Genomic DNA, 144179 nt, shown 5'->3' on the forward strand with positions numbered 1-144179 from the left:
ACCAGGGGCCTTCTTGTGTATTTCTCAATTGTTTCTCTCCCCGCCATTTCTTTGGTCGCAGCCCCGGTCCACCACAGCCTGTGCCGGTTAAGTGGAGGGCTTTATTCGACCTGTCACACGACCTCTCCTGCGTGTGACGTACTTGCGGGAGGCGGAGGTGGGCCCTTCTCTCCCATCTCTATTTCTTCCACATGCCTTGACACACGGATAAGAGGCTGCAGGAAACAATTCCGATTACGTGTAACAGCTGGGCGCTGAAGAAGGCAACACTTTGCCGAAATGCATTCGCCATTATTTGTGAAAATAAAGAAACTTCCCTGTATGTCCCCCGTTTTGGCCTCTGCTCTTTTCGTGAGGAGGAGTTGGATTTCACATATTCTGCACCAGCCAGAGACGCAGTACAGAGGCCCCCGCTTTTCAAGTTGGCCCAGCCCTTACTGGCTCAGCTTCGGCAGTACATTTTTTGGCTTTCCAAGGGATTGGATTGGACTGGAGCCCGCCATGATGCTTGGTGAGAAGAAAGGCAGGAGGAGTTGGATTTTTAATATATATATCAACAGATGAAGTTGGCCCAACTTGTTTGATTGAATCTTCATCAAATCCGGAAATTAACACTGTGGGCCCTAATAATAAGACTGTGATCAATTTATCTGATACTACTTTAAACACAGCAGAGTTGCAACTCCTCTCCTTGGGACTTTCATATTGCCCAAAAAACTCTTTCAACTATGTGCAAACACGTGTTGATGTTTTCAAGTTTATTTGCAAACTGAAACTTAGGAAACATTTCAAACTTTCAAGTGCACAGGTGCGGGCAGGGGATATTATTGACAACTCTCAACCTTCCAATGTATTTCAAATTGCGGACACGAAAGCTCTTAAAGTTGCACATGAATTAGCACAAGATGAGGATTTTGAAATAGGCACTACTCAAGAAACATTATCAAACTTAGGCATTCCCATGAGGAGACCGTGTGCAACGAATTTCAAACCTCCCTCCACCTTTTGCCCGGTGATGCCTAAGGACAACATCGACGCATTTTGTGATATTGTGGTAGAAGATCTCAAAAGTTTACAGCATTCTATTACTCGTAGAAGCAAGAAAATCATATATATGGAAAAACAATATAACAACCTGATTAAGAAACTGAGGTCGAATTCCAATTTGATAATTAACAAAGCAGATAAGGGAGGGAATACTGTTATCTGGCCGAGAAACTTGTACTTGGAGGAGGCAGAGAAACATCTCAATGATCATACGTGTTATAGAAAAAGTAGTTTCAATGACATCAAGGTTCTCAAAGACATGGTCCACAAAGAGCTGAATCAATGGAAACGCGAGGGCCTACTGACTAAACAAGAACATGCGTTTCTAAAGAATGATTTCCCTGTTACACCCTTTTTTTATTTAATTCCCAAAATCCATAAGCAAGTCAAACCAGTTCCTGGGCGTCCAATCATCTCTGCCCAGGGAAGCTTATTGGAATCTGTTTCGAGATATGTAGATCATTTTCTGCATGAATTTGTGGAAGAGCTTCCTTCGTTCATTAAGGACACTGGACATTTTCTGTCTAAAATTAACAATGTGAAATGGGAAAGTGATTTTGTCCTTATTGCATTAGACATAAATTCCCTGTATACAAGCATTTCTCATGCAGATGGCTTGAATGCGGTCAAATTCTATTTGGGGAAGCGAAGCATTGCGTACAGTCATCATACTACTATGCTGTTAAAAATGTTGGAAATATGTTTGAATAATAACTATTTTCTTTTCAATAAGGAGGTTTTCCAGCAGTTACGTGGAGTGGCTATGGGGGCATGCTTCTCCCCTACCTATGCATGTTTACATGTAGGGTGGTGGGAGGAGCATGTCCTCAGTGATACTCTTATTAGTTTTTTCCCAACAAGTTAATACATTTTTGGCGCTTCATAGATGATATCTGCATGATTTGGAGGGGATCAGTGGAATCAGCTGCAGATTTTGTGAGGAAAATCAATGAGAATGAACTGAATCTACAATTCACCTCTCAGATTAGCACAAACATGATCCAATTCCTCGATGTAGAAATCTATGTTCTTGAGGGTACACTACAGACGAGGTTACATAGAAAAGCAACTGCCGGCAATGCGATCCTGCATGCAAGCAGTTCGCATCCTCATCATCTCATTAAAAGTATCCCCTATGGGGAGTTTCTAAGGATGCGTAGGATCTGTAGTTCTGAGGAGGCTCTAGTGAGTTGTTAAACTGAGGCTATCAAGAGATTTTGTGAACGAGGCTATCAACCTGCCCTGCTTCATGAAGCTAGAAACAGGGCCAATGAATTCAACAAGGAGAACTATCTTACCTCTATTGTAGTCAATCCTACCCAGACACCTAACAGTGTTACGGATGTAACAACCAGCAGGAATATAAGTCTAATAACAACCTACAATATGGATGAAAAGAAGGTAAGAGGCATATTGAAAAAACACTGGCCTCTATTGAAAACTGACATCAGCCTAGCCCCTCTTATACCGGATGAACCCTCTATTGTATTTAAACGAGCTCCATCAATGAGGGATGCCTTGGTAAGGTCCAGCCCAGAGGTAGTCTCTAAAAACATTAGGATTTCTGACAAAGGGGTTTTTGTCAAATGTATTTCATGCAGGGCCTGCAAGTTTGGGATTAACACTAGTGAATTCCATTCTGCTTTCGACCCTAATCCCATCAAGATTATGAACCATTTTACCTGTCGCACTGAGTTTGCGGTTTATGTGCTCCAGTGTACATGTGGCCTCAGGTACATTGGAAGCACAAAGTTACAAGCTTTTAACCGCATCTTACAGCATCTCAGGGCCATAGTGAATTCAGATAAAAATTATCCTGTGGCTCGTCATTTTGAGTTAGTCCATTTAAATGACCTCAAATATTTCATCATTGATGCTGTACCCAAAAACATCAGGGGAGGTAATAGGGAGAGAGTTTTAAGACAACTGGAGAGCAAGTACATTCTGCTTTTGGACACTAGAATCCCAAATGGGATGAATACAGGAGAGGATATGCATTGTTTCCTCTGAATTGGTTGTCATACACAATGTGTTTAATCTGTACTTTGCCATCTGGTAACAGAATATAATCTACTGGTGGCCCTAAAATGGAAACTGTAATCTGATATGTGATAATTGTTGCCCCATTGGGGCTGAGTTAGATTTGCTGTTTGATTCCATTTATGTTATAATTTGGAGCTCTATCTGAGTAATACGATGGGAATAGTCTTTTTTCTTTGGGGTGTTCCAATAGTATTGATGTGTTCTTTCGTTTGCTCTTTCATTTGTTAGGACTATTTGTCGAGTTTTTTCCTATTTTGTATTTGACAGGATTTTGGGACTTTATCCCTTGATGTTATTTTTGATTTGAATTCACTATCTTGAGTTTGGTTGTGAATTGATTATCACGTAATCCTGATATGTGTATATATGTATATATTTTTGTATATATGTGTATATAGGTTTTTTGGGAGAAAAATGAGGGCACTGTGCCCTAATGCCAAACTATGTGTATATGTGTATATATTTTTGTATATATGTGTACATAGGTTCCTTTAGAGAAACATGGGGGCACTATGTTAAAAAAACTGCCCCATGGTTCAATGTTGAATTACGTGCTATGAAAACCGCACTGAAGAGAGCCGAAAGACAATGGCGTAAGGCTCCTTCCAAAGATACTAGAGACACCTACGTGGCTGAGAGGCGGCTCTACCATGCCTTAATTAGGAAGTCTAAAGCTGCGTATTACACGACTAGAATCAGTGAAGCTGGCAACTCAATGAAAGAGTTGTATTCACTCTATAAAACTCTTTCAAGCGCAAAACCAGATATTGTTCCTGATGACTGTTCACCTGAGGCCTGTGATAGGATCGCAGATTTTTTTGCCGAAAAGATTTCAAAAATCTACTCTGCATTTCCTACACAACCCATTAATGGGATAGATTTTGTGGAAAGCCCAAGGGAATGGGGAGACAGACACAGGTTGACCAACTTTGTCACCCCGCCTCCAGAAGATCTCCTAAAAATCTGCAGATCTATAAAATCGGGATCTCCACGGGACCCTACCACACCTAAACGCTTAGCGAACAGCCTAGTGGTACTGGAACCTTACATTAGGCATTTACTAGACGTGTCTTTCAGCACCATGACCGTACCTAAAGACTGGAAAAAAGCAGTGGTCCTACCACTTAGGAAGAAACCAACTATTAGCTTCGAAAAATTAGAGAATTTACGGCCTATCTCCCTTTTACCCTATCTGGCCAAGGTGGCTGAAAAAACGGTCAATTTGCAATTAATGGATTTCGTGGATAAGGCGGCCTTATTACACGATACCCAATTTGGCTTCTGTCCTCGCCATTCAACGGAATCTGCGCTCCTGATGGCGGTGGAGTCCCTACGTCAGGGGGTGGACGAGGGGCATACTATGGCCCTCGTCCTATTGGACCTGAGTGCAGCATTCGACACTGTAGCTCACACCACCCTGCTACAGTGTCTGAATAGTGGAGGAATATCTGGAGCTGCACTCCAATGGATCCAATCCTTCCTGACGGGAAGAAGCTTCCAGGTCCGCCAGGGTGACCACTATTCCAGAGACATAGGATTGGGCAAGGGCGTTCCCCAGGGATCGTCCCTGAGCCCCACCCTTTTCAATCTCTATGTCTCCCCAGTGGCTCCGATTGCTGTGGGCCACGGGCTGCAAATTGTGTCCTACGCCGACGACACGCAGCTGGTAATCTCCCTTTCGCATGCACCCGGCCTTGCTATGGACAGTTTCAGGGATTGCATGCAAGATCTTGCAACCTGGATGTCCTTTAATTGCCTCAAATTAAATGGCAACAAGACCGAGGTGCTCGTGGTGGGAGGGAACCCATCTGTCTGGTCGTCGGCGTGGTGGCCCCCATGTCTAGGTGAGGCCCCAATACCCCGGCAGGAAGTTAGAAATCTTGTGGTTTGGCTCGATGCTAACCTGTCTTTTGGACCCCAGATAGACAGAGTGGCGGGCGTCTGTTTCAGCGTTTTAAAAAGTTTACGGAAGGTTCTAGTCCTCCTTCCTACGTCCGCCCGTAGAACGCTGGTGCATGCCCTAGTTACATCCCGTTTAGATTATGGTAACCTGTTGTATCTAGGAGCAACCTGTAAGGCAATAAATCGCCTTCAGGTGCTACAAAACGCGGCAGCCCGTCTTATACTAAAACTCCCAAAAAGGTCGGACTCTAAAGCTGCCCTTCAGACCCTTCACTGGCTGCCAGTAAGGAGCAGAGTTGAATTTAAATCTCTCTGCACTTGTCATCGTATCCTTGCTGGCAAGGCGCCAGTACCACTCCAGAGCCTAGTCACCAGGTACGCACCATCACGCGCTCTGCGCTCCTCACAAGGAGGCCTATTAAAGGTCCCTAGGGTGAAAAGGGCCCGCATGGGAGGAAGATCCTTTCGCTATCTGGTGGCGAAGAGTTGGAATGCTCTACCTCTCAATCTTCGCCTGGATCCCTCCGAATCTAGTTTTCGGAGGAAACTAAAAACATTCCTATTTTCAAGATAGCCGAGCCCACTCCTCTTTTTCTGCTTCTGAGTCTCTCAGTCTCAGCGCGGGGACACGCTTTCAGCGTCACCATGCGCTTTACAAACTTACCTTAATAATAATAATAACTATGCCCTAATGACAAATCTTTTCCGTAAGAACCATCACTTCCCCCTGATCATTATTGTGTTATTGCTTTTCGCTTCATGTTTAAGGTTAATAGTCATATAACCCTCTTAATTATGGGTCTAATATGCCGTCTAAACTTGCCCTTTTTTAAAGAGTATGGAATAGTCCTGTTTGTATTATTTAGGATTTGCACAGTGGTGATGAAACAATAATTTCTTTTGCACTATTATTAGGTTTGCAGTTGCACTTTTTGTGGATTGAGCCATCTATAATTGCTATTACTAACTATAGATTTTTGCAAAAATCCTTTCTATTAAGTGTATAGGATTTTTTTCAACTGTTGCCCCGTGCGTACCATTAGTGGTTTGTAATTGTCAGGATTTAAGTTTTAAATATATATGAATCATGAAATAACCTTTTAGTATGTTTAGATTCAGGCATTCGGTTGAACAATATGTCTTCCAGGTAATAATGGATAGTATGTTTTCTATGTTTAGCAATGTCATAGTGACGTCAATCTGTGTGCTGCACTGTATTTAAACACTGGTATTGGTTCTTTTTTGTCATGTGATCAAGGCTACCGTGTTGTAGCCGAAACCCGTCATGCTGGGGATCTGGGAGCATTAAAACTACCCTAAAACTAATTTTTCTGCGTTGCTGTGGTCTGTACCTACGTGGTGGAATCGGCGACTAGAGCCGATCTGTGGGACTGGTGAACGGATATATATATATATATATATATCCTACTGCCGGTCGCCAGTAGGTAGTTATAGTTAGAACCTAGCTTCCATAGGAAAAGCAGTTTTTGATTTGCTAATAACTTTGGGGTCATTTGACGAATCTTCCTCCAAGAAAAAGGTCTATCCAGGTCAGATCATATCCTGAAAGTTTGGGGGTGATTCGTCAAGCAGGGGCTAAGAAAAAAGGGGGTGCTTGAGTCGGAAAGCGACGTTTCTAAAAATGGTGTAAATCCGTTCAGTAGTTGCTGAGAAATTAGAAAAATAAAAGTTTCGATATCTGGGCGGAGCCTAAGTCGTGTGCACGAGCTTCACGGTGATTGGCTGCTATCACTCCAAACCAGGAAGTGTTGGCAGCCATCTTGTGGCTCGGTAGAAGCGAGTCACCCGAAAATGGAAAAAAAAAGGTATAAAACAAGAGAACGGGGCAGGGTAGAAAAACCCTGACCCACTAGGGCTGCTAAGGGGGTCCCAGAAGGACCCCCAGGGCCCAAAAAATTCTTTTTTTTTTTAAATAAAAAATCTGCAAAAATTTGCGGTGGGGTCGGGGTATCTCGCATTTTATTTTAATGTGGTCCTTGGGTGGGCTAGGTTCCTGGGGTATTTAAAAAAAATATTAGCAGGGGCTCGCAGGGGTCCACGCTGCCCTGGGGTTTCACTCATGTTGGGAGGGGGGGTTGCGCTGCCCCCTCCTGGAGTCTTCTATGTACTTGTAACTTTGGCGTCGTTTGACAAATCTTTATGAAATTATCCCAAAAGTTTCACATTTTGGATTAGCTCCCATATTAAAGGTTTGGGGGTGAATGGTGTAGTAGTGGCTGAGAAACAAGAGGGTCCTAAAACGTTTTCTCCATGCAATTTCCATACAAAACTTTTCAGAAGACTACAGGTGAAACTGCTGAACTGAATTACGCCATATTTGGCAGGGAGAAAAGTGAGGCTCCAGAAAGCATGCTTTTGTTTAAATGGTGCAAATCCGTTAAGTAGTTTTTGAGAAATATCAAATTTTGCAGATATCGATATTAGAGAATTCTGACATGTGATTGGCTGAAGGGTTACGAGCACCAGCTTGCAGCTTATTGGCTGTGAATGGTTGAAACCAGGAAGTGTTGACAGTCCTTTTGTAATTTACTCCGTCAGGTCGCATCTCTCCGTGTAGAAGCCATCGGGTCCGCAGTTTTATCTGTGTGAGGCAACACTGGCATCTGTGTCTGTGTCAGATATGCCTTTCACGCTGCCTCTCCTCATATCACCAGGTCGCGGGTATGCCTTTAGAAGCCTGTCCCTCAGTTTGGAGCTCTGTGAGTCTGTCTGTCGGTACGATCCCCTACACTACCCAAAGACTACCCAAACACCAGTGCATTGTCGTAAACTCTAAAACTCTACCCTCAGCAGGACACCCTAAACCACACATACAACACTGCACTATCCTAAACCCTAAAATACTACCGCCAGCACAACCTCCTACACTACCCAAACACCATTGAATTCTCGTAAACCCCAAAACAGTACGCCTAGCAGGACCCTCTACACTACCCAAACACCACTGCAGTACCCTAAATCTTAAAAGACTACTCTTCCCATGACCCCCTATACTACACAAACATCACTGCACTGCCGTAAACCCTAAAACACTACTCTCAGCATGACCCCCTACACTACCCAAATACCACTGTACTGCCGTAAACCCTTAAACACTACTCCCAGCCTGACCCCCAACACTACACAACACCACTGCACTACCCTGAACCCTAAAACAGTACTCCCAGCATGACCCCTTACACTACCCAAACATTAGTGCATTGATACTACCGCCAGCACAACCTCCTACACTACCCAAACACCATTGCATTGTCGTAAACCCTAAAACAGTACCCCTAGCAGGACCCCCTACACTACCCAAACACCACAGCAGTAACTTAAATCTTAAAACACTACTCTCAGCACGACCCCCTACACTACACAAACACCACTGCACTGCCGTAAACCCTAAAACACTACTCCCAGAATGATCCCCGACACTACCCAAATACCACTGTACTGCCGTAAACCCTTAACCGCGGGGCGAATTCCGCTATGGTCCGGTGGATTGAAAGAGTAGGCAGGGCTACGTCGCCAATGGACGTGCACAGCACTACCAAGGTAGTGCTCGTGACGGCCGTTGGCCGACACGTGCATCGAAGGGGTTACACACTACTCCCAGCATGACCCCCTACTCTACACAAACACCACTGCACTACCCTGAACCCTAAAACTGTACTCCCAGCATGACCCCTTACACTACCTAAATATTAGTGCATTATTGTAAACTTTAAAACACTACCTCTAGCATGATTCTTACACTACCCAAACATCACTGCAGTACCTTAAACGCTAATACACAACATCCAGCACAAACCCTCTACAGTACACAAACACTACTCACAGCAATACTGTGAGTGGCTGGTAACATTTGGTTCGTCCTTGGAGAAAATGAAGAAAGACAATAACCCAAGCCATGCTAAAACCAGAAAGAGTGCTCCATGGTTTTCACTAGCCTTAAAAACGGAACTAGGCGAAGTGAGGGCACTTGAGCGGAGGTGGCGTAGAAAGTATGAGGTGGTTGCTCGTGATATTTATAAAGCTGCACGAAGGGACTATAATGCCGCAATTAAGCTGGCAAAAAAGACATACTATCTAGAGGTCATCTCTTCCTCTGACAAGGGACAGAAGGAGATCTTTAACCACTTGGATGCTAAGGCACTTTCAGATTCTTCATTGAATTTCCATTGAAATCAATGGAAACTCCATGACGAGCTGAGCTCGTCATGAGCGTCCAAGGGGTTAAGATAGTAAACAGCTTTACCAATTCCATAGCACTCTCTCAGAATATCCCCTCCTCACTCCCGCTCTGTAATGCTATAGCCTCATATTTTGATAAGAAAATTTCTGATATTGTTAAGGACTTTCCTTCTAGTCCATCTATTTCGACAATTGAAGAATCCTCGAGGGCATGCTTTGAGGCCACTAACATTGTACGCCTTGAATCATTTACATCCATCTCTCTGGAGGAGTCACATCAGGCTACCTTATCAATAAAATCTGGATCCCCGTTTGATCCTTGTCCACCGATGGTCATGCGGACCCTGGTGGAGGAGTTAAATGTATGTATGTATGTATGTATAACACACTTATAAAGCGCTTCTGTCACCCGACGATCCAATCATCAATAGCATCATTAATTCCTCATTGGCCACGGCAGAATTCCCAGCTGACTGGAAGTGTGCAGCGGTCATGCCACTGCAGAAAAAAGCCCTACCGGACCCGACAACTCTGTCCAACCTGCGTCCCCTTTCCCTACTCTCCGCAGTGTTCAAGCTGACGGAGAAATTCGTTAATAAACAACTTACGAATTTTTTGGAGGAGAATAACATCCTGCACTCCAACCAATCGGGGTTTCGTCCCAAGCATTCGACTGAAGCTGCCTTGTTGTTCACGGCAGAGACATTACGAATGGCTTTGGACCAAGGGAAGAAGGCCGTCTTGATTTTACTCGACCTATCGGCGGCCTTCGATACGGTCTCACACGCTATCTTGGTGGACCGTCTGGGTAAAGCAGGTATAGGAGGAGTGGTAATGGCATGGCTAAAAAAATTCCTCACCCAGAGACGTCAGATCACAGTATTAGGCGACTTCAAATCTGAAGAAAAAATTATCAGCTCAGGAGTCCCGCAGGGCTCAAGCTTGAGCCCGGTACTTTTTAATCTTTATATGGTACCCCTGATCGAGCTCATCGCCTCTTACCAGATTGATACCATCTCGTATGCTGACGATACTCAGCTGATTCTGGTGATGGATAGGGAGCTTTCGGGAGCTGAGGAAAATCTGCAAAGCTGTCTTACGGCGACATTTGAGTGGATGAAGAACAATCACCTCATGTGTAACTCAGAGAAGACAGAAATATTACCCTTCGGTTCCCATAATTTTTTCTCCCCCAAACAATGGTGGCCGGAAGGGGCGGAAGCCCCTCCCAGCACCATCTCCTCTGCACGAAACCTGGGCATTAAATTTGACGACCAATTATCGTTCAAGCAACAAGCGGTGGGTGTGGTTGGCTCCTGCTTTCAGATTATTAAATCTCTGAAAAAGTTATTTGACCTTCTCCCCCTTGCAGCCAGGAAAACAGTGGCAGTGGCTCTGATAACATCCAGACTGGACTACTGCAATAGCCTATATGCAGGTACCAACAAAGCTGTTCTTAACAGGCTGCAGATAGTCCAGCATGCTGCTGCCCGCCTGGTACTTCGCTGGCCGAGAAGATCATCTGCATCCACCGCGCTTAAGATCTTACATTGGTTACCCATCTATAAGCGGGTCTTATTTAAGGTACTGGTGATCACCTTCAGAGCCTTTCAGTCTCAGGGCCCAAGTTATCTGATCACCGGCTTTAAACGCTACCTGCCAGCACGGTGCTTAAGGTCTGCCAATCACAACCTCTTGGTAATTCCTAGATTTAGATTAGCCACCAGAGGGGGGAAATCTCTCTTCGTATTAGGAGCAAGAGCCTGGAACAAACTGCCAGTGCAACTTCGGTGTATAACCAAGGAGAGTGAATTTAGGAAACTCTTGAAAACTTGGATCTTCTCACTCTCAGATGTGGTCTGTAGGGCACTAGTGTAAAGCAGTAAGCTGTTGAAGTTGCCTTCTGTTCACCAACCTTCTCCAGCTGGGTTGGGTGCTGAGTGCCAAGATGCTCCTCGGAGCGATAGCAGCGCTATATAAGTGTGATTTTACATTACATTACATTACTACTGTACTACCCTAAAGCATAAAACAGTACCAGTCCGTCGGCTTGCAGATGTGTGTCTGCAAGCCGTGGTGTCCCTAGCTGTACATGTGCGAGTCAGTCCGTTAGGCGATAGGTGTGCCTCTGCTAGCAAGGCCGTTGGCCCGTTGGTGTTCCGTTGCGAGTTAGACCCGAGTTCCTCCTCTGCGAGCCAGCTCGCTGGTGTGCGTTTGCGAGCCGACGGCATGTAGCTCACACTGTGCGAGCCGAGCCGATTGGCCACTGCCAATCTGAGGACAAAATTGGTTTGACCATTCCCACTTCTGTCTTTGGCATATAATGGAATATACAAAGACAGTTTGAGGCAAAAGCAACATCAGTTGTCTAAAGGTGTCCTTCATTAGCATTTCCAAACCTACCCCAGTCAAAGTGCCTAGGTCATTTCCACCACAGTGCACAATCATGAGGTCAGGGTGTTAGAGATGCAATCAGGTTTTAACACTTTGGCTGCTCAAGATATTCCTCTGCTGTGCTGGGCCATAATGTAAATGGGTGTGGTCATGACGAGCTCAGCTCCTCATGAGCACCCTAGAGGTATACCTCATGACGAGCTGAGCTCGTCATGAGCATCGAAGAGGTTAACCAAAGGCAACAATTGGTGCCACTTCAATCCTCTCTGTCCAAACCATTTAATGTCCAGATTTTGTAAAGCTAGGTATAAGTCAATACGTCTCTGTCCGGCATAACGTTTGCACCAGAAAACATAGCTATGTCCCACGATCCACACTAGCATTTTGAAGGTATGACTGGGAGGTATGGATAGATGTCTGTAGCTCATGCAGTCCATTTGTAGAATAAGAGATATGTTTAAAGATGGGTAACTTCTTTCTTTCCCCATACAAAACGATACCTGATTGGGAGATAAAAAGCATTTTTTTTTTTAAAGTAGGGTGCACATTCGTTTTGTGGAAAAGCATCTTTGTGATTGGTTAATAAAAAGCAGTTTAAACGTGGAGTACATATCTTAGGATAAAATTTGCTCAACTCAACCACACCTGCTACTTGCACTTGGAGGGCACTGTTCGAACTTAAAACAATTGTGAACTTTTAACCTACACGTGCCGTTAAATGTTCTAGAAAATGTTGCAAAAAAATAAATATCGTTAGGTTTCAAATAAATTATGAACTTTTAACCTGCACGTGTTGTAGAATGTTCTAGAAAGTGTGTTGAAAGAGTACGTTGCACTTCTGACTTCTATGTGTCCTTGAATACTAAAAAAAAGTGTTTATATGGAAAATTTAAAAAAAAACAATAGAGAGAGGTTTTGCAATCTAAAAGAATGAAGGAACTATTCTAATTTTTTCTTTACGTGTATTTATGTGTGGAGGAACAAAATTACAGACACAACAGCACCAGGAAGAGGAAGAAGCAGGGAGTGGGGGGACGGGAGAGATGGGCACAGTAGCACACATGCACAATTAAGTACAGCACAACTACAGACAAACCATGGCCAAAATGAAACATACCAACAAGGAGCACAAGTCACACAACCCACCAATATCACACCACTGAACAAGCATAGAAGTGTAAACCACACTGCCTGAAAGGGAGGAGGGTGAACAAAACCTCACATGAAGGGATATCTCACACACAATGCAGCACACACACAGAGGAAGCAGAGTACACCAACATCCAACAGAATGTTGTCCAAACACAAACATTCGCACAATCGAACACAGGACACAAATGCTCGCAAGATAGCTCAGATAAAGAACTGTTCATCCCTACAGTAACTTCTCTAGCTGCATTCATACAGGATGTGTACAAAGGCCAGATGTGGGCATTGTGGGATGTGTGCGACCCTGATCATCATGGATGAGATGCCCAGCATGTGGCACATGGGCGGGTTCACTGTGTGTTACGTTGCAAACAGCTGCTTCTCCCTCCCACGAGCCACCACACTTTTGTGCAGTGCACTGTTGTATCCTGTGCACTCCTACGGCACACCATTGTAATGCCTATTTATTTGCGCATGTCCTGAGTCATTCTAACCACACCGTGACACTGCCGTTTGGAGGTGGTACATGCCACTTTACAACATCGACTGCTGCGGCCCTTTTGGCGGCTACACCAGAACACAGAGACACACTTACCGCACTTCCTGCTCACGGACATGTCCGAGACACCCCATTCCTCTTGCCGGACAGGCACACCCCTGCGCTGACCTGTGTACACCGGACCAACACACGCCGCTTGTGCATGCAGGAGGATGCGTGCATAGCTACATGTCCAGGCTCACTGCCAACACTGAGGTGACATGGTAACGTCTGCAGAAGACAGCACACTGTGATGTTGCAGGGCCCGTGCTCAGATGCGGGTTCGGGGGACGTTGGCAGTTCTGGGGTTGTTGTGATTAGTGCTGTGGCCCTCATGGGTATGCGTGTATCATGCTCATTGACCCTATGGCACCTGTAGGTGTTCCAGTGTGGCTCTTTGCTGTGTTCCCTTTCATGTTGGAGGTAGTTGTCCTGCTTAACACCAGCAGAAAGCAGGTATAAAATCTCTTGTGCTAGCGTGGCTTATCGCCGGAATTTGTTTCGCATCGCAGTTTTTCTCTTTCGTTGTGAAAGTTGTGATGTGGTTTTTTCATGTACAGAAAAATAAACAAACTGGGCAGTGTATCTCGTCAAGATCCTGCACCTGAGTCACTATTCCTAATCACTATAAATACAATGAGATTTCTTCATTGATTTTGTGTGTACACTGTAAATGCACCCACTACCACAGTAAAATTCAATACAGGATTTTAGTATTTAGAATATATCGTAAAGGTGCACATTGTGTCTTTTTGCATGGGAACGGTACCTCAGCACTTTAATGCAACGAAAGTTGAGATCAATCTAACACACTATTCAGAAGCTGGTGCAAACTGCAGATATAACCAGTTTTCCCACGATAACTGCCCCAAAATTTAATACCATGGTGTCCCTGTGCGGTTGGACACACAAATATCTTACTCATGTATAGATTTACATATAAATCATTTTATTTAAAGAAAACAACAACAAATAAAACTGAAGGGAGTCTGGTGCTGTGGTTGCTGCCACAGACTTGAGGTCACTGCCAGTCAGGACTCAGGACACAGTTACACATGTGGAATCGGCTTGTGTTGTACTGGGTTAGTGGCATCACGTGTCGCCGGTCTTGCATATGGAAATATGCCTCACTGATCGAAGGGAGTCTGGTGCTGTGGTTGCTACCACGGACTTAGGGTCACTGCTATTCAGGACTCAGGACAAAGTTACACATGTGGGATCGGCTTGTGTTGTTCAGGGTTAGTGGCATCACGTGTCGCCGGTCTTGCATATGGAAATATGCCTCACTAATCAGAGGGAGTCTGGTGCTGTGGTCACTGCCACAGACTTGAGGTCACTGCCATTCAGGATTCAGGACACAGTTACACATGTGGGGTCGGCTTATGTTGTTCAGGGTTACGGCATCATGTGTCGCCTGTCTTGCATATGGAAATATGCCTCACTGATCGAAGGGAGTCTGGTGCTGTGGTCGCTGCCACGGACTTGAGGTCACTGCCATTCAGGACTCAGGACACAGTTACACATGTGGGATTGGATTGTGTTGTACAGGGTTAGTGGCATCACGTGTCGCCGGTCTTGTATATGGAAATATGCCTCACTGATCGAAGGGAGTCTGGTGCTGTGGTCGCTGCCACGGACTTGGGGTCACTGCCATTCAGTACTCAGGATACAGTTACACATGTGGGTTCGGCTTGTCTTGAAGAGAGCTAGTGGCAGCACGTGTCCCAAATTCGAATTGCGAGCTCTGCTGCCCGGAGTGTAGACTTGTGTTGACTGTTCGTTTGCCTTGAAGATGAATTTGGTGATTGTACTAAAGCTATAACTGATATAAAAAAAGTTCTTGAAGCTAGGATACTAAAAGGATATTATATAGGTTTTAGGCCTGTGATAGTTACTTGCCTACTGGACTCTGTAATTAAAGAATCAAGACTTAATTTTAATTGTGAGCCCTGATGACCGCAGTGTAGGCCAGAGGTAGCGGTCAGCAAGGGCCCATAGCCATGTGGTGTTGAGTTGAGGTGCACAGTTAGTGGCACCAGAAGCATTGAGACTGTATGAGCCTGTGATGATGCTTGGTGCGAACGGGGTGCACTGGAGCAATGTCTATTGCCTACTGGACTGCGTCATCTGCAATCAGGAGTCTATCTGAATTGTGAGCCCTGCTGACTGCAGTGTAGGCCAGAGGTAGCGGTGAACAAGGGCATTGAAAGAATCTTCACAGCAGTCACAATCGCCAAGTAATTCCATTTTAGTCTGCCAAGGTTTGAAGAGTTGCAGAAGAGGTAAATAGAAAAACTCTCTTCTATCTGGAGTATCGCAACTTAGTTTCCTGTGATTAATCAGATTTCCGTTGGCATGCTTTACTAAACATCCTTCAGATCCAATTACAGCTTATTTTCCTTCATTTATAATTTCCATAAAAAATTTTTTTTAAGTATACTGTTGTACTATTTCATTTAAACATATGTTTTCCAGGTATGGACTTCTATTTCGATAGCACATATCCAACATATTTGTTTTCAGAATATCTGTACTTTCTGGTTCATTCAGTGCCAAGTATTCAATTTCTTGTACAGATTTCAAAACTCGGTTTTGTGCTGCAGGAAGACCAAGACTTATCGAGATGGTCCCTCTTGATTTTGAATATAAAATTGCAGATGTCTATCGACCTGAACATTCGTAGGATCTAATTTCTTGATGTGAAAGCATCTTTAAGCTGAAGCTGTACAATTTTTTGCTAAGTGTCTTGTCTTGTGAAATTTTTTCCCACATTTCTCTCAATTCTGTCTTCTCTGACTTGGTAATATATGACGTGACATAGCGAGAAACAGCAGTTCAGTTATGTGCAACATATTGAATGTCCATATTTGCATTCCACATCTTGTAAATAACCGCATTGTAATCATTAATGTACTTCGATTGCTCTGTTCTTTTTATATTATAAGTATTTTTGGGTGATTTTCGAGTGATAGTATGCCTAACTGCTGACCTAAAACTGTTCAGTCTTCCTTGCGATGAATTATGGTGTACTGAGTTAGTAGTACCTTTGGCTCTCAGTGTGTACGTTCCCTGCAATGATGCGTGGTTCGGGGGGGGGGGCGCACTCGGACTAATGTCTTTTGTCTATTGAATTCTGCCTGGCTTCTGTTAAACAGGGCTAGCGGTACTATGTGTTGCGGCTTGTGTTGAACAGAGTTGGTGGCAGCACATGTCGCGCCTTGTGCTGTACAGGGTTAGTGGCATCACGTGTCGTCGGCCTTCCATATGGAAATTGTGGTTCTGAAGATTCTGGATTCATGTAATCGTTCTGGACTCGAGAATTAAAACTTCATCGAGACATGACAAATTTGATATCAAAAGACCGAGAATGACGAGCACACCATGTACATATATTTTCAGCGCATTCGAGTAACGATTTCTCCTTGAAATCGTCATTATCGTTCAGAACCTTTGGCTTCCATTTTATATACTGCAGCCATCTTGTGTGTTGCCCTTTACATAGGCCTTAATCCAGCCAAATTCATTTCAGCAAGGACACGTACTCCTTAATCGACTTTCCTATGACCTGTGCAAGTTGGAACCATTGCCCCAGGCCGAACTCGTTAGGTCAGTTCCCCTCCCAGTGGCCGAATAAGATAGCCTCAGGGCTCAACAAGTCATAAAACCATTTCAGCGCGCACACCTGCCGTATCTTGCTCACATCTACCTCTGCTCCTTTGCTTCACTTGCTTTATGGTGGGGAGGTGCCCGTTTTATTGGGGGTCCACCGATATCTGATGAAATGTTGGGCCTTGCCGGCTGATTTGTTGTAGGCAGCACAAAGTGAAATATGGACATGTCATTATGACTCTGCTTTTTCTTTGTATTGGAAATATGTTAACGATTTACTTTACAACCAAGAATGTTTTGCCTGAAGCCTAAAATTGTGTATAAGAAGAGAAGCCTGATTCTGTAAATTCGAGCAGTCTCCTGAGAATATACTTCCCCGTGTGTTGTACTTCTAGGACACTTGTTACCTTGGTTGAAGCCAATAAATCGATCTTTGACTTCACCTAGAAGACTCTGAGTTTCTGTGGTCTGGATCAGGAAGAACCCGAGGTCTCTGGGTGTACCCTGACACCGCTGGGTTACCGGTGTCTGTGCCGGTTCTGAAAAACCCAGTACCTCAGCTGGCGCCCAACGTTTGGGGCGATTCCAGTGGTACCAGTCAGCCAGAGGTTCGTGAGGAGCTTCGTGTGAAAATTCCGGAGGACGGCCAACCACCTCATCGACCCCTGCATGTCGACGTGGTCCGAAGGTCTTTGCTGCGAGGTTCCCCGCTTCCCGACGGCTACAAGGACTGCTGCCCTGGCTATCGCCCTGATTTGGACCCTTGAAGTTTGGTAGAGCGAAACACTGAGACGAGTCTTCTGGTGACGTCATCGATATCTCAGTTAAGTATAAGTGGAGCGTCTCCCAGTCCTTAGTTGGTCTTAGTCTTGGGTATCCTTTGGGATAATTATTGGTACTTGCAAGCACCAAAACCGAAGGACTCGTGTATTCACGAGAAAAATCGTAATCGATAATCCTTTGAAGTTTGGAACTAGACTAGAGAGCGAAGATGCCTAGTCTTAGACTTGGAAATTTGTTTTGTCTTGGTGGTAATAATAGGGACTCCCGATTGGAGGACTCATGTCCGGTTCCTCCAGTTGGAACTCCAACTTACGAGTTATATGTGAAACATGGGGTAGGCCCCATCACATACAATGAAGTGTGGATCAAATACACAAGGAAAGATGGTGTTTTAAAATGGCCCCAATATGGTAGCTTTGATACCGAAATCTTAGATAACCTTGAAGTTAAACTCTTTAAAAAGAAAGCCCGGCCGGCAATGTTCGACTCTTTCCGCCTATGGCGTAAGGAGGCCAAACAGAAGGAAATCAAATTAGCTAAGAGAAATAAGAGAGAAGGAGGAATTTCAGTGATGCAAGCTGCTATGCAGTTTAAAGACAATGAAGAAGAACAGATGAGTGAGCAGTTGCACAGGCAACATAAAATGGCGATAGATAAGTGTTATCCAGTTTTGCCGTCTCTTCAGCAAGAGGCAGCAAGAGAGCGTGAAAAAGATCCATTAATGTCGCATTTATTAAGTTCACCACCCCCCTATGCACAAAATGCCACGGCGCCTCCACAACCCACAGTTGCACAACTTGTGGTTGTTATGCCTCCTATTACTCTGCAGCAACTACCAGCTACTCTTCAGCTGGCTCCTACTCCTTTGGTGCAGCCTCCTCAAGGCCCACCGATCACACCTGTTTCTACGATTTTGCCTACTATACTGTCTACTTCTCCTAATGCTCCCCCTACGATTGTGCCTAGTGCTCCTTCTATTTCTCCAGATGCCTCCTCTGCTGGTATCTCTGCTGCTGCCTTATCTTACCCCGTTCTTCCTTCAGTTTCACCTTCAATTCGGCAGAAAATGGCCAGCACTGTCACTAACCTTCTTTCACCTCTTTTTGGGTCGCCTACTACGACCCCTAGAATGGAACGAAGACAGTTGCGAAGTCGACTGCCTGACTATCAAGAGAGAGACTCATTGAATCGTTTAGCACGAAAATGGGTTATGGACACCGTAAAATATGATGTAGAGTCGGTCATGGAAGTCTTCCATCAATGGGAAGCACCGACTCAGAGATATGTTTTTGAACAGATGTGTGTTTTCCTTTGCGAGGATTTGGAAGACAATGATCTGGAATGCATCCCGCAAGAGATGTGTCGTGTACGGTTTAAGTTTGGAGAGGGCATGATTGTAGGTCCAGATGTGGAAAAAGCAGTTGAAATGTTGTTATCATATCGGAGTAAGGGAAGCAGTTCTGGGTCACCATCTGAATCTCGTGCATCTAGTAGGAAAAAGGCGCGACAATACCCGATGAGAGAAGTCCCCCCACAATGGAGAGAGGGCGACACAACTGTTAACCCACCTATTCTGCCACACTTTCAGCGTGTATGGGTACATGTCCCATGGAAGCGAGCTGAAGTTTCAGCACTTAAACAGACATTACCTGATCCGCGTAAAAATCCTGCAGGGTATTATAAAGAGTTGTCACAAACTGCTGGATCATGTACAATGAATTTAGCCGATATCGATATGCTATTTGGGAATGTTGTTCCACAGCCTTTATGGGGTAAAATTCGTCATATAGATCATGATCAGGAATTAGGTGACTCATGGGCTAATATTGCCGATGCAGATGCCCGACAAGTTGGTGGTGCTAAGCCTGAGCCTTTGATAGCAGAACTCCCTGGTAGAATAGTTGATTACATGAAAACGATAATGCCTGCAATACGTGTAAATTGGGATAAGTTGTCTGCATGCAAGCAAAAGAAAGAAGAAACAGTCTCAGATTTCTTCACCAGGTTTGAAGAGACATTTGTTGACCACAGCGGTCAAGATATGACCACAGAAGGTGGTCAGAGGTTGTTCGTCGATAAATTCGTGCACAATCTGCTTCCAGAATTGTGTAAAAAGTTAAAGGATTCAGAAAGTTCTTGGGCAGTCTCCTCTTCAGCGCAGATATAGCTACTGCCTAATATTACGAAAATAGAGACAAGGACGAGAAAGATAGAGTAGAAAGGATAACCAAAGAATTGAAAACGAAGGTTTTGCTACAGCAAGCCTATCCGCCACGTGGTAGTGGTAATCAAAATAATCATGGTCAGAATAACTACCAGAGCAATTTTCAGCAGCCTCAACAGTATCAGAGGAACTCGCAAAGAGTCGAGTATACTCAACCCCGTGTACCTGTAGGCCCCAACCAGTGTTCATATTGCAGAGAGGAGGGTCATTTCAAGTATAATTGTCCTATTCTATTACAACGTGCAAATGGAGTTTCTGGTGTGAGAGGTCGTGGCAGTCAGCAAGCACCTAGAGGTAGAGGGCGTGGAAACGCCCCTCAGAACGCACGTCCCCTTCCACCACAAAATTCTATGAATAGGTTTGATCAGCAGACTAACGCATCTGACAGGACAGCTCAATACTACGTTGATGATTACTATACAGAAGATGAATATTTGGAGAATAATGATTGCTAGGACAGCCTTAGACAAAGAGAGGGAGTTGTTTCAGTTCCAGTAGATCAGAGTGGACCTTACGTCGAGGTGATTACATCAGGTGTGTCAGAGCCTTTTCTGTTGGATACTGGTGCTACAAAGAGTTCTATTATGCACTCCAAACTCCCTGGCGCAACTTTGTCTGGCGAAATGAACGTTTCTGTAGGTTATTCTGGCGCCCCAGTTAGAAATCCGATTTCTGACCCTTTGTCTCTTTCTGTTGGTCCTTGCGAATTCGAAGCGCCCCTCATTCTGACAACAGGTTGTGGTGAAAACTTGCTAGGATTGGATTTGTTAAAAAGGTTGCATGCAACTTTGTACTGTTCTCCTTCGGGAGTACACCTTACTTTAGGTAAGAAAGTAGTTTCTCCCATGTATTTGTCGAGGGACAATCTTCCAGCAGAATTGTCAATTCTTCCAGATATTCTTTGGGCCACTGGTCCTAATGATGTAGGTCTCTTAGAAATTCCACCATATGTTGTAACATTGAAAGCCAATGTTAAAATGCCACGAATTCCCCAATACAAAATCTCGAGTGAAGGTGAAAAAGCTTTACTAGCGATCGTTTACGAATTGATTGAAAAGGATGTGATTGAAGAAACACGAGGCAATGTTTGCAATAGTCCTGTTCTGCCTGTCTTAAAACGAACTGACCCTTCTCAGCCACCTGTGTACAGATTCGTGATTGATCTGAGAGAGGTGAATAAAATAGTTGTGCAACAATTCCCAGTTGTCCCCGACATTACCACATTATTAACTATGATCCCAGCATCTGCATCTTGGTTTTCGGTGATTGACCTGAAGAATGCCTTCTTCAGCATCCCGATTGCTGAGGAGAGCAGGGATATTTTTTCCTTCAGTTTAGGAGGTCGCAGCTTCCGCTTTAAACGCGCTCCTCAGGGCTACTGTGAAAGTCCATCAATATACAGTCAAGCTCTAAAAACACAGCTTGATGCGATTATTTTACCTGAAGGTGCTACTCTTGTACAGTATGTGGATGATTTGCTCATTGCTGCAGACACTGAGGAAATTTGTAAAAAGGCGACGCTGTCATTATTAAGTCATCTGTGTGAACTACATCACAAGGTGTCACTTTCCAAACTGCAATATTGCCGACAAGAAGTGACCTACTTAGGTCACCTCTTATCGAAGGAGGGAAGGAAACTGACCCCAGAACGAATTCAGGCAATAGCGAAATTGAATGTGCCACGAACACAGAGAGAAGTGCGTGCTTTCTTGGGCATTACATCGTACTGTAGACAGTGGATTCCAAATTTTTCGTTATTAGCCAAACCCTTGGTGGCATTAACGTGCAAAAATACACCCAATCCCATTCCTTGGTCTGAAGAGTGTCAGGAAAGTTTTCTCGAATTGCGCACAGCATTGTGTTCGGCCCCTGTGTTAGGTACCCCCGACTACAGTAAGCCTTTTACATTATATGTTCACGAGAAAGAGGGCTGTGCATTGTCTGTGTTGACTCAGTTGTTTGGAGGTAGGCAACGTCCATACGCCTATTTCTCGTCGACCTTGGATCTGGTAGCACAAGCATTACCGAGTTGTTTAAGAGCCACAGCAGCAGCAGCTGTCTCTATTCGACAGTCTGCTGGTCTAGTAATGAATAATACACTAATCGTGATGGTCCCGCATGCAGTAGACACATTGTTAAATAGAACCAAGACACAGCACTTAACTAGTGCTCGACTGTCCAGTTACGAATTGACACTACTAGCGAGCCATGTGCACATAAAAAGATGCAGTACCTTAAATCTAGCTACGTTGTTGCCAATTACAGAGGAATTAGATGTTTCAGAACAGCACGATTGTTTTCTCAGAACGGAGGAAGAGACGGAAGGGAGAATAGATTTATTCGACACTCCTCTTGCTGAGTGTGATGGTACATTATGGGTGGATGGTTCATGCTTTAAGCTCCCGAGTGGTGACACGACTGCAGCATATGCCGTCACGACGTTGCACACAGTTGTTGAAGCTGCACGTGTCCCACATAATTCAGCTCAGGCAGCAGAATTAATTGCACTAACGAGAGCATGTGTGTTGTCTAAAGGGATAAAAGTGACTATCTACACTGATAGTCAGTATGCATTTGGAGTGGCTCACAGTTTTGGGCGATTGTGGAGAGAACGTGGATTCCTGACTTCGCATGGAGCTAAGATTCAGCATGGTCAGTTGGCGAATGAGCTTCTTGAATCACTGACCCTGCCCCTGTAAATGGCGATTGTGAAATGTAGTGCTCACAAGAAGGTGACTGATGATGTTGGTCGTGGAAATGCGTTTGCTGATGAAATCGCGAAAGAAACGGCAAAGAATGTAATGAGCCGAATGTACGTTGCAGGCCCTGCAAGATGGACTGGTGATGTTGGAATGTGTGAAGACACAATAGAGAGCGTGAAGTCCATTCAAGCTGAGGCCACAGAGAAAGAGTTGAGTACGTGGAGAGAAAGTACGGGTAGAATGGATGCAAATGGTTGCTGGATTGAATCATCAGAGCATCAGAGATGGTTGTTACCCGATGCATATGTGCTTGCGGTGGTTACAATGGCTCATGGAATGGCTCATATCAGCGTTAAAGGGATTTGCGAGTTGTTGGCCCCAGTATGGAAGAATTCAGGGATTCCCAAGTGTGCAGAGAATGTTGTCAAGAATTGCATGGTATGTCTGAAGCCCAACTCCAGCTGGTAATTTTGCACCTCCTACGTACCCGTTCGAGGTTTTGCAGCTAGATTTCATTCACATGGAGAGGTGCAACAATTTAAAATACGTACTCGTTGTTGTTTGTGCCTTCTCAAGATGGGTAGAAGCCTATCCCCTAAAAGACAATACTGCCTTGTCCAGAGCGAAAGCCCTTGTGAAAGAGTACTTCCCCAGGTTCGGAATGCCTAGAATGGTCTGGTCTGACAATGGGAGTGAATTTGTGGGTCGTGTGATGAAGAGAGTGTGTGAAGGGCTAGGTATCCGGCAGAAGTTCCACGCTGCAAATCACCCCCAATCAGCTGGATTAGTAGAATGTTACAATGGCACTTTAAAACTTAAACTGGCCAAAATCCAAGCGAGCACAGGTCTTAAATGGCCTGACGCTCTACCCTTAGCACTCCTGTCCACTAGGATGACTGTACATTCACGAGTGAAACTTAGTCCATATGAAATAGTTTTTGGCCGGCCAGCCAACATATGGGGAGTGCCTAGACCCACCAAGTTCAGCGAGCTTGAGCACCCTATTTTGCTTAACTATCTGTATGAATTGACGGCAAAATTGCGTGTTTTGCATCAACAGGTCCACAACACCCTGCCTTCGGTCTCTGAGACTCCGGGTCACGCCATTGACCCCGGCTCCTGGATCCTTGTAAGGAATTTCCAAAGAACGAAGAACGACCAGCCCAGGTGGACCGGGCCTCATCTCGTCCTTCTTTCTACAAGATCAGCCGTTCGGGTGGAGGGGAAGGCCAACTGGGTCCACGGGATCCATTGGAAGATACTCCCTTTCCCTCTACCCTATGACCAGTGGGTCCAGAAGGGTGTCGCTGACCCAGAATCTGATACCGTGTCACATACCGTCCCTTTTCATGACTTTCATGACTTGCACGTAGAGAGAACTGACTCTGAACAAGAAATTGAGAACATTTTGCACAAGGCTGTGACACCGTCCGATTGAACATTACAGAGCCTGACCTTCTGTTCCAGGACCAGACAGTACCCGGGAAACAACAATACAATTTGAGACCGAGAAAAACGAACTAGTAAAACACTTTCTTTTTGCAATTTGAGACTAAGATCCATGGACTAATAAAAACCGATAGTTTCCTTTTCCCCCAAGTACTATTTTTGAAAGTGCAGCTCTCCCATCTAAGAAACTTGCTTATTTTTGTTTTTCGAACCACCATCCGGGTTCCGCTGCTAGGGCCGCGGTTGATTAAAGTCTTTGGGGTGCAGCTGACGACGTTAGGTCGGTAGTTCTGGTTGGTCCAAGGGAGTTGCCCTAGACTGTCAGAAGCATCCCTTAGCAGAGGCAACCTCCCACCGCGGGCAGCACTTTAGAGAGGATGGAGTTTCCCGATGTGGAGAGACCTGCCAAACGGATGAATTTTAAGCATGACTTGTGCAACGTGATGACAAGGAAAAGTTTTATAATATTGTATATTCTTATGCTATTCAGTGTAATGATATTTTTGATCAGCTATGTTTTACTTTCTTTTCGTGTAACATTTGCACCCACTGCATCACCCATACCTCCTCCTACTGTTTCCTCTCATTCTTTCCACCCTCTGCCTGACCACGAATCAAATAGGAGATTGGAGTTCATCAATAACTCCTTTGTTCAGTTGTTACACCAACACCAACTTGTAATGAACAAAACTAACTGTTGGGTATGTGGCCTTATGCCTCACACAACGGATAAAGGTATCCCTTATTTGGTCCTGCCATTTAGTCACAATGGTTCTGTATGGGCATATAGGACAATGTTCATATATGCACACGAAATCTACCCCCTACGTTCTGTAACAGACAATCCTAAAAAAAGTGCTCTAGTCAAGGGTATAGTAGACATGATTAAGGAAGGTATTTCTTATGAGACTATCCCTAGAGATGAGACACTATTATACATAGGATGGAACATGACTGGATATGGAACTACTCTGAGTGAGAAACAGCAAGCTAAGAGATCGTCCCCGATTTGGATTGTACCCCATCAGGGTCATCTGTGTCTGCAAGGTAATGGTACGAATCCCAGGGCTCAGTTAGGGAAGAGTGTCTGTACTGAAACTTATGTTTTTGGATCTCAGACTTCCCCTGCGTTTTTAGCAGCTAAGGGTACTTATTTAATCTGCCACGATAGAGCCTATACATGGTTGCCCCCTGACTTTTCGGGCTCATGTTTTGTTTCCTTCCTGTTGCCTCCGACCTACACAGCAGCGGCAGACTACCACAGGACAAGGATAGTTAGAGGTGTTTTGAGTGAAGAAGACACTGCAGGTCAAGAATTTGGAGACTTTGCAAAGGGTTTTCTGCCGTTCTGGGGATCCATGGCTAACAGCAGGAACATTAGGCAATTGACAAGGGTAGTTGAGTCCACCGTGATTGAAACTACTGGTGTCCTTAGTAACTTGACCGCTGAGCTCCAGTCGGATCGACTTATGACTCTTCAGAACAGGGTCGCTTTAGATGTCATACTTGCAGACCGAGGTGGGGTATGCAGATTCATCCAATCTAGTTGCTGCATCTTCATCCCTGATAACGCTCCAACAGTATACCAGGCCATCTCCAAACTACATAAGATTTCCAAATCTATTCATGTGGATAAAGGAGATTGGTCGTTAATGGGATGGTTCTGGGAACTGATATCTGCCTGGGGATGGAAAATCCTGATGGTCATTGGGATGGTCTTAGCCATTCTTTTTCTGTTCTGTCTGTGCATACAGTGTGCTCCTGCAATATGTGGCCTCTGTGTCACATCATGTGTAAGGAAGCCTGTATCAAGAGATGAACTGAGTACTAGAATGATGTTACAGCAACATCTCAATGACTTTAGGAATATAGATCTGGACTCAGATTAACATGAGGATAGATTAATTGCCTATATAAGGGCAAAAGGAGGGTTTGTGGTTCTGAAGATTCTGGATTCATGTAATCGTTCTGGACTCGAGAATTAAAACTTCATCGAGACATGACGAATTTGATATCAAAAGACCGAGAATGACGAGCACACCATGTACATATATTTTCAGCGCAATCGAGTAACGATTTCTCCTTGAAATCGTCATTATCGTTCAGAACCTTTGGCTTCCATTTTATATACTGCAGCCATCTTGTGCGTTGCCCTTTACATAGGCCTTAATCCAGCCAAATTCATTTCAGCAAGGACACGTACTCCTTAATCGACTTTCCTATGACCTGTGCAAGTTGGAACCATTGCCCCAGGTCGAACTCGTTAGGTCAGTTCCCCTCCCAGTGGCCGAATAAGATAGCATCAGGGCTCAACAAGTCATAAAACCATTTCAGCGCGCACACCTGCCGTATCTTGCTCACATCTACCTCTGCTCCTTTGCTTCACTTGCTTTATGGTGGGGAGGTGCCCGTTTTATTGGGGGTCCACCGATATCTGATGAAATGTTGGGCCTTGCCGGTTGATTTGTTGTAGGCAGCACGAAGTGAAATATGGACATGTCATTATGACTCTGCTTTTTCTTTGTATTGGAAATATGTTAACGATTTACTTTACAACCAAGAATGTTTTGCCTGAAGCCTAAAATTGTGTATAAGAAGAGAAGCCTGATTCTGTAAATTCGAGCAGTCTCCTGAGAATATACTTCCCCGTGTGTTGTACTTCTAGGAACTTGTTACCTTGGTTCAAGCCAATAAATCGATCTTTGACTTCACCTAGAAGACTCTGAGTTTCTGTGGTCTGGATCAGGAAGAACCCGAGGTCTCTGGGTGTACCCTGACACCGCTGGGTTACCGGTGTCTGTGCCGGTTCTGAAAAACCCAGTACCTCAGCATATGCCTCACTGATCGAAGAGAGTCTGGTGCTGTGGTCGGTGCCACGGACTTGGAGTCACTGCCATTCAGGACTCAGGACACAGTTGCACGTGTGGGATCTACTGTGCCGATGATGCGTCGTCCGGGCAGGCCGTACTGGTAACAATGTCTGTTGCCTACTGGACTGCGGCATCTGCAATCGAGACTCGATCTGAATTGTGAACCCTATTCACCAAAGTGGAGGTAGGAGGCAGCAGTGAGAAAGGTCCCACAGGCACGTGGCATTGACTTGAGCAATGTCTGTTGCTTACTGAGCTGCGTCATTTGCAATCGCGACTCGATCTGTATTGTGAGCCCTACTCACCGCAGTGTAGGCTGGAGGCAGCGGTCAGGAAGAGCACACAGGCATGTCGTGTTGACTTAAGCAATGTATGTTGCCTACTGGACTGCGTCATCTTGAATCGCGACTCGATCTGAATTGTGAGCCCTATTCACCGCAGTGTAGGCCGGAGGCAGTGGTGAGGAAGGGCACACAGCCATGTTGCGTTGAATTAAGCAATGTCTGTTGTCTACTGGACTGCGTCATCTGCAATTGCGACTCAATCTGAATTGTGAGCCTTGCTGTCCACAGTGTAAATTGAAGCCAGTAGTTTGTACAGACATAAGTGCGCAGTGTTGTGCCGCTGGGGCCCTGTGTGGCAGCAGCCAGCGATCGGCTGAGGAGGCTGGCGGTCATGACAGCGACCTCGTGGTAGGGTGATGGCGCCACCCTTGTAGACGCTTTGGCTTTCCTACAAGTGAACCACGCCCAGAGTTCCGGCCTATTTATTCACACTCCTACGCTGAAGTGGCTTACATCGGACCAGCCCACTCCGGTTACGCTTATGCTTACAGGGGGCGACAAAAGTGTCAGAGTGCTTTACAAAAGAACCAATTACATTATATAAGGACTTCGGAGTACATGAGTTACATAAAAGTTACAAACAGAAAAACTCTAATCTCACATAAGAATGGTAGTATACATACGTCTACTACAGATACTAATGGTTAGAGTTACATATATACAAGTTGCATATTCACACAAGATTACATTATAAAAAGCAATTAGGGTTGGACAATTATATATTACATAGTTACAGAGCATGAAATTCTTGTTGTCGTTCAGCCAGGCGTTCAGGTTGTGTTGCACTTACGGGCGGTGGTCTTGGGTCTGTAGGCATCCCCGAGGTGGAGATGGCTGTAGGGGTAAAAGGCCAGGGTGGTGGTGGGCGGAAGCAGCATGCTGGATCCCCGGGCTGATCTTGAGATCATGCTGGGCTCCATCTTGATGAAGGAAAGACGCTCTGTGGCTCGGAAACGCAGGAGGGGGGCTCAGCTGGCTTTGAAGGCATCCATGGGCTTCTCCTTTGGTCTCCTGTAGCCCTGCCGTTGGTGCAGTCTCTGGAACCCAGGGCGGGACGCTGCGGCCTCTCCGCCTTCTGGTAGTTGAAGAGTACAAGCCAGGGTCTGGGCCGCGCCGGGTACTCTAGTGGCCTCCACGTCCTCCCGGAGGGTCAAACTGCTGTCTTCCATGACCGTGCAGAGGTAATGAGGTGGGGTAACACAACCACACACCTCGCGGTCCGCTTCTCGAAGCAGGTCCCTCAGACCCGAGGTCGCAGGCCCGCCCGAGACATCAGTCCCATTGTGTGACGGTAGGCCTGTCTGCCACCTCCTCCGACACAGGGGCAGGGTCAATTTCACTGTAGCCTCACGCAGGTCTCTCACATTACCCGTGGCGCTCCCAGCATAGGGGAGCAGCTGTGGGCACAAATGCGTTCTGGCGCCAGGGATTTCGGCGTTACCAAGAGGTGTGGTGCTATTCTGCTCTCTCCCCTTCATGAAATGCAGTGCTACACCTTTGCTTACTGCGCTGTGGTGCATGAACTATTATTATAGCTGCCCAAATGTCAATACGTAAATATTACTTGACAATGAAAATCAGATTTTCAACAAGCATTTGCAATGCAATAGGTCTCGCATTAGGAAAGTTTGAGCTATTGGTATTGTAAATTACACATTTTTTTATTTATGTGTTGGTTTTGAAAATAGCAAAATTAATAGTTTTGTCATTTACAATGCCAATAGTTTTAACTTTTACAAATGTGACACCTGTAGCATTTGTAATGCAATATGTGTTGTAGTTGCGTGACTTAGATGTATTGATATTACAAATAACAATGGCGTTTAATTTTTTTAAATAATTAATACTTAAAAGTTATTGTGATTTATAATGGCAATAGCTTAAACTTTTGTAAAGATTATGTTCATTGTATTTTATTGTGATGAAAATCCAAGAACAGAAGTGAAATATTAACATCTTTTTGTGACATTTGTAATAAAGCTTGAAACATTGAGAGGACATATTTGAACCAGTTGTTGTTGAATGGTTGCACAGATTGATGCTGTGGTGGCGCGGAGTGATGTTGTGGTGGCGACGAGTGATGCTGTGGCGTTCAGTGATGCTGTGGTAGCGCATAGTGAAGTTGTGGTTCCCCTGAGTGGTGATGCTGTGGTGGGGCTGAGTGATGCTGTGGTGATGCGATAGATTGACAGAGTGAGTGCGATAGATAGATAGAGGGAGGGTGATAGATAGATAGATAGAGTGAGGTCGATAGATAGGTAGATAGAGAGATAGATAGAGGGCGACAGTAAACATCCCGTATTTGAGGAATTTACTGTGTGTAATTTTAATTTGAATCAACGTTTCGATGCGTCTACTCGAGCACCTGTGTTATGCTACTAATATAAATGAATTTGCAGATGTTAATCACTGTAACCAAACAAAAGGAGGTGGAAATGTAGCCTCTGGCTTCAAAGGCACAAAACCTGAGTTCAGATCTTAGTTCCTGCACATGGGCAAAGCGTCTTAGCTGACAGTTTTGTGCTTTCTGAGCGGGCGAGCACAGTGAGTGCTGAGAAGCCAGACTACCAGTGTGCTCACTGTTTTGACTGCCTCCTAACAGTTTTTTTTCTATCCAGCCATGAAGTGAAGGCACCTCAGCAAGTTAACTACACCACATATTTCTGCGTGCAACGAGAAGTATCTGTGGTCTGATTCCAGTCGGGGCGAGTTAGACGTTTATCCTTTTTTGACCTACAAAGTCAGTTTGAAATGGACAGTAAAATAAATAAAACACACTGCACGCCTTCTGCTGTGGGCTCAGAGACGAGAATGGACAGGGAAGGAAGGCCCGGCAGAAGAGCTGTTATGTCTGATGCTTGTGGATGTCTGACGCTTGTGAATGTCTAATGCCTGATGTTTGTGGATGTCTGACGCGTGTGGATGTCTGACGCTTGTGGATGCCTGATGCTTGTGGATGTCTGACCTTTGTGAATGCTTGACGCTTGTGGATGTCTGACATTTGTGAATGCTTGACGCTTGTGGATGCCTGACGCTTGAGGATGCCTGATGCCTTTGGATGTCTGATGCTTGTGAATGCCTGACGTTTGTGGATGTCTGATGTGAGGGTGAGGAGGTGTGAGGGTGAGAGTGTTGTGAGGGTGAGTGAGGGTGTGTGAGGGTGAGGGGATGTCAGGGGGTGAGGGGGTGTGAGGGTGAGGGGGTGTGAAGGTGAGGGTGTGAGGGTGAGTGAGGGCATGTGAGGGTGAGGGGGGTGAAGGGGTGTGAGGGTGAGGGGGTGAGGGGGTGTGAGGGGGTGTGAGGGTGAGTGAGGGTGTGTGAGGGTGAGGGGGTTGTGAGGGTGAGGGGGTGTGAGGCTGAGGGGGGTGTGAGGGTGTGTGAGAGGGTGTTTGATGGTGAGAGGGTGTGTGAGGGTGGGTGTCAGTGGTTGAGAGGGTGAGGGTGGGTGAGAGGGTGAGTGAGGGTGAGAGGGTGAGTGAGGGTGAGTGAGGGTGTGTGCGAGGGTGAAGGTGTGTGTGAGGGTGAGGGGGTGTGAGGGTGAGGGGATGTGAGGGTGAGGGTGTGCGAGGGTGAAGGGGGGTGAGGGGGTGTGAGGGTGTGTGAGGGTGAGGGTGTGAGGGCGAGTGAGGGTGAGTGAGAGGGTGTGTGAGGGTGAGTGAGAGGGTGTGTGAGGGTGAGTGAGAGGGTGTGTGAGGGGGTGAGGGTGTGTGAGGGTGAGAGGGTGTGTGAGGGTGAGGAGGTGTGAGGGTGAGGAGGTGTGAGGGTGTGTGAGGGTGAGGGTGTGTGAGGGTCCGAAGTAAATGGTGGCAGGGCAGACATCATAAGTCAGAGAGAAACACAAATGTTAAGATAACAGTGCTCGAAGGGGTTGTGAGAAGGTGGAAATGGGATTAAAGGAGAAAGGATGAAAAGTTAAGTTGGAAGAGGCCAGAAAGGAGACACAAAGGAGTGGATATTGCAGCACGGGGAAGCAGCTTGGAGTGCAACACTGCACAGCAGCTTACAATGGAGCACTGCACATGTGGCAGTAGATTAGAGTGCTGCTGCGCATACTGGGCAGCAGCTTAGATTGGAACACTGGACACAGGGCCGCACACAAGGCAGCAGCTTGGAGTGCAGCACCGCGCATGGGGCTATAGCTTAAGAGTGGAGCGCAGCGCACAGGAATTGCTTGAGGACCTTGGCAGGGAGAGAGCCACAGTAGCCTCACATGCTGCTCTCTAGGATCAGCCTCATTGATGCACTACTCTTTATGAGAGCTGTGGCATGCCCGAAAGCTGCTGGGTGACACCAGTCTAACTGCGCTGACAGAAACACTCAAGTGCGCAGCTTCCATGGAACGCATGTTAGTCTCCCAACAAAGAGTCAGACTCTAGCGGCCATTTGCTATCTTTTCTGCTGCCATTGTCATGCTCTGTTGCTTGCAGATAGTTAGATGGCAATAGAGGCACTGTGAGAGCTGGGGTTGGCGATTAGGGAGGTGGTGGGGGAGGGGTTAATTTGCAAAGCGTGATTGTTTTGGAAGACGGAACGGGGGCCCCCAGAAAACAGCGTGGTGCCTACACAAATGCACAACTAGTATTGTCTGAAGCTGCACTGGCGAAATATAACTCACACCACGTGACTGGCAGCTGGCAGAACAGAGTTGACATGTTACAGGGGACCGTACAGTGGACTAGACGATAAACAAGCCGTCTTAATGTCTGTGCTATGGGAAAAATAATTTTAAAAACGCACGTGAACATTCCTTAAAATTATGTCACATTTCGGGCGTAAAAAGGAAGCAGGAAGAAATAAACGACGTTAAACACGGGTAATTGTGGAACTGTTAGCCTACACTCCAGCTCCATGAAGTCCTGTCTGGCGTATTTTTCACCCAAATGTGTGAATTACTTGATACTCCCAAAATAATAATGTTAAAAAACACATGAAATTGTACAAAAACAAAAGAATTTACAACGCGCATTAGATATAAATGATTGACAGTCATGATCACGGAAGGTCTACAAAATCGGGGGAGCACTTTTTGATGCGCATTCTCTCCAAGGGATTGCTCGACCAATTGATGAAACTGTCCCTTTTCAGACTACTTTACACTTGGATCTTTCGACTCACTGTTTACTATTATCAGTGTAAGGATGAAACGCGACGTCTTCACAATGGAAATACTGTATAAATCGTATTTGTGCAGAGTGACTGAATATTATCACTACGAGGAAAGACGAAAATGTGTTTGATAAGGCAACAGGAAAGAAGAATTATTGAATGGAGGGAAGGAAGGAATGCAGCAGGGGACTGAAGATATAGAAGGAAGGATTTAAAGACAAGGGGAGCACGGGGGCAGGAAAAGTAACAAGCTCTTGGCATTGCTGTGGGGGGCGGGGCGGGAGCGCATTGGCGGGGGAGCAGCAGCCTTTGATGTGCAAGCGAGTGGGAGGGAACACCATATGGGGTGTGATTGCTTGAGAAGTGAGGCGCGCGCTGGCGAAGCGTCACGGTTGATTACCTCACATGCATTGGGGACAATCCTCGCTGGTTTCAAGAGTTGTTTTGCCTACAATACTCTCGAAGAACAACGCATGCGCATTGGTTCTACGAGACCTAAAAACTAAGTGATGAACAAATATTGCAAATACAGGAAAATCTGTGACTTATGTGGCATCCAGAAGTCCAGACAGACAAAAAAGCCTATCAATGCTGTATCTACCCCAAAACCTTTACACAATATTAGACCATATATATATATATATATATATATATATACACATACATATACCAGAGAGAGAAATTATATTTTTCTAGCAGAAAATGCTCCTTTTAGCATTGTGCAACATGAAACTTCCTTCACTTCAATTGAAGTCACCGCCACTACAACAAAATTCAATAGGGTTATTAAAATGCCCAATTTTTTCCCTCAAAATGTAGCTGTACCTAAACATTGGCATGTACGCAATAAAGAACCAGTACTCTAACGAGTACGCTTCAAGAGTTACTACAAATTACCCCAAAAAATCAAAATCATGTTAATAATCAAGACTGAACAAAATGTATACTCATGACAATAAAATATTACTGAATTGTATTCTCATAAAGATGTTCTCCCTTTCACATGCTCTGCTAGTCATTAGCTAGAATCCTTCAAACCCAACTCTTTTGTTAGCTAGCTAGATAACCAGCTCGCTCTTAAAGCGGATCCTGAAGGAAGGGCTAAGGTAGAATAGGCATTGCTTGTGGCTACCCTAGTACCAAAGCTCACAATAATCGTCTGGGCAAAGTTCTAAGCAACACTGTGCATCTGCATCAGTCTGGCTGGAGGCTCAAACATACTATGATTCTGACAAATCACTTAGGTCCCGTTTACGAGTTTGGCGGATAAGCTACTAGATAAACAAATGTGACGGATACGTCCGCCCTACGAGTTCCATTGGATATAATGGAACTCGTAAAACGGCGGACGGGATATCCGTCACGATTGTGATGGAGTACGCCAAACTCGTAATCAAACCCAGTATCTTCCCCAGCCTATTGAAAACAAAATGAATGTGTCCATTCGTAATGCAACTGGCGCTCATGCAAAGCGCTGTGATACGTACGGTTCGAGTTCGCGTTATGTATAAAAAGTGCACCCAGAAAATTAAAATAAAACGGAACCTATGTAGTTTATAAACAATTTATACCACATCCCACCCTTTTGGTTTAACTTCAAGGAGGAGATAGAGAAAAACTTTGAGACGAAAGACGCACCACGTCGATTTTCTTACGTTACGTGCTTCGTTACTAAGTATCATTCCTCTAATGGGAACTTGTCACTACAGCTTCCGCTTTTCTTTTGCATGCTGGTCTGTTGCAGGCTCTGTAAGTGGATTCTTAGCCGGTTTTTGCGGGAAGGCGATATGGCGGTGAACGCAACCACCAATCCCTCACAGCTGTTGCCGCTTGGTAAGAAATTACCCTTTTTGTTTGTGAGGGTAAGGAACCTTGCAATGATGTTGTGTTTCTTTGCGCCACTCCTTTTGTGTGTAAACCATGCATAGTATTTATTCTCTCTTGTACCGCAGACTGCGCCTTGAAGCTAGCTAAAAGTGTGGTAGACCATACTCAGTTAATGAACATGTTACATACAGATGCTCCCTCTTTATCGTGCACGCTGGTCCTCTAAACGCACGATAAAAGACTAACAAACCAGTTCACTAAGTTGTTAATTTTAGAATGTTCAAATATGTTAATCATAGTACACTAAAGCCGTTGCAAGTGCCACAAACTGTACTACTAAACCTTGCCTGGTATGTATTCATTTGTAGCAATTATATAGCACTTAATACCCATATGCGGGATGCTGAAGTGCTTCCCTGCCTACATAAGGTTGACTCGCTATGTAGGATGTGTGGTTGACAGGGTGCTGTATTTGTTATGATACTATACATACTGAGGGGCATGAGGTGCCCATACTTTTTAAATGTAAGGACAACAGTTCGCCTTCTTTTTGTGAAAATACACCATCCGTTACAGTTGATTCCGACAGTGAAATGTCTCAGCTAAAAGTGTAAGGCAGGTAGTATCCTGTGCTGTGAAACTGAAGGCGGGGCAGACAGCTAAACAAGCGTTCTTGCCAGCGTGTCTGCTACCTGAAAAAAATGTAAATGTGCACAAGTGGACAATCTGTAACATAAAGGGTGCTTGGAAGCTGGTATTTGCTTTAATTGATGGAATCACTTGAAGCTTCCTGATGACACAGATTTAATCTTTTTGAGTGGTATTGCAAGTGAGTTACCAGCTTAGCCGTGTTGTGTGCTTTTGAAGGACAGTTCTAAAAGCAGAGTGCACTGTGTACAGTCTTAGTACTAAATTCTATATTTCGGAAGCATTTTTTTTATTAAATCTTAAAAGGTATTTCTTATGTTCACCTCAAACTAAGCTGGTTACCGCGTAAGGTTGTCCATTCTGAGATTTGTTTATATTTATGATTCTGGGCAGGCATAGATCTGTTTGCATTGTTTTTAAATCATCCCCTATGTGATTGTCATTATGAGATGGGAAAAAGCGGTCATAGAATGCAGTTAGTTGGGATCTGTACAATAGGGGTAGCTTGCGATATGAGGCAGATCTCAACTGATTTTCTAATTCTCTTCAGTTGGTGATTGTTGCTGCAGACGGATACAGCACTGGAGGATACATATGACTTGTATTGGACTTCCTTGTTTGTGTAGAAACATACTGAACAATATGTATTTACCTCTGTGCAGATGATGCAGAATTAATTTTCCTAAACGTATGCAGTTCTACTGAGGTGTAAATAGATAGATTTATGAGGGTGGTTGGTTTCTGACTAACCAAGCCTCAAATGACATATGATTCAGCCACTCCCCCTTTGAGGTGATTCTTATATGTCTGACTAGCCAGAAATACTGTTCTTTCTGTCACCGGTCCCACAATTGTCCGAACCTAACTAGCCCTGCCAGCATTTCAGAGGTATCAGTCATATGAGTGCTACTTATTCAGCCACTGTTGTTGTCCTTTTTACTGATGATCCTAGAATATGATTGCCTATTGTTTATTACGTTCAACCAGTTATATATAATTTTTTTATAAAACTCATCCAGATTAACACCACTGAGAAAGCTGTTCTATGAGTTTGTTTTTGATTTTACTCGTTGCAATGGTGGGTATCTAAACTCAGTTTTTGAGGGACAATCATTATTGTGGCTATTTCTTTCTCTTCCTAGCTGTGGGGAAATGGTAAAGCTACTCTCATACAATCTTTGAGGCAGTCTATTTTTGCTTTTGTGAAGTGATTACCTTTTTGTAAAATGTTGGTTTCTTTTTGACTGGCATATGAACGTGCATATTGATCAACTTGGGTGGTTTGCCAATGTAATTATTTCTTTTAACTATGAATTGTATATACTGGTCAATTATATTGTTAATGGTATGAAGTGAATATAATATTAAATTATTCTTAACTTGGTCTCAATTTCGAAAGACTAATTTTGATCCTCCCACAATATCTAATACAAGATCACAAAATGTTGATTAAAAACAAGTGTTGTGAAGTTTAAATTGCAAGCATGTATGTTGACCGACTGACCGTTATTACATATTTTTGTGTTTCTCTAGAACTGGTGGACAAGTGCATTGGATCGCGAATTCACATTGTGATGAAGAGCGACAAAGAAATTGTTGGCACATTGCTTGGATTTGATGATTTTGTCAGTATCCTTTTCAAGTATTTCAGTTTTTAGTGCATATGTTTTTGCTGAAATGTATTAAAAGCCAGTCCTATCGGAGAATCTACAAAGCTGTTTTTCATTTGCTGGGTTTTCCCATTCCGTTGATGAAGGTGAATGTAAATTTAAATAAAAGGTACATTTTTACGTTCTTCTGATGCACAGTCTCCATATCCAACCTAACCCCTTCACTCATTGTGCTTTACCTTCACCTTGGGGACTGCAGATTAAATGTCTCCTATGGAAGTGCTTTTTCCCATTTCCGCCTTTTTGAAGGTGCTTTTCTTTCTGCTGGGTGTGTCAGTCCCTCTCCTTTTTGGCTTTTTCATCCCCTTATTTCCCCTCTCAGCCCCCCCCACCACACTTCTCCACTGGTTGGAATTCCCTCTGCTTTAGCAGGCCCATTGACCCCCAAAAGTTCTTTTGATGGACCTAACCTATTCCTTATGTTGAGTGGGCATCTACCGGCCATTTGGCCTATTTGGCATTTTTCTCGTGGGTGGGCTTTTCTGTCTTACACTGCACGTGAGCTGACTGCTGCTATCATTTAAAAAACATTTTTTTTTTTACATCGTGTATTTTTTTTGCTTAAATGCTTTTAACATTTAAAAACATATAACAGCTGAGAGAAAGGGGGATATGGTTGAAAGGTTGGATAGTCAATTAATGATCGTGGCTTAGGAGGAATTTGAGCCCATGCTTGTTGGCCCTAGTGAGATTATTGAGATGGGGTAACTGGAAATGAGGGGTGACAGCATTTTGATAATAGTGTAAACTGATACGGTGGAGCATGTGTAGTGTGGGATGAGGATAATGACGTATTTGATGAAGCAGAAATATAGATTAGATGACAGCTTTTTACAGTTCATGTTTTGAATGATTTTACTTTTTTATTTTGAATAGTTTTTAGTATCATTTAAAGGGTTCTTAAACTTCATACAACCGATATGGTCCTGCAATTTCCCCACTAAATAACACCCTATAATCCCACTGGAGATATGTAATGGGTTTTGTAGAGATTTGGAACATAGTTCTTTGCGTTTGCTCATGTGGGCTATGCTGTCATTCTTAGCCAGGCGGGGGCGTCCTGAAAGGAGAGTGTGTGCTTTCAGTGAATATTCCCCATATGATCCTGCTCTTATACGTTCAGTGGTTCTCTGCTGATTTTTCTTATGGATTGTTGTTGCTTCTCAAGTTGTGATATGTTGGGGCCTAGGGACTGCTTCGGCATTGTCTGATCTTGAGCGGTTCAATATTAATGTCTTTGGGTGTATTATCATTGTTTTTTCTTCAATCTTAAACTGTTAACTCATCTCATTGTTCTACTATCGGTTTCTTTTCGGGATTTTCTTTTCTTCTGTTGAGCTTCCATGTCTGCTCATAGCATAGCATCCTGTCACAAATTATCGAATGTGGGAATTGTGGGCCCTTTCCACTTCATTATGATGACTCTCTTGGGTAGTAACAATCGTAAGTCCATGTATTTTGTCTGGACTTTCATCGTTTTGCTTCTGCTGTGTATGCCAAGCAGAGCAACTGCGATAACCCCTATCCTTTCATCCCATTGTATATTTAATGGTGTCAGTAATAGCCTTTCAGTAATCTTGCAGCTTCGGTGAATCCCAGAGCATGTGTGAACGATGTGTCTTCGTTCCACATTTGGGGCAGGATGCCATAGCGCCTGGGTAAATCATTCTGAACTTACTATGTGTGCCATATGCTCTATGGAGCATGTTGAATTGTATGTACACAAACAGAGCGTTCGGGATACCTTTTTTGGGCACTTTAAACTTAGTGTCACACTTTTTCAAAATACTTGCCCCGCCATGTCCTCCCATTTTTCCCACAAAGTTTACACACTGCCTGTATGTTCGAGGATGGCTCTGAAAAGCGCCAACTAGCTACCACTGTGCAAAGTATTGGAATCAATGCATGTGATGGAGGTCCTGCAGCATCTACATGCTGCAGATTCATGAGTGTATCTTGTTGTACTGGCCTTGGGGGTGGTCCCAATCGCCGACTAGGGTTTCAGAAGGCAAGTATAGTATTATTCCGTAGTAGGAGCTGCACTCTAGACAGACCAACTACCTCCCAGCTGTGGAGGTCTTGGCGTGTAATGTATTCTCCTACATCTGGGAGTCCTCTCAGGAGTATTTAAGACACCTATGGTAATACACTTTTCGTATAATTTATGTTGCGCTTCAGCTGAAAATGATCAAACATTTGTAGCCTTGAATAACGTTTAAAGACATTGTCAATGGCCTAGTCTTAAGTCTTTACATTTATTGATTCCTACCAATATTTTCGCTACAGAATGTTCATTGTGTTCCAGGGTTTGTATCTTGGTAGCCAACTTCATTTTGTCATTCAAGCTATTTCAAGTGGGCTGAAAGACCAACATCTCTCCACTTTTCAAAGTGGCTCCAGCAATTTTCTGCAACAGGTGAATGTGTGTTGTGTTAATGGAGCGTAACAACAATACCTGTCTGCTTCATCAGAGAAATCGGGTTTTGTTTCCTGCCTCCCTTTCTCTGCGTAAATGCCCAGAGTTTGAGGAATTACAATTATTTCTTGTGCCAACAATAGAAGGAAGAAACTGCCACCACCAGCTTAGGAATCACTCAATAAATGTTCACAAGTAAAATCCATCAAGGCTGATGATCGCTCAGGAGCTGAGTGTTTCACTTCTGTGCAAGCTTAGTGCCCCAGACAGAAAAGGAGGAAGCTGTCCTTCGTGACAGTGAGGCAGCAATGAAAGTCTTTATGTCCCTGGATTTCTAGATGATATCTTAGGTTGTGGTCAGCTGTGGCAGTCCCATCCATTCTTTCAGCTGCGGTAGCCTCAAAATGCATTATTCCTTTACGGCATGGCAACTGATCCATGGCTAAGTCCTTTGCTCGGGGGCACTATTGACCTGCCACTGTTTATCTTTCATAGTGTGTCTAGCTGTACACACTCTGCTTAATGGATTGGGGTGATAGAGTAAACCTACCAGGGCGTGTTAGAAGAGCAGTCACATGAAACCTATGGGTGTTCTGCTGTTGTTTCTCAGAATTCCCGCATCAGTGGCCTATTTCCGCTTAGAGGAAGTCCATGTTGGAAACGACTCATGAGCCAGAAGATAATGTATTCACCTTGAATCTTGATTGGTTTCTCCTCTCTGCATCTTAGAATATTACACCAGAACATCTTGTTGAAGAATGCTTAGAGGAAGTCCATGTTGGAAACGACTCATGAGCCAGAAGATAATGTATTCACCTTGAATCTTGATTGGTTTCTCCTCTCTGCATCCTAGAATATTACACCAGAACATCTTGTTGAAGAATGCCTCTTTTGCAGGGCCATAATGCTTTCTTGCAGGCAGGTTATTTTAGAAAGTCATCCAGTAGCTGTCACTAGAGTCACTTCAGATTGTCCTCCCATCACAAAGCTGAACTGTTTGAAATCCACAATTAAAAAAAAAAAAAAATAATAATAATATTGTTGACATTTAAAGTATCATAACAGTGCCATCTAATACAGTAGTACTTTCCGGTGCTTATACAGAGGCAAAGCATGTTACATAAACTTTCAGTAGTGCGTACATATATCGGAGACTGGTCTATCTAGGTTACTGTGACTAATAAAACCAACGGCAACATTTCGTGTAACCATCGTAAAGTATATTATGGTTATTCACTAGTTTCTGACCCAGATTCCTCCTGCGAGGGTTCGCATATATTCCCATGGATATCCACAATTTTTTATTGAAACGCATACCTTTGCTATACTCCAGTATGCCAGGATTTAGTGGGTTGCCTCTCATTCTATAAACCAGCTAGTGTCTCACACCAATTACACCATGATAGTTAGTGGAGCATCACCTTTTTCGGACAACTGGAGATGTGATGAATGGGTCTGAAGGACCGTTCAATAGGGGGAATCTGTTCCACAGTCATTTTTCACACCAGCTTGTCTCGTACAGCTCGGTAAGATCTGGAGGTGTGCGCCATTTCTCCTCCCTAAATCGGCAAGTGTTCTTACTATCATTCTCTTTCAGACACACCTTGTAGGTTTGTATTGAGCAAGGGTCTGAGTAGGATGCAATACATGTGTTTTTATTTTTTTACAAATATTTGCCAATTTAAATTGTGAGTAGGTAGTCTGTCTAATGAATGCAATAACTCCATAGTAATGCTACGGACCTCATTTTTGGAAATAAGCGAATTTTAAGAGTTTATCATTTTAAGAACTAATCCCAGTGGATAGCTTTTCATGAATACATACCTTAATAGACAGTTTGAAGCCATTGTAGCCAGTAACTACTGAACATCTGCTTTAATGCACTTTTCCAGTCTCTGCATATTTGTAATTTTATGTGAATTTTAAGTGAATTTTTATCTGAATTATTTCGTAGAAAAGGCATCAATCCAGTGTGGCAGATGATTGCCACTCTTGTGTGTGACCTTGCAACCCGGGACCTTTCCTCCTAGTCCTCTCTAGGGGTGTCTGACTGAGTACTTTATTAGCAGACTTCAGGCACTGAGAATAGGTACATGTAACAAAGGTACCTCATGAGGAAGGCAGAAATGGGTATCCATGCCATAGGATGCAACTAAGTAGAAAAGTGGACCTCCTCCTCTGGTTCTAAATAATCAGAAGGAAGACTAGCCTAATTGCAAAGCTCTGGGTGAGTAATCTGCATGAGTGATGAAAGCATGTGACCCTTGTACATGGTACAGAGCAAAAAAAAAGCATGCAAGGCATAATGCGGGGCAAAGCACTAATAGTTATCCTGCTAATTAAAACACATCCTAATAGTGAGAGAAAAATGATGGTTGTTTGTTTTACACCTTCTAGGGACCTATCCAGATGAGCAGCACTAAACACCTTGCACATGTGAGCATGAAAAACAGTGGGCAACATGCTCCAGTATAAACAGAATAAAGGAACAATAATGGGTGTTTTGGGAGTGAGCTCATGAGTGCCCCTGTGGACTCCCATTTAGAATGGCTGTTCTCTGTCAACCAGTTGCTGGTGGGGACAGACACTCTACTCACAGGCTAAGCATGACTCCCACTGGTGGTCACCCCCTTCCTGACATGCCTGTGTGATGTCCTTCATCTCACCAGGTCAAGAGAACTATGTTGTGTTATCACTCTGAACGTCAGTGGACTGACTGCTGGTGAAGGCCCCATCCTCTTGCAGGCATATAACAAAAGCGAGGCTTGATCACTTCATGCTGTTGTGACCTGGGATGGGGAAACTATTAGGGAGCCCCTTTAGCTTAGCCTTGGGAGTCTTGGTGTGCTTTAGCTCTTGTAGCCTAGGCCCGCAACGAATTAAACATATAAACAAATGTTTTTCAAGTTTGCATGATTTCCAGTAAGTTGTATGGGGAGGAGTATAATGTGTATTACAGATGGGCACTTGCCGACTTCTCTAGTCTATTAGCTCATTCTTCAGTGCTAGAGCAGGGCTGTGCATGAGCGAAGGGCTGGTTGAGAGCTATACCACAGAGGTGTGAATTTTTGCTGCACTGGTAGGCCTGTGGCCTGCCTTCATGGAAGAGGAGGGTATATAAGATGATACATGGTATATCCACATCATGGGACCTTGATACTCCAGCAACGACACTGCAGAAGATGCAGACAAGTTGGGTCTGGGGAAGTTGTGGTTATCTGCCTGTCATTTGAACTGTAAAGACAATCTTTACTTGCGTAGCTACAAGATAAGATTCTGGACTCTAACGCACCTAATCAGCATCTGCAATCTAAAACGACTTTCCGTATAATGTGTTAATATTTTGCTGTCAATCAAGCTAAAGCAATATTAATAATAATTTCATATATGGAGCATTATGGGCCTCATTCACAAAGACCTTTTCAGCAATAAATCTGAGTTTATGGCCAAAACATTTATGCCTGACCGGAATTAGCAGAAGGATACTTGATAGGTGTGAATTGTTTTACTATTGAGGAAATCTCTGCCATGTGAGCTTGAAATTATACAGTAGTAAACACCACACAAGGAGTAGGGAGTGGTAGGAACAACACGGTTTTGTCCTTGCTCATGTAAATTTGTAAACACCCACAAACATTTGAGTTTATTAAACTAGTTTATGGTGATTCACAAACTTCAGTGTGACCGTTGCCTACTGAGGAAGTAATTTGACTAGTATAGGGCTGGAGTAATTCCCCTTGGGAAGGGGAACAGATCGCCTCCAAACTCTGGATGAGGAGGTAATGTAGGGAAAGGGATTTCCATGGCAGAGAAACTGTACACTTATTTACCTGGCTGCGTTTCCGAGGTACGTAATCTTGTGCTATATACAATTACGCATTGGGAAATGGGATCCCAATGAACAGGTCATATAACAAACCCAGTGGTACTTCTGGAAATGTGCTCCTGGTGCAGCTTTCCTAAAGCACTACAGAGATGTGTGTGAATTTCTAAAACTAATAACTCTGTACTCATTTATAGGAGCACCACTGCAGATGCAGATTTACTATTTTTGGGGGGAATTCATCTCAATATATTTGTGTGAATATCATTGTATGTTTTTTACTTAACTGCAAACCTAAGATATGGTTCTAGAAGATGTCACAGAATTGTAAGTATCTAATTTAGGTCTCCATTCTGCATGATTTTTATTACATAAAGACAATGTCCTGTGAGGTTGTTTTTTTTACCTGAGTGGAATATTCAAGTTCCTGACTTTATACTGCTTTTGAGACGAGAACCTTGTTAAGCAGGCTCTTGATTTGATGCTACTTGTGTTGGTCCAGAAAACCAGAATATTAATATGGACCTTCCGCTGTTGGACAGAATCTTGTTTTGACTATCCCTATGGAATTTAATGGTGAAATATTATGTATGTATGTCCCTCTCCATCATACTTTCTTTCAATACTCATATGCACATTGATTCATGATTTCAGATCACATGGCCTTTTTATATGAACATACACCAATTTCTTAGAGCTCTGTTGATGGAGATAGATGGGCAGTAAATGGAGATCGAGTAGAAAGAGACTGTGCTGCTCATGATGCCTAGCGTTTATCACTGGGTATTCATCCTTTCTACTGTATTGCATCTATATAGCTTCACATGATTTTCACTTATTTACCATCGTCGGCCTGGAAATTTCTGGTAATGTCTCTCAGTAACCCCCACCTGATCACCCCCTTGCTCCTTGCTGTCAGTTTGAAATCAGACATTAATACATTTTTATATATTGCTTCATACTAAACTGCTGCTTTTATGAGCACGGTAAAAAACCAGCTCTACGTATACCTATTTTGGTCTCTCACGCGCATGCGCTGCATACGAGGGCATTTAGCCGTCGCTCTGCTCATTTTTAAGCACACACTAGTGCTTGTGGCGCCATCCACCATGCGGGAGCGAGCAGTGGCGTGCCACAAGCACGAGTGCAGTGCTTGAAAATGAGAAGACTGCTCTCCCAAGCGTGCGCGCCACTCGCGGGCTCTCCTCCTGCTCCCCCCCTCTCTCTTTGCGTGGCCACTCCCCTTCCTGTATGTGAGGCTCGCCGGGACCGCGCTTGTTCTTTTTTGTTTGTGAATTCCCAAATGTCACTTTCTTTCCAAATGTTGATGTGTGCCTTACAGACCCTGGTCCGTTCATTTTCACAGTCCTGTGCGTCAAAAACGCCTTTTAAATCCTCTAAATCCTTGTGGGTTTAAATTAATAATTTGTGTACATGCCTAGAGTCCTGACCGATTCCTGGCACGTCTAGTGCTGACGCGAATATTGACTGCTGCTGTTGTATTGTGATACTACTTATTGCAGAACGTATTGCCCAAGGGCGGTTTTCTTGTGGAAGGTGCCACAGCCCGTCGACATCGCTGTGGTTTTCTCACGTGTTCCTGTACTTGGCCGGGTACGGTGTTGTGATGAAGAGGAAACTCAGACTTTGCTAACGCGCTCTTGGTCAGTCATGAGACTATTATTTACAGGTTCCACCCTGTGTGTCCTCGTGGCGTGTCACGTGGTTGGTGCGAAGCTGCGACAATGCCATGATTATTTCGCACCGCCACTGGAGCTTTTCGTTTTGTTCACAGTAAGTGCTGCCTACCCTTGTGGCAGCCGTTGTCATGGCTTCTGTTATATTGCATATACAAACCATTGTTCGCAAAAGAAAGATAATATACAGGTGGGGAGACTACCCTCTCTCGCCGTGGCTGCAGTACTTTGAAGCCCTCCCTCAATGTCGCTTAATTTTTTAAACATATTAGAGTGACTATGGTTTAATGCTTATTTCTTTGTTTATCGTGGCTCTGCAGAGTGTTTTAGCCCTCTCGGTTCCGTGTCACAAAACTCAGCCTGCTCTTCATCCTTCGGTTTGTGACCGTGTTCGTACACTGTATCTGCTCTCTTTATGGTCTCTACTACCTCTAGGTCACCTTACTGAAATGCGTGCTTTAACTCTTTACTTAGTTTATACCACCACCATGTCCACCACCACAACGTCCACCACCGTGTCCACCACCGCATCCACCACGATGTCCACATCCACCACCACCACATCCACCATGTCCATGTCCACTACCACGTCCATGTCCACCACATCCATGTCCACCACGTCCACCACCACCACCCGTGACAGGTAAAGTGTCACTGGAGGGCAGGAGTAATAGTGTCAACCCCGGCTGTACATGGGACATTTAAGGATGCATTGGGTGCAAGAAGGTGAGAATAGGGGCTAGACGTATTACACCAGACCCAAGATACATTTTGAAGAGGCGCAATGTCACAGGGGCTCCTGTAAAAGCACTCTCGGCATTTCTACCTCAGTGGCATACCTGCACGAGCATTGGAATAGCCAATAGGTTTCGCCTTTGGGACCTTAGAAGTGTTTAGCCATGCAACACTTGATGTTGTTGCACCAAGGATATTGTGCTGGATAACTTAAACCCTTATACGGTCCCAAAGGCGAGATCTATTGGCTTTGCCAATGCTTGTTTTAATAGTCCATTTATCAACTTCAGAAAGTTGGGAAGCCGTGTCTTCCTTGCAAATATTTGTACCGTGATGTGCAGATCTCTACTAATCTCAATAGTAAAAAACATTTTACTCTGAGCATGTCAGGAGAAGTGGAGTTGACTTAACAGGCCTTTTTAGCCCTTGTAAAACTTGTGGGCTGAAGAAACCTCATAATAGTGGCTCTAATGAGAAGTCTGTCTCTTACAAGCCCCTCACCACATTTTTGAAGAGATCTACAGCTGAAAGATGTTCCTTCCTGAGAGCCACAGAGCGAGACCGAAATGATGCTCCTATTTCCCTTTTAATGGGGAGCATACCATAGTGACTTCTCTTTGCTGGCAAATCTTCTTATGTGTAAAATGAAACTTGATTATTCCTCTCATTGTAGAAGTAAACGGGTCAGGTGAAGGATTAAGGTTTGACCTGAGTCTGCAAATCTATCTTGAGGGGCCCTTTTTATGTTCTGCCTGCGAAATCTGTTGTATTTAATATAAAACTTAAAAGGGGCTTACATCCCACCCCCTTGGTTTCCTTGTATTTCATTGGTTCCTGTGATTGCCACTTACTTTTCCTCTGTTTCTATTGGTTGTAGTATACTGTTTCTTGTTGTTCCTGGTGTTTTCCTCAAGTGCTTCTCTGATCAGTTTTCCCGCGATCAAGTACTAGTTCCATCCCCTTTTGTGGAACTATTTTTTAAAGGTTTTGCATGCACAGCGTTTGTTTTGGGTTCTTCTCCGTTGCAGCTGCTTCCTCCGTCGTGAGCTTGCTCTTGTTGCTACTTTGCTCTTTTCTCTTGACCACAACGTGGTTTGCTGCTGGTTATCTTCCAGTGCTCTTACTCATTCCTCTATCGCCTCATGTATTACTCCACACTACCCGGCCCTCCTTCTTTTCCTCTCCGCTGCATCTCTAAGCACCACTCTGTAAACATGAGCTGAAACCCACTGGTATTACCGCTGATAATTTGTGAAGCGTCAACTGTCTTAAAGCAAAAACAATGGTGACAATTGTAGGCAATGGTGTGCAAATAACCGTTCAAGATTTGATTTAGGGATCGCCTCTTGCCAGCAAATGTCAGCATGATGACTTGGTGCACTAGAAACAGCACTATGGAACACCTTGGTGTAATTAAACCGGTGTGCGAATCACCACTAATGACTTGCAGACATCGCTTGCCGCTTACCAGCAAGATGGTTTAAAAAATGGCAATAAAACAGCTGCCTCAGGGCTGGTCTAATCTTTTGGCGCACACTTCAAAAGTACAGCCTCCGAAACGCTGAGAGCTCCACATGCTGTAGCTGCCCCACAACCGCTCCATTGAGCTCCGACACAAAGTACTTTCTTATAAATGTTCAATTCCCTTCTGCCTTTCTAGTTTTGTTCTACTTTACTTTGATGCATAGATCGAGATACTGATTATAGTTTTGGCTCTTTATGTGGAAATATACCTTTATAGGGGTACACTGGTGCAGTGTCACCCTTTTGTCTACAGGTTCAAAAACTAACAAAGTAGAGATCAGCACTGCAGTAGGAATAAATAACAAGTTTATTATTCACTCATGAGTGGTAGCACGTCCGCACAGCACTCAAGTGCTGGAGGAGGTAGTACACTGGCTTCACAAACCAGTGCCCTTTAAATACAGGTTTTGTGCAGTGTAAGCATGTGAACAGAAATGGGAAGAACAAGTTTTAGGAATAGTTATCAGCAAACCAGGACAGATAAAAACTACATGGTCAGCAAAGTGGGAGGGGGAGCAGGAGTGCTTATGGCAGCTGTAAATGATTGACAGTTAATAGATGTACTGGCAGCTACAACTCTCAGCACGTACATTGCTTTTAGGAAGTCAACTAAAATAGATAGCACTGGCAGAAAAATACGAAAGAATTACGAAGGAAACTTAAATGGACACCACAGCCAAAAAGACTGCAGCTTATGCCAAGTAAAATATTACATGTTTTCCACTGACGACCCTTTTGTCATAAGCTAAGACATTTTCTTATGCTTTAAAAGGGGTACGATAAATGTTATGCATATCAATTAGCACCATGTTGCTGACTTCTTGATCTATTGCTAAACGGGCATTTACATTTTGGACATTTGTTTTAGATGGTAGACAAGTAGTACAAGTGGAAATACAGAGGGAACACAGCATCTGTCTAGTCTACTACAGAGACATCGATTGCATGTTTTCCCCTACTACCAGCATAGTGATTGAACAATTAAAAATCTTGATAATAGGTTGGGAGAGCTAAAACACAGGTGGTAGAAGGAAGTCTATATAACGGGTACTAGACCAGCCTGGAGGTAGGGAGTAGTATGCCTTAGTAGTACAAAAATAAGTGTGACGCAATGCAAGGAAGCTGCTTTGGCCTCTCGTAGACATCTGCAACTCTGCAGTACAGTTACTGTAGCCCGCTGGCAGATCGCCTGTACTATGTACACAAAGGGGGCCAGTGGCCATGGCAACTGTTAACAAGGGGTCCATTTCCTTTAGCCAACCTTGAATTTGAATACACAGTTTGTTGCTGCACTTCTTTTACTATATTACTGCATTTCTAACGCAGTCCCTTTTGCCTGTGGGTCCCCATCTTTGTTGGGGTAACAGACTTTGTTCATTAGAGGCATGTAGACGTTTGAACCAAGCTGGGCATGAGCCATTGTGAGAGAATGGCAGCAGTGACAACGGGATTCCTTTTATGTTCTGATGAGGAATCTTGCCACAAACCCAACAGTTAGTAGCATTGCTTAGTTGGGGTGTCTAATGCAACATTTGAAGAAGTGAATTGTTTCTCAGATTTTGCCCGTATCCCTGTTCATGTTGCGGCAAATTAAAATGATGATGTTCTTTTGCAGCAAGTGATATAACCGTAATGTTAGGTAAGGAGGCTCCAGGCATTACTTCCTCCACTACCCTCATTACAGTAGCGAGGATGGCAACAGTCAAAGTTAGACCAAGAATGCAGATTATACAGCCGTTGCACATTGTCACAGCTATCTCCTTCTTCTTAGGTGAGCTAATTTTCATCGTCAAACAACAAAATAGATTATGCCCTAAGCATAGTTCCCTCTAACATGCGTGGGTGAACGCGCGTGCACAAGCCTTCCTCCAGCGCACACAAACACTTTCAAAGTGCACGTAATACCATCAGGGATGTGGAATTCCTATAGCCCGACGCCCAGGACATATTGTTTGGGGTCAAGGGCAACAAGTTTTAATGTGCATTTTGTCCTTGGGACAAGTAGGCCAAACCCCCTGCAGCACAAACCCTTTGGCTGCCAGTTTGCAGTAGCACATTAAGGGCCAGGGAAGGGCACTGCCTTTAGTTATTATTTGTGTGCCTATGTTAATGCTGTTCAAACTTGTATTTATGGTTCATTAATTGCAAGCCTTTATTATTAGGGTGCGCGCTCTAAGTAAATGTAAGATCTGACTGCACTACTGACAGTGGTTACAGTATATAAATGTGTACTCACGGTTTCAAAGTTTAGAAATATGAGGCTATGTATAATGCTCCCAGAATGCTCTCCGATTAGATGCAAATATTTGTAGACGCTTGAGAGCAAGATTAATTACTCTTTGCTTTTAGTATAAAATGTTGCTAAAAAAATGAAAGTAGGAAAAAAACATTTGCTACACTACTATGAAATTTCAGGTACCGTTTCTTTGCAGCATCATTTAGTAAGATGTGTTGATGCATGCTAGTATTTCACAAAAATATTCATATTGGAAAATCAGTGTAACCAGTTTCAATAAGATTATGAGTAATATAAAAATAAACAAGCATTGGCAAAGCCAGTAGGTCTGAAATTAGTTGTCCGTTTTTTAGTTTTGCCACTATGTGACTTGTTTTGGCATGGTTTTTGTAAAGCCTTCTTGATGTGAGAGCTTCCAGGCCCTCACCATTATAACAAACATTGGCAAAAGCAACAAAAAAAAATTGTTCTAAAAAAAGCACACTGCCAAATTAGTTACTGCCACTGAACAAAACTACTTTGTGTGCCAATATACTCCTTGTGAAAGAGCTTAATGCCGTCACTCACAGTGAAGCCAGCCGATACAGAGAGAGGGAGAGAGAATTTTAATAAACACAAAAGGTTGTGGTAAACGCCAGACCAAATTAAGGGCCCCATTATTGAAGAAAGTCTCAAAAGTGCACCCTTGGTATATGTCCTTGCATTAAGTGCAGCTATATGGCTTTCGTGAATTTACAAGAATTTATAGAAGTAGGGCAAAAAATGTACTCTTGGAAAATATTTGTGAACTGGAGTTTATCATGAGCAAATATGCATGTGTAGATTTGCTCATGCGAAAACCCGAGTGTTTGCAAGGTCATTTTCCCATCAACCACTTTTTTCCCAACTCTGGAAGAAGGTTTACGTCTGCCATTGTCAGGAGTACATTTCCAACATTTCTCAGTATGGAAAAAGACTAGAGAAGAGTTGTTGAAAACCCTTACAACATGCAAGTTAGTAGATTTGCACAGACTTAAAGGGCATTCCAACCCTGGAACTATTGCTTACCACTACCTTCAGTCCCAGTATGTAGATCTGCAGAAACGTGGCAACATAAAGGGATTGCTAGTATTCAAAAACTATTATGGTATGAGTCCTGGCATAATCAGAGAGGCTATACAAGAGCTCTTATATAATGAGATTGCTGCCAAAATTTGTCGCCGAACCACATGGCACCAAAGGGACAAGTGGATTTTGTTACAGGACTAGTAGATTTATGAAGCAACTTGCCCCATGGACAAGCAGATATTTCAATAAATTCCACACCCCTGTTACCATGAATCCATTCCTCAACCACGTATGTAAATATACATATGCAGATGAACGGGGTAAAATGGTCACTTTCTGGCCAAAGTGCGAGGAGCAGTGGCAGTGCTTTTTCAAGGCCAGACTGAAGAGCAGCTATTCTGCCACGGACGCTCCGGGTATGCTGCAGATTACAAAGCTAACAGCTTCTACACTTGCTACTTCCTCTGTTGATGTCAGGAGCCAGAAAAGCTTTGCAGTGGTTGCGTGGTGTAATGGCAGCACTGCTCACTTTGGTATGGAGGAGCTGTGTTCGACTACAAGTAAACTATAGATATATATATTTTTGTTGTGCCCCCAAAAACGCTTCTAAAATTGCATCCTATTATACAGAGATTTTCATTCGGCGATTCTGTATTACACTTAATGACTCTGGGTGAGAGGCTGCGATCCGGCTGTAATTTGAGGGCACTCTGAAAAGTAAACCCAGGGGCAGCTGGCTATGCACGTAGAACTTACCCTGCTCTCTCGTTGAGTGGGGGGGGGGGAGAGGCAGTGTTAACCCCTCAAGTGAAAACGTTTCCAAGCTCTGCATTTTCAACATTCCATGACTCCGGGCAAATCACGTTATCTCCCCGTATCTTAAAAAGAAATGTTAAGTCTTTGTGTAATGCAACTGGTGCTCATGCAAAGTGCTCCAGTGTCTGTACAGAGTTGGTGCTATATAAAACAGAAAAAACTAGCAACGTTTGGGGGCACAACGCAGGAATGAAAGTATTGTAGACCGCATATATTTATTGTTGTGGAACTGGCCTGCATTTAATCCACAGAAGTGTAGCTGCCCCTGTTATGTGATGTATTGTTTTAAATCGCGCTTAGGAACAGTCTACTTTTAATAAATACTTTCTAATTATTTGGATGCATTAAAGGGAAACACTTCCACATACTAAAGAAATGCACTTTCTTGAATATTGAATGCAACGTTATCATATTCTTACATTTTTGTTATACATTTCAAATATTTTCAGGAGTCGGCTCGTACAAATAAGAGTGCAGCCCTTTACCTCTGGTGCTGTTGGAATTTGTGGAGTTAGGGGAATGAATGGCTCTGTCAGAATTTGGTGGGAGCTGATCTTAGAACCACATGCACTTTATTGCCACTTCGCCATGAAATAACCACAGAGACCTCATTGATTTGCAAACTCAGAAAGGGGGCGCAGTCACCGAGTCATGCAAAGCAGAGTCACTGGCTGTCTGCACTCTGCAGCAAAGAATTTGGCAACAAGGACAAATGTGATGGTAAATCTGTTCTAGTTTAATTGATTGCAAAGACTGCATTTTTAAATATCTCATGGGGTTAAGACACCCTCTGCAGAGATCTTTGTGTGCCCGGGATACCTTGGGGGATAATAGTAATGGTCATATAACTCTGGTGGTTAGTGCAGTTGCTGGAGAGAGATGCTTTTTGTCTATTTCCAGTTTTGACTCATAATGCTGCATAGAGGGTTAATGCATCTCCTGTAAAGCACATCCTGTAACATGTAAATCAAATATTTTTTCGATAGGTAAGTGAGCTACTACTTTTGACACATATCCATTATCTTGCAGTACAAAAATTGCAATCCTAATGTAGCACATTGAGCTATATACCAGCATCAACAAGTCTCTTGCAAACTGCAAGGCATGTGTTTAGAACCTTGTTTTTTTACTATATCTGTTGTATGGTGCTGCTCAAATGGATTCCCTTGTGTAGTAATAAATTTTTATAAATACAGATCCAGCACCGTTGCATTTTATAGCCATACTCTTTGTTTCTCCCAGTTATGTACTCTTAACATATGCCTAACCTATTAGAGTAAATGCTTGTAGCTTATGTAGGAAGGGTAAACCAAGTCAAAAACCTGCTTAAAATGTTTCTTTTATGTACTTGACTTGTAAAGTTCTATTTGTGTGCCTTTGTTTGTCCTCTATTATGTTGGAATCTAGGTATTCGGTCCAGGTAGCTCCCAGCCAGGATCATTCTTAAACTAAAGTAGGGATGCTGGCCCTTTAAATGAGGCCTGTGTTTTGGGCCAACTTAAATTGTAAATAAGAAATCCCCTTCACTGCATGCAAATTTCTGTTCAGAACGGAAAGCAGACAACCTGTGGGCCCTGCTCAATGTGTTCCGGTGTTGGCGAGTTACACTGGGATAAATAAATGTTAGCATATTTGACTTGGTCCAGCCCGGATCCCGGTTCAAGCTCAATAACTGCCTCATTCTTCTGACTGCTTGCATCAACCCTGCTGTTCAGTAAATATTTAGAACGGTAGCACCTTCTGTGTCCTGTGCTTTTCTACAACTGCATTGCAGAACAGTTTCAAGACTTTATTAAATAGAGCTGTATGTGTGTGTAATGCACCTGTTTTGCACTCATTGTAAACAAAGGTTTGGAGTGGTGATTGCCACAGATTTATATTGCTGAGCGAGGAACTCAAATGCAGGATCAGTTGCTTGGTGCACATAGCGTTGGTTGCAGTGCACAGAGACCTTGAACTGCCACACAGATGAAAAAAATTAGAGGGAACTTTGGCCCAGGTCTTGGGCAGGCGTTGGTTTCTTCACTAACATTGAGACGAGTAGTCACTAATAGGCTACCCCCCTTTGTAGTCAGTCTTTAACCACCCAGGACAGTGGCTCAAACAGTCTCTTTCTGCAATGAAATGTGTTTCTTCCTGGATCGAAGCAGATATCTAGATATACCAGGGATCGTGTGGTCCGGAAAGACTTCCTCAGGTCTTTCAGGTGACGCAGCTCACCCTTTCTCAGTAATCAGAATGTCGCGGTGATCTGTCAACGCAGCTGGGCTTTCGAGGGCATGCGGCATGGAATCGCCAGGCCGCAGATCGTGGCCTTCACACTGCGAACTGTCTGGAAGAACTTCCCGAACCTGTTGATAAATAGAAGACAAGCTGCCAGTTAACTGGGACAAATAGTCACTCATCAACCTATGGGGTAAGTCATGTGTAGGGCGAGGCTTTGGGACCCCCCCCAAATATTCATGGACCTCCCAAAGACTATTTCATACGGTGTAAGGCCTGACCGTGTATGTGATATCGATCTGATGGAAAGCAGAGCTAGGGACAGTGCATCAGGCCATTTCAAAGACGTGGGAGCTTGTATTTTAGCCAATTTCAATGTCAGGGTGGAGTTGTATCGCTCCACCAGGCCTGCTGACTGTGGGTGAAAAGCGGCATGAAATTTCTGCGTAATCCCCAACCCTTTCATGACATTCTATAACTTGCCCAATGAAATGAGGTCCGTTGTCCATTTGCAGGACCTCAAAAGGTGCAGTTGGTGTCGCAAACCCTCCTGTTGGAGTTTGCTTTCACTTTCCAGGATTATACTGGAGACAGACCAGACAAGACTGGACTATCTTTTTTAGCAGTGCTGGCAATATCCGGATGATCCCAAACTTGCATAAGTTGTTATGCTATTGAGGATGCACCAAAATGTGCCGGCCCATGTGCCATGTGAATCGAGGGATATCAGTAGGCTGTGGGTAACTTCCATTTGGGCATACCTTTATTCCTCATCATCCAGTGTTCCCTCCTTAGACCATTGATCTAGTTCATCAGCAGAGGCAGATTGTTGCATGTCCAGCACTTCCTGCCTGGCATCATGCCAACGTTCAGCTTCTGACTTCACATACATGGAATTGCGGTCTCTCGGGCTGTGTGATCTGCAAATGCATTTACCTGCTCCTATTTTATCAGTCACTTTCTTGTTTACACTACATCTAACAATTGCCACTTTCTTAGGATAGGTTAGGGCCATAAGAAGATTATGCACACATTCTCCATGCACTATTTGTGTCCCATGTGAGGTGAGAAAACCCCTTTCTTTCCATAAGCGACCAAAATTATGTGCCAACCTGAATGCGTACTGGCTGTCGTTAAAAATATTGACAAGTAAGTCTGTACTAAGCTCACATGCTCTTGTTAGTGAGTGTAGTCTGGAGTTCCTAATACTGGTGCAGAACAAAGAGCTTGGCGTGACTGTTGGAAGGCATTCTGACATTCAGTAGTCCATATGAAAGGCATCGGAGTGTCTTTATCAAAAAGGGCCAACAAAGGTTTAATAATGTGCGAAAAACTGGGGATCCACTGTCCACCATAAAAAAGTAAGGCCAATCAGTGTACAGACATCCTTCTGAGTACGGGGTACAGGAGTCTCTAAAATTATCTGAATGTGGCCTGGAGTGAGTGCACGTCCCTCCTTAAATAGGAGGTGACCTAAATAGGTAACCTGCTGTCTACAAACGTGCAATTTCTTTCTAGAGACTTTGTGATGATGGGAGGCATGAAATGATAACAATATTAGTGTTCCTTCATTACAATAGGCATCCTCATTGACAAGACAGGATCTCGCAATCATGCGCACCTTCCGGAGAACGTCGTTTTGTAGCACGAAAATATTTAAGCTTATTGATACCCACAATGTTGTCCGGAGTGGTAGGGGAAAACAAAAATGGACATGCTGAAGTGAATTTGTCAAATCTGAATTCAAGTTGCTGTGAAAGTGAGCTAGGGTTAGGTGTCACATCGAATCCTATTGACGTTGTGCCAGACGGCAGCCCTAGGAACCAGATTTTTAGATGGAGCACTATGGGTGGCCCCTGTGTCAACCAGAAACTGATCAGCAGATCCCAAGACGTTTACATCAACATAAGTACCCATTTGTTCTACTGGCACCTCAACCGGTTCCTTACCCTGTCCTAGGCATCCCTATGCGTAATCAGAATCTGCAAGGAACTCATCAGAATAATCAGACATTTGATATTGATTTCGTCTATCAAAAGTATTAGTCATTTGGTCCTTGTTCAACTACTTCAAATCTTGGGCGAGCTCCTGTACCTCCCCTGTTTCCTAAATTCCCCGGGCGTCTTCCCACACTACCCCTTCCCCGTTGGTACTATTGACTTTGAAAAAGAGGGCACTCAGAACACCAGTGCCTAGTCTCTTTATGGTAAGCACACTGATCAGGGGACACATTTACTCAAGGGAGAGGGGGCACCCCAGTTGTATACATTGCACGTCCGCCTCTTCCACCTCCTCTAAATGGTGGACCATATACTTGAGCCAACATAACTTTTGTCTTTTAATTATTTTAACCTTCCTATCCTACCTGTCTTTTGCTTCCTGCTCCTGTTGCTCATAATATTGAGCCCTTGTCAAAAGGGAAACTGGAGAAGGCGTGGTCCAAGAACTCTCGCTGGCCTTTTAAGCGACTAGCTTTTCCCGGTAACATATTATCGACAAATTTATCAACAAACAAATGCTTACCCGTATCATCGGCCAATGACTGACCATTAAAATCATGGAATGTTTCCTCAAATCTTGAAAAGAAATCCGAAACTAACTTATCCTTTTTGTGTTTACAGGACGGTAACGTAGTCCAATCTATTTTCTTAGGGGATATGAAAGCCTTTAACTTGGTCACAATAGCTTTAGGAAGATCTAATATCTCCTTCTGAGATTTCTGCGCAGGCTCCCTTTCCACATCTATTTGTTGTAAATGTTCCCAGGTATCACCATATACTACATTGTCATCTATTTTACGTATTGTTCCCCACATATCGGGAGGCAATATAAGCCCAAAGAACATATCAATATCTGGCAAGGTCATAGTGCAGGAGCTAATGGCTCCTTCCACCTCCTCATAGAAGACGGCAGGATTTTTCAGGGGGTCGGCCAAAGCAACTCTAAGAGCCATCACATCAGCTCTACTCCAAGGAGTATAAACCCAATTATATATAAAATATCCCTTTGCATCTAAGAGCCATCACATCAGCTCCACTCCAAGGAGTATAAACCCAATTATATATAAAATATCCCTTTGCATCATTTTAAGTTTTATCATCATTTGTTCCCGCGCCCTTAGGAGTAATATAGAGGGGTGTAGCTTCACGCATAGGTCTTACAGTAACTGTAGTACTACTGGATGTAGCCTCTTCCACCGGAACATCTTCATTCTGTGCTTGAGATTGAACTACTTCCATACCTCTCTGTTTTCTAGCTAATTCTTGCTCTTTTGATAAACGCAATATTGCGTCTCCTATTTTAACCGCTCGTCTTATCATATCTGATAGGTTTGAAAAAGGTAAGGTAAGATAAATGTTGTCTCAGGACAGGTGTACAGCTATGCATATTGAATAGTTCTAAGTGTGTCAGTAGTTTGGAGTATGTGCAAGTGAACGAGGAGGACCAGCCTCACAACAACGGTTATTACGCAATATCACCCAGAGTCTTACATTGTGGATATTGAATTATGGTTCATTGGTTAAGACACCGAAAGAGCCAGGTGAGCAATTGTAAGTATTATAAATAAGCAAAGTCTTGCTGTGTAAGAAATGGTTTGTTGGAGTCCGATCAGTGCACTGTCCCAAGGGCAAGTATAAGATTTGCACATTTCTATATCTAGCATGAACCACATAGTTGTTCTCTGTAATAAAGTGAAAACTGCTTTACCAAGTCAAGTTTGTCTACCAGTACAACCAGAAGCTTTCAGGGCACTTCAGGTGGCTTATAATCGAATTCGTGAGCTTATTGAAAAACAAGTAAGGTAGAGGTAAATTGTAGGAAATCACTCAATGGCTTGATGTACATAGCAGTACTTTTTGAATTCCATGCACCTGAAAATCAGCATTGCAGTGCGAGCAAAAAGGCTGGATTTGAGGTGAACAATTACCATAGGAAGATGACTCTGTGGATGCTGTTGCAAGAGTAAACTGATAGTCAATCAATTGATTTCAATTAACGTTGAGAAAAAATTGCTGGAATCTTAAAATTTCAACTTGCCAAAGATTTGCAAGTCTCTGTGGCAGATGAAGTCAAATACAAAGTACCCTTCAAAACTGCATAGAAAATGCTGCTTTACAGAAAATATAAGAAGGCAAGTACTCGCATAAGGGTGAGGAAGGAACTTCTCACCAGTTCTGGCCTTGAGCTTGGAACTTGTGCTTCGTTCTACTTCCATGTCATCTAGAAGTGTACTAGTGCTTAAAGAGTATTTGTGTAACTCTATATGCCAGAAGATAGCTGCTAAGGTGGAATAGCAAGATGGTCAATGCTTTCCCAATCAAAATAATGGCACATAGTGGAGCACATGTTTACGCTAAATAGCATGCTATTGATGCAACTGTTGACTGCTCTACGGCAAGTGTTTATTTTCGTTAAAGGTGGCTAATAACTCAATAGTTCCTCTTTTTTGCTTTGTTATATTCTCACTATCCATTACTTGTCACTGGGTTTGTGTTTTTTCACATTGTGATGCACCACTGTTGTGATATTAAGAACTTTACTCTTCGTTATCAGTGACCTCCCCATCAAAGTGAAGAGTAGAAAAAAGTCCTGAGACTGGCATTGATTTTCTTAGTTTTTCTACTGACCCAGTCTGATGCCAGAGATACTGATCTTCTGACAATAGTTTCTCCCACCTTTTGACTTTATTTGACCTCCTGATTAACACTGAAAAAGTAAGTTACCACAAATGTAAAACTTCACTTCCCCTAGATGATGAATAAAAAGCAGATGGTCTTCTGCCAGTGGATGGCTGGAACGACTGAAGCTTTTTATATTCACTTTATATTAAATACAGGAGACCATATATTAGCTCTTTGTACTTGCAATATTGCCGAATTAGCCTTTTTAGGTGAGATCTGGTTAAAATTAGATAGAAGTACAGATATTGTTCTTAGAATCCTTTTTTAATCACAGTTCTGTTAGTTGTATTTGATCCTCAGAAGATGCTAGAATATTTCCTTCTGTGAGACAGTTGGGCGAAGTCTTGACTGCGAAAATTTATATTTACCCATTTGTCCATTGGATTCTTTAATTGCAAAGTCATATTGACTTAATCTGGTGATCCGCCAAGGAATTTGCTTTTATTAAAAATACAAAAGGAAATTGAGCTTACTAAAATGTCATTCTTACCAACGATATCTGGTTTCAGGACAACTATCAGGTGTATGATTAAAGGCCAATATTGCTATTGACCAAATATTTAAGAAACTTGGGACTTAAACAACGCGCACAGGCTTGTAGAGTTTTAACATATGATACCTCCCCTCCTATCGTTTTTTCGTTTTCCCGCTTCCTACATGGTATGTGGTGCAGAAGGACTACTTTTGTCATAATGAATTAGTTGGGGCAACAGCCCTCTTTTTGATAACTCACCGTTTAATAACTTCTTAAATTGCTTTTATCAATGGATTTTATTACTGTGCTTGTATGTATTTTATTTGCACTTTTATGGTCTACGACCGATATAAAGTTATCAAAGACAAATATTTAAAATGCCTCTTTGTTGGCTTCTATTTTAAATAAGTTGGTAATTAAATATTTGGTGTTGCTGATATTTTCTTAAATCAACCACTACCCCGTCTCAGGAAATGAACCTATGCGCTTCGGACTGATAATGATAACTTCCTTTAACATACTTTGCATGCCCACCTTTTTTAATTTAGCTGAATTACACTGATATTTAGCCTCATCAACCTATTCCTGAAGTAATTTTACCTAATTTCAGCTATATTAAGGAATGTGCATATTGGTGTTTGGCTAATCAATAACTTGAAGTCAAATAGTATGGGAAGAGCTGAAAAAAGGTTCACACAGAGCAAACCTACAGCTTTGGGGCTCCGGTTATGTTACATGTTCTTATTGTTTTGAGACAACGACGCAAATGTATCCAAGCAGTGCAATTATATGTCTGTCAGTAGATGTACCGTGCAATTTGTAAATACCAATAAAAAAGAATTAAAAAAAATACAAAAAATGCAAGATTGCTAAGGCGATCTGTGAAAGCTTAAATGGGGGCATAGAATAACCGCAAATGAGGATGGCTACCTAAAATGTGTGTCCTCTAGGCCTTTCATCGTTTTCCGTGGCGAAATAAGATTGCCCATGTGGTAACAGAATAAAAGTGATCCAGACTGCGTAGTGTGAGCACAGCCGAATGATGCAGTGCAAAGAATAGAGCTGACAATCACTGAAGATGCCTGTGTCCCCGCAGCAGACCTGTGGATTATGTATTCCCTTTGGATTGGCATGGGCCGGAAATTGTGTTTTGTTGGCAAAGCAAGACCTGTGTGTTTACCATGTTGGGGGTTGACGTTTGGTGGATGTTGCATGCTTGGCTTCAAATTAAGGAATGGTGCATGTGTACCAAAAAGCTACCTAGCTGGTGTCGGGAAGACCATTGACTGTGGCCTTGAAAGGTCCAGGACCTTAATTACAGGAGGCAGATTGAGATGTGATTGCAGCCAAGTACGAGAGTGTAATTGTACAGTCAGCTGACGATACTATGCCACAATCATCACATGAGTATCAAAACAGGCAGACTCCCTGGCGTGGGGCACACATGACAGTAGAAAAACTTGAGACTAAAATTGACAATTATTTTTTTCTGTACTTGTGTAAAGATAGCCAAACATGCCAGGGTGAAGTAACAAGTATGGTTGAAATTGTTTCTTTACAGCAGAAACACAATCAACTGGAAAACGTATTGGAAGATCTACCTGACCAATCGTGACAAAGCGTGATCTTCTAGCAAGGTTTGAGAAGGACAAAGCGTGATCTTCTAGATAGGTTTGAGAAGGCGCTCCGGACAGATGCTAAGCTGGAGGAGCTGTATAATTAAGTGGAAGATGCTGCATGCCCACATCTTTCCAGTGGCTCTGCTCCTTTGGGAACAAAGTACGCACTGTCTACAGACCATTTGGTCATGACCGGGGCTTACTTGGATCATAGCACAAATTAATATCTGGAAACCCCTCCCAAAAAAACGACAACGGGGGACTGTTACAACATAGAAACAAATTCAGCACAAATTATAAAGTACAAACATGCTTTATTTACAGTGTATAGAAAAGTAGAAACAACCGTTTTTCAGGCAGCGTTGGTGTACCTAACTTCCCTGCTATGACCATCTGCTTGGTATTTTAATTCAAAAGCATGTCAATTTGTGACAAATTCGGAGCTAGAAAAGAACAAACGAGGTATGTGTAATCATAGGTCATATTTATTTATGACCTTGTTGTGCTTGGAAATTTGATGGTGGCACAAAACGGGTGGCGGATAACCCTTTAGAAGATGCAAATAATGAGCTGGTTAGGCAACAGGACCTGCTTATCTGTGAGCCTTTAATGCTTCTTCATAAAACTTACTGAGAACAAATTGTGGGAGGTCTTGAAGGAGATGGGGATGCCACTCGATTTACTCTACTTGATTGCCCACCTCCATAAGGAAAACTATGCACAAATACGTTGGGGGAGGAGGTGGCGTAAATAAGACCGATCCCTTCCCCGTGCTAAAGGGTGTCCGTCAAGGATGTGTGTTGGCTCCCACATTGTTTTCCCTCTTCATAAATGGAGTCACAAACTTTCTTGATGCCATCCACACTGATGCTCCTGTCTTAGCTGGAAGAAAAAGTCCTATTTTAATGTTTGCGGATGACACGCTGATAATCTCTAAAACTCCTAGCGGATTGCAGTGTGCCCTCCATCGTTACGAAGAGTTTTGCCTTCTGAGAGGTCTTAAAATTAATGGTGCCAAGACAAAGTTCATGGCATTTAACCAGCTTAAACCCTTCAAGGGAAAATGATGAACCGACTCCCTTTGGAGCAGACTGATGCTTTTGTTTATCTGGTCATCTAACTGCAGAAGGACATGAGGTGGTAATAATTAAAATTACTATATTTTATCTTTAGTGGTCATTTTGGTTTTACTGTTTCGAATTTTTCAAACTCTGTTATGCCTGATTGTATTTTTGACAGAAAAGGAGAGAATGAATCTTTGATGTAGATGTTACCTGTTCAGTGTGTAGTGCTGTCACCTTTGCCAGTGTGCAAAATATGCCCATTTCTGATTCGGACAATGTTACACAAATTCAAATGCCCCCACAAAACTAAAACCACATAACTCACTTTCTTGGAAGCTTATTAAAGTCTTTCTTTTTTATGGACTTGTCTATGTTACCGTTTTGATTTTTTTACCTACAGTCTTCTGTCAATGTTGTCTGGATTTGAAACAGTGTGGTTTTATTTTCTTCCCCGTAAACCTGTTCCTTATTTTCTAACCAGCGAGATCACACCTGAAGGAAGAAGAATCACAAAACTCGATCAGATTTTGCTAAATGGAAATAACATCACTATGGTAAGTAATGTGACTGAGTTTTATATTCCTTTTTGAAACTGCATTTAGTGGGAATGACGATTTGATGTCTGCCTTGTGATTGGAACGTGGGCAAAGAGGCACTTGCACTCTTATGCTTAGCCTGTTTTTCTATTTTCCTTCAATCTACCTAATATTCCCTTAAGTCCCTCATAACTACTCTCTTTATCCATGGTGTCAAGTTCTTGAAGTGACCAGCGTTGATGTGAAATACTAACCCTGCACTTATACGAACATATAGGCATCCTATTACAGTATGTTTGACAGCATGCATGCAGAAACATCGAAATGAAGTACACCAGTTTCGGGGATCGTTTCGAGATTTGTAAGAAGCCATTTCACATTATGCAGCTTAATTCTACATTCTTTCTTGCATGCCACATCTAAAGCAACAAAAAAAACCACCTTCTACAGGGATTTTTTAAAGACGAAAAGCCTAGCCTTTCACTATCTTCTGGAGTTTATTCAGCATTGTGATGCAGTTGTAATTTATTGGATTGTCAGATAAGCTAGAAAGACGCTGCTATTCTTCTGGAGAAAATGTGTAAATGTCTTCTGCTTACTTTTATCACTAGTGGACTAACTGCCGTTAAAACTCTTTAATACTATCAGTTGAAGGTCAAAGGATTTTGAAATCACCAGAAATTGAGAATGCTTGTATTTGTTTGCACCTAGAAGACTGCTGATGGTACATAGAAAAATGATTCCCTTTCTACACTTGAATCTCCACGGGTAACTAGGTAGAGTAGACCAAGTTTTCTCCAAATGCTGTTAGTGTATTTGGAACTTGGACAAATTAAGATGCAACAATTGCAGCCAGAAACTCAATGTGAATCCAGATCTGTATCATTTAAAATTAGTATATATTCATATGCATATCATGAGAAATCGGGCTATTGGTTGCGGGATTGTAGAAGCCCTACTTGGACAACAGCCGCATTGCTTGTCGGGGTAAACCACAGTCATAAATTAACCTGAGCTTAACTCTGTTAGCTTAGCACAAATCAGTAAGGCTTAACTTGGAAGCAATGTGTAAAGTATTAATGCAGACAGAACAGTAATATAGTGAAAACGCAACACTGGAAGAAGCCCAAACCAATTTAGAAAAATGGTCAATTTTAATACATAAAATTATACTAGAAAAACAAAAATCCAATAAGTAGGACCAGAGAATAAAAACAAGAGGTCTTTGTTAACTCGGGACATAATTAGGGGCCCGAGTCTTAACCCCTTCGATGCGGATGACAAAGCCAGCTCGTCATGGGCGTTACCTGCGCTAGGCGGATGACGAGCTGGCTTTGTCACAAACCGCGCATTTTTGAAATTCCAGCGCACAGCGGGAAAACGCGGTAGCGGTTAAATTAAGTCACAAAAGTTCACCATGGTATACATGTGCTTGGAGTAGTGTAGATTTATAGCTATCCTGATTTCACAATAATTTAGACAAGTAGGCCAGGAAATCATGCTCCTAGAAAATAATTGAACTGCATATGAGCCCGAGCAAATATGCATGTGTACATTTCCTAATGCGAAAATCTGCTAAGCGTTTACAAGTTCACATTCCCTCCAACCACTATTTTCCCAACTCTGGAAGAAGTTTTACTTCTGCCATGGTCCTGAGTAAATTTCCAACCTTTCTCTATATGGGGAAAGAATGAGAGAAGAGTTGGTGACAACCCCAAAATCATGCAAGGTAGTAGATTTGCAGAGTTAAAAGCGCATTCAAAACTAGGAACTATTGCTCAACACTACCTCCAGTCCCAGTATGAAGATCTGTGGAAAAGGTGCAAAATATGGGAATTTCTAGAATGCAATCCCTACTATATAGTATTAGCCGTGGCATAATCTGAGAGGCTATAATCAGAGCTCTTGTATTAAGAGCTTACTGCCGTAATTGGAAGCAGCACTACGTGGCACACCAAAGGTACAAAAGTTTTCTTTTTACAGGACAAGTAGATTTATGTAGTAACCTGTCGCATGGACAAGTATATAGTTTATTAAATTCCACACCCCTGGTAAGTAATTTGTTCTTGCTGTCATAAAAAAGCTGCCTTAATTATGCTCTGTGACTTGACCTCCCTTTCCTCAAAGCAGCTGGCAGTAGGTATTTTGACATCCGTACTAACTCCAATAAGTTATTACAGTTTAGTTCTGATGTCTATAATTGGCGACTAGGTGCGTCACAACTTGCTGGTATTGCAAAATCCCACATATTATAAATGTTGTATTGTGACATCTATCTAGCACTTCATACCCTTTTGTTGGATGCCAAAGAACATTTTGGACCGGTAGTTCACTATAGTGTGGGGGAGTGAATAGTTGGGAGATTGTTGCATTTGTTGTGATTTTGTATTTGAACTAATTTAGCGGAGGGTTTTCTCACGCGAACTTTATTAATACTGTCCACTTGGGGTATTTTTACTCACAACCCTCAGCTCTAAGGGGGTTTGAACTATTTCGCCCCTCTCCTGCTGGCTATGATTATGAATTTAACATCGTTGTGGGTAATAGATACTCTGCCCTAAGCAATATAGACTGACCACTACCAATCTGTTCCCCCGTAGGATTTGATTCGCCCCACTTGGTGTGTGAAGGTGGGGGGAATTCTAGTAGAGTGAAGGGTGCTTCTGGTGAGACAGCCGGTCTGGAAGGGACACATTTTATTATTCCTTCGCCCCTTTCTAATCAAGGGATAGTTAGTTCTGTAGATGAAGAGGGTAACCATTTACATCCTAAACCTTCTTGCCCTACTGAGCCTTTACTACTGGCGGACCCCCCGGTCCCTGCTTCAACTCACTTTCCACTTATAGGCTCTTGGAATGTAGCAGGTCTTGAGAGAAAGCTGCTAAATCCGGAGTGGGGAGAGTTGATGGAGTCTTATGATTTATGTTTCTTCCAAGAGACCTGGATGCTGTCCCCTCCGGTCAGGGAGGGATACGCGTCCTTCCATGTCCCAGCAGTTCAGAGATTGAGGGGCAGACCCTCGGGGGGGGGGGGGGGCTATGTATTTGGGTTGATGTTCATTTGGGATGCACGGTAAAGGTTGTAGATTCTGACTGTCCGGACATTCTTTGTGTTCTACTGAACTTCAATAATGGGACTGTGCTGGCTGTGTTTAATATATACCTGCGCCCTCACCCGCTCCAGCTGGGCCTATCAATTTTGGAAGCACTAGAGTCTTTTACAATCTCTTCCCCAGGGTGCCCATAAAATTATTGGTGCAGACCTTAACTGCCATTTTGAGCCACTTTCGGGGATTCCCTCTATAGCCTCGGAAGAGGACGAAAGATGGTTCATTCCGGACTGCACCATGTACCCTGAAAAGCGCCTACTACCACTGGCCCGATTAATACGTTGGTTTTCCTATATTCACTAAGGGCTTGTAATGGTAGATTGGCCCCAGATGTTCCAGTGACTAACACATTCAATAGACCGGGGGGAAGCTCTACCATAGATTACATATTGGTGCATGTAGAGTTTTGGGCTTGTCTCAGAACTTTTTCTGTGATCCCAAGGGTTGACCGCGATCACAATTTACTGTCATTAGAACTGATAGCCCCCCCTTGGTTACCACAATGAACAAGGATGTGAGGAGACTGCTACTGACTGCAATCTAGTTATAACAGTGGGAGGGAGAAGAGTTAGATGGGAGAGGATTGCACTGGCACCTGAGAGGCTGGCAGAATTATATCAACTCGTAAGCTCTCTCACGGAGGTCTCTAACCTCCTGGGCACAGTTTGCAAACCTCTCCCTCGCCACTCCCAGGGGCTGCAAGACATACATAACAACCTTTTTAGCTCCCTGGCCTGCTATTTCTACTCTTAGGGTGTTAGGAGTGGTGGGACAAAGAGGCGGGATCATTGGTTTAATAAAGCATGTAGCTATGCGAAGAGGTGTTTGATTAGGGAGGTCAAATCGGGCTGAATTATTAGCATTAGAACGGCGAGGGCGGTGTAGGGCCGAGTGGTAAGCCGCCAGGTGGGACAATATCCGAGTGGCATTGGAAACCCGAGATTTCAGGTCATTCTGGAATCTGGTGCGAGTCTTGTCGGCAGAGGGGAAGTCTGCCATCATCCCTAAACTTAGTGAGGACGTTTGGCTAGATCACTTTAAGCCCCTGTATTCATCTGGCCACAGCGACCACCATGAGGAGGCCGTAATGCAAAACCGTCCCACAGAATTGGCTCTCCTGGAAGCTCAGGCCCCGGTCGGCCCACCTTGCTCTGTTCATGAAGTGCGGGTGGCCCTCGGTAGTCTGAAATCAGGAAAAGCCCGGGCCTGGACAGGATCCCTTGCGATCTCTACTGCAGCGAACAAAAGGTATGGGCCCCCTATAGCTGTGTTTATTTTAACGCCATCCTTCAGGGTTAGGAGATCCCTGAAACTTGGCTGGGTGCCGAAATAATCCACAAGAAAGCCTCCCCCTTGACCCGGCTAACTACCGCCCCATAAGTTTGATCGATGTCCTCCAGAAAATCTTTGCCCGCCTTTTGTTATCAAGGTTGCAGAGTTGGATGGATGACCAACCCATCCTAACCTCACTTCAGGCGGGCTTTCGAGCAAAGGTTTCCACCATAGACCAACTGTTTAGATTACAGTTAGTCTACTGGAAGACGGTCACTATTGGGGCGGGTAGTTTGTTTTTGATCTTTGTGGACCTTCGGTCTGCGTTTGACCTGGTCCATAGGGATAAGTTGTGGGCACTACTGCTGGCGATGGGTGCCCCCCATATTTGTGCCACCTATTTAAACGACTGCATCAGGGCACATATGCTAGGGTGAGGTATAGGAGGAGTGGGGAGTTGTCCGCCCCCTTCCCGGTTGAGAGGGGAGTAAGGCAGGGGTGCGTCTTGGCTCCCACCCTCTTCTCCCTTTTTCTTAATGGGCTAATAGACCATCTCTTGGGAGCAAAAGATCTGGACTCTCCCAGTTTAGCTGGGAGAAGGATACCTGCCCTAATGTTCGCTGATGATACTCTCCTAGTGTCAAAAACGCCAGGGGGTATACAGCGCACACTAGAGGCATTTTGCTCCTTTTGTCATCTGAGAAATTTGGAGATTAACATCTCGAAAACAAAGTTTATGGTCTACAACTATAAATCAGCCAATTGCCCCCGCCCGCACATGAATGGAACAGTGTTGGACCGTGTGTCCACCTTTTGAGTACCTGGGGGTCACACTGAATGATAGGATGGACTGGGGGTCCCACAAGGTTAGGGCCAATCTAAAGCTGGCCCAATCATCGAGTCGTATTTTAAAGATTTTTAATGGCACCTCATCGAAACTCCTTAGCCCGCCCCTTGAGATTTATAAGGCCCAGGCAAGAGGGGGCGCACTCTATGGCGTAGAAATATGGGGCCACACATCAGTTGCCCCTTTGACGCTCACGGAAAATAGTTTTATTAGGCGTTTGCTCCGACTGACTATGAGTTCGCCTTTGATCCCGCTGCGGTTGGACCTGGGTTTGGTACCAATCCAGGAGATCGTAGCAAATCACCCTCTCCTGTACTGGAGGCATCTTTGGGCGACTCCTGAGCTTTCGAGCTATAGGGAGGACCTAAGAGACATTCTGCAGAGAGGGACCCGGGGGAAAATACTGGTTGAATTACTTCAAGTACCGCTGCCACGCTCTAGGTAGAGGAGACATGTGGTCGTCTCCCCAAGACTCCTGTTCTTTGCTTTCTAAAAAACTACTAAATGTAGTTTTAAGGAGGTACCTTATGGAGTCCACAACAAGTAATCCTTTGACGGGTAGGCTAACAGATATTTTCTTGAACATCAAGGCTTATCCCTGCTTTGAAGTCTTTTTGGATGATATCCAGCCCTCCCTGGCCAAGAAACTTTACATCCAGTTCAGACACAGTGCATTGCAATTGAGGGCGGTAATGCACAAATGGCGGAACGCTTCCTCAACGGTAAGTACCTGCCCGGGGTGTTGGAGCGGTAGTGAGACAGATCTGCACGTTCTGCTCTTCTGCCCCACTTACACTAGGGCAAGGGAGAAATGCATTTTGCAGCTATGTAGGGCTAGGGACTTTAGGGATTATAGGGAGGTCTTCAGGTTTCTAAAATACGACCCTACCCCCTGATCGTGTTTGCCACAGCAATATTTCTCCAATCTATGTGGTACATGAGATGTGCAATACTAAAGCAGAAGGCTCATTTCTCGCACTAAAGACTATTTTTTAGGAGTTTCCACATTGTTAACATACTTTTAAATATTTTATATATTGACATTTCGGTGTATTTATCCGATGTTTTTAATAATTGCAGGAACTGTTTGCATGAGATTTTTTAACACAAGGTTTTACTTGTTTTATCTTTTGTTATTGTGATGTTTACTGTGCATGTATGGCCTTTTTAGGTCTCGCGCAGCGAAGACCTTATGTCGCCCGTTTTCGGGAATGTGGACAGGAGAGGGTGCACGAGCGCAGAGCTGCTCAGTTTTGACCTCGTGAGCGCGCACGGCGCCGTGCCCCTCTCCTGCCTCATTCCCTTGCGCAAACACTCACTCACGCATGCGCACATACACACATTGCATACACACACGCACCCTCCCTTAAACAAACACACGCGCACACAGACAGACACACGCACGCACAGACACACTCAAACAGACACACACGCGTACACCCCACCCCCACTCACCCCTCCTCTCCCTCAACACACTTACCTGTTCTGGCGGTGCTCGGCGGCGGTTCTGCCTCTAGGGCGGGCGGCGGTAGCGCTCTTCACCCGGTCCCCCATCTCGGGACCGGGACTGAATCCGGAGACTTCCTGGCTCTCTCCGCGATGGGGCGGGACTTCCGGTTGAGGCCGCGATGGGATTCGCCGGCTGCCCAACCGCTTCCGGGTCGTCGCAGGCAGCGCGGCGGCCCGGCGGGGACTTTTTCCATCTTCTCCCCCATTTCGCCATCGACCTAATGCCATTGGAACGCTTTACACGAGCACCAGGTACGTTAAAAGGACACATTCATTTTTTAGTATCTATGCCGACTTTTTTTCTATCCTTTCAGGCCTTGGAACTCTTGGGTGCACCCCTGCTCTTCTGTTTGTGTTCATGTTTTTTCTTTGTAGCCCTTCACCCCATATCGGAGACATTTTCGGGCTCCCCGTCGGTTCGGCAGTCTTGAGCAGCTGCCGTTTTTTACCATCTTTTCTAAATAAAAGCACGGGCTGACACACACGAGAGGGGGGAGGGGCTGAATCCTTTGAGCCCTATGGGTATTGCGCGCCTGCTGTATATGCATGCTTCACTAATGGGTGTGCTCCGGCCTCTCTAAAAGGAAAAGTTTGCCTTAGTTTTTGGGTACAAGTTTTTCCAGTTGCTACTGCTGTGTTTTGTGTATGTTTCCTTTCTTGTACCAGCCCGTCTCACGAGTTAAAAAGGCCCGAAGGAAGGAAGCACCTCATACTTCCTGGATTATGCCTGACACTGCAGCAATACTAGTGTTGCTAGTTTTGGCTTCCCTCTAGCTCCGGCATGGTCTCTAGAGTGATGTTTCACATCCTACAGCCTCGTCCACTGTCCCTCGCTTATGCCTCAGAGAATGACCAGCCCTGGGGCACGCACATACCGCATCCTTCTATTAAGTGAGCCTGGCTCAGATTAAGGGGCAGATTTACAACCCCCTTGCACCACTTTTGCATCACTTTTAACATGGGAAAAGTGACGCAAAGGTGGTGCAAGGGGCTTGCAAATCTGCCCCTAAGTGTTTGGCGCTGCCCTGGTTCTGTAGGACTTCTGAGGCATTGCGGAGCCGATCTTGGATACTGCTTGGCCTCCTCTTCCCTTTCTAATACAGATTTGTTTAGAGAAGATGTAGCATTCTCCTAATGAAATAACAGTAGGCAGGTATGTTATGCTATGACTGAAATCTAGTCAGAAATATGATTTTTCCTAAACCGCTTTCATTTAAATTGGCTTTTATACGAAGAACAAGCAAGTGAAGGCACTTCCGCAGGATGGAGCTGCATTTCAACTGTCAGATTGAAGGCTTGTATATATCGTTAAAGGATGCTCAATGAGATACCTGTCCTTTGATTGGTTTATTTATTTAACTGAATTTGATTTACTTAAATAAAACGCTGGGCTTACATAATGTTTTTTTGAGTTGCGGCGGCCGTTGATGTTGCCACATAGAGTGCTCTGCCCCATACTTAAGTATGCATTGTGGACCAGAACACTGATGCAGTTTTAGTATGTGTAGTTAGCTGGATTGTTTTTTTCAAGTTTCAATATTCATCCTGTTTTACCTTTCTGTATTTACAAATATTTCTTAAAGTCTGATTGATTTATCATGCATTTTATATCTTGACTTTATTGAACAGTGTTCACTTGTTTTGTTCTTTTATGTGTGAAAATGGGGGAAAGCAGGAAATATTGTACCGTGGTTTAAATGTAATCTGTGTCACTTGGAAATCTGGGGTGCTCAAAACCCTTTAGTTATGTTTTGACTAAAGTATGTGATCCTAGACGAGTCACTTTGCTTCAGTGTGCCTCATTTTTAGGTCGAGCCTAGATAGTGCATGCGCTGTCTGCAAGATCTGTAGTAATGAATAAAACTACTTTATTCCCACCCCCTGCTCACCATTAGCTCACTACAGTGTCGCGGTTCGTATGCTCTTTCCTTACTGGAAATGAAGCTGATACCTCACTTCCGTTCAGCACACAGGAGCACCGGCCAAGTACAGTCTTCGTACAATTACAGTGCTTCTCGGTTGTTTGGGTGGACTCTTTTTCCTTTGTAGCCCTTGACCCCATACCAGAGACATTTTGATAAGTTACAATTCACCCTTGGTGCAGATGAGGATGCTTTCACCACTTCACTGCTACTTTTTTTTATTTTTTATGTCGTGCCTAATAGACAGTGAAAGCTGTATAGTTGACAGTGACCTATGAATTTACAGCCTACCCATTCCCTACTGTTGGTTGGATTATCACTGATTTGTTTACTTCTTCAATAACATGTTTTACTTTCTCGTGTTTGTCCTTCCCTATAAACTATAGAATCCCTAACATTATTGTCATTAATTGGCAGATTTGTATCTTTCAACTATTTGCTTTTAAGAAACTACTCTTTTTATGTAAGCACTCAGGAGTTCATGTTTTTTAGCTGCCCCCTTGAAGTTGCTCCTTCATCAGCCACATGCTAATGAATATTATTTGAAGAGGGGTTTTGCAATGCAATAGGTCTCGTATTTGTAAGTTTGGCTCTATTGGCATTATAAATGACAATTCCTTTTATTTATACGTTTTGAAAACCTATAAGTGGTGCGTAAAAACGCACTTTGTACTTATAGTCCTTGCTTACAAGAAGCAAAGCTGTCAGTAAAAGAGACGCTTCTGGTAACCAACGACTAAGTACAAAATTATGTTTATGCACCGCTTGATATTTTCAAAACACATAAATAAAAGGCATTGTCATTTACAATGTCAATAACTGAAGCTCTTGCAAATGCAAGACCTATTGCATTGAAAATGCTTGTTAAGGTATGTTACCGAAATAAAGTACTTTAATGTCAAAGTATGTTTATTGAGTTTTAGAACAGAGAAAAAAACAGGCATGGCATAGCAATGGACAATCAACAGGCAAGTTAGGCAAGCGAGACAGACAGACACGTCTTCTCTAATAAGCGTTAGGTGAGCAGGATGAGCATGCCCAGATGGAAAGGTGGTGCCCGGAGGTCGAGAGAAGCCCCTAGTCGGGGCAACAAGGAAACAAGCCAGCCCTAAGAACCCGCCTCCCCCCCTAACACCCAACTCTAACACCCCCCCCACCCCACCAGTACGCCAGTCGTCCATAGTAATCGTGTGAGTTATAGCTAGTCTAAATGTATCAGGGTGCCTCTGGTCGCGTTCGGTCCACAATGCAGTCTGTGAGTCGTAGGATACGAAGGTACTTCGGGCAGGTGATTTCGTGGAATTCCCTGGAGAGCAACGTCGGGAGCGGCTGCCAAGTGGTGCGGAATGCGTCAGTGGTATGTGTGAGTGTGGCCTGGATCCGTTCCATGCCCAACGTGAACCACAGCTTGTGTAGCCAGCCAGTGTGTGTGGGAGGGATAGTGGAGCCCCAGAGCGACAGGACGTGTTGCGAAGCTGCCTGCATAGCGATGCCCATCTGTTTGCCGCGAGCTGATCGCAGGGGGAATGTAAATGCATTGGGAAGCCCTAGGAGTGTGTATGCTGGGAAGCGTGGGATCTCTGTGTCGAACGTGGAATCAATGTCGTCCAGGACGACCTTCCAGTACTCCTGCAAGGCGGGACATTCCCACAGGAGGCGAGTCAGTGTACCCCGGCTGCCACATCCTCTCCAACACAGCGCACTACGGGCCGGGTTGCCTTGATTGAGTCTCGCTGGGGTAAGGTGCCAATAGATAGCCAATTTGATCGCCGATTCCCTGGCTTTGGTATTGCGGGTAGTGTGGGCGGCCCTGTAATATATGTGGTTCCATTCTATTGAGGAAAGAGGTCTTCCAAATTCTGCTTCCCATCGCCGCTGTCCAGCGGTCTTAGCAGGGTCGGCAGCAGGGGAGAGCATCCGATAGAGGTCTGAGATAAGATGTTTATCTGAGTCCTTGGACACGAGCCAGCGTTCTAACGGTGTCATTTGCCGGCCTACCAGAGGGGCAACGTCCGGGCTCAATAGCCAGTGGCGGATTTGGAAATATTGAAACATGTGAGGGCCATCCACTCCATAGTCTCGCGAGATGTCGGCGAGAGAGAGGAACCCCTCCATATCAAAGAGGTGCCCAGCTGATCGGCAAGGCGTGTCACGCCATTGCAGGAAAGCTCGAGTGTCTGTGCCGGGTGGGAATGCGGGGTTGTCAAAGAGCGGGGTAAGTGGGGACGGGAAGGTCGTGAGGCCCCGTTTGACCGCTACCATGTCCCAGGTCGCCATAGTGGTCCGAGTAATAGGGGAGCGGAGGAGATAACGGGGCCTGTGCTGGCGAGCAAGAAACGGTATCTTCCACAGGGAGGTCTGTGCCATGGCCCTGTCCTGAAAGAGCCATCTCTTCTCTGATTCGGGCCGGTACCACTCCACCAGATATCGAATTTGCGAGGCCTGGAAGTATTGCAGCAAGTTTGGGATCCCGAGGCTGCCCTCGTCTACAGTCCTGTGCGCTACTCGTCGATGGAGCCTGGCGCGTTTCCTCTCCCACACAAATTGGTGAAGATCATGTTGGAGGTCAGCTAGCATTCCCATTGGCGGCGACACCGGGAGGGTCTGAAAGATGTATAATATTTTGGGTAGGACCGACATCTTTATCGCCGCGATCCTCCCAAGTAAGGAGAGGGGTTGCTTTGACCAACGCGCGAGATCAGCCCGGATCTGGGACAAGGTAGAGTAGTTGTGAGTAACCGTCGCGACCGTGGAGGAGGTCAGGGTAATCCCCAGGTATGGCAGTCGAGTGGTGGACCGCAGTTGGCACCCGAAGGTAGGCGGTGGGATATTGGGAAGAGGACAAGGTAGAGTAGTTGTGAGTAACCGTCGCGACCGTGGAGGTCAGGGTAATCCCCAGGTATGGCAGTCGAGTGGTGGACCGCAGTTGGCACCCGAAGGTAGGCGGTGGGATATTGGGAAGAGCATGGCTGCCAAGGGGCAGTATCGGGGATTTCCCCTGGTTGACCTTGAAACCTGACACCGCGCCGAATTGTTCCAGCTCCGCCAAAAGCGCTGGTATGGAGCTAGATGGGCGGTCTAAAGCGGCGATTATGTCGTCTGCGTACAGTCCCACCACGTGGGGTTCGTTGCCGAAAGACATTCCTATAATGTGGGGATTATCGCGGATCTTCTGCGCTAAGGGCTCCACGTATAGAGCAAATAGGAGGGGTGAGAGGGGGCACCCCTGGCGGGTTCCCCTCTGTATCTCGAAGGGGTCGGACTTGAGGCCACCCAGCCGGACACGTGCCAACGGACGGTGGTAGCAGCTCGCGATCCAGGCCTGAAACCGGTCGCCCAGGTGGTAGCGCCGCAGCACAGCCTGCAAGTAGGTCCAGTCGACACGGTCGAAAGCCTTCTCTGCATCGATGGCTAATAGGGCAGAGTCGGAGACCTTAAATGAGCTTTGTCCACGAGGTGCAGGAGTCTTTTGGTATTGTCACTGCACTGGCGGTTCGGGACAAAGCCCGATTGGTCCGGTTCGAGAATGCCCGGGAGGCAGGGGCACAGGCGAGCCGCCAGTACTCCCGTAAACCGCTTCAGATCTAGATTGAGTAAGGAGATGGGGCGGAATGCCGAGTAGTGCGTTGGGGTTTTGCCCGGCTTAGGCAGGACCACAATGTCGGCTGCAAGCATATCGGGCGGGATGGAACTCGGCCCTTCAAAGGAATTAAATAGCCTGGTGAGGACAGGCGCTAGGACATGGCCGAAGGATTTATAAAAGCCCGATGAGAAGCCATCAGGGCCCGGGGATTTAAGCGGACGGAGGCGTGCAATGGCAGCGAGGATCTCGTCGGGGCGAATGGGGGCATCAAGGGCTTCCACGCTCGCCGAACATAACGGCGTAATATCGGCAGATTGCAAGTAGATGTCAATGGCTGTCGGCGACGCCTTATCCGTGCTATATAGAGAGGCATAGTAGGAGCGAAAGGCCGAGGCGATCTGTGCGTCCTCAGTAACTGCATCGCCGGCGTCGTCTAGCAGTGTCGTGATTTTGGAGCGTTGGAGTTTGGCTTTCAAGGCGCTAGCCAGGAGCCGGCCGGTGCGGTTGCCCCCCACGTAGTACGTGTGACGGAGGCGAAGAGCAGCAAATTCTGCCCTGTCGGTGTCGAGGCTTGCCAACTGGGCCCGGGCGGCTTTAAGTTGGCGCCAAATTCTCGGGGCGCCAGTGCGGCTGTGAACTCTCTCCAACTCCGCGACTTTGTCGGAGAGGTCGCTCCTCTTTTCTTTGCGAAGTTTGGCGTCTGCAGCTGATATCGCGATCAGCTCCCCCCTAACGACAGCTTTCAAAGCTCCCCATAAGGACGACACCGACACATCAGGGGTGTCGTTGGTGGCTAAGTAGTCTGAGATGCATTTATGAAGTTGGCGGGTTACCGCCGGTTTTTGTAAGAGGGTTTCGTTAAGTCTCCACGACCCTGGAGTGCGCGGCGAACTGGGCACGTTAAGCGTCAGTTCCACTGCTTGATGGTCGGAGAGGGCAGCCGGGATAATTGACACCGTGGCGATGTGGGGAATGAGGGTCGATGAGCCCATGAAGTGGTCTATGCGTGCGTAAGTGTGGTGTACGTGTGAGTAGAATGTGTATTGCGTTGTAAGTGGGTGTGCGTGTCTCCAAAGGTCCGAGATGTCTCTATCATGCAACCAAGTGGTGACCTTCTGCGAAATCGCCCCTGTGTCTCCGTAACGGTGCCCCGATCTATCCTTGACTGTATCCATGACGAGGTTAAGGTCCCCCCCCCTAGGAGCATGTAGGTGTGAGGTGCTTGAAGCGTTTCTGAGATTGCGGATAGCAAGAAGGGTTCCTGACCTGTATTGGGGGAGTAGATGGAGCCTATCGCGTAGGTGGTGTTGCCTATCTGGAAAGCGTGGGCTAGAAGACGTCCCTTAATTTCCCCTATTTGGGCCCCTACCTTGCCTTTGAAGCGCCGCGATATGAGTATAGCCACCCCACCTTTCTTTGATGGGAGAGAGGAGAAGAGTTGCTGTGGGAAAGCGCGGGAGCGCAGCCGGTGCCAGTCCTTAGCCAAGAGGTGGGTTTCTTGCAGCAGGCAGACGTCGGCCTCAGAATTCTCTAGGTAGGAGATGATAGCCCTGCGCTTAATCGGGTTATTGAGTCCCTTGACGTTAAGAGACAGGATTTTGAGCGTGTCAGCCATCGCCGGAGCACACAGGGGCGAACGGGCTCAGTAGTGCAAGGCGCTGCGCAATGGTGGAAAACGTGGGCAAACCCTGGTGTGTGTAAAGATCCCATGGCGTACTGGTCCCCCCCCCAATAATCCCCTCCCCCCGTGGCCACCCTAACCCCAACAGAGTGGACCAGCCCAACCCCCCTCAAGTACTGAACCCCCATTCGCCAAATTCCCCACCCCCTCCCAGAACAACCCCCCCAACAGAAACCGGTAAAAGTCTCGGGCCTAGTCGTGCAGGGCACAGGTCCGTAGAAAGTCAAAGAAAGGGGTACCATGGTTGCAGTCCAGTTGGCGGCTCCCCGGCCCAGACCCCAGTTAAGCCATGTGCGGGTGAGAGAACACCCCCAAATTGGTCAAGGTTCAAAAGGTCAATGTTCTACAGGTCGGGTGCTGTGTTATCTGCCACTTCCTGTACTGCCGCTTCTCGTTCCTGGGCGACCGTGATCGGGTCGGGTTTCGGGATGGTTCTCGGCGTTCTCCTCCTGCGGACCGTCTGCCAGCCGTCTCTTGTAGGGCGAGGTGGGTCCTCTTGCGACCGGGACGGAGAGGCGTCTCTGGAGGCTGAACTTTCCGGCATGTCGATCCCAAGCAGGGAGCAGGTGTCGCGGAGTGATCTAAGCTGGTGGAGGGAGCCGTTCCATTTAAAGATCAGACGGAATGAGTGGCCCCAGGAGTAGGGTATCCGGGCATCCCGCAGGAAGTTCGTCGCAGGTCTGAAGGATTTACGCTTTTGTAGGGTGATGTTAGAGAGATCCTGAAAGAGGGCCACAGGATCATCGCGAAATCTGATGGGCTGTGCTTTCCTGGCCTCTCTAAGGATGCGTTCCTTCAGGGGGAAGTCCGGGAGGAACGCTAGAATGTCCGGAGGTGGTGCAGGTGCTCTGCGTGCCATGCCCACCCTGTGCGCCCTGTCGATTCGGATCTCAAAGTCGCTTGGCTCTCCCAGGATGTCTCTGAATAGGTCTTGAAGGTAACTGGTACATTGTCCTTTTCAGCCTTCAACGGAACACCCCTGACCCGTATGTTATTCCGCCTGGAGCGGTTCTCCAAGTCTTCAGAGTGCGACTGTAAATCCACCTGTTGATCCTGAAGTCGCAGGATTTCCTGTTGGAGTCTCTCCACCTCCCCACTGCGGGACCGATCAGCGTCCTCCAGAGAGGCAACTCGCTCACCCAGGCCATCAATGTCACGCCGGAGTTCGCGTTGTTCCCCAGCCAAGTCCTGTTTCAGAGTCTGGAAGTCCTCTCGCAGTGTGTTGAAGAGGGAGGCTAGGAAGGCTTTCGTTATCGGAGCGGAATCTTCGTCCTGAGGCTGAGGGCTCGCGGGGGGTTTCGGGGACGACTGTGGCTGGTTCTTGTCTCCCTTCGACGCTGCTTTCTGCAGGAGCTCCACAACGTTCCGGGTCCCTTTGCGACTAGAGTGCGTCATGATGTCCAGAACAGGGCGACGGGCCAGCCGATGGGTATCGTCGGGAGCTGTAGAGTGATCGCCCAGCAACGAAACGAACTGTGACGAGTAGCGGACGAATCAGAGCTGGTTCTGGGTCCCGCGAAGGGTCAAGGAACGGCGGCCCAAGAAGAAGCCCCGCAAGCCACTCCGGGGGCGGAAGAGTCTTTCGTGGGGCGCTGCAAGGGCGGCGCTCAAAGTGTGTAGTGGCTAGTGAGGTAGTGGGGGTAGAGATGACCAGATTAGACGGGCTGGGGCCACCGTGCCGAGCAGGGTTATGCTTGATAGAGGAAGAGCAACGTAGGCCTAGGAAGAGTGCTTAGGCGCCAGGCAGGAGAGCAGTGCCCCTGGAGCAGCTGGAGGAAGATCTCGTGGACTGGATGTCACGGAGAGGTCCACGGACGGCCCCAGCGTCTGAGTGGGGGACCCGGCGGACGGCGGACAGCCGGCAACAGGGAGGAGGCCGGGGCTGACGGCCCTGGCGAGCGGGGGCCCAGGATAGCGTCCAGCAGGGCTGCGTCTCCGACCCCAGCAGTTGAGGGTCAGCCAACCGAGAGTGCAGGGACCCGGGGGGGGGGGGGGGGGGGGGAGTGTTCGGCAGTCCAGGTCGCTGGGCGCCACTCACCTTATGCCCCCCGTCCAGGGGGCCGTTATCAATGCGGGGGTGCGCTGCTGGGTGGCTTCCCACGTCGCTGGTGTGTCTCTCTGCCGGTAGGCCAGGGGGTGGGGGGGCTCTGGGACGCCCCCGGCGGCGGGCCGGTGCCGCTTAGTAAGATGGCTGCTGTGGGAGGCGCGGTGGACGGAGGCCTCCGGCGGGGCTCGCTGTGGCGCCGCGGCCAGGGCGACTGACGCTGGAATCTGGGGACCACGGTTCGATCCCCGGCTCCGGCGGCAGGTCAGCCCAGCACCATGTGACTCTGGGCAATAGCTCGCTTAATCTTCCCGACGGCCCCCCAGCGCCTAGAGACCCTTACGGGTGATTGTGCGCTTTACAAATGTGGACTTTTTTTTTTTTTCTTTTCTCGGAGGGGCCGGGGGAGTAGGCCCCAGCACAGGTGTTATCCCCCTGCTGGAGATCGGAGGTGCGAGGGGGATTCCGGTGAGTTGTGGGGGGCGGGCGAACGACGCCCTGCCCGTTGTATGGCTCTGTGGGGGTGGCGGAGCTGGTTCTATGCCGCCACCCGGTAGGCCCACGCCGGGGCCTAAATTGTCCAAGGGGCTCCCGTTTGAGTGCACGAGGCTCCGATGGAGCGGAGCCGCTGATCCCAGCGCGTCCTCCCCAGAGGCCGCCGATGAGGTGGGGGAGGATCAGCTGGAGCGCGCAAGACCGGAGGCCGGTGCTCCGCGCAGCCCAAGGTTCTGTAGGCCCGCCAAGAGAAGGCGCGGGTACGTGTCTGGAGGCCCACGCCGGGGCCTGGAGTCGTAGGTTGGCTGCAGACGGGGCACGGCCTGCCCGGGAAAGGCCGGGAGCACCGACCCCTCAGGTATTCGGTCGCCGGGTGCCCCGGGCGCCTCCCCGGGGGCAGCCGCTCACAGGCCTAGCAGTCCTGTCTACGCCCGCAGCCGCCGAGGCGTAGGCGCGCGGCGGAAGGGCTCTAACCTTCTTCGCCGTTGCACCGGTCGCGTCAACAGCGGAAGCTGCGGGTCTCCAGTGTCCGTCGGCGCACAAAGCTCTAGCCGACGGTCCCCCAGTGGAGCAGGGTTGGTATGCGCAGATTGTGGGCGCTGTGGGTCCGCCGGGGCCGGTCCCGTCCGGCCGTCTGGTAGGCCCACGCCGGGGCCTGGATTTGCCGGGGGTCCTCCGGCGGGACGCACTGTGTCCGGGGGGGTCGGAGCGCACCGCCTCCCCCAGCTACCGCACGCAGCCGCTGGGTTCGCCTCTCCGTGTTCCGGTGTGCGCTTCCATGGCGCTCCGGTCTAGTGCGTGCAGTCACTGCAGTGCGACCGCGCGGCGGAAGGGCTCAAACCTTCGTCGCCATTGTGCTGTCCTCTGCGGCGGCTGGGAATGCGGGGCCACAGGCGATCAATGGCCCAGAAAAATCCGACTGGTAGCGCTCCAAGGCAGCAGAAAAGTTCGAACTTGATTTGGGCTGATTCACAGGGGGTGGCAGCTAGAAATAGTGTGATAATGGGGCTTTGGGCCGGGGAGCCTCTCGATTCACGTCTATTCAAGCCGCCATCTTGGCCACGCCCCCCAAATAAAGTACTTTGACTGACTGACTGACTAATTTAGCGGTGTGCGAGAGCAACCACTGAGGTCATCTTATTTTGTCTTGGGGTACAGAGCCTAGCAGTGTCATGAAGGAGATGTGAGAGAGGCACACAATTATAATTTTAGGCACCAAAGTAATTAGGAAAACAATAATGCTCGAAGTATGAAACCTCTGACCTAACTATATTTTAATAGTGGCAAATGCTATTGGCTAAAATATATTTATCTATATTTTATACAGTTTAAAATATTCTATTGAAACTATTAAAATATTAGGCCCACTATCTGTCAAACCTGCCTAGTCTCGTAGTTGCAAAGCCCTTTTTTCCCTGCCATCCTGGCTCAAGGGGGTGAGAAGGTTGATGAAGACTTTTTTCCCTGGATTATTTCGGTGTGACTATGTTGCAGTTGTGAAGTCCATTGAATACCAATTGAATATGTACTTGTTGTAGAGCTAAATTCATTTTTCTAGTGTCCGTATCGTTTTCTTACCACAGAGTCCTCAGTCTTGTGGATTTCAGTATTTGATTTGACTTGCCATAGTCCTTAACTTCTGAGGGATTATTCTTTGTCACCTCTGCACATAAACTCTAATCAAATTACAATGCCCATTCACAAGAAAGGACCCGGTCTGTGCGTGGTCTCGCGAGCAAGGACCCGGTCTGTGCGTGGTCTCGCGAGCAAGGACCCGGTCTGTGCGTGGTCTCGCGAGCAAGGACCCGGTCTGTGCGTGGTCTCGCGAGCAAGGACCCGGTCTGTGCGTGGTCTCGCGAGCAAGGACCCGGTCTGTGCGTGGTCTCGCGAGCAAGGACCCGGTCTGTGCGTGGTCTCGCGAGCAAGGACCCGGTCTGTGCGTGGTCTCGCGAGCAAGGACCCGGTCTGTGCGTGGTCTCGCGAGCAAGGACCCGGTCTGTGCGTGGTCTCGCGAGCAAGGACCCGGTCTGTGCGTGGTCTCGCGAGCAAGGACCCGGTCTGTGCGTGGTCTCGCGAGCAAGGGCCCGGTCTGTGCGTGGTCTCGCGAGCAAGGGCCCGGTCTGTGCGTGGTCTCGCGAGCAAGGGCCCGGTCTGTGCGTGGTCTCGCGAGCAAGGGCCCGGTCTGTGCGTGGTCTCGCGAGCAAGGGCCCGGTCTGTGCGTGGTCTCGCGAGCAAGGGCCCGGTCTGTGCGTGGTCTCGCGAGCAAGGGCCCGGTCTGTGCGTGGTCTCGCGAGCAAGGCCGCGATCTCTGCGTCATTATTTCTTTTGGATCATTGTTAAGGTCAGCCGTGGTACGTCCAGGTAACCACGGTGGGGCGGCAGGACCTGGGCAGGGTGGGGGGATTCAGAGGGATGATTCAGAGAGAAAATTAAATAATTCATTTCCCCTTTGCATCGGCCCTTGACATAACCCCTCACGCGGCCCTACCACTGTTAGCTACATGGACCGCGGCTGGTTCAGGTGTAGTGCTTATTTAGCTATAAAGCAATAGAACACTGTGCTCTTTTCTTCCTCTAATCTATCATTCTTGGATTGACACTTATCTCAGCTGGTTTATCACTGATTTCTGCCTATGACTACACTTCTTCCCCCAAAGGTAGACTGATTTGCTTTGTATTCGGAGAGCGTGTAAAGCACAGCTATTTTGTTTTCTTGGTAGGGGGATTGCAATTTCTTAAGTAAATAACATCCTACTGAACACCTTCACTTCTGCATATTCATCCTGCGAACCGTGCGTAGCTCTTCTCATGCCCCTTGCGTTGCTCTTAAGATACTATGACATCAATAATGTTTTTTTCACTTTGTCCTGGAGGTGTCAAAGTACGGGAGGTAGGGTGGATCCAAATGACCATCAAAGTCGCTCAGCATATACAATAATTTTATAGAATTATTAGGAGAAAGTGTGTTACTCATTCTCGGGGCCCGATTAACTGTTTTCTTCATAAGGGGTTTAGGGGGTGCGCAGGGTTAGTTTGAAGACAGTTGGTGTACAATGCAAAACATCAAATGGAAGAAATCTAATACCCAGCAGATGGCGCTATAGAGTTACCTATTTTTTGACTCTCTAAGCCTGATAGACGTTATACATTAGCATTACATAAATAATGACAAAGCGGGCTGAGAGAATACTGTTGAATTTACGATTAAAGATCCGACACCCCGGGTGAAGTGAGCCGATAAATGTAATATATTTTATTATTCTAAGGTATGATCAAAAGAGCATTCGTAGATAATGTATATCATTGTAGTTAATACATTGTTTCGTGTTGAAAATATTTCCATAGGAGTACAAAAGGTTGCACGTGTAAGTACCAGTGACATATAACGGTATCTGGGTTGTATACGTTTGATTTATTTGTAGTGCACTACTTGTCTTTTAGCTCTCAAAACTTTTTTTGGGCGTGGGGATGGGGGGATTTTGAAACTAGAATTAACTGAACACCATATTAAGAAGAATGTCAGTTTAGTGATGTGTGAACTAGGCAGCGGTTTTGTTTATTTACAGTTACGCTGTTTTTGAATTTCTAGCTGTTCCCAAGCAATCCCTGAGCTGTTCACAAGTATGATCAAATCAGTTTGCCAGCTCAGGGAAGGAGGGTCGCCCCATGCTTGGTATGTCCCTTGGCCCAGCTCTTAAATATACTGTTGAGGGAGCAAAATCAAAATGTCCTTGTCAGAACCCCTTTGAGAGGGCCACGGGGCAAGCAGGAACTACTCTGCCCAACCATAGGGACTGAAGTCTTTTACTCCTCATGTCCTGGGGCCCAACCTAGTACGGATCCTGAGCAGCCGGCCAATAACTCCTTCAGCACTTGATTCTCATGAGTAGCACGCGAGCAAGGCTTCTCGGAGCGTGGGGCATGAGGGGAATGCAGGGGAGGGGGTCAAACACAAGCTCACAAATAAAAGTAAGTTCAGAAGCAACAATTAATTGTCTAGTCAAATACTGTCTTTTATGACAAAAGTAGTCTATATATACAAACACAACATTAAATATGGCATACACTCGGCCCCCTCAGTCAGGGCACTGGTGTTCAATAGGTTGTCTCCTGACCCCGAATTCCCTCTCACTAGCAGTAATGGTTATACCCCATTCACTATAGGTGACCTGCAGGGTAGGCCCCACTAGCAGTAGTGTCTCAGGAGTCCCACTCCAACTCCTTTTAGAAAGGTGAAAAGTGTTCCAGCACCGGAGCACTGTCTGACAGACCATCTCCCCTGGGTCCTTTTGACCCTTCGATAAGCCTTGCCCACACCAGCGGGAATGCACGACCGAAGTCTCCGAGATCATGTCGCTTGCAGCGCTGAGGCTGCAGTGACTACCGTTGGTGGTTAACACTTGTGGCTCTGCAGGGGCAGCAGCTGGTGCCCTAGTGGCTCCTCTGGTGCAACAGTAATTTTTCTGTGATCCTTCCCACAGAGTTTGGGTGGTTTGACTGCTTCGGTTTCCAATCCCCAGTCGGTACTCTGGCCCGCACGGTTCACCATGGCGGCCTCTCCTCCTGATGATGGCATCAACCAGGCCGCGATCCTTCCCCATTCTGGTGTCCCGTCTTGCGTACAGGATGACCACTCCTACTCCTCCCTCAAACATCGGCACGGCAGCAAGTTCCTCTTCACACAGCCCTTTCTGGCATACAGAGTCTCCGACTTACACTCTGCACATGGGCGACAGCCTGATCGGCACAGTTAACTTCCCCACGGCTGCCTTTGGCATACAGTGTTACTAGATTTGCCATTGCATATGGACAATACTCGATCGTCATAGCTGTACTCTCCTCGCACCTCCCTACAGGGATCCACTTGCCTGGATCTCACTGTCTTCACTCCCGCCAGTGATCTCCTTTTCCTCACAGGGCACATTGAATTTGGCAGGCAGGCACTAGTGTTCCGGGGCAGATGGCCTTGGACTTTCCCTGGGTGATGTCTCCTCACCCAGCTGGGAGACTGGCAGGCCTCAACCCCCAGTCCTGGTCACAGGCAGAAATCTTTCAGAACTCTTCTACTACCATAGCTCGACTGGCTCCTTGGCAGTTGACAATTTCAGGGGCCTGGAGCTCCCCTTCCTATAGGCCATTTCCAGACATCCGATTTGATTCATGGTCTGAATCTTTGAAGTTTGTGATGGAGGTCTGTTACCTTTTGAAGGGCCCTCTCCTCTGCCCTTCTTCCACAAAGCAGTCCGTCGCAGCAGGAGCAACTTCAAATCTGATAGCCCCGTAACGCAAGCCATGAGAGTGGGTAGAGGTTGACACCTAGATGTCAGCCACAGTGATATGTGTATGAAAAGGTTACCCCAAGGCCTCAGCCCTATTCTTTATAATTCACTTCTCAGTCCCACTTCCTTCTTGAAGTGTGCCCAGGTCCTTCTCCAGTGACCTAGCACCCATTGGGGGGGCGCAGGTGAGTGGGTGAGGGATGGATATATATATATATATATATATTTCACTGAAAAAAACGTAGGTTTCCGTTATAGTTAGGAATTAGCATTTAAAAAACCTTAGAAATTCAGGAGCGTTATAGTTCATTGGACATTTCACTCGTACAAAACCGTTGAAATGCCCCCGTTTATAGTTAGTTCAGCTAACTATAACTCGCACGCCTGCAATGCACTGCTGATGTCACATATTACATCACTCATTACATGGTCGGTGACATCACTCATGACATCACTCATGACATCTCAAATGACATCACTGATGACATCATCCTTGTGAAAGAGTGGCAGACCTCCTCTCAGCGTAATATAACCTTTGATACAAACCATCAAAAAGAGAAACTAAAATGTACAAAAAAATGGAGATACCAATACCACTTTGAACAACCTATTCAGTAATTCCAAAATCTACATACACATCCACTCATTCACCAACAGTTCTATATAGTCACTCATACATGTACTCACTCATCATATGTACTTACACACCTATACATCCTGTTACACACCGATACTCATCCATACAATTACTCACACACATACTCACATATGCAAATAAACTATCAAACATCCATTTACTTGCATGTACAGCTATACACACACACCACTACTTACTTTTATAGAAACGTACACATACTTACTCTCTTAAACAATCACTTATAGAAACACATACTTATTTATACACAAACTCTTCCAATCACTCACACTCTCACATATAATCACTTCTATACAGCAATACTCGCATATAGTAGATTAAAACATATGTAGTTACTCATAAAGATACTATTGACAGTCATTCACTCACTAACACACCCATACACACACTCATCCACCCTTACAGTCCTGCACACATGCTGTCTTTAAAACGCATACAAACAGTGAGTTACTCATTCATGCATCTATGCGCTAAGTAATACTCCCCACTGAACCATACAGACACTCATACTCAAAAATCAACTAATAACCCATATACACACTCCTGTAGCTACTCACCAACTCATGCAGCCACTTATACACAAAGTGAGACACTGATACAGATAATTAAATATTTAAACATTACTTGCTAATACATGTATTCACTAAGATACACTTAATAAGTCAGTTATACAATCAATTTAAAAAAAAAATCCATTTAGATACTTATGCATCCATTTATTCTTCCATCGACCTTTAGATATACATATATAAAAATGTTTATTTTTCAGACAGATACACATTCACTGGATGTCATCAGTGATGTCACAGACCATGTCATGAGTGATGTCATATGTGACGTCATCCGCAGTGCATTGCGGGCGTGCGAGTTATAGTTAGCTGAACTATCTATAACGGGGGACTTTCAATGGTTTTGTATGAGTGAAATGGCCAGCTAACTATAACGTGTTAACCCTATGGTTTTTTTCAGTGAATTTCTAGGTTTTTTAAATGCTAATTCCTAACTATAACGTGGCTGAAACCTATGGTTTTTTTCAGTGAATTTCAAAGGTTTTGTAAATGATAATTTTAAAATGCATTAATTTGATTTACTGTAAGTATGGTTAGAATTACTTTTCAGGATCAGTAGTGGGCTGAAAGATGCAGGGCTGAAAGATGCAGCACTGAGGTCTCTCCTGATAACAGGTAAATAAATCGGAATTCATAGTTCGGCTGATTTTAAAGGAATTTTTTAAAGTTCCAAAACTCTCCACTTCCAAGTGAAACCAGCCAATGTTAGCCTATGGACGGAAAACAAGTTACTGTAAGTATGGTTAGAATTACTTTTCAGGATCAGTAGTGCGCTCAAAGATGCAGCACTGACGTCTCTTGTGATAACAGGTGAGTAAATCCGAATTCGTAGTTCGGCTGATTTTACAGGAATATTTTGCTCAATGGTGAAGGAAGGGGGCGGGGTAACGTGTGCAAACACGCCCTGTGGCGCGTTTTAGGTTGAGGAATTAATTCCTCTTCAATCCTGAGGTCTCCTGTGAGCCAGCTAGCCCACCAGGTACCTCCAGTATGTGCCAGTGAGCTGTGTTGCAGAGAGGTGTTCAGAGGAATATATGACTTTATCCTGCGGGATAATATCCCGCATACCATTAGTCCGCAATTTTGATACCGCAAAAGCAATACAACGAAATACCATTATCCCGCAAACATTTACTACCCATATGCCTTTACCACGCATGCCATCACAACGCAAAGGCATGCGTGGTGAAGGCATATTATATATATATATGCTCAAATCCAAGTTTGCACTTGACGTGCACAAAGAAAACCGCACTCCGGGCAGCTTGAAATGCAAGGTCTTTATTTTGTTTACAGCAACAGATGCGTTTCGGCGGAAGTGCCTTTTCGATGTTACCGGCACTAATGTCAAACACCATGTTTTATTTGCATTCACATTGTGAAAGTTGAGGAAGGACTCGCGTTCCACTTCTAACGTGGGTGCCATTTTGTAACATGTTATAATATATGTACAAATTATCAATGATTAGACAATTGATCATCTAAACAGTGTTTCATGATTCATTATTTAGTTAAATAACATTTATGAATCAGAAATAAGCCTTAATAGTTTACTACATCACTTTATGCCATATGTTGCTATATTTCACCTTAGATGAAAACTTTGCTAATAGAGCCGTGGATCGGCTAATATCCTTCCATATACCATCCTAATCACACCATGGATCAGGATAGGTTGTAACTAATCATGAACAATTAGAATGCGTGAACATATTGCTGTATAATTATATAAAGAATTCATCTAGGTGCATGTCAAAACAAGGCAAATCATCAAATTACAAATATCCAATATTGGTACATTAGTATATTTCTCAGTTCATTGCTACTATATACACATCAGGACCCTTAGGACCCTTACAAACCTTAGAAAACCTTAGAAAATGGACCCACAGACAATAATTTTTTTCTTCTAAGATGCTCTAGTCAAAACCTATCTTTGGACATCCCATTTACATGTTTTATAATCCCATTATGAAACAAGGTATAAGGCCAATGATTAAAGTTCAAAATGAGACAACCATTGTCCACAGCCCCCTATACTGTGATTTTACCTCAGTTTTTAGCCTATGTGGACTGTCAGTTCCTCCCCACAGTTTAAACCATACGGGTGTTTGGTGTGCAGGTCGATGATGTAACGTGATTCTAACCTGCGCAACTTCTTCAGTCTATCTCCACCCCTTGGACTCTGAGCTACACAGTCCAAACCAAAATATTGTAGCTGGTCGCGGTCTCTACCGTGCTTATCTGCAAAATGGCGCGCAACAGGGTATGCCTGATCATTTTTATCGATGGCCCGCATATGTTCTAACACCCGCATTTTTACTGGGTTAACGGTACTCCCAATGTATCGGAGACCGCACTGGCACAGCAAACAATATACAACGAAGGGTGTTGTGCAGGTGATAAACTTCATTATCTTTTTGGTGTTAATTCCTGCATCTGGTATTTTGTATGTCAACACCCTCCTGCTGTTTGCGCAGGCCTTGCATTTACTGCATGGGAAGAAGCCCATCATCTGTTTTAGCCCACTAGTTTTCCCTGGCAGTTTGTCAAGATGACTTTTGACCAAGATATCACGCAGAGATCTCGCTCTTTTAAAAGTGACCAGCGGTTGAGGTGGAACGTCCATACCAATCACAGTATCTGCTTGGAGTATGGGCCAATTTTTTCGTAGCATTTTCTTGAGATAACTCGCCTCAGCTGAGTAGGGAGTTACCATCCGGAACTTACCCACATCATCTGAGGCCCTTTTGCTGCCAGGGAGCAATTGCTTTCTGTGTACTCCTCTCACTTTATGTAATGTAGTGTCAAGGGTAGGTGAATCATATCCCCTGACTCTAAATCTTGCAAGCTGCAGCTTTCTCAAATTCATGGTCTTTTGAACAGCTTCTTCTCAGCCTAAGCAATTCCCCATAGGGAATGCTTTGGATGAGTTTCGGTGGATGGCTGCTGCTGGCAAAGAGTATCGAGTTGCCTGCCGTTGATTTACGGAAAAGAGTGGTTTGTAAAGTCATCTCCTCAACGTAGATCCTCGGGTCCAGGTAGTCCACTGCTACTGGACTAACCGTGCCCGAGAATCTAAGATTGACTTGATTGTTGTTGAGGAGATCGATATATCGATTAGCTGACTCTGTATTTCCCTGCCAGATGATGAATAAATCATCGATATACCGATACCACTTTATGACCTGTCCTGAATGGAATTCACTGTGGTAGGTTCTGGGCACCCGCTCCTCCCACCAGCCAACGAACAATATTTGCATAGCTGGGGGCAAAGCAGGTGCCCATTGCCGTCCCAGTAAGTTGCCTGTAGTATTGGTCTCCGAATAGAAAGATGTTATGGGTTAGGCAAAACTCAATATACTCAATGAGCATGGTAGTATGTGCTGAGTACCTCAATTGTCGTCTTTCTAAAAAAGACATTACCGCTGTTATACCATCCTCATGCTTTATGCATGTATATAGACTGGCAATGTCTAAAACCATAAGTTGATAACTAGGGTCCCATTCGATGTTCTCTATTTGGTTTAGAAAGTCTTGGGTATCCCTGATATAGGAGTCCAGTTGAAGTACCCATGTAGATAAAAAGTGATCGATGAACATAGACAAATGCTCAGTTAATTCGTTCATGGAAAAAACAATAGGCCTGCCAGGCGGATGTTTGTCCTCCTTATGCAGTTTAGGTATGTGGTTGAAGGTTAGTGTTACCGAGTTCGAACTTCGTAGAAACAAATGTTCTTCCCGACCCAACATGTTTTTACTATACCACTTGGCAATCAGATTGTCATACTCCAAGATGCTGGTCTGATACTCCTTGGCTGTGACTTTCAGATAACAATCTGTATTCAATTGGCGAAGTGCTTCCCCACAATATGCCTCCCTTGTTTGTAGTACCACATTACCCCCCTTGTCTGAGGGTTTTATGACTATCTTTTATACACAAATATATTTTACTAAATTTTAAAATAAAACTTTTTATTGATTTAAATTGACAAATAATTATATAAATTTAATGCATATATATATATATATATATATATATATATATATATATATATATATATATATATATATATATATATATATATCCCTAAAAAAATAACCAACCCAGGTCCCTTAAAATACCCCTGCACCCCAAAATCATAACCCACCCTTACTCCTTATAATACCCCAGCACCCTTAAACAATAACCCATCCTGACCCTAAAAATACCCCTGTACCCCAAAACCCAAACCTAGCCCTGAACCCTAAAAATATCCCTGTATCCCAAAACCCAAACCTAGCCCTGAACCCTAAAAATACCCCTGTACCCCAAAACCCAAAACTTTTCCTGAACCCTAAAAATACCCCTTTACCCCAAAACCCAAACCTATCCCTGAACCCTAAAAATATCACTGAACCCCAAACTAGCCCTGAACCCTAAAAATACCCCTGTACCCCAAAACCTAAACCTATCCCTGAACCCTAAAGAATACCCCTGTACCCCAAATCCCAAACCTAGCCCTGAACCCTAAACCTAGCCCTGAACCCTAAAAATACCCCTGTACCCCAAAACACAAACCTATCACTGAACCCTAAAAATACCCCTGTACCCCAAACCCAGCCCTGAACCCTAAAAAATACCCCTGTACCCCAAAACCCAAATCTATCCCTGAACCCTAAAAATACCCCTGTACCCAAAACACAAACCTATCCCTGAACCCTAAAAATACCCCTGTACCCCAAAACCCAAACCTATCCCTAAACCCTTAAAATACTCTTGAACTCCTAAAACATATACCCCAACACCCCAAACTAAAACCATATACTTACCTTACAGTTAAATATTAAAAACATATGCTTTTACCATTATACCCCTGTACCCCTAAAACATATACCCCCAAACACACCCTTAAAATACTCTTGAACCCCTAAAACATATACCCCAACACCCCCAAACTAAAACCATATACTTACCTTACACTTAAATATTAAAAACATATGCTTTTACCATTCATGCTTTTACAACGAATTTCGTTGTAAAAGCATGCGTGATAAAAGCATAAAAGATATAATGGCATGCGTTTTAAAATTTTGCGGACTGATGGTACTTTCGATATAATGGTATACAGACTGAAGGTATACGGAATGAAAGTTGCGGTATGAAGGTTGTCAACCGTTCAGAGGGCACGCCCCCTTTTTACAACACTCTGCAACACAGCTCCGTGGCGCTTACTGGAGATACCTGTTGGACTAGTTGCCCCCTAGTGGACCTCTTTATTGAAGAGGAATTAATTCCCTAACTTAAAACGCGCCACAGGGCATGTTTGCACTCACATCACCTCAAGCCCCGCCCCCTACCTTCACCACCGTGCAAACGCGCCCTGTAGCATGTTCTAAGTTGGGGATTAAGTCCCCTTACATACTGGGGGTCCCTGGGGGCCAACTAGCCCACCAGGAACCACCAGTAAGCGCCAGGGGGCTGCGTTGCAGAGAGGTGTGTAAAGGGGCGTGGCCTCATTGCACCTTTCTGCAACGCAGCCCCCTGGCGCGTTTGCAGAGAGGCAACTAATTCCCCTTGCATACTAGAGGTTCCTGGGGGCCAACTAGCCCACCAGGAACTTCCAATATGCACCAGGGGGCTGCCTTGCAGAGATGTGTAATGAGGCAACGCCCCTTTTTACACCTCGCTGCAACGCAGCTCCCTGGCGCATTTGCAGAGGGGGGGGGGGGGACTAATTCCCCTTGCATACTGGGGGTCCCTGGGAGCCAACTAGCCCACCAGGAACCTCCAGTACACTTCCTGGTTTGGAGTGTTGACAGACAGTTGACAGCCAATAACCATGCAGCTCGTGCTCGGGAAGGTACCGAGTACAGTACAGAACACAGTACCGAGTACAGTACAGAGTACAGTATGCGTACCCCGCGATTTAAAAAAAGTAACATTTTTGGGCCTTGGGCGTCCTTGTGGGACCCCCTCAGCAGGCCTGGGGGTCAGGGTGTTTCTACCCTACCCCTTTGCGTGTTTTGCACGTTTGTTTTACTGTTTCTTGTGCCTTGGTTCTACCAAGGCACAAGATGGCTGCCAACACTTCCTGGTTTCGAGTGTTGACAGACAATGACCATGCAGCTTGTGCTCGGGAAGGTACAGAGTACAGTACAGAGTACGGTAAGCTTCAATAGATAGACTTATGATTTTACTTATGATTTTCTCAGGAACTACTGAACGGATTTACACCATTCAACAAAAAGCGTGATCTGCGAACAGAACTCTACCTTTTTGCCAAATTTGGTGTAATTCCGTTCAGCCGTTCGGGCTGTAGCCCTAGCTAAAGGTCCGAAGGAAAATTGCATGGGGAAAACATGTTTTGGGACCCCCCTTTTTAGGTCTCGCCTGTCGATGCGCATGCGCATCGAGCAAGCGAGACTATAGGGGCTCATCTACTCTTTATCTAACTTGCAAGGAATCGTGGCGATTCCTTGCAGTGCCCGTGACTTTTAAGCTCAATGCGCATGTGCATTGAGCTTAAAAGCGCGTGCACAGCCGCCCGCATTCCTCCGACACCTTTGAAGTGAAGCTTAGCTTCACTTCAAAGGCCCGGCTTCTTCACACCCACATGCCGCTCTGCCCCGCTCCGCCCCCTCCCCTGAGTCATCCTGCCTGCCCCTTCCCGCCGTTCTCCTCCCCCCTCCCCTCTCCCCTCTCTTCCCTCCGTCTTGTTTTCTTTGATGCTGGTATTTCCATATCTGGCAGCTTCCTGCCCTCACCCCACGCACGCTGTTTATTTATTTATATTTAATATGCAGGAGATCTCAGTTTATTTAATTTATAATTAATGATGCCGCCCACGCTGAGGCTCGAACCCTGTTCTCCTCCTCCAAAGTCGGCATCGTTATATGTTGAGCCACCTCTTCGCACCGTTTGTTTGTGCTGACTTTCTTGCTCTGCCGCTGCTGGCAGCGGCATTGCGCTTGGAGGGAACATGTAATTGACCCGTCTCGCTTCTTTTCATTTGAATTTTTTTTACATTGTCTCCTTCCTTCCGCCCCTCGCAGTTTGTTTTCCTTGCACCGTCCCTTCTTACAGTCCCTTTAACCATTTTGGTGTTGCTCAGCCCCAACTAGCATGTTATTGTCAAGCCTCCAAATATGCAGCACCAACACGACGTACAAAGAGATTAACGTGTTGCCTGGAGCACATTTCGGGAATAACATTAAATGAAAGCCCAAACCCGCTTTACCGCAACTTGCTTTCACTTGTTGTCTTTGTTTCCAGTGCTATTTTAGAGCTTTGTGCAAACTACACTCTCGTTATTTTGCTGGTAATAACTTTGAGGGAATAGCGTATTTTTGTTTTTTAAATAGCTGGCAGCTTCCTGCCCTCACCCCACGCACGCTGTTTATTTATTTATATTTAATATGCAGGAGATCTCAGTTTATTTAATTTATAATTAATGATGCCGCCCACGCTGAGGCTCGAACCCTGTTCTCCTTCTCCAAAGTCGGCATCGTTATATGTTGAGCCACCTCTTCGCACCGTTTGTTTGTGCTGACTTTCTTGCTCTGCCGCTGCTGGCAGCGGCATTGCGCTTGGAGGGAACATGTAATTGACCCGTCTCGCTTCTTTTCATTTGAATTTTTTTTACATTGTCTCCTTCCTTCCGCCCCTCGCAGTTTGTTTTCCTTGCACCGTCCCTTCTTACAGTCCCTTTAACCATTTTGGTGTTGCTCAGCCCCAACTAGCATGTTATTGTCAAGCCTCCAAATATGCAGCACAAACACGACGTACAAAGAGATTAACGTGTTGCCTGGAGCACATTTCGGGAATAACATTAAATGAAAGCCCAAACCCGCTTTACCGCAACTTGCTTTCACTTGTTGTCTTTGTTTCCAGTGCTATTTTAGAGCTTTGTGCAAACTACACTCTCGTTATTTTGCTGGTAATAACTTTGAGGGAATAGCGTATTTTTGTTTTTTAAATAGCATGCACGAAAACAGTATAATTTCAATTTGCACCACTTATTTCCCATGTTTGTGTCAATGTAAAAATCGACCCTGCACACCCAGCACCAGGGCCGTGTGCCTCAATGATGCAGTACACGCACCAGTAACTGAAATATGACGAAAGACTGAAAGGAGTAGCTACAAGCTGTGCTCTAGTTCTGCTCTCCAAAAAATCAGCAAAGAAACAAGCAATTAAGAACATTTCATTGAAGAAACCATTGAGCAGGAAACAGAAGGAAATCCTACAGAAAGAATCCTAGAGAAAGAAGCTTGAGGTATGTAAACACTTTTATTATGCAAAGGACGTCAATTTCAGGATGCTCAGATGCTCTCATTGGAGTGAAGCGATGGCTTACGTTGAATGAAGAAGCAGCTCTGAGCACTTCAAGAACAGCTGTAGTTTACCACAAGGCACAGAGGCTCTGGCAAGCTTGCATAATGTGGCGGTAGTCCACATCTCGTCATCTAGTGCCCCTCCCTCTGACCACATTATAACACGTTTGTGCCGAGTTGGCTCTATGGTTTATGCAGGAATGAAAAGAAACAAGTAAAATGCATCAGAGATGAGAAAATAAAAAACAGCGAATCTTTCGTACTAAAAAGATGTATGTGAAATAGTTACGAATCTGTTAAAATATGAGCGACAATCCTCAAGTCATCCACAACTTACACTGGTGCTGTTCACTGAAGGGTTCACACTCTGCTTATTCAATTGTTGGCCTCTTGCTGAGATGGTGAATAAAAAGCTATTTAGTGTTCATTTGTATTAGAGCATGAATTACAAGATCAGCGAGTAGTAGTGAGACCACCCAACAATTCTCCATCAGTTGGCAAGTAAGGGGCCATTCTAAAATGGCAACACCCAGATCCTGGACTGCCTAACTCTCGGCCCACCCATAGTATAGTCTGGTAAAGATGATGCTCACGAGTGCCTGTGCAGCAACAAAAAATATCAAAAATGCATAATCTCGCCGGCGCTGAACTATGGATCGATAATTATTTGTCAAATACATTTTTAAAACATAAATGTTCCTCTAAGGCACATGGCAGATGCTATCTGTAGCCTTGAAAGTCCATAGGCCCTGAGAAGTGAAAGGTGATTGGTGAGGGCAAGTTGTGCTAAGACATACTCCTAAGCTTGTGTGCTCACCCTCACCCTCAAACCTTCACCCTCAACCCCTCACTCACCCTCACTCTCACTCACCCTCACTCAGCCTCAACTACTCTCACTCACCCTCAACCCCTCACCCTAACTCACCCTCACCCTCACTCACCCTCAACACCTCACTCACCCTCACCCTCACTCACCCTCACCCTCACTCACCCTCAACACCTCACCCTCAACCTCAACCCCTCACCCTCACTCACCCTCACTCTCACTCACCCTCAACCCCTCACCCTCACTCACCCTCACTCACCCTCACTCACCCTCACTCTCACTCACCCTCAACCCCTCACCCTCACTCACCCTCAACCCCTCACCCTCACTCACCCTCACCCACTCTCACCCTCACCCTCACTCATCCTCAACCCCTCACCCTCACACAGTGCAATAGGTCTCAGACCATTTCAGTTAGAGCTTTAAGAAATGTTTATGGCTTTTTTTATTTGTAATTCTTTAGCATTGGCTACAGGAAACAAAAATGCTAAACATTTACAAAAAAAACCCATAAACAATTCTAAAAGCACTAACTCTAATGGTGCGAGACCTATTGCATTTCCAATGCTTGTTTTCTCAGCCCCTGCTTCAGGAATCGCCCCCAAACTTTCAGGGAAGTAGTGGAGCGGAGCAGGCCATTTTCTTGGAGAAATTCGCGAAGATTCGTCCACCGGCGCCAAAGTTATTCCAAATAGAATGTTGCGGATTTCCTATGGCAACTAGGTCCTAACTATAACTACCTACTGGCGACCATTATATATATATACACACACATACATGCGCAGCTATGTACAAAGTTTTATTTTTTAGGGGAGGTGTTAGTCTACATCCTCATGGTCCTCCTGTCATCCCTGGGTCGCCTAAAATGGAACCCAGAATCTACCATGTATTGTATTATTTTCAGGCGCAAATGCACCCAGCACATGCATACAACACACATGCACAGCACTGCATACTAACTTGATGATGGCCAACTGACTTAATCACATAGCAGAACTTTACATGAGTGAGGCTAGAAGTCTTACTCCAGTGACACAGGTAAAAAGGGCCTGCCTACTCCTACTGATCACTACACAGTATGCTGCTGCCCTTCGCTCTTGCTACTTAATTCCTGTCAATGGCAGGACCCTTTTTCCACTATGAGGGTAGCGCTTTAGGCACCCCTCCCGGTCAAACAAGACCGCAATGCGTAAGACAGACCTCTGTCATGGCGTACATGCATGATCCTTGTTTGCTCACAGCAATGAAAATGAGCATCAGGGATCCAGACATTGTTGCAGTGTGGGCAATCAGGGTAGGGGTACATGCCCTTCATCATGTAAGGGATTTTCTCATCCCAAAAGTCCTACGGCTCAATTTTATTAGCTTGTCCAAGTACAAAAAGGAATCTCTGGAAATGGCGGGACGCCAGCAGGACAATTTAAGAGATAAATAACAATCTTTAGGAGAATAAGTAAGTAAAACGTACAAAAATGTTTAAAATGACAGAGAAATTAGGTAAGTCATAGCTTAACCTGTTTGGCTACAAATAGGACAGATTAAAACACCCTAGCTGTCTGTAAGTAATTAAGGTTCTCTTCAATAAAAAACAATCTCGACCCATTTACTCAGCAAATGAATGGGAAGTGTAGAGTTTTAAGCACAGACTGAAAGTGTCAAATTGTGAATACCTGCACACTGTGATTATTCCCTACAAGGCCTCACAGGTCTGTGGGAACTGGGACGCATTATGGACTTTGGTACATGTAGGTTTCTTTGTACTGATGTTGAAGCCTTTTCAGTAGGCATGCTGACACTGCAGCCTAAGATTGAGCCTAACAAACTCACCATTCCTTCCCAGAGACTACCCAGATTGTAACAGGTACAAAGGTTACGGACAAAGCCAAGTTCTAAAAGTGACAAAGGCCTTTTATCTGAGTGAATGCAGCCGAAAAATAGCCGTTTGCAGATATTCTAGTATTATTGTATTTTTTTTTTTTTAAAACTTGCATGGGCCAGCAGCAGGGTTGCATGAAAGTGCAAAAGCAAAATATCTAGTTTTGTTCCAAGGCTCTTAGTCTGATTATGCTCCTGGTTCATATTGACCTAGCCCAGATTCTCCTGTCTGTTTTTTTGGTTTGCTTAATTGCATTCTGTAACCCATACTATTGCCTGAGCATACCAAACATAAATTGCAATTTAGGTGCACATTCATTTGGGCTATGGAATGCACATAAAATGTAACACAAAATGGAGAGGATTTTTATCATTGACCTTGCTGTCTTGGAAAAAAAGTTCCTGGGATCCTTGTAGCTCAACTTGAGGTAGGAGATTCAGTTAGAGGGCAGGCACGTAGGCTGCCACAGATTATAGAAGCACATGATACAAAACCTATCCGGGGCCTTCCTTGTAAAGACAAAGTCCATCCTTCTAAATCTTCTATTGCCAGCAGTTTACGCCGAAATGGGGCACCATGGGTGGAGGATAGCAGCTCCCCTAATACTCCTCCCAAACACATCGCTCTTTGGTGCCTGCCATCTTTGCAGAGCCTCAAACGTTTTCCTTTTGTTCACATAACCGCTAATGGCTGAAAGCCCCCCTGTATGTCCATTACCAGCCTACTTCAACTGCTCTTAACTTCTTGTGATCCTTGGTATATGTTTCAACACTGTTGCCCACAGTCTCCTTTCATCCTGGACACAGGCCATAGTCCGACTTGGGGCATTGGAGGGGAGAGCAGTTGGGTTCCCACTCTTAGTACCAGGTGTTATGGCTAAAATGCCTATACCAAACAGGCACACTAAGTCACAAAAAACATATTGTGAACAGTCTAGACGGGAACGCAGTGTTACTGACAAACTGTTTTAAGAAAGCTGAAGCATTGCACCACTCTTTTAGATAGATCGGCCACAGAGCTGCATCCCACCTAAGCCCATGCTGGCTTGCAGATCTGAGGAAACCACCATCCTCTGGGACCTGAGAGTTAATTCCATAGACTGGATCCTGTAACAAGCGAGCCCTTTTGCCACTCAGACCCAAGAGGATGCAATACATTCGAGGAGTTCGCATTGCGATTGTGGCATGAATCTAGTCTACTACCTACTCCATCTGCTTTAGAAGTTATTCCTTCCTCAATGGCTAATTGGGATTTTATGGTGAGCGAAGTGTCTGCCAGAAACTAGCCGTATTATGCAGTCCCATGGTATGTAGCTCTATCCGGTGCAGAGAATCTTCTTGAGACCATAGCATGCAGGAAACGCGTGTCCACAGTCACCACTCAAGTTGCCCTCTAGGCCTATGCCTTACGCCAGGGCTGGGTACACCATACTCACTTCAACTGGCTGGCACATATTGGGACAGCAGAAGCTGTTCTATAATTGTACAGACGACCTTCTAACCGCTTTGAAGTGGCCGATTTTATAGATTTATTCTATTTCAAGCTATTTTTGAAAGATGTTCTCGCGCCACCAAATGGAATCTTTGCTCAGATTGTGCTTTCACAATGGTCAGTAAAAACACACTCTTGCCTTTGTGTTCTGGTCAGAGCCTCGGGTGTCATGGATGTAGAAGAGAGCCTTCATTTGCCAGTCTCCCAGAAGAATATTCAGAAAGAGCTGACCTCGGGTTGCCACTGGGAATAGAGGTGCAGGATTGTGAGATAGTGATTGCATATAACTACCTCACCCCCGAAAAAACACACTACCTCACCCCCGAAAAAACACACTATCTTAATCCCGTTAAGACAGTAAGCATTCTTTATCTGAGCAATACTTTTAGGAAAAGAGAATTATTTATCGTGCTAATTTCTCTTAGTACCTGACGTTTCCTTTGGGTACTGATTTTGTTGGAATTCCTATTGGAATCTGGAAATTAAATCTATTCCTCCTCTCTACATGCTGTAACTTCCTTTCTAATGTGAGCCTTCATCGTTTCCAAGTGCTTTAATTCTTTAGAAGACTTGCTTTTTCCCACCAAATCTGAGCTCTGACTGAGTTGTTTTATCATTGTATGTGTGCTTTTAAAAGACAAACCTAGATATAAAGCAGGTAGTTTGGAAGTTGGGGGCTGAAAACACGGAGGTTGAATCAATTGTATTATATTTATCTGAGGTTAAAGAGTTACTTTTCAGGAAGCTTCCAGGAGAATTGGGAGGGAGAGGGTGCTGTAGGTCAAATTACTTTTACACCTGGCGTTCCTTAAATATGTTTCTCTTCAGATCCTTTTGGAAGTGAAAGCAAAAACTATCTTGTCTGTCCTGTATCCGAATGTAGTTCCAGATTCTGGCTCCTTAGCAGGATACTGCTTGTTGCCTGCCCATCTTTGTTACATTTCTTAGCTCAGTGCTTAGTGATGCTCTTAGTGATGCCACTACTGTGGGTGTTGTGACCTCTGCTTCACATCTGAACTTTACTTGTCCGATGAGGTGCTGGAGTTGCTAGCCTTAAATGTGACTCAGCAGACCTTCAGGTTGATGCAGATGTTGCCAGTGAAGTTCTTTAAGCGTGGGTTGGAGCCATCTGGGCAAACTATATTAGATCCTTTAGATCCTTGAGATCTCTCCAAGGAGGATGGCGGTTTACTCTGCTCATGCGGGAGTCTAGGCTGCGTACGAGGAGGGTATTGTCTCTAGCTAGGTGTAATTTGTCTGTTTGAACAGCTCTTCTGAAGTCTAAAAGACATATGCCTTGATTCAGCTAACCATGAAGTTGGAGTTTGTCTTCCTAGTTGTGTGTCTTAACCTGTTAAACGCGGTGTAGAATCCGACGCGGTCGGGGCCTTGTCGGCCAACGGACGTCCGCAGCACTATGGAGGTAGTGCTTGCGACGGCCGTTGGCCGACGCACGCAGTGAACGGGTTAAATGTGTGACTGCTTTTGCTGAGGAAAAAGAGGGCTGTGACGACAGTCTGACTTGTGGGTTAAATCTTAGAAGGTACATACTCCAAAGAAAGCATCGGTATACATTCCTTTTTTTATTTGTTTAGATGTTTGCACTACAAGCTTGCCCTTGACATTCTTGATCGAATTTGGGCCCAGATAATGATGGGGCTTGATGTTCATGTGTGCCAGGAGTACAATAGGGAGTTCCATGTGGTGATCGCAAGTGACTTTATAGATCCTTGGGGTATGCTGCACCACAGTCTCTGGAATACGCTTTATTTGTACTTTTGTTTGCATTTGTTGGTCTGTAGCTAACAAAGTACTGCATGTCTGTGGCATTGAATCCCATTTATTCTGACAACTGCTCAATTATTTTGCCATGAAGGGAAGATGATTAAGTGTATAGTAGTTCGTAAATCATCTAGCCGAGGGTGGCCTACTTCAGTAACTGGGAGAGATCTTTCTGTTCTTTAGGTATCAGGGCAGATGCTTTGAAACGGACAGAGCCATTGATGATGTTGATCAGAGGTCAGAGTTATTCACCTTTGATGGAACTACTATGGAAGATAGGACCATATTGTCTTTTTGTAATGGCTGTTTCTGGAGAGTCTTGGATCTATAGAAGCCATTGATTGCCTGGATATTCAAATGTATTTATTTAGGCATGCTGCTCTATTGTGTGAGGTGGATGGCAGATAGTCTGGGCGTCATTGATTTATTTATTAATTTTTTTGTCTATTTTCTCCTTGAGGTTAACTGCATCGAACATCTGAGTAATGCACAGTTGGAGGGGCCAATATAGGGATGACTCCGCTCTTGACGACCCTGAATGTTGGTCTGCTTTTGCTAGAGACTGAGTGGATGATGGTTACATAGCAGGATTCTTCCACTTCATTGATGACATCTACAGATTGTGCAGAGTATTCAGGGCCAAAGTTTTCCTGGATGTGTTCTCAATGGATGTTCCCGTCGACATCCTCGTCGACGTCTCTGTCACCATCGTCGACGTCCTCGTCGACGCCGATCATCCCGTCGACGGTACCGTCGTCGAGCCCGTCGACGGTACCACTTTAACCTTGGACTTCGACGCCTTCGCCGATGCAGCCTTCTGCTGCGTCGTCAACGACTTGGAACTTTTTTCTGACTTCTCAGATGACAGAGAAGGTGGCTTTTTGAAGGCTGTAGCAGTCTTCATCAAAGTTGAAGGCGTAGATGGGCCCTCCCTCTCCTTTACACTGTGGTGAGGAGATTTCACAGGACTTTGGCTCTCAGACTCACGGGGGTCTTTTTTGAGGCCTTAACTGGACGCTCCACAGAAGGTGAAGGGGAAGACCTACCCCTTTTGACTGACCTTCTAGAAGATGAAGAGTCCTTACTGTCGCTTGACAGTCTCTTTTCTGGACTTCAATTTCTGGAGCCAAGTGAGGAGGCGACCCTCACGGTCCCGGAGGGTCTTAGTAGAGAAGGTGCGGCAGATCTTGCAGTCCGCAGCCTTATGATCCAGGTATAGGCAATATATACAGTACTTATGCCTGTCCTCTACATACAGCCTTTTCTTGCCACAGGTGGAACATGACTTGAAAAGGGCCTTCTTCTCCTTGTCAGACATCTTAGAAGGAACAGCCAACAATCCTGAAGAAAAAACTGAAGAAAAACCTCAAAGGAGTAGAAGATTGAGCAGAGCTCAAAGGAGACTCCCTAAGCACAACGTGCGGTAGAAAATCTGAGGCTCTGAGGTTCCTTCAGGAGGGTTCTAAGGGGTTAGACTATTCTGATTGGCGGATGCTTAGTTTGGTCTCTTTCGCAAAAAGAGGCGGATATGCTACAAAAGGGAATGAGGCCTAGGCCTTTTTCTTTCTCTTTTGTACCTACTGCTATGTTATTTTTGTTACTGAGACTCCCATTCCGACGACGGGGAATGATACAAAAGCATGGGAATCTATGAAAGTTACCAATACTGGGGAACCAAAGTTACAGGTAAGTAACTTGTTTTCTTCTTTTATGACGCTCTGGTTGTGTGCTTGCTGGGTTGGGTTCAGAGATGACTTTAAGGTTCTTTAGATCATATTGTAAGACGTTGATGGGGAACACTCTTGAAAGAGTGAAGCAGAAGAGGTCAAGTGTTCCTTTCTTGATGTTGATGATCAGCAGTGGCTCCTTCTTTTAGGGAGCACAAGAAGCGGTTAATCTGAAAGGCAGGGAAGGGGAGGTTCTGATGTAGGCGGGAACAGGTGTGGAGTATACTCCTACTTTATAACTAAACATAAGTGGAGATGTTTTTCTTTAATTCCTTGGCTCAGCAGTTCTTTACCTGTGGTCCGGGGGACCCTTGGGTGTCAGCAAAGCCTAGTCAACGGTCTGCAACTGTTTAGAAGATTTGAATAATATTAACAGATTAACCCATTTACAGCAGCGAACATTCGCTGCGGTGCGGGCGTTCTAAAGGGTGGTCAACGGTCGTGCGCAGCACCAGGGAGGTAGTGCTCCGACGCGAGTCCGGAACGGGTTAATAGAGTGTATATAAATAATCAAAACGTAACATTTAAAATTGTAAATCGTTCTATAAATGTGAAGGAATTTCAAATTTGAGACAATGAGTTGGTGTCCTCAGATTGATTAATGGGAGCAGTGTTAATGGATCGAACAGAATATAGCATGGACGATGGGGGCCATCAGTTGAATTTAGGAAAGCCCCAACCTTCCCATTAATCAACAAATGCATCAAAACGAAATTAAAATTTTAAGTAAAATATTTTATTATTTGTTTGAATGATTGTTTCTGTATTTTTCTGAATTGTTTTGAGTTTCAAATCATCAAAATTTCTTACACCGGTGTCTCTGGCTTCCAGTAATGACTCGGTGGGGGTTCCACGATCCAATAGTGGTTCAGTGGGGGTGCCTGGATCCCAGTAATGCCTAAGGAGCGATCTACAGAAGACAAAAGGTTAAGAACCACCACCATAGCTCATCATGCAAACTTCTAGGTGTCAGCCTTGGTTTTTAGTAAACGCCATTTTGGATTATCTTCATTTCATGTGGCGCTTACTCTGAGGAGATTCGGAAAATATTGTTTTTGAAAATGTTACGTTTATTGTTAACATTAAGTGTACAGATTTTGTATCTTTGCCTGCGTTATGGCTGTTCGTAGCTCAATTGTTTTAAGCGAGGGGATTGTGGACAAATTGCTTAGAAAGATCTGTGTCCATTTGTGGTTCTGGCCCACTTCCACCCATACAAACCCTTGCCCTAGCTGACCCATCAGGTCTTTTTAAGTAACATTGCTTCCCCCACAAGGCCAGACTTGCAAGCTCTTTTTAGAATTAGTGTGGTAACCTCTGCAATATTTGATAACTTCTTTTAATATCATTCCACAGTAAAACTTGTTTAAGGAGAGGTGGGATGGGAAGACTGGAGGCACATTGTAAATCTCTACCTTTTCTTCTTTTGCAGTTGGTTCCTGGAGGAGAAGGACCCGATGTGTGAACGTGTCTCATTGCAAAAAAACATTTTTTTATGAAAATGTATATTTTGTAAAAATGCTCAGATTAATATTGAGCCAAAATATTGTAAATGATTTTTAAGTTTAAATCAAGTGTGGTTTTTTTGTTGGGAGAAACTTTCTGCTTTGTTGAGAACAAAATTGCTTTTTCAGTGTTTATATTCTCCCATTTCACATACCTTAAAAAGTAAAACAATGTACCAACAAGCTGATGATTGCTGTTGTCGTTTAATTTTTCCAGTCAATTTGATTAAATATTTATTTTGCCGTAGGCCTCTAGCTAACAAGGAAACTTAATGAGGCAGAGTTTGTCCAGTTCAATGTAGTTTGGTGCTAAGAACAATTTCTGTTAACATATTTGCATGCGATTTCTCAGGATTCCATTGCAAGAAGATTGGGAATATATATTGTTTCTGCTCCCAAATTTACCAATACCAGGTATCTTATATACTCAGGAAGCAGTAGTACTGTGGTATTCTGACTTTGACAGTGAGGGTGCTCCTAGAATAAGGAAATTACCACGAGTCTGAACTGCTATTCAGATTCCTGTGGTAATTCTGTACTTTTGTGCTGTTTCAATACACAGAAATCTCACCAGCTTTTAACCAGTGACTTGTCTGCTTAGGAAATACCAGGAATTAAGTATTCTCGCATTCGTTCTACTTCCTTATTTGTTGGTTAAACTGCGAGTTACATGACCTTGGAATAGGGAGGGTAGAGGGCGGGAGGGCCTTTGCCTTTTGAGTGTCCCTTTTTATGTATGTTACGGACATTCAGAACTGCACTGCAGTGGGTCTAACTCTTAAGGGCAAAGCCCCACAGCACCTTCTACAATACTCCCGTCTTCCAGCCTCAGGCCCCTATAGCAACTTCCCCGCTCGTGACAGAGGTCACAAATGTACCTCCCACTTGCATTTCCTTGTTTTCAGTAGCCATCTCTGCAGCATCCTTCAATGTCCTTGCATCAGACCTTGTTGCACTTCCAGCAGCTACTGTCTTTACAAAGCTTTCTTTCCCAGTGAGTGCCTGGAGTGTGGAATCCCACATAATCTGCTGCCTGCAGGTGTAGCACTCAAAACTATTTTCTCTGTTTTGGCTCTCGAATTTTTCACCATCTTATGTCTTTCTGGTGTAAAAGTGTCTAGAACTATGTGGGTAGTACAGACAGGTGGGAGCAGGACCAAACAGGATACCCAAAGCAGCCCTGGCAATGTTGACTGACAAGGCCCCTGCTGCTTTTGTTACTGGGAGCAGATATAGCTGCTCCTCTGTAAAACCGGTCCCCAGTAACAAAAAATGCCCCCCGCCCTGCCAGCCTCCCGGGGAAATGCCTGATGCCTGCTGCAGCCAGCCCAGCCCTGGTTGGGAGCACAAAACCATTTCGATACAAATGCTCTACACTTCTTTTCAGATTCTGTTTCACCGTCTGTTGTGACCAGGCTTGAATTTCCACATAAAACTAAGTTGAGACACTATAAAAGAAAAGCAAGTCTGTGTTTTTGTTCAAGGGAACTGTACATTGAGACATCTTCTGCTCAAATTCTGCACTCTGACATTATGCTCAAGGCTCCAATCGTCTTCCTCCGTCATACTCTCCAGTCAACTGTACTGATGCTTACTTGAAATGTACTCTTTTTCTGAACAAAACATATTGAACCTGTGTAAAATTGTAAGAATGAGGGTAGGCAGAGTTGATGATGAATCAAGATGAAAGTTTATTCTTCAGTTCAAGTAGGATAATTGGTTACAGGAATTGTAAGTAATAAGGTAGCAGAAGCCCCACCAGGAGCAGCATCCCAGCTGCTTAGCCCACACACTCCAACTGACATTCACTCAACCAAGAACATTCTATGACATTACACACACTTTGGCTGAGCGGCAGGGCTCAGAATACAAAGGAAGAAATAGACAGCAAGAAGAGCAGGATACTACAACCTGGTTTTCCTTTAAGGAAACTGGATCAGCACCACTTTATTTGCTTTCTTTTAGTGTGGTTTTCCTTCATTGGTAGTTTTTTGTTTTTAAAAGGAAAGCAATCCTGGGGGGGCGTGGCTTGGCCGGCTGCAAGATGGCCGCACTCTAAGTGGGCTCTGCCGGCCAAGCTCTTTCATCCGCAAATATCCTGCAGACATCGCCACAATCTCTGTGCTGTATAGCTGAATTCTGCATCGGGGGAGCACCGTGCACTCACCTGTCTAATTCCGGCGCTTCTACGTGCCCCCCCCCCCGGCTGTGCTCTTCTCCTCGTGGCTGGCACTGGGGCTCTGTCCCGGGACTCCGACTGGGCCTCCATTGTAGCTGCTCTTCTCTACTGCTGTGTGGCGGCGCTGACGATGGCCACCGGCCAACACCTGCTGCGGTGAGTCGCGCCAGTGCTGGGGGGGTTCTCCGGCGGGGCTTGGGGACGTCCGCTGTGCGGCTCGGTTGGACGGCGCTGAGGCCTTTTTGCGGCCGAGAGTCTTCCTTGGCCCCACGCTGGGTGCGGCGGCGCCGAGCTGTGGGAGCGCATGCCCCCCTTGCCTCCCTCGCCTCCCTCGCTGGTGTTTCCCCTTCGGTCGTGTGCCGGCTGCCGCGCTCCGCCGAAATCCTGCTGAGTGGCGCTGAGGCCGCGGCCCGCTGCTGAAGCGCCGCCCTGGGCGCCTCCTCCACGGACCATTGCAGGGGCTCACCTGCTGCGCCAGACTGCGTGGCGTTGAGTCAGTCTCTACCCTTCCTCCCTGGGGCACATTGGGGCTCCTGCACGTCATGGATTCCCCTGCCTGGGACCCGGCCCTGCTGTCCTGCCGGAGCTCTGGGGTTCTTCTGAGATGCTGCGCAGACGGCATCATCGTGCAAAGCCCTCTGGAGACTGGCCCGCTCTCGTGTGGTGCACCTGGGGCGATTGGGCCCCGACTAGGGCCGCTGGAGCCCCCTCCCATCGCTACTGCTCCTGCCCTCCCGACATTCTGCTTTGTGGTCCGGTGGTGCGCCCTTGGACCCCCCTCTCTTCTGCCCATGGCTGAGTGGGGGCCCCGCCTGTTGATAGCTGGGGCCCGGCGCCCTTCGAGACCTGCCCTCCACATCTACGCTGCTCCCGGAACTGTGCTGCTGCTTCCTTCTTCGCTGGGAGTCCAGGTTCTGTGGGGTTCCACGTTGCCCCAGTGTCAGTTGTTTGCTGCCTCTTGCCAGGGTGCCCCTCGCCTTGCCGAGGCCCATTCTCGTCCTCTTTCCTCCTGCTGGTGGTGGCTCTGCACGGAACTGGTTTGTGGCCCCTGTCATTTATCCCTGGCTGCCGGCTGGCCGGCCGGGCCGCGTGCTGTGGTGGGGGTGGCACGCCGCGGTGCTTTCTGGTGCTGTCTCTCTACTGCCTCCCGGATTGAGCTCCCTGATTAACCCCATTTTACTTGCCGCTGCCTATTGGCTCTACACCTCACATCGCCGGCTTGCTCTCCATCCTGAGTGTGTGGGGGTCCACCAGAGCTGCACATCGTGTTGGGGAAATCAGACTCAAAGCAGCCCAAGATCGCCTTTGACCTTCGGAGATCCTCACGTCAGGACGGCGCGGGCTCAGACGGAGCTGACTCCGCTGGGGCGATGGAACCCCGCCTCCCCCCCCGAGCCGAGATGACGATCTGAAGGCTATCATGCTCGAGGTCAAGTCGACTGTCACCGACATTGCTTCCCAGCTCGACCAACTATCCGCTCGTCTCGACTCCGTGAATGCCCGGGTGGACTCCCACGACAACAGGCTTCTACACGTGGAATTCAGGCTATCCGACGTCGAGGATGCGGCCACCCAGGAGAGACAGAAGTTACTCCAGATGGACAAGATCTTGGCCGTGATTCAGGAGAATGAGGATTTGGAGGCCCGCTCCTGCCGGAGTAACGTTCGATTCACGGGCCTTCCCGAGTCCACCAACATCTCCAGGATGGAAGACTTTGTCGAGCAGCTCATCAAAGACATCTTCGGGGAGGTCCTGTCTCCATTCTTTGTTGTGGAGCGCGCCCATCGTTCCCTGGGTCCGCGCCCTGGTCCTGGTCTACCTCCCTGCCCCATAGTGGCGAAGATCCTGAATTTCCGAGATCGTGATGCCATTCTACGGGCGGCTCGCGATAAAGGCACCATCACCCATCGGGGTAACACCCTTTCCTTTTATCCAGACTATACCTTGACTGCATGCCAGCCAAGGGCATCCTCCAGAAGCACGGGGTCTCCTACTCTTTGACCTACCTGGCGAAGCTGAGGGTCCGGCAGGGCTCCAAGACACTTGTTTTCCCCGAACCCAGGGAGGCCCTCGCTTTTGCCAAGCGTATGGACAAGGAATCTAGATCCTCCCCCTCAAAGTCTCCACATGAAACGGCCGACCGTTTAAGTGATAATGACTGACAGTGCGGACAATGGTTCTTTCTTGGTTCCACATGTGACTTTGGTTTAGATGTCGCTACTATGTTATAGCTTGGCCACCCTGTTCCTCAGCAGGGGTGTCCGCCGAGTCCTGCCATGCCCCCACCGGGATGATTACCATTATTCACAATGTTTTGCTTCCTCCAGGTTGTGGGTCCCCTGGGTGGTGTGGGTGGTATTCTCAGCCTGATTGGGGGGTTGGTGTGGGTGCAGGGTGGTTGGGTCTTTTAGCATGGGTTGTTGGGGGTGGTTCGGGGGGTGTCTGGTTGGTGGGTTCCTTCTTGCTTGCTTTTTGACACAATACTGTGCTCTTTGCACGACATCACTACTAATGTTCGTTTGCACTCACAATTAGCTCTGTTGCTGTACTGTGTAATTTGCGCAACTTCATTGCAGCTCGATATCCCTCTGTATTTGGTATGGTCCCGACTCTTGCTCTATGTTCTTTACAGATGGCACTTTCCAGTTACGCCTCGCAGCTCCACTCGATACCCCTTAGATGCTCCTGTTATTTCATGGGTCACATCCCCCCGTTTCACAGCTTCTGGATTGCTGAGACCTTCTTATTTTGCACCACGTCCTTCGAGTCCGACTGGCCCGTTAATAGCTTATGCTGCCCTTTTATGCCGCCCTTTTATGCCACTTGATGCTGGTCACCACCTGTGGAAGGACTCTACTCCCCTGCGCTGCTCCCTATTTGCGTTCCCTTGGCTGTCATTCGCCCTCCCCTCTCTCAACATGTGCTATGTAAGATTGCTCTGCCTGCTGTTCGCTCTGCATAATGCTGCTCCCCGACACGCTCCTTATGGCTGAAATAATCTGTTGGACATGGAATGTCCACGGCCTGAACTATTACCCTAAGGCTTGTCTAATTCATGCACATCTCCAGCGCCACAAGGTGGACATGTGCCTTTTACAGGAGACGCACCTGCTACCCGGTTCTATCTCCAAACTTCAGTCTCGCCACTGGGAGGGAATCCCACTCTTTCTTCCACCTACTCAGCCTATGCAAGGGGCGTTTCAATCCTGTTGCGTCATGGTCTCCCTTGGCAGACCTCCCGTGCCCTCGTTGATCCGAAAGGAAGGTATATTGTACTACATGGTTTGCTTGTGGCTCAGCCTGTCACCATCGTGGCGGCTTACGGCCCGAATTCTGATGATCCGGAGTTCTTTCATCACATCTGGCATCTTATCTCCTCTTGCGGTCCCGCGGCTATCGTCTGGGGTGGGGATTTTAATGTTACTCTCTCTGCGACTTTGGATCGTTCTGGTTCTTACATGTCCCACCTGCGTGCGGCTACTGCTCTTTCGTCTATTTTAACTGATAATTCGCTCTATGATGCCTGGTGGCATTTGCGTCCCGATGCTTGTGAAGGCACCTGCGTTACTGGTGCGAGGGGTTGTTGGTCGAGAATCGATCTCTGGCTCACCTCGCCGGACGTTTTGTCCTGGACCGTTGTCACACACATGGCTCGCACCCTTTCCGATCATGAGCCAGTTCAACTTCTTCTCCGGCCTCCCTGTTCTCAACGTCGGGCTTTCACCTGGCGTCTTTTTCCCAATGCCCTTAGTGACACCGTGTTCTGCGATGAAATCCAAACCGCAATCACTAACTATTTTGATCTTAATGTGGGTTCCGTCAATTCTGCTTCCACCCTATTGGAGGGTTTCAAGGCTTTCAACCGGGGAGAGTGTATTTCCAAACAGGCGGACGTTCTCCGCTCGATTCGCTCTACCCTGGCTGGACTGGAGGGCGAGATCCGGGACCTGGATGCCACCCAGACGGCGTGCCCCAGCCCCGAGACGTTGGCGCTACTGCGTAAAAAACACTCCAACTTTTCGGAGGAGTCCGACCGCGAGCTGTCCTTCCTTGGCAGGGAGGGTCGGGCCCATCGCTTTTGAGAATTGGATCGCCCGGGGTGCACCCTTGCCAACCTTCTGCATCCTCTGCGTGCAGCTTTCTAGATCACACCCCTCAGTGATGGCGGTCCGGACCGGACCACCTCACCGGAAGAGATTAAGTTCCGTTTCCTCGCCTTTTACTCCCAGCTCTACTCTGCCGGCTCCCCTCTGCCCTTAAGGAGTTTGATCAGTATTTTGAGTCCATTGCCCTTGTTTGGCTCGAAGACTACCATCGTAAATTCATAGAGAAGGCTTTCTCTAGGTAGGAAATTCTAGCTGCCATCAGCAGCCTACCAAGTGATAAGTCACGTGGCCTCGACGGCCTGCCTGCCTCATTTTATAAATTGTTCGCCACCATCTTGGAACCGCACTTGGCGGCCATGTACAATGAGTTTTTTGACACGGGCCGTCTCTTCGTGAGGCTCTAATAACTCTGCTCCTTAAACCCGACAAGCCCGCCGACCGCCGTGATTCCTACCGCCCCCTTTCCCTTATGAATATGGACAATAATATCTTTGCCTGACACTCTCCCTGGGTTATAGTGTAACAATTGACCTTCGCCTTGTAATCTTTGGTGTCGTGGACCACACTAGAAGTTCAGCCGGGAACCTCCTTTTCTATTCCATCCTGGCTGCTCGCAGAGAGATTTGTAAGCGATGGAAAGATCCCTCTCCTCCTTCTTTTCATGACTGGCGTACATCAATCCTTCAAATCTCAAAACTAGATCTCGCCAGGGCTGGAAGACCAGATAGGAGAGCTTTCTGGTATCTTCTTGTCTGAGGCCTCTTACGGTACTGTTTTTTTTTTTTTTCCCCCAGGTCCGATGATTACGCGGCCATGGCTACAATCTTCCTGCTGCGCCTTCTTGTCCCTTCCTGTCCCCTTCCGTGGACTTTCTGGCTGGCAAAAAAAAAAATATATATATATCTTTGCCAAAATTGATCGCTTCTCGTCTCCTTTAACTAATGCCCACTATTGCCCTCCCTGATCAATCTGGTTTTATTCCTGGTAGGGCTACCTCTCACAACCTCCGCACAATTTTTTCCGTCTTACATCAAATTAATCCTAATCTTCCGGCTGTAGCTGCCCTGCCTGACGCCACGAAGGCGTTTGACACGCTGGAGTGGCCCTTCCTTTTTTACGTTCTGCCACATATAGGATTCAGTGCCCACCGTTTGTGTAATATTAGACTCCTTTATACCAGTCCCATTGCCCGTCTTTGTATTAATGGTCAGGTGTCCGACCCCATCAACATTACCCGAGGAGCCCGTCAGGGGTGCCCGTGATCACCCATGCTTTTTGCCGTCACGATGCAGCCCCTGGCCGCTAGGTTACGGCAGCATCTTACTCACAGAGTCCTTGGTTTCTCGTCCCGCTCCCTCCTAGTTTCCATGTATGCGGACGATATCACTCTATATGTCCGTCACCCCCAGAAAGACCTCAGTCCCTTGGTGCGGGAGGTTATTCGATTTGGCGGGCTCTTGGGCATCCAGGTAAACTGGAGTAAGTCCATTCTTTTCCCATTGACTGATGCTACCTTCCCCTTCGTGCCTGACTTCCTGTTTGAGTGGGCGTCCGGGCATGCGCGCTGCTTGGGCACCTGGCTGAGTAGAGACTCTGATGACCTTTGGAGGTCGAACTTTGGGCGCGCGGTGGACTAGCTTGAATCTAAGATCCATCTGTGAAGCCGCCTGACGTTGTCACTGGCCGGCCGGCCGGCCGCATCGCTATTGCCAAGATGGTGGTCCTCCCTAAATTCCTTTACCTCTTTTCAAACATACCCATACCCCTAACTTCTCATTTCTTCCGTAGGCTGTGTTCTCTGGTCGTCTCGCTGGTGTGGGCGGGGTGACAACCTAGGGTAGCTTATGATATCCTGACTTTGCCCATGTCGGTTGGCGGTCTGGGTGTGCCTGACTTTCGGCTCTACGCTCTATGCACTCAGGCCAGCTTCTTGCATTTTTGGTTCCACCCCCTATCAGCCCCACGTTGCGGTGGAGTCTGACGTTGCCTCCCCCTAGCCACTAACTACTGCGCTGTTCGCTCCTACGGTGCGCCCCCGGACGGAGGTCGATACGGTCGAGACACTGGGCTGGGCATGGTCCTTGCGGCGGCTTTCTGGTCTTTCTTTTCTCTCCACCAATGCTATGCCAATTATGGACCACCCGGACTTCCTGTCCCTTCAGTCTTCTAGCATGTCTCGTCATGCGGCGCGGCTGGGCCTGAGGACTTTAGCTGATCTCTACCCAGAGAATTCGTTCTTCTCGCTTCCTGTCTCCATCGTTGCGGGACACGCTCTTATTCTATCCGTTGCGGGCTACTTGCCGGAAACTGCACCCTACCTTCCCACAACCCCCCCCCCCATCTTTTCCGGCCCTGGATTTCATATATACTTCCATGTCGCCACGCAAGTTGGTCACTAAACTATACGCTTTCGCCTTGTCTTCTTCCCCATCTCCTCGACTCGGGCGTGTGGGGTGCGCACCTTGGTATTGATATCTCGGAGGCCGATTGGCTTTATTGCTGCAGTCAAACCAAAAAGCTCTCACCGAATTATCGGCTCCACTTGATTCATTTCAAGTTCTTGCACAGGTTTTACCGCACTGCCGTGCATCTCCATTGGCTCGGGCTTATCCCTGAGGACTCGTGTAGGCATTGTCGCCCCAGCTGCGGACTTTGCTCACTTGGCATTGCTTTGTCGTAAGGTTCACGAGTTCTGGCAGGCGGTTTGCTCCACTATCTCTGACATTACCGGTGATGCGGTGCGCCTTGATCCTTTCCTGTGTCTCCTCCGCTTTGTTAGATTTTGCTCTGATGCCTCTCGCCGTCTGATTGCGATGCTTTTGGTGCTGGCCAGGCCTAGGGTGGCCATGTGTTTGGGTCGGTGGCCCGCTTCTAAGGTTGCGAGTTGGCTGGAGGATGCCGCTTGCTGTCAGGCGCTCTTATCTGAGTTTTGGGACTTGATGCCAGCCAGATCTCACCCTCTTGACATTTGGGCCCCCTTGGTTGCCGATCTCCTTTTCCGCTCTTACTCCAGCGGCGCTGCCTCTCCCGTGCTCCCCGCCGGCCCCGCGTCCGCGGCTGCCGCCGGTGTTGGTCAGTGCCTATCCTCCTCACCTTATCCCCCCCGTCGCCCTCTGCTGTTTCCTGCGCCTTTCCATTGTAGTCTTTCCATGTGTGTTCCTTGGGGTGGGGGTATTGACTCCAGGTTCATAGTGCTGAGATTATGTCCCTACCGCCTTGCTGTCTGATTGGCCTTCTATCGCCCATCCCTTCTCTCCCGCTTCCTCCCCGGTGATGCTGCCTCTCCCGCGCTCCCCGCCAGCCTTTGGTCCGCGGCGGCTGCCGGCGCTGGCCCATGCCGGGCTCCTAACTGTATTTCGCATTGACGCTCTTGCGATCCTCCGTCCCTCTTGGTTACCGCTCTTCTCTGCACGCCCTTTGGGGTGGACATGACCCTATGGTTTTCTGGTGCGGCTATTTTATCATTCCTGGTTCCTCCTGCTGCCATAAAGCTCATCATTGTAACGCTACGCCAGTCTTGGACTGTACCTTAATGCTATGTATTGTGACTTTGCACGGACTTTTTCTTTGTGTCTCATGTTTTCTGTTTTGCAACAAATTTAATAAATAAAATAAAAAAAAGGAAAGCAATCCTCCATGGTTACAAAGAAAGGCAAACCAGCCACGCTACTTTGACTATGCATTCAGTGTACTTTCTGAGAAGACCTCATTTTTAGGTCTGTCATGCCATTGCAGCTGTCTGACAGGCATTTTGCTATCCGTTCTTTAAGATTTACATAGTGCGCTTTGTCTCTACTCAGAAGATTACCCTTTCACCGTGTGCTATTCACTGTTTGGTGTATCGTTTCACCTGCTGTGAATGTATTTTGTTCCAGTGCATGAAGGACTATATTACATCTGAAAAGTGCACTTCAGTCATTCAATTCTTTCTCGTGCCTGTATTGTCTAGAGAAGGCAGTACGTGTCTTTGTAATTTTTTTACTACCACTGCCATTTTCACCAGTAGCTTTTATCCCCTCAAACCTAGTAACCACCAGCCCCAGCACCAAAGTATTTGTCATGCCAGTGTTTAGATACTTTCCCACGTGAAAGCAAGACCCCTTGGTTGTGCAGTGCTGGTACTTCTGAGCTTTCTAAGTAATGCATCTTTTCACGCGATTACAAAGACAGAAACTGCCAACATTTTTAGAATCGATGCATCCGAGCGCCAGGTGACCAACTCATCTTGTTAATAGATTAGAAAAAATGCCCCAACACTCCGGTTAGGTAAAAGCCAAAACAAAGGCACTGAATTCTATGTTGTATTCATCCATATAATATTTTCATTTTATTTGTACTGAAATATTTTAAAACGTAGTAGAATCACTTGTCTGTGTGACGTCTCAGTGTCTTCAACAATCCAGATGTGGCCATGTAGGCAAACTACAATTCCCAGGTCTAATTGCACAGGATTTCTGTTACCCACACTGTTCAACATTCCTGAAGGTGTAAAATTTGCAACCAGAGATCGAAGCTCACAAGATCCATTCTACTGGGAAATCTATGTTTCCCAAGAACTCCAGAGCCAGCCTGAGCGCACCCTTCCAGGCTCAGTGGTGCACTTCTTCTAGAGAGACTGAGACTACCTGTGCTCTCAGTTGGCGCTCTAAAGCAGAATGCTACCAGAGCCATTATTTGAAATCACCTGTTCAAAGTTTGTTTGTGTTTTCATAAATTAAGCTCCACGATTTCTTCCCTCTGATACATAGCTTATTTTTCATCAAAAAAGCTTTAGGAAACGATGGCACATGATCTGCCATTAGCATGTCATTTGCGCCCTGAGTGTTGCTGTTGCTGCTTTCCCAGGGTTTATCTAGACTGATATTTTTTTAAATATTTTGTCTTGGTGCATTTCCAAGGCTGATGGGTGCATTCCCGTTGTGTCACATACCTAGCAATATATTGTCCTTTGGGTAGTAACCCTGTTAATAGATTCCTAAAACGAGATGGATGGTGCTTTTCTGGCCCGTTGCAGTAATTCCATCCTCTTGATTAAATTGCATATTTTGATGCCATGTCTTCCCATGGATTACTATACCATTGATTACTATACTTTCGAAATTAACTTTGTCCTTTGACTCCAACGGTTTGGTAATCTTAAACCGTGCCCTAAAATATTCATGTACTAATTCTTGTTACCTTTAAATTTCATCACAGTTTCCCTTTAGGGATGTAGAAGTTGGTTCTTTTGGACTGGATGACTTTCTTGTGCGTTCATTGGTGTGATATGTTTTGCATTTCTGTATTCTATATAGTGGGGTTTGCTTTCAGGATACAGATTTCAGCAATAGATTTGTGGGGATCGATTCCATACTAATATTCTCCAAACGTGTCACTTCATGGTATGTACAGGAATTTATATAGCGCAAATCACCAAGCGGTTTCTAAGCGCTTGCTTAGGGAACCCGTCCTGGTATTCCCCTGTGAGATAACCCCGGCAGGGTATCCACAAGGTGAAAGCCAGGCATCCCGCCGCGAGGGGCCGTTGTGGAGATTAAGCAAGCTATTGCCCAGAGTCGCAGAGTGTGAACCCGTGAATAGAGTAGGCACCGGAGCGAGAATTGTCAAGTCCATGGACATTTTAGGACTCAAGACCCCGCCGAGCCAGGAATTGAACCCTGGTCCCGGGCTGACCTCTGCTTCCAGGTCTGCCTCCTCTAACCGGTGAGCCACACTTCTCCACGGGTATGGGATAAGTCACAAATCAAAAATATGTGCAAGGCATATGAGCTCAAATCACACACTATGCATAGATCGCCATCTGGTGTTGGGCCCGGATGTTTGCAGTTTGTTATTGTTTTGGAACAAGTATTTGGAAGTCACAAGATAGGTGACTCCTCCTTTGGACAATAGTGCGCATGGGCATCGACTCCATCTTCAGATTGTTTTTTTTCCGCCATCAGGCTCGGATGTGTTCAGCGTGCTCTAGTTCGGTGTCATTACCATTCTACCTTTCGACGCGCAATCCTTTACCCTTTCTTCGGTATTGTGTTTGATCGTGTTTCCGATTCGACACGCATCTCTACAAACTCAAAATCTTTGGTTCCGGTCGTCGACGCAGGCCTTTGGGCCTCTCTGCGCCATCGGGCCCTTTAGCTCATGGAAATGACTCCTTTCAAAAAGTATCCTCAATGTGGATCCAAGTTTCCACACGGCGAACTTCATGAGGTGTGTAACCTCTGCCTTTCACCAGAGCACGAGGCCAATGACTGTCCAGCTTGTGCCTCTTTCCGCTCCAAGAAAACAATACAGGATGGTGGGGCTCGAAGAAGCATGGCTCGATCATCAACCTCGATATCGGACGATATCTTCGAAGAGGGCATCAATGTACCGGAGCAGGAGCAGATCGAAGAGGGCAACTTTAGCGCCTCCAAAGCCGACGACTCAGAAGTCAAAAACATCACTCCAGGGCAGCGGGTCGTAAGTACTGACATTGCCCCCCACCCATTCATAAAAAGGCTTAGGTAACACCTTCACCTTCGGGCCGAGGTGCACACTGGGACAAAACTTCCCACGCCCTGCCTTCGGCCCCGGCAAAGAAGTCAACACATAATCCTTCAGGCAACTCGGGATAGAGCCAGCCCGCCGTCTGTACCAAAGCCCCATCCACGGCACTGACAACAAAAGACAAACCCAAAGAGAAACCACTGTCTTCGTCCGCACCGAAGCCTGGTTCCACATCGGTGCACTCTGCACCGAAATCCACTCACACTGAACCTTCGAATCCGAAAATATCATCGGAACCAAGGAAACAACCGGTTCAAAAGACCACTGGCACAGAAACATCGGATCCGAAAAAACCATAGGAACCAAACAAACAACCGGTTCCAAAGAGCCCGATTAAACCTTCGGAACCCAAGAAAACTCCTGATTCCAAACCTAAGGAGCATAAAACAAAACTTTTTCCACACAGTCTGACCCGAAAAAATTGGCACAGAAACACACTCCAAAGAGGAGCCTTTTCGACCTGATCAAACGCAAAAAAACTCTTGAAATAGACCCAGAAACGGGTCACCTTAAGATGAGTCCTTCCAAGAAAAGGAAAATGGACAAACCTGCACCACCTCTACTCCCTTTGAAGAAAAGCGACATTGCCACTTCTCCTTTAAGGATTCCTTCACTACCACCTCCTCCTCCATACCACAGAGCAGCAGAATACCACAGTGTAAATTTACACACAGACCCTATAGAAGAAGATTTCCTCATGGACACACCATCTCAAAGGTCCACTTCCATCCTCCCAATGTTAAAAGGGGTAATCAAACACGCTCCTGATGTCTTTAAAGATCCTGTGATGGCTGGAGTCATTAACCCCAGAGTGGAAAATAAATACAAGTCTGCCCCAACTGACCCTGTTTACATTAAAGGCCAGCTTCCCTTAGATTCCTTGGTAGTCTCCAATGCCAGGAAAAGTGTTAACTCCTAGACCTCCGGCGATGCTCCACCTCCTGATAAGGAGTCAAAACTGTTGGACGCATCTGGTAAAAGAACAGCGTCCCAAGCAGCCAACATATGGAGAATTGCCAACACACAGGCCTTACTGGCTAAGTACGATAGGGAGCACTATGACTAACTAGAGACCCTCCTACAACACCTTCCAGATCAATATAAAACAAGGGCCAATGATCTCTTCCAGGAAGGGAAACTTATTACCAGTACCTCCATTTGATGTGCTCTGGATGCTGCAGACACAGCCTCCTGAACTATTAATACTAATGTTCTTTTGCACAGATATGCCTGGCTGCGGATTTCGGGGTTCAAACCCGTGATTCAAACTACCATATTAAATCAACCCTTTGACCAGGAACATTTATTTGGGCCTACTGTAGATTTATCTTTAGAGAAGATGAAAAAAGATACAGAGACTGCCAAATCAATGGGAGCTTTACAAATGCAAGCTCCCAGAAGTTCCTTTCGTCGCTCCTCTTATAGGGGTGCCTCTAGAGGCTTTACTACTGATAACTCCTCCACCTCCTATAAGGGTCCCACACAGACCTCCTCTACCAGAGGTCATTACAGAGGAGGCTACAGGGCCAATAACAGCAAAGGTAGATGCAAAACTACCAATACTCTCACTGCCTCCACCTCCAAACAATGACTTCCTGTCACTCCCCCGGACCATTATACTTCGCTCGAGGGAAGATTGCTACAGTTCCTACCTGTCTGGAACACTATTACCACGGAGAGGTGGGTGAGACAAATCATCCAATCCGGTTATTGCCTGGAGGTCACTTCAACTCCCCCAAAACAGTGTCCAATGTCAACATAGCATTTAACGCTTCTAAAACAAGAGGTGCTTTCCCTCCTACAAAAACATGCAATAGAACCAGTTCCCCTGCATTACCAAAACGCAGGGGTTTACTCCCTGAATTTTCTCATTCCAAAGGACGGAACCCTGAGGCCCATCTTAGACCATTCAAACCTACACATACAATCGGACCATTTTCATATGGTCACTCATCAACAGGCCCTTCCTCTACTCAAACAAGGGGATTATTTGCCTCCTTAGATCTCAAGGATGACTACTTACACATTCCCATTCACCCTGCTCACAGGACATATCTTCGTTTTGTAGTGGACGGTTAGCATTACCAGTTCAAAGTGCTCCCTTTCGGAAACACCACAGAGTCTTCACAAAATGTCTAGAAGTGGTGGCAGCCCACTTGAGAACACTACAAATTCACATCTTCCCATACTTGGACGACTGGCTCATAAAAGCCAAGTTACATACCCAGCGTGTAAATCACACACACCTCAATCCAACTACTTTACTACTTAGGGTTTAGAATAAACCTTGCAAAGTCTCAACTCCAACCGTACCACATCCAACAATATCTAGGTGCCACAATAGACACCTCAAAAGGCCTTGCATATCCCAGTCCAGCCAGGATAGCAAGCATGCATGCCCATATAACAAAATTTCAGCCGCAGCACTCACTTCCAGCTTGAGTGTTTATGCAACTAATAGGGATGATGGCCTCTTGTATATTCATAGTACCTCATGCAAGACTCCAGATGCGCCCCTTACAGGAATGCTTAGCACGGCAGTGGAACCAAGCTCAAGGTCAGCTAACGGATCTGGTGTTGGTGGACGGCGGCACACATCGCTCTCTGCAGTGGTGGAACACCCAAAACCTTTCCAAAGGGCGACCAACTGTTCCTAGAGCTGGTTCCAGAAATCGTGCTAACAGCTGACACATCGCTCACCGGCTGCGGAGCTCATCTACTACATCACACCATACAGTGGACATGGACACCCCAGCAAAAGCTACTCCACATCAATCATTTGGAGCTACTGGCAATCTTTCTGGCATTAAAATCATTCCAGAAACCCGTATCAGGCAAAGCTGTCTTAGTCCGCACGAACAACATAACAGCAATGTATTATTTACAAAAAAAGGGGGGGGGAACGCACTCTCTGCAGCTCTCTCAACTAGCACAGAGCATATGGAGGGGGCTATTCCTCAAAGCATATTCCTTTTAGCCCAACATCTTCCAGGAATACAAAATCAGATGGCAGATCTGTTAAGTCGTCCGACACAACAGATTCACGAGTGGGAACTTCATCCACAAGTCCTTCAACCTTTTTTCCAAATGTGGGGACATCCAGAGATCGATCTCTTCGCCACACATTCAAACACAAAATGCCAAAGCTTCGCTGCCAGATATCCACACCCATTGTCCAAAGGCAATGCGATATGGATGAATTGGTCAGGCAGATTTGGGTATGCTTTTCCGCGTCTCCCACACATTCCATTAGTGGTACGCAAGCTGCCACAACAGTCACGAACACTGATCCTAGTTGCTCCAAAAAGGGCCAGACAGCCATGGTACACAACACTGCTGGAACTAACAGTAGTCCCGCACCCAAAACTACACCTCTCCCCACAGCTCTTAACACAGAACCATGGAGAGATCAGACATCCAGATCCAGCACAGCTCAATTTAGCAATCTGGCTCCTGATGTCCTGGAATTTTGTTACCTCAATCTTCCACCTGATTGTATGAACGTTATCAAGGAGGCTAGGTGCCCCACCACTAGAGCCTGCACATCTCTCAGAAGAGTCCGTGAGCTACAGGCACTAACTATTCAAGAACCATTTTTGCAACTCCATCATAACAAAGTGGTTCTCAGAACAAATCCCAAATTCCTTCCTAAAATTATTTCTCCCTTCCATCTCAACCAATCTGTTGAGTTGCCAGTGTTGTTCTCGCAACCACAAACAGTAGCAGAGAGAGTTCTTCATACTCTAGACGTAAAAAGAGCACTTCTTTACTATATTGACAGAACAAAACCTTTTCGCAAAACAAAACAGCTTTTTGTATCCTCACCACCACATAAAGGCAATCCCATATCAAAGTCTGGAATTGCAAGGTGGATTATCAAATGTATACAAATTTGCTATCAGAAAGCAAAACATACACTTTCTATTCCCCCTAAAGTCCATTCCAGCCACAAAATAGAGGCTTCCATGGCATTTTTAGGAAACATTCCCTTAGACGATGTCTGCAAAGCAGCTACATGGTCTACACCACACACATTCACAAAACAATATTGTGTAGATGTGTAAGCAAAACAACAAGCTACTGTGGGCCAGGCTGTACTCAAAACACTTTCAGATTACTGCAACAGATACTGGTGGTCGCGGCTAAACAGGAGTACTGCTATGCAATCTATGCATAGTGTGTGATCAGCAGCTCATATGCCTCTAACGGAACAGATGCATACTTATCAGTATGCATCTGTTCTTTGCATGTAGAGCTGCAGATTCACCCACCTCCCCGGCTACATTTATCTGTTCCAGTACTATCTTAATTGGATACAACATACATGAACCTCTCTTTCTCACAAAACTCCATAATTTCCCTTCTTGGCGAAAAAACTATCTGAAGATGGAGTCAATGCCCATGTGCACTATTGTCTAAAGGAGGAGTCTCCTATCTTGAGACTTTCACAGACTTGTTCCAAAACAATAACAAACTGCAAACATCCGGGCCCAACACTAGATGACGATCTATTCATAGTGTGTGAATCTGCAGCTCTACATGCCAAGAACAGATGCATACTGGTAAGTAGCATTTTCCTTTCCAGTTGCCCTACACATCTTATGTTTGTACATAGACTGAGCTAGTCCTTGTATTAGTACCTATGTTCATATGTGCACTTCACCAGGGTTGCCTTTCAACCCCACTCTACAAATCTAGCTAGTTGTTGTCTCTAAGCTTTTGACCCCAAGTCCCCTGATTTCTCATTGATTCACCTTTGATCGAGTTAAAGTATGTGACTCCTAGATATAGGCATGAATCTGAAATCAAAACTTGGCCATTGCTCACCTAACGTCTGGGGAGCTTGATAAGTGCCATACATCAAATGTCTTGCCTTCGAGACACACAAAGATATTAAATAAAGAGATCTCAGCCGTGGTTAGGTCACTGATACTAGTTATATGAACAACCATTGGAAATGTGATGCGTATTGTTGCAAAGAGAGCATTGGTTTAAGAAGACTAGGTTCTAGTGGCTAATATATGAAGCGCGTATTGCCACACATGCTAGTCAGAAGATTGTCACCCCATCTGATTTAGAATCCTACTCGCTGGTTGCTAAGACTTTACTATGGCACTTTTTAAAATATATATTGTTAGGCTGCCCCTTCATCTGTGGAGGCGATGTTCAAGTCACTTGACCAATTTTTCCCTATACGTATGCAGCTGTAATATTTTAGTGTCTCATATTTTCTATTATGTGACTATGCTTATTATCCTCCCCAATTCCATTATTGTTTAGAAAACAATAGTTTCCTTACGTTCAGTAGTGTTGGATCCTAGCTGTTCTGAACTGTACCCATAAGTCTTTCCGTATTTCAGGAATTGCCCAGAATGTATATGTGGCGGATCAGAAGGAGGGACTGAGACAACAGGACTGGGTAAACGTGGTTTTATTTTAATAAAGGTCTTTTTCTTTCTCTGAGATTGTCTTTCCCTCGCAAGTGTAGCAGGATCCAATGTGTCTGCTAGTGCATGGAATCTGCGGGGGCTTGTCCGTCGTCTATCTTCCTCTTCGGGGGCTTCTCCACTTCGGTCTCGAGCCGGGTCCCAACGCCACATGCGGGAGACAAGAAATGGCTATTAGCAGTCTGTTTGGTAGGAAATGTACACAGGGGAGGGAAACCCTTTTGGAAGTGAGGACACCGGTGGCTGTTGTACTCTAATTCAGGCTGTGCATGAATCGTAGGGAAAAGGTGAGGACAGGGAACAGGCTGGGGTATGGGGCGGTGAGGAGGACGGGGAGAACGGGTGACAACGGTGATATGTACACGGCTATTTACAAAGCTAACGCCGACCCAGCCAACCCGATACCCGGTCACGCACCTGGGTGAGCCACACTCCTCCGTGGGTGTGGCTGGGCGGTGCTTGAGAACGTTGGCCTCCAGGCACAGCAACTCTTGGTCTTGGCTCCTCGGGGACGTCCTTCCTCGGCTCCTCCGTCTCTTCGGTAACCTCTCTCCGACCTCCGTACTCCCTCCAGGTGTCGAGACACACCTTCCTGTGCTCTTCCGGACTTTTGTTTCCGCCTTCCGTTGAGGGCGGGTATCCGTCCTCCAATCCGCTGACTTGACTAAGGAGAGCGTCAGATGGGGGAGTGCCTTCGTCGTCCACCTCAAGTTCCTTAAAGGCACAGTCTTCCCTAGGGTCGTACACTTGATTCCACCACGCATCTGACTCGGTTTCCCATGTGTCCTGAGGCGATGAAACAGAAGAATTACTGTCGGTAATGTTCCACCAGTCTTTCTTATCCTCTGTCCCTGCCACCCTGCTACAGTATACCTAATTCTTCCCTAATGTGAGAGACCGTTTTGCTTTTGCTTTACTGATGAATACTTCTAACTACAGAATCTTAAACTATTGAATTTCCCCAGGCTCCAGACTGGAGAGTGAACCCAAAATATTTTCCATACTACCCTGCTGTGTTAGGGAATAAAAATGTGTTAAAGCATTTGAAAAGAGGTATTTTGTTCTGCCAGTTTGGCCTTAGTCTTTACACAAGGTCGGTTCATTAAGGAGATAGCCCATGCCTCTGAGATAGAGCAGGCTTCTCCAACAAGCAGCTCACAAGCTGCTGGTGGCTCCCCAGCTACCTGAAAGTAGCTCCACTGGTCCACCCAAGCATACTAAAGTAGACTCTTTTGATTAGTTGAATTAATATATGTGTAACAGAATTTAAAAACCTGTGTTTAAAACACAAATGTGTGTATTTTCAGAACTCATAAGCTTAACTGATGTTCATAGACAAATGGAGGAATGTTCGAAATATATTTAATGCTGTTATTTGTTGGATAAACAATTTGTCATTGGGGAGACTTATTACTAAAATTATAACCATGGTGCCAGGGGCATTGGAACTATGACTCATGTATTAACCCTGTAGAAGGATTCAAAATTGATAAATCAATTTTCATGTTACTGCCGACAACCTTGCCTTATTCACTGAGGTGTAGTCACTGCTAGTGATCTTGCTGAAGAGATCTCTAACATAACATTGTCTAACGTGTTCACTATTGCCACACTAATAATATAAGTTGCTCAATATGATTTACATTGATCTTAAGTAGCTCTTGTTGCAGAAAAGATTGGAGACCCCTGAGTGAGAGCATTTACCATGAAGAGTTACCAAAGGTAAACTAGTTGTTCTGCGTTTGCAGACTGGGCAAAAGTGAGTTTCTGTTGTGTTGGGCAATTCTTACCAAGCTTATGCATCTCTGGATCCGGGTCTATCTGACTTCAGCCACTACTTGCGGAAATCTCAAATTTATGGTTAGATCAACAATACGTACGGTAAGTGTTTATTCAGGCTTTTCTGCTATGCACCTCATGGCAAAGCTTATTAATGCTGTGCCATTCAACAGAGAAAATCTAGGTCTGCTAGCCAGGACCCACTTACATATTTTTTATTGAAAGCTACACCCTTTATTCCAGTGCCTCGTGCCAACCTACTGAGGTGTTTAAAAAAAATACCTATATATAAAATACCTATATTTCACAGACCCCTCAATACCCAGGAAGAAATTGTCCTCTAGCCACATTTTGTCTTTGGGCAATCTCCATAGGAAAAGCTGGATTCAAAGCACCACAGTTTTTTTTGGGTTTTGGTAGAGTTTTAAATAGCGCGAACTAGACCTGAACCGAATCAGGTATCAGAGCGCTTTACATAGCACAAGTTACGTTTTTTTTTTTACATGAGAACACACACACTTTCATTTTTAGGCACGGGGAGATTAAGTGATTTGCCCAGAATCACAGGAGGTGTGGCGTCATTACCGAGACTCGAACCCAGATCCCCAGGTCCGAGGTCGAGCGCCTTAGCCGTTAGGCCAACTCCTCAACAACAGTGTTCTTGAGTTGCCAATGTAATTTGTTACTGTTTGTCTGTTTGAGTAACACATCTGTAACCTAAATATTGGAACAAATATATTGCTGTGGTGACAAAGATAGTGCCAAAAGGCAAGATTTGACCACGTTCTCAGGAGCCCAGTACTATCCTAAATAGTTTATCCTCTTCCAACTAAACCATAGTTGAAAAACTACCTTTTTAATGAAGACTTTTCTGTTCAAATCTTCCACACATACAACTGAAAATGTTCTTGTAACATTCTCGGTCTAAAGATGAACTACCTTAGACTGCTTCTAATAGAGAATAGCCAAAAAACTGTTGTTTAAATTTAACTCCAAAGATTATGATGGTTTAAGTGTTTTAAGTAACATAAGATCACATTTACGTAGTTAAGCATTTGTAATCATAACTTCATTTGTACCATACTCCTGTAATGTTAAAAATGATACCTCCCAAACACATTGACTTTTGCTTTAGCATGTTAATTTTCAAACAGTTCTCATAGTTGTGTCGCTCCAAACTGTCCCATAGCTTTGTAGTTTAAATGACACAGGACAAAGTATCCGCTTCCAAACTTACATTGAGTTTCATAGTTTAAAATACTAAATTTGTATTAGCACTCGCTTTTCTCGCTTGAACTCCTGTTTCTGAATCATTGTATGCAACACCAGCAAGTTCACATACCAACTAATTTAGATCTACATTGCACCACTTGACATCAACTAAATTCAGTGTAGTTGACCTGACTGCCAATCTGTTCAAGCTAAATATCGCTATTCCTTGGAAATGTTCTTATTACTTCAGAGTTCTTATAATACAGAGTGCTGCCTTTGCTATAGTATGACTTGCAACAGGAATTTAACACAATTCTAGAAAGATTTTGTTTTGTACATTGTTTATTGCTTTGGTATTAATACTTTTGTTATTCTAGGCAGTGAGAACACCAGGTATATATGACAATTCATCACTTAATTAAAACATTTAAAACAAATAAGTGCATGGTAAAGATTGCAGAAGCACTGTGTTGAACAGTTAATGATCACAGCAGATAGAATTTGTTTTAAAAGAGTGTTCTAGTAAAAGGGTGATGGTACGTTGCTGGTGTGGTACACAGTGTATAAATATACATTTAGGTGATGAGCACAAGTAGAGATACAAAAAGAAATGGTTGCTTCAAAATTGAATTCAGGGAACTTACAGCTTGTACGTTTTTGATAACTTGTGTCATGGTTTTCCAGCACAGGGTTTAACTTTGACTTCCCACAGCAGCACTGTCCACTGGTAGAAATTAGGTTGTCTTTAGGAAGATATGGGAGAAGGAATCGGAGTGTAGTTGTGCAGTAGACAAAATCTACAAGACTTGTCTTTGATTGCAGTGTGTCCTAGACATCGGGTGACACAAATTTCACATTGCTGAGGTGAAATCCTGTAAGATCTTCCTGGGAGTGAGATGTAACGGTGAGGGGAGAATAGAATGATCTGCAGCCAATTGATGGCGCACTGGTAACCAGGGGCACAAGGGCCTAGTATGTATATGTGGAATAAGCGAGAAAGAGGAATTACATTGAGAAGGTCCTGAAACCAGAGTCCAATATAATAAAACTGCCCTCAAGCTGCTCAGTGTTCACTTGAGAACATAGTAGCTCCAAGACTGAAACGCTGAATCCCTGCAACAAGCCAAAGATCACCTCTGGATCTGCAGAATAAATTGCAAGGATGTGAAGATTTAACTCAAGCTTCCTGCCACTACCTTTTCTGCTTAGTTAATATGGGTGAGTAAGAAGGTGAGGAGCAGATGCCCAATCCTCGGACCTACCTGAAAGTCTGTCTGTGCCAAACTCGCCTCTGAAAGCACATGCTCCCTCCCCTGGCTAGTTTATATATGCTTTCATGATATTGTTTGTCTGAACCATCATCCTCTGGCCGTGGCCACATCATTCAAAAGTCAGAAGCTATTATGATGATCAGCTGATATGCAGGGGATCTACAATATTAAATCGAAAGCTTCACCATAGCCACACCATATTTGCACCCTGATGCATCTGTTATCAGGATGAGATACCAAAAAGAAGTAGAGAAATTTAGATTTTCCTAGTTAATAATGAAGGGAATTCTGGATTTTATTAAAGAGGCAGATGCAAGTAATATGCTGTTCTTCACTTACTTTTAATGAATAGCAGTCAAGGGTAACAGGGAATACTACATATCTAATGAGGTTAATTGGTCATTGGCTTTGAGCATCAAGTCTTCTTTTCTTGCTTGAGAAGGCTTAAACTCGATAAAAGAGTGGAAAGAAAACTATAATAGCTGACAAAACTAACAACAGAAAATGGTCTATGGAGATTTCAATGAATTCGTTTGATAGTAAAAAAAGCTGGATTTCCTTCCCTATTTTGCGGGAGAAAATAGAAAAAGGAAGCCTTTAACCAGAAAGGCGACAAACTCCATGAAATGGCCTTTCTCAAAAGGCAATCATTGGTTGATTGGCAGACACTGGAATGAAAAAAGGGAAAATATTCTCCATATTTTTAGTAAAATCCAGACTTTCCTAATTTCATTATTTGGAAAATCTACATTTTATGAATAGACCGGTGCTCCTGTTATTGTTGCTTAAAGCATATCAGTTACTTTGGAAGCAACATGACAAATTGGCTTTTAATAGAAAGTAAGAAAAAATGAGTTGATTGACAAACTGATAGATCTAAGAATGTCCTACAACCTGGTATCTGCTCAAAAGGCTTATGAACCTCTTGTAGAATGAGCCTTAAAAGCGGAACTATCAATAACAGCCAGTGACATCACCCTTCTGACCCAGTGGGCCAAAGCAGGAGTGGAGACCGGTTTATGGGGCTATCTAAATGAAATGAACAATTGTGCGGCGGAGGACCTTCTTAGATGTTGAGCTTTTTTTTCATATTCTCTCATGAGCCCACATATAATTTTGGTCAATTTTGGATGAAAACTGTTAACAGATTTTCCCAGACCATAGCTAGACAAGACCTACTTCGTAGCTTAATAGGCATTCAAGATAGCTGGAGCCCATGATTTTCTTTTTACTGTGCACCTTGTAACAAAATGCTTCAGGATCTCTAGCTGACCCATTGTCTTCCTGGAAATCAGGGTTAAAGACTGGTTGGGAACTAAATCACTAAAAAGATCTTGAGGATTCTTTAAAAAACTGGGGAAGATAGGAAGGAATATAAGAAGATCTGTGTATAATTGATACACATAATCAATGTAGTGCCAAGAGTAGGCCTGGTGTCGCAAACTGTTGTCACTATAGAGGGAAGGTCCTGTGGTCGTCGCGAGCGGGCAGGCCGGGGCTTCATGGAGGCACTCCCCATGAGCGATTGATGCTGTGGTGCACAGGCAGGCTGATGGAACTTCACATTGGTGGGCTGTGCGAGTGACAAGTGTTTGGTGCCAACAGGCCTGTTCACGATTGCAAACAGCCCAAAAACTTCGATTCAGCCTCCCTGAGGCCACATCAAGAATCTGGACCTGACGGCCACCACTTGGGGGGGAGGGAGATGCAGGTAATGGCCTAGCTCCAGCTGGATCTGGGTGCAGGTGGTTGTAAGCCTGTTATTTCCCTGTGGCTCTAAACATGATGCCAGCAGACTAGCCCTTGGAGTCACTCTGGGAGTCCTGGGTTCAGGCCCAAATCCCTCTTAACTTGGGCAGAAGGGCAGCAGTCCAGCAGAGTGGCAGGACTTTCAGCAGCACAGCAGTCATCCTTACTGGCGGTCTCCACACATCCAGGAGTGTACTCAAGAGTTTGTGTCTGAAGTCCAATATTTATACCTGGGTCTTTTGAAGTGGGAGAAGCTTCTAGAGGTTTCCCTTTTAAGTATACAGGTTTCCCACCTTACCTGCTCTGGCTACAAAGGGGTAAGCAGCCCTTTGTGTGGAGGCAGGACACAGCCTATTCAAGTGTGAGTAGGGCACACTTAAGCTCTATTGTGTGTGGCTGCCTAAGAGGAATACACAAACCTCAGTTGCCAACTACACCCAGTGATGCGACCCAGTGGCAAGCTACAGGGACTAGATGGCTAAGGCAGGAAAATGCCAACTTTCTAAAAGTGGCATTTTCAAACATTTTATTTTAAATGTGACTATACCATGAGACAGGAGTTGTCATTACAATTTCAAAGACATCAAACAAGAACTGGTTACCTGTTCCCATTTGGAAATTATCACTTGTTGACTGTAATATGCTAATTCCAGTGTTATCCTATGGGAGAGTCAGGCCTTGCAGTAGTGAAGAATGAGCTTAAGAGTCTTTCACTACTAGGACATGTACAACTTTAAGTGCATGTCTAATCTTTGTTGCCACTGTATTTCCTTCAGAGTTTTTGGAGTACTTGTTATCCCGACATTTTGTCACCCTAGCTTGCACTTCCTCATGAGTGGTGTTAGCAAATTCAGTGGCATATTCTAACAAGGTATTGAAACATCCCTCATCATAAATTGGGCGAACTTCTGCCTCTAACAAATCCCCCTTTCTTAATTTTTGAATTAGCCTCAGGAACTTTTTTTCTGCCACTGGTTGTGTTTTGGACTTGTCAATAGTTGGGGAGTGTATGGCAGAGGGTGCAACGGTTTCCAATTCGGCTTTTGGGGGGGGAAGGGGGAGGGGGTGGGTGAGTGGGTCTGGAAACCTGTCCGAGGAGAATGCCCTCTAACAAGGAGTCAGACTCATTCTTGTCTTCTGGTTCCTGTGCACAGGGAAATGGGAGAGATGGATAAATACCTGCCAAATCCATTAATTCCTGACCCCAATTCTCCTCCTTTTTCTGATCACAGAGCAACCCTGTTGCAGACTTGTGTAAGTTCAAAAGTTACATATGCACTTTACCCTTAATATCGCTAGTCATGTGCAAATCTATAGCGACAAATGTTCACACATTGCCTCCCATTCTGCCCTCCATAAGAACATCTGTTTGAGATAACCTAGCAGTAATAACTCAAAAATATGACCCAAAGGAAACTGTAGATCTAACCTTGCTATGATGGAGTGCTATTTTGAAGTTCACAAACAAGTACTACGCCATTTGTTATGGCCATTTGGTACACTAGTGAATTCTTTGGAGGGTCCGATGTGATCTCGTTCAGTCTATTACTGTTTTGAGAGACCATTTTACTTGACCAGCAACTAACTGTCACCTTTTACTTAATCAACCATTGATACCACATCAAGGTACTAGACAATCCTCGGAACCAATTTTCGTGGCTCATACCCAATGATCAAAATGATTAACAAAGAAAGGAAGGACACAAAATAACCAAATACACATAATAAAATTAGTGGGACAAAGAAATGCTGTACAGTGTTAATAGACAGATAAAACACCCAGAGAAAAGCAAACGGGATGACATTTCTGAACAATGACACATGCTGCTAGTCCATTCGGAGGCATACATTATTTCTTCACAAGTATGAATTAAAAATGTAAAATACAGGTGCTAGAGGTTTCTGGTGTTTGGAAATATCTGCAGCCAGAAAAGAAGTTCCTAGAGGTGTGTGATTCCAAAGGTGGACCCATATCCTTGCCACCCAAAAAGATGAGACCGAACAGCAGAAAACAAGTTGGAAAGAATATTTGTGGAGTCAGGGAAATGGCCAGCCCTTGCTTTCAAGGTATGAGCATTGTCACCCTTGGTGCGACTGCTGAACGTTCCTTTAGGAGCATTCAGAATTCACTCTAACACATAGAATGGTGGACTTCCTTGCACCCCACTCTTTCATACATATATAGTCCAAGAACTGCTCCCAACCCGGTACTTGATCTTACTCGAGCAGCACCTCCATTGCTTAATAGATGCATTTGACCAATCCATACAATAATCACAAATCAATAGCTGTATAACAGTTAATCCATATTTCACTGTGCATTGTCTGTATGTACAACTACATTTCTTTGTTGTCCAATCTGACATTTTACACTTGTGGTATACCGAAACTGTATCTGTGTCCACAGCGCCCCGGTGCTCATGACGAGGTCAGCTCATGAGCCACGGCGCTCAGGGGCTCATGACGTGCTGAGCTCATCATGACCACGCCCGTTCCAATGGAACGCTCAGCACAGCAGGGGAATCAGCCAGCATGCGAGCGTTCCATGTAACTGGCGTGGTCATGACGAGCTCAGCTCGTCATGAGCACCGGAGCGCCGTGGCTCATGAAGAGCTGACCTAGTCATGAGCACAGAAGGGGTTAATAGAAACCATTTGGACACTGCTTGTGAACAAATTTTTAACACTGCGGTACCGCGTGAGTGATGGAAGAACCGGAGATACGATTACAAAAATGGGTAGAGGCTAAATAGCAAGCTTTTAACTATTTATTTTTACATAACTACTCCAAAATACTAAATATTGAGGTATAAGGTATTTATCTTCGGCTGTGAACATCTAGAAAAGAGGACTTGATGTTTGCAGCCAATGACCCCCTATGTTATGCTGCCTGCTTATTGGTGAACAACGGATACTTTCCCATTTAACAGTTTTTTTGTTTAGCCTCATGGGAGACTTACTATTCATTGTTACCATTGGCTTCTATTCTAGTACAGGACCGGAGACTTCAGATTATGCTTTCTCTTTCTTTACTGTATTTTCACAGCAGCCAATAAAGACATTTAAAACATATAATGCACTACATTTCCCATGAGTCTGCTGTGTAACCAACAATCACAGCCCTTCTGTCCCTATATGACACATTAACCACATCTTGCGAGCCTCTTTCTTTGCTGCTCGCATCAGAGTTAAGTGCCACCTTCCTTCTATGCATTTATGCTGCCCTTCTGTTGACTGAATGGTGATCATTATTTGATGTTGGTGACTCAATTATACTGTTTTATTTATTTATTGAACATGTTTTATATAGTGCTGGCTGGACCCGGGGGCATCAGAGCGCTTTCCGTGAGTTTTCATAGCAGCATAGACAAAATTACAATGAGGTCGTATTCAGAACCCAATACAGAACGGTAGAAAGCAATTTAAATATTACACAATTTAAACAAACAAATTGCCAAAGGGTTACAAGTAATCAAGAGAGATTAGGCTAGTGAGAGAGGGAGAGGATGTAAAAGAGGGGGAAGGGTATGGGAATGGGGAGAGGCAAGGGAGGGGGATAGTTAAGGCGATATTAGACAGCTATACATCGATAAATTAATTGAATGTAATAGGATTACAATGAGGTAGTATACAAAGTCAAACAAGAAGGTCAAAACAGCTTTGGTTTTACACCGTCCCAATACATGAGTTACAAGGGGTAGCCACAAGTCCAGAGGGAATTAGCCTAGCGTGGGAGGGAAAGCATTGAGAAGAGGGGGGGAAGGGTAAGTGAATGTGGGGAGGATGAGGGAGGAGGATTAGGTAATACCTGGGGGGACAGGCAGGTCCTATAGGAAAGGCTGGAGGGAGGAGTTAGTGGGCAAAGGAAGATGAAAGAGGGGGAGGAGAACAATAGGAGGCAGGGGTGGGATGAGTGCCCAGGGGTGGATTTAAGGACCCCAGTATTTGTTCAGCAGGAGAAGTTTGAGGTCTTTTTTGAAGCTGGCATAAGAGGGGTTGCAACGAAGATCTTTGGGGAGGGAGTTCCAGATGTTAGGTGCATTCCTGGAAAAGGAGCGAGATTGTGTTGATTTCTTGTTTAATAGAGGAGGGACAAGAGCGAGGGTGTTGGAGCTCCTCAGTGATCTGGATCAGCCGTCTTTGTGAAGTTTATCTGCGAGGTACTCGGGAGCATTGATGCAGGGCTTTGTGCATAATGCACGCTGTCTTCTAGGAGGCTCGTCCTTCAACGGGCAACCATTTGAGGGTTTTAAAGGCCGGGGAGATATGGTCAAACCGTTTAAGGTCGCTAATGAGCCTGGTGGCAAGGTTCAGAACCGATTTGATTGGGGCGTGGTGGGCTTTACGAGTTCCATCAAGGATGGCGTTTCCGTTATCGATTTTTGACAGGACCAGCGACGACTACTAATTTAAAGTCATCTGCTGGAATTAAAGGTTTTATTTTCTTAAGTTGAGTGTCATCGGCGTATAGGTGGTAGTTGATTCCTGATTGTGTAAGGATGAGGGTGAGGGGTTCCATGAAGAGATTAAATGGAGAGGGGGAGAGGATAGAGCCCTGTGGGACTCCAAAGGAGAACGGCAGAGGTTTGGAAGGACAGTCATAGATTTTAATTTGCTGGGTTCTGTGTTGGAGAATGGAGGTGAACCATTGGAGGACTGATCCGCTAATGCCGAAAAGATCTTTAAGTGTGTTAAGTAGCGTAAAGTGATTAACAGTGTCGAAAGCAGCAGAGAGATCAAGGAGAATGAGTAGGGAGGATTCGCCTTTTTCAAGGGCGTGTTGGATGTCCTCAATTATGTTTAGCATTGCCGTTTCAGTACTACAGCCCTTTCTGAAGGCTGATTGGAACGTGTCTAAAAGATTGAATGAATCAATGTGCCTATCTAGTTGGAGCAGGGCGCATTTTTCAAAGGCTTTTGAGAGAAGAGGAAGGTTAGAGATAGGACGAAGGTTCTTGAGGTCGTTAAGGTCGCCAGCGCGATTTTTGAGGATGGGAGTGATTTGTCCCAGTTGGAGGGATGCAGTGACCCAACCAGAGGTAAAGGAGAAGTTGATGGAGGTCCAGTAGGGGGGTGATGATGTGTTTTAGGTCTTGGAGAAGGTTGGAGTGGAGAGGATCTTTAGGGTGAGATGATGGTTTCAGTCTGGAAATGACGTTAAGGACATCATGTTCAGTGACTAGATGGAAGTCGTGCCAAGGTGCATTTTTTTTTAGTTCAAGTATGTTTACTGTTGTTGCTCAGATCTTCTTATGCCTGACAGAGTGTATGCGTTTAGACCACTGGCCGCGCTGTCCGTGTCACAGGCCAGCGATCTCTCTTTATTTTCCCTGTAGCTCTCTGTCCAGCTCTTCTTTGTTGTGGAGCGTGCTAGCGTTAATTTGAGTTGCAGCGAGTTGCTGCATGTGTTTTCCACAACGCGGAACCTTCACCTTATCAGGCCCGCAGTAGATACAGTACTGAGCCTGGCGCGTAGCCCAAATTGGCTACATTTCGGTTTCTTTTGATCTACATGCCATTTCTTTTACTGTTTTGTTACTCCACATCCGCGTTTCCAAACGGAGCTGGGTGCAAGCTCATAAATTGTTGGCTCCTGATGCCCTCTAGATAAGAGCTGCAATAATTGTGTTTACAGCTTTGCTGATGGGTCATAGTATCTGATTGTAATCCTTCTAATGCACTGAGGGCAGACCCCCCTGAACAATTCCTCTGTGATAGACCTGGTTTGTCTGCTAAATATTGTTAACCTCAAGATGGAGGACTGGGACACTTTGGAGGAGTATGGCTACTATGAGAAGCAGGAACCCTATCTGGAAGACAAGTAGGTTGATACCCTTGATGGGTTTGTCCAACAGTCGGTTAACAGGGCCATGGAGACGGCCATCCCCCATATGGTCACTCAAGCACTTGCAAAACGCCATGGGCGCCAACACTGAGAGGGTTCCGGTCCTATACTGGGGTCTGCTGACAGGCCTAAGAAAGAGAAAGCCAAGTTGTCCACATGGCCTCAACGTAAGAACGTAAGAATAAAAGGTATCCCCCAATTTACTTGTAGGTCCAAGAGGAGGGGGGGAAAGAAAATAGTCAAAAAACATGACCTGTTATCTGACCTATTGTTGTTTTAGCTATGGTAAACACTCACAAAAATGACATTTTCCCCATGGGCAAACAATTCTTTACATGTAGTTATTTCTTTAGAATTTTTATTTTTTAGCATAAATTATATATTATACATAACAAGATTGTCTTTTCTCAGTTCTTTTGTTTATGTAAGCAAAGAAATATTATTGAGCATCCGTTAAACATTGTGCAATACATTAGAACATTGGTAAGAAAAACATTAATAAGGAAAAGCATTAATAAGAAAACCACCCCTAGACAAAACCATCATCTCTGCATTCACAACTTTCATTCTCATCAACCATACCGTCGTACTTCGGATGTGAGAGTTCTCAACTTGACAGGTAGAGTATTCATTCCAGAAGCAGAACCAAAACCTTTTAACAATGTATTGCTTATAATGCTTTTCCTGCTAATGCAAAGTTGTGTAGGGCAGTGTCTGAAGCTATATGAAGAATGTACCAGTAATTTGCAAAAACCTTTCAGACTTGTGACATCTCCCACGATTGCTTGATGGCTTTGGTCAATCATGTCAGAGGCTGATACTGACACACAAATGTTTTGTGCTCACTCTGTGATTGGGGCAATGGCCTCTAAGTCATACAGGCTAGGTTCTACTATTCAGGATATAAGGAAATCTGCTGATTGGTCTTCTGAATCTACGTTTAAACATTTATATTTTAAACCTGTGGGCTATATTACATCTGTAGTTTTTGATAAGCATTTAACTAGCATAATCTGAAGCCTCCGGTCCTGTAATAGCATAAAAGATTTACTAGCATTCGTGCCAATAATTTTCAATTCTATTAAGGACACAGAGGTGAGGAGTATCCCGCCCATTTGTCATTACGATAAGTCTTGTGTTCTGTTTTCTCGCCCTTATATTCTGGGTGTTTTGCCATGGGTATTACAGATAACTTTTTTCTTCCAGGTGTAGAACATAAAGAAGAGTGATCCTTTTTGAGCCCTTGGTCAATGTTGACACTTCATGTTCTAGTTCACGTTTGAACTATTGTTAAAGTCAAAGATGGCCGTTGAGAGAACTGTCGACGCTGACATTTTTACAGATGTTGCTGTTATTTTATCGTTTGCTGCAAAGAAAGCGGTTCACGAGATGTGGTTAATGTGTCATATAGGCGACAGAATCATTCAATCAATCAAAGTACTTGTAAAGCGCGCTACTTACCTGTGAGGGTCTCAAGGTGTTGCGGGGAGGGGGTGTTGCTACTGTTCGAAGAGCCAGGTATTGATGAGTCTTCTGAAGGCGAGTAGGTCTTGGGTCTGCCGTATGTGGGTAGGGAGGGTGTTCCAGGTCCTGGCGGCGAGGTAAGAGAAGGATCTGCTGCCGGAGGTCGTACGTTGGATGCGGGGGACAGAGGTGAGGGTGAGGCTGGCAGAGCGGCACTGGCGGGTGGGGGTGTGGAAGTTGAGGCTGCTGTTCAGGTAGGCTGGTCTGGCGTTGTGGAGTGCTTTGTGTGCGTGAGTGAGGAGCTTGACAGTGATCCTCTTGTCGACGGGGAGCCAGTGCAGGCTTCTCAGGTGGGGGGTGATGTGGTTGTGGCTGGGGACGTTGACGATCAGTCTGGCGGAGGCGTTTTGGATGCGTTGTAGTCGTCGTAAGTGTTTGACTGGGATTCCTGCGTAGAGTGCATTGCCGTAGTCCAGTCTGCTGACGAGGGCCTGTGTCACCGTTCTTCTTGTTTCGGTCGGGATCCACTTGTAGATCCTGCGGAGCATGCAGAGGGTGTTGTAGCAGGAGGAGGAGACGGCGTTGACCTGTTTGGATATGGAGAGGGAGGAGTCTAGGATGAATCCTAGGTTGCGTGCATGGTTGGTTGGTGTTGGCACTGATCCCATTGTGGTCGGCCACCAGGAGTCGTCCCAGGCTGAGGGAGTGGGTCCGAGGATGAGGACCTCCGTCTTGTCCGAGTTCAGCTTTAGAGGGCTGCTCCTCATCCAGTCGGACACGGCCTTCATTTGCTCGTGAAGGTTGGTTTTGGCGGTGTGTGGGTCCTTGTTGAGGGAGAGGATGAGCTGGGCGTCGTCTGCATAGGAGATGATGTTGAGGTCGTGATGGCGGGCCACTTGTGCGAGGGGGGCCATGTAGATGTTGAGCAGCGTCGGGCTGAGGGATGAACCCTGGGGGACGCCGCAGATGATGTCGGTGGCTTTGGATAGGAAGGGTGGGAGGCGGACTCTCTGGGATCTGCCTGAGAAGGACGTGGTCCAGTCAAGGGCCTTCTCTTGGATTCCGGCTTCTAGGAGGCGTGTCTTTAGGGTGCGATGGCATACCGTGTCAAAGGCGGCTGACGGGTCCAGGAGGATGAGGGCTGATGTTTCGCCGTTGTCTAGTTGGCGCCTGATGTCGTCTGTGGTGGTGATGAGGGCTGTCTCTGTGCTGTGGTTGCGTCTGGGCGACTGCGACTGGGACGGGTCCAAGATGATGATGTCTTCCAGGTGGCAGGCCAATTGCATCTTGACGATTTTCTCGATGACCTTTGCTGGGAACGGGAGCAGGGAGATGGGTGGGAAGTTCTTGAGGTCCGCTTTGGGCTTCTTGAGGAGGGCGTTGATTCCGGCGTGCTTCAGGCTTTCTGGGAGTGTCGCTGTTTCGAAGGAAATGTTGATAACCTTCCGCAGTTGGTGTGCGATGGCTGCGTATGCCTTGTTGAATATGTGGTATGGGCACAGGTCTGACAGAGATCCTGAGTGGATGGAGTTCATGACCTTGCATGTCTCGTCGTCGCTGATGCTGGACCAGGAGGCCTGGCGGTTGGTGCTGGTGATGTTCACAGGGGAGGTGGCGACTGGCGCAGTCGGGGCGGTTGTGGTGTTGAAGCTGTCGTGGATGTCAGCGATCTTGCAGTGGGAGATGATAGCGTGAGTCACACAGTTCTTGTGAGGGCAGGATGTCGTTGGTGTTGGCGCTGGGGGTTGGAGAGTTTCTTTACGATGCTGAAGAGCTCTTTGCTGTCGTGTGCATTGTTGTCTAGGCGGTTTTTGAAGGAGGATTTCTTGACTAGTCTGATGAGGTGGTGATGTCTGCATGTGGAGTCCTAGTGGGCTGCGAGGTTGTCCGGTGTGTGTTCTTGGAGCCATGTTTTCTCTAGTTTCCGGCATGCGCGCTTGGAGCTCGTCAGTGAACTAGGTGGCTCTCTTGCTGGTGTGGTTCTTGGAGGGTTTCTTGAGCGGGTCGAGGGTGTTGGCGCAGTCATCGATCCACTGTCTGAGGTTGCGGGCTGCGGTGTCTGGGTTGGTGGGGTCGGTGGGTGGGTTCTGGGCGAGGGTGGGGATCAGATGGTCGTCGGTGACTGTGCTCCAGCAGCGGCGAGGTAGCTGTTGGGTGCGGTGGTGTGTGGTTGGTTTCTTGAAGGTGAAAGGGATGCAGCGGTCGACGGTCCAGTGGAGTTCGGTGGTGTGGTTGAAGGTGACGTGGGAGCCTGTGGAGAAGACTGATTCCAGCGTGTGGCCGGTGGCGTGGGTGGGTGCGGTGACGAGTTGTCTGAGGCCGAGGTTGTCGATCAGGGTGGTGGAGTTGGCGTTGTTGTTGTTTTCGAGGTGGAAGTTCAGGTCCCCGAGGAGGATGTAGTCCGTGGAGGCGAGAGCGTGGGTGCTGGCGAGGTCGGCAATGGAGTCGCTGAACTAAGCCCGTGGTCCGGGGGGCTTGTAGATGAGTGTTCCTCTGAGGGTGGTGTTGGGGTCGGTGTGGATCCAGAAGTGCAGGTGTAAGGCAGTGTTGAGGGTGTCGTCTGCGTGGGTGGCGACCTTGAGGGTGGACTTGTGGACGATTGCTATTCCTCCTCCGACGGCGCGATCCCTATTGGTGATCTTGTAACTGTCCGGGATGGCTATGACGGGTGCCGAGGAGTCGTTCCACCAGGTCTCGGTCAGGAAAGCCACGTCTGGGGCGGAGGTGTCGAACAGATCCCAGAGCTCGACGGCGTGTTTGCATAGAAGGAATGTGATTAGTGGTTACACAGCATTGACTCATGGGAAATGTAGTGCGTTGTAGGCTTTAAACATTTTTATTGGCTGCTATAAAAATATAGTAAATAAAGAGAAAGCATAATCCTCGCCTCCGTATCCTTAATAGAATTGAAAGTTCTTGCCGGCAATGCTATAACATTTTTTATTCATCAATACAGAGAGATTCATCTCTCAGCAGATTGCTGTCAAGTAAAGCTGAAAGAGGAATAATGTAACATGTCCTAGGAAGAAGCACTCCGGAATAACCCGTAGCAATAAGAAGACGAGGTGTACTGGAGTAGCGTGTGAGATAAGCGCACGTGTAAGGAACCACTCGACGTCCAACGGGAAATATGATGTTTTAGACTTGTGCAAGAGTTTTGTGTACATCTGGGTTCAGATACTACGAGAGTTGACCAGCTGAACATCTGGTGTGGGATCGTCAAAACATGTCGGACATCTTGAAATTCCATTTTCTTTATAGTGAGCTCAAACTGAATACATTTTCCTTGTAAGATGTTCGTTTTCTGCACTATGTTTTTACCATTCTCCCATTCATATTTCCAATCAAGCAAGTTATTTCAGATATCTTTAAACTGTTGTTTACCTGAGACCTGACACACTTCATTCTAATTATGAATTTTTGAAACTGCTAACTTGTCCTTTTCTCGTATTGTACGATCAGTTTTCTATGTAAGACACACTTTCCTACACACACTCTGTAAACTCCAGATAGACTGTAGACTTTCTGCACCACTGACATCTGATCCGCCCGTATATTTCATATATAATCACATAGCTTCTTAACCACCAATAACTTGAACCGCACCCTGAGTATCTACTATGAGCTATAATTGCAGTATTCCTCCAGGAAGCCATGAGCTATAATTGCAGTATTCCTCCAGGGTCCTCGTATCTTATGTTACATTCATCCGTTTTTTTTTTTCTTCTCCACTTTGGAGCAAGTGTCCATACCCCTGCTCCATTCAGCCACTGTGGTAGCCTTGGCGTCCCTCCAACTCTGTGCTATATCTCACTTAGAAACTAGTAGTCCTCGGAAAATCCGGAAAGGTCTCACTCTTCCCATGTCTCCATTATTCGCAAGATCAGATATGAATGGTTTTCCCACCATCTGCTCTAACTCATGATGGATTCGCTGCTGGTAATGCGTTATCACAGGGCAATCCCAAACTATGTGAAGACCCAAACATACGGTGTGTTGGCTTTGTGTATAACTGGGGTTGGAAGCTCTACCTATCTTCCACACCCTGGCCAGATGATCATATACTTTGTGGATGTACTCGAATCAATGTCATGCATGAGGCACGTCTTGGCCCCTGTCAAGTCCTCCTCTTCTAGTTCACGCAGATCTTGTTCCATCTTTCTCTCAAATTGATATACAGGTCTGGTATGTTAACTATTAACAACCTATAGATCCTAGAGATACCCTTGCTTCCCAATTATCACCCTGGCTTCGTGCTGTAAGAGACCTCCTTGGTTTGATGAAGCTGCAGGTAAGTGAAGATTTGGGATTTATGGAGGGAAAAGTCCTCGACCAGTTGGTGAAATGTTTTGATGTGATTCGAAGTGATATCTTCTAACTTGGATCTTCCCATCAAGTCCTAGGCGGTGGTGCTGGAACAATGTTTAGAGTGGAGGTGCTATCCCGCAACATCACCTCACTAAAGCCATTTGAGATGTGCCGCAGGCTGTCCTTGAAAACACAATAAATGCTGCCAGAATAAATTTCAGGTAGCGTCAGTTCTCCAGCTAAACTGTTTCAAGTTTTATGGGGCGGGGGGGGGGGGGGGGGAGAGGGAGAGAGAAGGGGGTTGGGTTGCTGCAGCACCTCCTGCACACCTGGTTCCTGCGCCACTAGTACTTCGCCTGAAAAGCATTGAGTCTTGTGACCTCGATGAGCCATCTGCTGCACCATAAAGGGGTGTCCCATTACTATTTTATTCTTTTTATTTTTTATACCCAAACTACCAATGTGTAGGATGGTAACAAAATGTACATTGCATTTCGGATCACTCCACAGGATTAAGTTGTCCGATCGAATTCATAGTCTGCCTGTATAATGAGTACAAACGTTGAACATAGTGCAAACACGTTCCACCACCACAGGCACTTTACAAGTGAATTCAGCCTCATGCATCGCGCATAATGGCCGAACACGTGTGCTTTGGCATTTCTCTGGGGTACGCCAGCTGTGGGCTGGGCATAGCTTCAGATTCAGTTGTTCACATCAAATGGGCTTGCTTTAAAGATCAGGTTGTTGCGAGCGCCCGTCTAAGATTCCAAGAGTGGAAAAGTTAAGGCTCTGACAATATAAAAGTTAAATCGCTGTCTAGGTTGTTTAACCCCCTCTTGTTCTGCTTTCAGGGAACGCGGGGTGGTTTGGCTCGATGTCTCGGGCACAGCCTATGACTATTTCTGTGCATCCTCCATTAGTCACCCAACGTGTTGTTTGTTTGCAGTGGCTGCTGGGGACGCAGGTCATTCTCTGAGGTGGTTTGTTTACTGATTCTTATTTTCCGGCGCGTGATCCCTTAGGAGACTGCCTGGCCATCAAACTACTGGAAAGTTCTGCTTCTTTGTCCCTGTGTGGGACACGAGTTGCAACATCAATTCTTACTTGTGGGATGACCCCTCCCTATTCCTGGAAATCCGTCCTTTCGTTATACTTACACATTAGATCAGGAGTCTCGCTCGACTGGCGCAAAAGAAATGTCATCGAGAGGCAAGGGACGAAACACATGAACAGGTCCACACACTTATCAGCCTTATATTTTATCAAAAAGGGAATATTTTTCAGGTTTCACAAGTGGCAATTAGTATAGTAATCAGATTCCAGGAAACTAGATCATGTGAACTTTCGACCTCGCAATGACTTAACAGGACATACCCCAGATCACATTGTAGGCACAGCCACGTATATCGATTCTATATTTTTTAAAAAGCATATCAATGTCTGACTCACTGACTGCAACAATAACAGTTCGCTTACTTGTCCAATGACAATTCTGAGTGATCAGCTCCGCTGCAGACTGCTATCACCAGATTGAGTTAATCTCCATCTGTAGAAACCAAAGACTACTACTCCCTGAATGCACTATTTTGTTAAATGATAGCACAGCTTTAGTTTATACAGTCTGATACACAATATCTGCACTCTTCTTTGCAATGAATTGTGACTGCTTCGAATGAATGTTCTATTCATGTTTTATTCAAACCAAGTCACTGGGTTCAGCATTTTAATTTAAAAAAATGTATTTATGTAATTCTTATATAGCGCTAGCTAGACCCGTAGGTGTCAGAGCGCTTTACATGATCGTGATAGAATACAGTAATACAGATATGCAATGAACATGTGAGTCGAGAGCGCAATAGACAATTGGTACCCATCAAAGGTGCTAGTAGTGTGACCAACAATAGAGACACAATTCGAGAGGATCTAAAAGTCAGAGAAGCACAAAAAAAAAAGAACCTCCGCTTCAGACCGAGGGTCTAGGTTTGATAAAGCTATAGTTTACTAAGATCCATAGATTAGGAGTTAAAGTATTTGTTGAGGAGAAAGGAGTTTCAGGTTTTTCTTGAAGCAAGAGAAGGAAGGGTTACATTGAATGTCACACGTTAGGGAGTTCCATATGCTTGGAGCGTAACCAGAAAAAGAGCGCAACTTGTTTGCGGTCTTTTTTTAGAATGGGAGGAAGGAGCAGAAGAGCATTGGAGCTTCTCAATGATCTAGTGGTTCCTGCTTTTGCTAGTTTGTTTTCTAAGTAGTTGGGTGTATGAGAGGGAAGGGCTTTGTGGATGATATATGCAGTTTTGTAGGTACATCTTCCTTCAATAGGAAGCCAGTTGAGGTTCTTGAGTTCAGGAGTGATGTGCTCAAACCATTTAATGTCTGAGATGAGCCAGGCTGCCATGTTAAGAACTGATCTCAGTAGGGCGAGGTGAGTTTTACGCGTCTGTGAGTGTGGCATTACCATAGTCTAGTTTATAGAGGACCAAAGATTGCACCACATTTTTAAATCATTGGTGGGAATGAATGGATTGATGTGGAAAGCTGTCAGCTGTGCAAATTATCGCTGCTACACAACGGTTGCATTCCACAAAAGTTTGCAGTGGAACAAAAAAACAATACATTCATTTTGCATCAGTTTTACTATCTTCAGAATAGAACATTTAGCAAACAACCTTCAGCCTAAAGTTACGTTGCTTGAAGTTTTGCATGTGCAGAAATCTGAAGGAACACATTTTGCGCTACACTCTCTGCTTAATACACAGAGCAAATTCCTTTTGATCTTCTTTTCAAGCGTCAAGGATGGATCTAAATTTTAAACAAAATCTTTCTTCTCGATAATGGCCCATTTCATGTCTAGAGCTGCACAATCGCTCACGCTTGGCTTTTAACTTAGCATACTGAGATATTCACACCCAAACTCCGAGAAAGTAAACAACACGTCCCAGAGTGTGAAGGGCTCTTGCCTTAAAGTCTGGCGAATTGAGCCAAACTTGACATGTGCCACTTGGCAATGATACTGTGCTGGACCGTTTTAAGCCTTCAGCAAAAAAAAAATATAATGCCAGTAATGGTTTTTCAAGCAGTGCTTTATATAAAATAACTTGTCAGCACCAAGTTTATTCTTTTTCTTACAGTGAAAGAAACGAAAAGATTAAAACATACTTTGCTCTAGTTATCAGCTGCCAGGTGGCTGTTTTTTGCAACACCTTCTGCTATTCTTGGCTCTTTTTTTACCGACAGCAGTGTGTATTTTGGAAACTGTTTCACTGTTTCCTTTACAGTTGTATGCCTACATCACACCTGGCATGGTGTGACTTGGAAGCTGTTTTTGGTCTGGTTCCCTCATTGGATTCCAAAATTTGCTATCTTTGTCTTTTCGAAGAATTCATGATTCTTGAGCCTGTGTAATGCTCATGGTGTAGGAAAGGAGAATTACTGATAATTAACATTCTGATAAAGGTTCCTGTTGAGCTATGACAAGGTTACGAGCTCGTTCTCCCTGAACTTGTCGTGTATTTGTACTCTTTTGAAACGTACTCCAGGATGCATCTTGTTACTACTAACTGCAGCATGTATTAAAAAGTGCATCGCGTGTAAGTGCATAATAAAGCTCTCTGAAAGGTGTGTGTGTGTGTGTATATATATATATATATATATATATATATATATATATATACATACACTTTTTTTTTCCAATCCTGACGGCGGCTAACAATCAGGCACAGATTCCGTGATGTGCTGGCAAAAAGTGTTTAATAATCCAAACAGGCAAGACGCGTTTCGGCAGCGAACCGCCTTGGTCACTACGTCTTAAACACACTGATAAGTTCAGTTAAGTACACACTGCTCGAGAACAGGTTGTCATGGTTACATCACCATAGACATAGCAGTTTCCTAATCCTATCACGGACATGACTGTGCATTGGTTTATGTTACACACAAAAAAGATAAAACCACTTTTAATTCAGTGAAATGAAACATGTACTTCGTGTGAAATAAAAGTATTTGTAAATCACAAGGTGTATACCACAGTCCAGTATAGAAAAGGAAGAAAAATAACTATTGTGTGACATCCTAGACTCTTCTAAAATAAAGTGAAAAGGGAAGAAAATAAACGCGCGTCAAAAATATTTGCAAATATTTCAGTCACAGTAGTATTGAGACTGTTGGGGGCTGAGTAGAACTGGTATGATTAAATTAAGGAAGGAACCGATAAGCACATGAGTGTGCCTGGGTGTCTGCTGCATATCAAAATACACGCGGTAGTACAGTTAATACCACAGTAAATCATAATAAAGGCACGGGGTCACTGCGCCAGTGCGCGTGAAGAGATGAAGGGAAGGGGGGGTCGTGCCCATGTGGGCCTAGTAGTGAAAATTGTAGGAGCAAAGACAGTAATGTTCCAGAGGATAAAAAACTACACTCCACTAAATTCAGTCAAGAGAATGTTAAGTAAAATGTGCACGCGCTAAGGATAAAAACATACAGTTTAAAGGAAAGACTATGGATGTCACAGGAAAATGAAAGTGCATGAGCAGAAGAAAAATAATGTGTATAATAAAAACAAAGTATGTCCAGGCGTTACAGAATCTGGAAAAAGAAGCGGGTTCAGACAGCAAAAGAAACATTACAGATGTACATTCAGTGCTTCGTCTGCATTCATCCCATTCGGGATTTTTGAATTATATGTGATAATGTATCGTGACTCCAGTCTTCTAAGTGCAAGTAACTTGTTGCCCCCTCTAGGGTTTTTAGGGACAGTATCCACCACATAGAATGTCAGGTCCTGAGCCCTCCCGCTGTGTGCTGTGTGCGGTATGTGGGGTCGTTGTTTGCAACTGCTCTTAAATGTTGCTATATACGTACATGTACTTGGTGAATTGTACTTCCCACATAGTTTTTCCCACAGGTACAAGACTACATATACTGCGTAGTCTGTTTTACAGGTGTAATGCCCTCTGACAATATAGGGTGACTGTCTGAAGGGTAACCAGACCTCCTTGGTATTGATACTGTGTTTACAGGCTTTGCATTTAGAGCATTTGAAGAAGCCTTTGGGAGATTTCAGCCATGTGTTGCTAGAAATAGTTTTGCATGGAGCGTTGTTTACTAGTTCCTGTCTCATTGATTTAGCCTGTCTGAATGTGATTTGGGGGTTCTTTTTGGTGACGGTGCCAATGACAGGGTCATTTCTCACCTAGGTCCAGTGTCTGTATACTATTTTCCTGATCTGTGCATGGTATGCGTTAAAACCTGTTATCAGTCTAGGGGTCTCGTTGTCCTTAGCTCCCTTAGTGCTCCCACCTTCCTTAGCCTTGGGCTCTAATTTCAAAAGTGCACTGCATGAGGTGTTATCTGTTTTACTTCTCGCTTTGGCAAGAGTTTCCTTCGCTATAGCCTCTGCGTGATAATCTATCACAGAGCTCACCTGTTGCCTGTTCTAGACTCTGTGCCGTACTGCAATTGCGCTTCATACAAAGGCATTCAGCATAGGGTATGCTTTCTTTGAGGGATGTCGGGTGAAAGCTGTGTGCGTGCAAGATTGCATTTCCAGCAGTGGGTTTTCGGAAGGTTTTGGACTGGAGTTTGCCCTTTTCCACATATAGCTCAAGATCTGGAAACTGTATACATGTTTCACTGATGTTGCAAGTAAAACTAAGGTTGAGTGAATTGTTATTGATTTCATTGGCAAAGTTTTTGGCGCTATCCTCTGACCCTTTCCACAATATGAATACATCATCTGTATAGCGAACATATAGTTTGAAATTTTCTGCGAAAATTGCAGCATGCCCCGCCATGAGCACTTGCTCCTCCCACCAGCCCATATGCAAATTCGTATAGGTGGGGGCGAAGCAAGTACCCATGGCAGTGCCCTGCAACTGTTTGTAGGTCAAATTATTAAACACAAACACATTGTTGTCCAAGCAGAATTCAGTCATTTGGACAATCATCTCTGTATGTTGCAACATGGGTATAGGTCTCAAGCTGTAGCGCAATCCTGGCCCGCTTGTAGCTCACCGGGCCCCCAGGCACAGACCTCTTCTGGCCTCCCAAAAGTTCAAACAACTCCAATGTTGTAATTTGTAGTGCTGTGGTTTTTATTCACACATTAAAATAATAAACTCCATAGCTGTTCAGGCATAGTGTGTGCCATGACGCGTTTCACCCGCCTCGTGCGAGCTTGATCACATGACATTGCAAACAAGTTTGAGGCATGCTGGTGTGCTGCTAAATAGCTGGTGGTGCACAAAGAAACAGCGCCACCGCAAGTGCTACACATATCCCAAAACTCTCCCCAAACTCCATAATGATGTTCCAGTGCCCTGTGCAACCTGACTGAATAAACAGGATACAATACCCTGACTTCGAGTGCCGATTCCCTTTCTC

At 45.4% G+C, this 144179-nt stretch overlaps 1 protein-coding gene across 1 annotated transcript; it reads left to right on the forward strand.

The window, feature by feature from the left end:
* The first annotated feature begins 34037 nt into the window (after nt 1–34037).
* On the forward strand, nt 34038–102070 carry LSM5 (LSM5 homolog, U6 small nuclear RNA and mRNA degradation associated). Its single transcript, XM_078685870.1, has 5 exons — nt 34038–34193; nt 36369–36464; nt 43044–43071; nt 61344–61416; nt 101814–102070. The coding sequence occupies exons 1-5, from the start codon at nt 34088–34090 to the stop codon at nt 101844–101846; spliced, it is 336 nt and encodes a 111-aa protein (XP_078541996.1). The 5' UTR covers nt 34038–34087; the 3' UTR covers nt 101847–102070.
* Nucleotides 102071–144179: the final 42109 nt, after the last annotated feature.

Source organism: Lissotriton helveticus, chromosome 4_1 (genome assembly GCF_964261635.1).
Source record: "Lissotriton helveticus chromosome 4_1, aLisHel1.1, whole genome shotgun sequence".
In the NCBI taxonomy this organism is placed as follows: Eukaryota; Metazoa; Chordata; class Amphibia; order Caudata; family Salamandridae; genus Lissotriton; species Lissotriton helveticus.

What these genes read in the sequence shown, in the direction of transcription:
- LSM5 (XM_078685870.1), top strand. Translation starts at nt 34,088, where the DNA reads ATGCTGGTCTGTTGCAGGCTCTGTAAGTGGATTCTTAGCCGGTTTTTG. An exon ending in TGGATTTGATGATTTTGTCA is followed by an intron (nt 36,465 to 43,043) that starts GTATCCTTTTCA and finishes TGCAAACCTAAG; the next exon opens with ATATGGTTCTAGAAGATGTC. An exon ending in ATGGAAATAACATCACTATG is followed by an intron (nt 61,417 to 101,813) that starts GTAAGTAATGTG and finishes CTTCTTTTGCAG; the next exon opens with TTGGTTCCTGGAGGAGAAGG.